The following is a 144,179-nucleotide window of genomic DNA, read 5'->3' as shown; positions in this document are numbered from 1 at the left end:
CTGGAGTCACTCAGGTAATGGAATCTTATTGTATATATAAAGTTCTCTAAGAGATTTCCAGATCCTTCCAAGAAGGTAAATTAGCACCAAGCTTCTAGCTCCTCCTGTAACCCAACCCCCAATCAATTCTTGAAAAATTATAGAGGAAGAATGAATTAGAGGACATAAAAAATGAAAACCAAAACAAAACAATAGAAACCAGCCAACAAACATGTAAACAACCAAACACTGTGAGAAAGCTCTTGGGAGATGGAAACGTGCTTTGAACTGTAGGTTTGGGGTGGGGGAATGTAGGAGGTGGGTGGGAGGGTAAGAGGGTGTGGAGATGGCTGTAGCCTGGGGCAGAGGGCCATATGCTCAGATAAATTATATAAAACTTGTTACATTACTGCCCTTGTCTTCCTCTACCACTGACTTGGGACAATCGTTGCATGCCCCCAACTATGGAAACAGCCAAGACCACTAGTGCAGGCCTAAATTAGGACAGAGCAAAAGCCTTGTTGGGGTGAAGAGTTGAGGAAAACAGGTTGTGATTGACTTGCCGTGGGTGTTCACTTCTCCAGAACTCCTCCCAATGTTGTTTATCCTAGAAGGCATGAGGCGAAGTCCTGGCCAGAAGAGTGTCTTGATGGGTGAGACCAAGAGGAGTGATTGCAAGCTCTCCATCCTAGGGCTTGTCTCATTCTTTCTCCTAGAATCACCCTGGCTGACACACTAGGGTTTGATCTTCAGCCGTTTTGTAGGTAGCATAACAATACTCTTGAGGACTAGGAACTCACAGGTCAAAATAAGGAGACACCTGGAGAGTACAACCTGAAGAATGCAATTACCTCAAAAGAAAAGATGAGAAACTGGTCTAAACATACTACATGAAGCAAAATTATTAGAAGAAACAGACTAAGATGTTAAAATAAACACAGCAAATATCGCAACTTAGATAAGGGACTAGAATAGCAATGAAAAAGAAGAAGAGAATCATGAAACAGAATCAGGTTCATGTTTATAGTTTTGAAAAATATGTTGGTTGAAGTCATTGATTGAGATGAGATGAGGTCATTGATTGGGATGAGATATAGGAGAATTGATACAACTGAAAACATGAATTGGTGAGTTAGATAATCATATTGATGAACCTGCCAGTAGGAAGCAAAGATAATAATAATAATAATGATAGTAATAATAATAAATATACACAGTTAAAAAATAGGGAGGATGGAAATATTAGTGTCAAACAGTGGATAATAGGAACCCCAGAAGAAGAAAAAAATAAAATGGAGAGGAAGAAATATTTGAAAAATAATGGAAGAAATTTAAAGACGTGTCTCAGAATTAAAAAAAGATCAGTGGTTGTAGATTGAAAGGAACTATAGAGTTCAGACAGAAAACACTGAGAAATTTAAGAGCAATAAAGACAAAGAAACAATTAGAAAACTTCCAGAGGGAGAGGGTAGGTTATCTAAAAAGGAAGAACAATCAGGCTAATATTAGACATCTCAACAGCAACACTGCAGGCAAGAAGACATTTGAGTACTATTTTTAAGATAATGAAGCAAAATGATTTTGTGCCTAGATTTTTACATCCAGCCAAGTTGTCTTCAAATGTAAGAGCACAATAAAAATCTCAATCTTATAAAGCCTCAGAAATATTGCTACACAAAGACCCACACTGAAACATTTTTGGAGGATGTGTTCAAATAAAAATAAAACCAAATCCAGGAGATACTTCAAGAAATATCCAAAGTAAGGGTTATGAAATACATCATTAACATTTGTTGTTATAAAAAAATAAAGTTAATAAAGCCAAATAAGCTCAGAACTAAAAATCTAGATAATAGATTTTTAGGGAGGTAGGGAGGTAGGGAGAGGGAGGTAGGGAGAGGGAGACCAAGTGTCATAAAAATGTGCTGTGATTCTATCCTGTTTAAGGGAAGAAAAAGGTGTTAATTAAAAAAAAAAGAGAAAGAAGAAAGAAGAAGGAACTAGAAAAAGTGATATATATGGAAATTTTAAAAAATGGTAGGAATAACTTAAAATATATGAAAAAACTAGAATAATGTAAATGGACCAAACTTTCCAGTTGTAAGACAGGTTTTTAGATTATATTAAAAAACATAACCCAATTTTATACTGTTTATAAGAGACACACCAAAAGTATAAGAACATAGAAAGTTTGAAAAGTAAAAGAATGGAAAAAGATATAGCTGGCAAATATTAGCTAAATTAAAACTCGTTTAAGCAATATTGCCATCTGACAAATAGTCTTTATGATAAAAGGCATAATTAGGAAAAGAATATCACTACATAATAATAAAATCTCAATTTTCCAAGAAGATATAATAGTATATATGAATATGTATAAACCAATAAAAGAGCCTCAAAATAAAGCAAAAATTGAATTTAAAAATATAATTACAGACAGAAATCACAAATCCAGCATAACAATGGGAGATTTTGACATACTTCTTTCATTTTTATCAATAGGTCAAATATCAAAAACTTTAACAAATATGTAGAATATGTGAAAAAGACACTTTGAAAAGCTTGGCCTAATGGATATATATAGATTTTTGCATCCAGCAATTATAACGTATACATTCTTTTCAAGCAAACATGAGGCATTTATATAAAAGATAATGTACTAAGTCATAAAGTAAGTCTCAACATATTTCAAAGAAATCGTTCATGATATAATGCAATTATTTAGAAATTGCTAAAAAGAGAAATAGAAATCTCCATATATTTGGACATTAAAAAGTGTGCTTCTAAAGGTAATGAAGTAGCTTAAAGTAGACTACTTCTCTTCCAAGAACAACTAGAAAAGCTGGATAACATGAAAAAAATCTGTTGAAGGGCATGAGAGAACTTCAGAGGTAGCCAAGACTTGAGGGACCAAAATCCTAGAAAATAGAGAATCACAGAGATGTTAGTTGACATTCTGTAGTCACCTCCCCACCAGGCATTTGCCAATTCTGGACATGGCGTGAGACCCTGAAAACTCAGGGAGGGCATCTGGGCAGAAGGGCTGCTAAAAAGAGGCAGACCTTGTGGCTATCCTGCAGGGTTGGACAGACAAAAAGTAGAGGCTGAGGGGCCAAGGTCCCAGGGAGAAGGGAGAAGCAGTGAACTGAAACCATACAAGGTCAATTTCCCCCTCGAGAGAGATATGCAGATTTCTGAACCTGCATAAGGCAATAGGCAAGCAGAAAGTCTCTGGAATGCTGGATATATATTGCAATCTTATATTGGGGAGGCAAAGATTGTAGTTAAGGACCTTCCTTGGATAGGAAAGTCATTTCCTACTGCCCCCATCTGTGCCAAGACTACTTTGGCCTTGGTAAGAAGCCAAAACTCATCAATCTCATGTTTTCCTTAACTCAACATTGTTCCTTATAGTTGTGTTAATCTAGTTAGCAGCATATGGAACTGTTACCCTTATCTCCCTTCACGTTTCCTCCAGGTGGTACAAAGGCAGTGTAATATATAAAATCAGCATCATAACACCTAGTATACCATTGACCCTAACGTTCCCCTCTTGGAAGCACCATACATGCTCTTTGACTGATGTTAGCCTAAGAAATCATTACTATCCCTAGCTGAACTGTCATTTGCAATTATGCAATAATTTAGTAGTGAAAATCTGTTTGCAAACTAGTCTCTTCTCTGTTTGGCTGTCTGTGGTAGCTAGCTTTTAAGATGGTCCTTGCTCCCTAGTACTCATGCTCTTATGTCTCTTATGTCATGTTCTTGTGTTTTATGTTGTCCTCTATCCTATTGAATAGGGCTGATCTGTGCAACAATAGGCTCTTCCAGAAATGACAATGTGTGACTTTTAAGGCTAGGTCATAAAAGATATCATGGCTTCCACCTTGCTCTCTCTTGGACCATTTGCTGTGGGGGAAGCAGTTGCAATGTGGTGAGGACACTCAAGCAGCCCATGGAGGAGGAACTGAGGCTTCCTGTAAACAACAAGCTCCATGTGAGTGAACCATCTTGGAAGCAGATTCTCCAGCCCCAGTCAAGCCTTCAGATGAATGCAGCCCTGGCCAACATCTTCAGTGCAACCTCATGAGAGACTGGGATAGAACTACTCAGCTAAGGTGCTCAAGAGTTGCAAACTCATAGAAACTGTGTGACATAATAAATTTTTGTTGTTTTAAGCTGCTAAACTTTGGGGTAATTTATTATGCTGCGATAGAGATGAATATGCTGTCCTATTTCCTTTTTTTTTTTTTTTTTGGTGAGGAAGGTTGGCCCTGAGCAAACAGCTGTGCCCATCTTCCTCTACTATGTGGGATGCTGCCACAGCATGGTTGACAAGTGGTGTGTAGGTCTGCACCGAGGATCCGAACCTGCGAACCCCGGGCCACCGAAGCAGAACATGCAAACTTAACCTATATGCCACCTATCTGGGCCTGCCCCATATTTCCTTTTTTTAATTCCTGAGTTCTTTCCCCCCTTTTCCTTCATATGGCACTCAGGTGTGCATCAACCTAATTGAGCCCTTTCCATGGCTCACATTTCTGAGCCTTTATTGAGCACTCATCTCCTTTTTGCCATTGGCTATTTCAGAGGATTCAATGACGGAGAGATCCTTCTTTAATATTGGTTCATTCTTCTCCCAAGATGCAGCACAGGGACTTTAATTTGCCTTGTTAAATGTGGCCTCGGTGCCCATCCCTCAGGAACGTGTACCTCAAAAGGACTCAAGAGTTGTTCTTTCTCAATTGTCGGTGAAAGTCACACAAATGGAAGCAGTTTATTTTGGCTTTGAGATCAGGTTGTATTTTTACTAATTGGTGAAAGGAATAGTGGGGAGGCTTTGGCTATAGAGACAAGATTCTTCTTTGCTGACCTGTGGAAAGTCACTTTCGTTTCCTGGCCAATGCCTTCTCAGGTGGCTTTTTAAATGGTGTTTTTTCAACTAAGTATGTGCAGTTGAGAGTCAAGCTGTTGGAAAAGGTTTTTGGCAGACTTGCGGGCACTCTGTTGAACTTATGTCCTGCCCCCTGAAATTTCGGCAGTACTCTGTTGAGTTCTAGTGGACACCCAGAAATGTTTGCCTAAGTCGTTCACTCTTGATGGTTGGGAATGCTATGTTCATTAGGACCAGCACTTTTGTCTCACCCTAGCCTCAACATCTGGACATTTTTTAAGTGAGGAGTATGTAGATTCTAATCTCCAATGGATCTTGAAGTCTCTGCTTTTGATGTTTTTGTTTTTTGGGCTGTGATGGGCTTGATAGTATTCTGTGCTAAAATGCTCTTGTGTCTTCCAAAGAAACTAAAAGCTGCCTTTTCCTTGGTGTTTACTCTGAGTCAGGCACTATGCTAAGTGGTGTATCTGCATTATCTCATTGAGCCCTCCACCATGTGGTGGTAAGGAACACTACCGCCATTTTGTAGATGGGGTGCTGAGGCTCTGATGGGTGAAGTGACTTGTTCAAGGGCACGTGGTTATTCAGCACATGGGGGGAGAATTGACCCCAGGCCAGTGGGATTCCAAAGGTGGTGTGTTTACCCATAGCACTAGGAGGTTACCCCTGAATGCCAGTACTCTTTTGCCAGGACAGCATCTGGAAAGCTGAGGGCCATGGAACAGAGACTACCTACTGGCCCAAGCCCCCACCTAGGGTTGCTGGGACTCCTGTTTTTGCAGGTCATCCAACACAAAGCATTGCTTTTCCACCTGGAAGAACTTAAAACTTAATCGCTACAACCACGACTATAATGACAACAAAAACACAGGTCATTCAACAAATTCCACCGTTCTCTAGGAAGGTCCGTATTGAGGAGGCTTGATACACTCATCCTCTTGAAATGTGTCAACTGTGTGTGTGTGCATGTGTGTCTTTGTGTGTGTGTCTGGGTGTAAGGGTGTATGTATGAAGACTTTATTCAAATATCCCAGCCAGCTCTCCTGCTTTCCCCACCCTGGCCCTGGCATCTTGGGTTCAATCATTCTGGAGGTCATTTCTGGTTCTGCAATAATGCCTTGCATCCTGAGTATGTTAGCCACTCCCATCGGATGTTGCCAATACCTTAGCTCTCACTCCGCTGCACAGGGCATTCTCTTGTAATGCCCTATATCTATGCCCTTGCTGAGCTCCTCTAGCAGTTACCACACTTTTTCAGAGAATGAGCTCCCCTCTTTCACAGGCAGGGTGATGCGGCGCTTCAGTGAGGGGCTATGGAATCAGGCTGTCCTTGGTTGCTCTCCTGCTTTACTCTCTGCTCACTGTGCGTCCTTGGGCACGTTGGTTAACCTCTCTGAACTTAGCCTCCCCATCTGTGAAATGGAGATTGCGATACCTCTCCCATTGCTGGCAGTGAAGGGTAACTGAGATGATGTGTTTAAACACTAGTAGATAGTATCTAAGAAACTGAGGCCTTTTAATCTTTTCCCTAATTCAAACATCTTTTCCTTATCCTCATCATGTCTTGGAGTCAGAGGGAATATGTTCCGGCAGCTCAGGCTCCTTGGGGCTCTCGGTTCTCACAGGCTGTGGACAGGCTGGGGCTTCAGTTGTACTCAGATGCTTTTCTCTTTGGTTTTCTCCTTTTCCTTCCCAGGTTTCAGGGTCTATCTCGGCATTCAAGGACTCAATATGCTCAGCACCAGCATTCCTCCTCCTGGTGAGACTCCTGCCCCACTCCACTCTGTTCAGGAAGCCGAGTGTGCCACGTTGACATGACACCTTGTGGGGCACCTATGTTATGCTGGCTACAATCTCATCTACCATTTGGTTTCACTGGTAATTAGCCCCAGAAACAAAATCTGGGAACATACACTGCCCGTAGGTAATTCCAGCTGGGAGACATTGTCAAAATATTTAGGACCATGGAATGTGAGTGCTACAAAGGCCTTTAGTGCAAATTCCATTTTACAGGTGAGGAAACGGAGGCCAGGAGGAGGGAGATGCCTGTGCGTTTTCAGAAGACAGTGCCTTGTAGTCGTGAAGGCTACTCAAGTTCAAATCCAAGTCCTTCCCATATTCGATATGTGACCCTGAGCAAGTCATGGAATGTCTCTAAATCTCAGCTTCCTCAAACGATAAAGTACCTGCCTCATTGTGAAGTCATGGAGAGGATTAAATGAGATTGTGTGTGCCAGTGTGTGTGTGTAATGCTCAGCCCGGTGCCTGTGGTGGAGGAAGTGCTCAGCCAGTATTTACTGGGCCTCCCTATTCTCCTTCACTCTCTTCTTCCATCAGCATATTGCCATGGAGCGCACTCTGATAGCATGCAAGGAAGCTGTGGCAGAAAGCTCACTCCTTCCTCTCTACAATGCCCACGTTCTGGAATCTGGGGACCCGGGAATCGCCTCCCTTTTGTTTTTAAGCTTTCCCTAGAACTCATGGTCACGTAGGCTGCTTAAGCTTTGGGAACAACTTTGGTTTTCCTTATGTACAATCATGTCATAATAATCACAATAATGTTTATATAATTACATTTATTATAAAGAGTAACAGTGGAAGTCTATGGGGCGTGTCCAATATGCCGCTGTGCTTGAATCTTCACAGCAACCCTCTGAGGCAGGTCCTATTTTTATCACCTTTATTATACAGATGAAGAAACCGAGGCACTGAGAGGCTAAGTAACTTGCTCCAGGTCACCAGCTGCTGAGTGGCAGCGTCCAGGTACGGTCCCAGAGCTGATTTTGGAGTTACAGTGCTTCCCTCTGCACACTCAAACAGCAGACCTTCCTTACTCTCAGCTGCTGCCTTATTTAAAGAGAATCATCTTCTTTTCTTTTGTCTTCTTAAATCCATGTCGGCTTTTCAAGTTTTATGGGCAATTATAGTTTGCCAGTTGTTGATTCTCAGGTGTGGGCGTGGGGCTGGCGGTTTCTCTTTGGATGAAATTGGAGATGGCTAAGGTCTAGCAGTCAGCTTCAGATATATGACAACTGGTATTCTCTGCTACATTTTCTCTTTCCACTTAACAATTTTTGTCTCAGATGGAAAAGTTTATAGTATTTTTCAATGGGGGCTTTTTTAAAATTTGAGGGTTGGAGGTGATGGGTGGAAAAACAGGAAGGGCGAAGGGGACGGTCTTTATTTTTCAGTCTGGTCTCATTTAAAAAGCTCTTTTTGCTCTGTCCTTAACATTTTGGTTCTCCGATTTTTCTCTTGTTTGTGGTTTTGCCCTGTCTCTGTTTATTCTGTGACTCGTGCCTGAAGAGATGTTTTCTCAAAAGAGCATTATCCACATTACATCTTGTTCTGGCCACGTGTGGACCGCTCTCTCGGTCAAGGCCTTCTTTGTGCAGGGGAGTGGAGGGTTTACTCTGGTTAACAGGGATGCCATATGGAAGCAACCGTTAGATGGGGTAGGGGCAGAATGAACTTCCATTAGGATAAGCCGACATTTGAGTTGCAATACCCATTACACGATGTTTTTCCTGGCACCAGAATCACTTCAGCAGAGGTTTAGTACACAGGATTCTAATGTGGGTGACTGGAGCGCCTTGAGATTCCCGTTGTTTTAGTCAGAACTTAGCACAGAAAACATCACTCAAATGAGGGGGGCTCACCTTCGGGCTACAATGGGTTATTTCACTGGAAAACAAAGGTGCTTGGGCCTCGCAGGAGCCAGGGTTGGACTTTATGGGCACAAGTCACTCTCTGATTTTCAGGCATTGCAGGGTTCCCTCCTCCTCCCATTTCTTGGGGCTGCATGATCTCCTCTGAGCCTCAGTTTCCTCCTCTGCATAATGAAGTGGTCACGGAGTGGTTAAGGGTGTAGGCTCAAAAGCAGAATGTCCGTGTTCATTCCTCCCATCACCACTTAGTAACCTTTTGGCAAATCAGTTTGTGCCTCAGTTTCCCCATTGGTGAAATGAGCATTGCTAGACTCTGGAGTTGTCATGAACTTTCAGTACTTGGCAAGTACTTAATATAGTGCCTGGTGCTGGGCAGTGCTCAATCTGTGCCAGTATTATTGTCACTTGTGACTGGCTTCCTTTGCTCTCATGTGGCCAAACAGTCATAGCCAAGAGTAGTGTTAACCCTACCGGTAATAATCATAATAGCTCAGTTATTGAAATTTACTGTATAAGCATTTTATAAATATTTTCATTTTATCCTCATGAAAGTCACGTGGAAATAGTTGCCTTTAGTATCCCCACATTATAGATAAGGAAACCGAGGTTCAAGGAGATCAGGGAACTCACCCAAGGTCACACAGGTAAACTGGCACCAAACCCACATGCATGCTGTGGGAACACATGACTGTCACAGTCCCTTCAGGCTGCGTTAACAAATGACCACAGACCGGGTGGCTTATAAACAACAGAAGTTTATTTCTCATAGTTCTGGAGGCTGGAAGTCTGAGATTAGGTTGCCAGTATGGTTAAGTTCTAGTGAGAGCCCTCTTCCTGGTTGCAGACTGCCGACTTCTCATTGTGTCCTCATATGACAGAAAGAGGCGAGGGAGCACTCTGGAGTCCCTTTTATGAGGGCACTAATCCCATTCATGTGGCTCCTTCTTCATGACCTAATCACTTCCCAAAGGCTCTACCTCCAAACACCATCACATTGGGGATTAGGTTTCAACATATGAATTTGGGAGGGACATAAACATTCAGTCCATTGCAATGACCTTATAAGTCCATTGCAATGACCTTATAAGTCCAATGCCTCTACTCTCCAATGGTGTGGTTCACAGTTGTTAATCTTGGTTTCTTAGTTTACTAGTTCAAATTCTTGAGGAGGAATGTGATGGACTAAGTTCAGTCTGTGCATATTTTTCTGCCTGGGTTAGGTGTGCATTCTTGGATTAGGTCAGCTGTGGCCAGAGGGGTGGGGTCATGTGGTTCCAACATGGCTCTCTAAACCACTTAGAGACTGGGAACTTTTCCCGAAAAGGGAAGGTAGGCAACCAAACTTTTCTATTATGCACCCCCGATTCAATGTTAAAATTGTCTCAGTGTTCTCTCCAGAGAGTTAAGGCACTATAGGTATTACTGTCTGCCTTTCTCCTGCTGTGCTTGGCAGTAGGCATGAGGGACATTCACTGGCAAGCTCAAGTCCCGCCCATTTCTGGAATCAATCTACACAGTGTTGGCAGTACATTGAGTGCCCTGTGTCTGCCAGCGGGTGGGGTCTGGAAGTCAGCCTGGCAGCCGTAAGCAGCAAGTGTCTATGTGTCTACCATGCTGGTGTCCCCCCACCTCTTGCTGGTCTGTCTTATGATATTCCTGCCTGGTTCTCGGGATTGTATCCAGTTTTGTTAGATCCCCTCAATGGGCCTGACCGTTTGCCTAGCACTTCTCCCCACTCTGGGACTCCAACCGCTAGCTGGGGTCCTGCCCTAATCCAAACAAGGGACTCTGAAGCACACACTCTTTCTGCCATGACATCAAATCAGGCCCCTTTGCATATTTTTCTCTTAACTTTTATTGTGGAAAATTTGAAATGTTCACAAAAATGTACAGACATATAATAAATCTTCATGTATCCATCACCTGGCTTCAACAATGATCAAATTATGGCCAATTTATTTTATCTGTACTTCCATCTAATCTCTCCCGACATGATTTTGAAGCAAATTCCAGATGATATCATTGCATCTGTAAATATTTCAGCATACATCTCTAAAATGTTAGAACTTTTTGTTTTTAACAGAATTGCAATCCTATCATCACAATTAAATATATTAACGATTCCTTAATTTCATCGAATAATCCAGCCAGTGTTTATAATTCCACTTGTTTCATAAATGTTTTAAAGGTTTTTTTCATTAACAGTTTGTTTGAGTCAGCATCCCAATAAGGTCCACATATTGTGGTTTGTTGATGAAATCTCTAGATTTTTGTCTCCATCTCTATTTTTTTCCTTGCAATATATTTCTTAAAGAAATTGGGTTGTTTGTTCCATAGAGTTTCCTGGTTGGGATTTGCTGATGGGACATCCCTGAGTAAATTAGTATTTGGATAGAAAGTCTTGATCATGTTTAGATTTGATGTCTCTTGGCAATTCATAGGTGGTACTGTGTTCTTCCGTCAGAGGCATAACATGTCTGATTGTCGCTTTTTGTGGATGTAGCAACTGTTGATCCTCAATGCTAAAATTTATTAGGGCTTGCAAAATTCTGTGATAGAATTCTAGGATTTGAATTCTATGATTTCTTCTTCACTTATTAGATAGAAAACTTTTTTAAAAAGAAACTTCACCTCATCTACCATTTGGTTACCCAATGGCATCATTCATATAGAAAAAGCAGAATAAATGCTTGATTCTTCTTCTTTATTTACCAGCTTTATGAATATGAGTTAGTTCATTGGCATCACCCAACAGCTAGCAATTAGGGCTTTTTGAGAAGTATCATTAAAATTCATAGATTAAATGTATTTGATAGGTTTCAATTCACTTCAGTTATTATATATATTCATGCTCAAACTGTTCCATCTTTGACCAGTGGAAGCCTCTTTAAATTGACTTCTGAGTCTTTTTAACACTCCCCCCCCTTGGCCTATTGATGGGAACCCAGATTGAGGCCAAGTTTTTCAGGCCATTTGTATGTTTAGCACGATGTCTGGCACATAGTGAGTAGTCAACAAGTGGTAGATAGGAATGTTATGACTATTTATAAAACTTGTAGGAGCCGGCCCTGTGGCTTAGCGGTTAAGTGCGGGCACTCCACTACTGGTGGCCCGGGTTCGGATCCTGGGCGCGCACTGGCGCACCGCTTGTCAGGCCGTGTTGAGGTGGCGTCCCACATCCAGCAACTAGAAGGATGTGCACCTATGACATACAACTATCTACTGGGGCTTTGGGGAGAAAAAGGGAAAAAAAAAGGAGGAGGATTGACATGGATGTTAGCTCAGGGCTGGTCTTCCTCAGCAAAAAGATGAGGATTGGCATGGATGTTAGCTCAGGGCTGATCTTCACAAACAAACAAACAAACAAACAAAAAAGAAATTGTAACCTGCCCATCCAGGACCAGTACTATGCCTGGATTTCTCTAATACCGGCCCTCCCTGGCCCTGACTTCTGGTGGAGAGGGGAGCTCTATTTCTCTATTGATACACTTCTGTCCTTATCTCCACTCCTCTTAGTAATCCCTTTCCAGGGGGAGGAGGGACGCATCTCACTGGTGAGACTGAGACCAGGGGAAGTGAGCATATACAATGTAGCCCCTTCTGAACTCCCTTACTCAGAGATGGGCTTTGTCCACTTGCTGTGTGTGTCCTATTTGCACCTGCCTCCTCCATGGGTGAGCAGCCCAGAGCAGGTCTGGCGTCTGGAAGGGGTTGCCTGCGTTTGCTGGGGTGGAGGGGGAAGTACAGGGAAATCTGCGGTTCTATATGAGCCTGGGTGTGTAAATTTCATTCAGGAGGGAAGGAGTAGAGTACTGCTTTTGGCTTCATATCTCAGCTATTCCCTAATCCAGCTGTAGCAGCCATCAAGCTGATAACATTGGTCCTCATCAGACTCTCCTTCCTACTTCTTGAATGGCTTGTCGTCCGACGGAAAGAGGGGTGTGCTAAACCAGCACTTTGGAAATGCTACCCACTGTCTTCCCTGCCCCACCAGCCATCGGCTGCTGAGGTCCCATCCCTCCTCATGGCAAACTTTGCCCACGGGAACACAGAAGGCCCTTGTCCAAGTGCACGTGTGACCTGGAAGAATACCTGTGAGGTCTTAAGCCGAAGAGCAAGTCAGCTAGCACATTCTTAAACAGGTGCGGCTGAGGCAAGGATTCTATTAAGGAGCAAAGACAGTCTTTCTGTTTATTAGACATTTGGGGAACAGAAGACTGTTTATGCAGCTTCTACTGTGCTTTCCAGCCAGCCCTGCAGGTGGGTGCGTGTGTGTTCCTCTCGGCGCTAGTGTGTGCACATGGAGGCTGTTGTTAGTGCTACGTGCTTGCCATACTGGAAGCCCCAAATCTATTCCTTTTAGGTTGATTTGAAGTAAGTGTAGGGACGATGGTTAGGGTATGTCTTAGTCCGTTTGGGCTGCTATAACAAAATACCATGACTGGGTGGCTTATCAACAACAGAAATTTATTTCTCCCAGTTCTGGAGGCTGGAAGTCCAAGATCAGGACGCCAGTATGGTTGGGTTCTGGTGAGGGCCCTCTTCCAGGTTGGAGACTGCCAACTTCTCACTGTGTCATCATGTGATGGAAGGAGCAAGGGAGCCCTCCAGTAATGCTCTTTTATAAGGGTGCTACTCCCATTCATGAAGGCTCCACAGTCGTGACCTAATCACCTCCCAAAGGATCCAAAGGGATCACTTTCTAATACCATCACACTGGGGATTAGGCTTCAACATATGAATTTTGGGGAACACAAACATTCAGTCTATAGCTGGGTATAACTCAGACTGCATATGAAGTAGACCCCAAATAATGATATATTAAATTAGATAGAAATTTATTTCTCTCTCATGTAAATATCTGAGCTGACATAGTGGCTCTGCTTCACAAAGGCATCATGAGCCCCCACTCCTCCCATTTTTTGGTTCTACCACCCATAGAGTACTGCTCTTGTCTTCCTGGGGGTATCACCCTTCACCTTGCCAGGGTAGGGGCAGTTTCAGAGACTTCCACTTGGCTTTCTATACTATGACAGCTCTTACCCCACAGGCCAAGGAACCAATGCAGGGGTTGTGCCAACTCCCAAGAATGTTCATTCCACTTGTACCTTCAGAGATTGAGGAAATGACTGCCGGGTGGATCCAGGGATGCTGTGCACCCACTGAGACTTGGAACTGGGCCATGATTCTATTTATGACCTGGTCTCCATGTGCTCCCACTGTAAAGAGGAAAAGGGGTCATCACGACAATTTGGGTCTCCAAGTACTAATGTGGACTCAGACCATGTGTGTAAATATTGGGTGTTCTGCTTTCCCCAGTGTATGGTTATCTGAACACGTGAACACAGGTTCCTTCAGGGGAAAGATGGGAGGAACTATAATCACATACACCTATTGCGGTGTTTCAGAGTTCTTCTTCCTGGTGACCAGCCTCTCCTTCCCTCAGTGAGACCTGGGTTGGAAAGCTGGCTCAGATGTGAAATTGACAAGGGGCAGTTGCCCTCACCTTCCTTACCATAATCTTGGATTTCTTTTGGTTGTATAGATTAAGCAATACCCTTGTTGGTCGTCCTTCTATCTTGTCTCTAAGAATTCTGTGATTTACTAATCACTTCCATAGTTGTCTCTCGGTCAGGCCCCACTGGTGATCAGTCTGACCTTGTCATTCATCAAAAAAAATTATGCCAATCATGCTGCTGATGTTTAAGCACTGCCACCTTGCTTCTATTGTTTTGTAGTTGTATCGATCTCCTTGTTCCAATGAGCCCAGATCTATAATGACACCCCTGGCCTACACAGGACAGCCACACTGAGCTTCTCAATGATGCTGGTGCTGCTCTGACCAGAGCATTTCTTATTGCTTTGGCAAACGGAGGATCCTCCAGGGCCTCCCTCAGATCATGGTCATCTGGTGGGTTTTAGGTTTTCATAGTATATCCACTCTAGCATGCCCTCTTTCCTGAGCCTTTTGACCTCTTTTCCGCCAATGATCATGGCAGTTCTGGCATTTCTACTTCACTTAGGGCGGGCCATTGCTTTCTCCAAGCTTCTAGCAGCAGGTTTGTACTATCTCTCAGGGGCCTTGCCAGGGTGTTAAATCCTATATTAGACGGCTGCCACCACATTGATAAACTCTCCCTTACCCACATTTATGTTCTAACTCCCTCCTCTCTTTGGTCCAGCACCCTTAGAATCCAGTCCTATTTGTAGTTTCCCGGCTTCTGCCAGTCCCTGCTGACAAGATCCTGCAGCAACTCCCAGGTATAGTCCTTTCCTTAATGGGTTCAGCACATCTCCAGCTGGGTTGTATTGTGAGTTGGGACTTATACCTGGTTTAGAGGCCAGAACGGCAGATACTGAGGGCACATGTATTCTGTTCTATGGGAGATGCCTTTGCATCACTTTCAAGGGAGCAGTGATCCAGCTTAACAGGAAGAATGGGCCACTTATCCAGGCCCAGACATTCAGAGAAATATGGGGATTTATGCTTTTTCGAGTACATTAACCCAAATGTCAACCCATATCTCAGTTTCCCATGATTCCTAACCAGAGTCCTGAAGTTACCATAGCAACGCTGCCTGAGGTTGAGAATTTAACCTTCCTCGGCTGCAGGAGATGAGAATTTCTTTATATGGAGCTAAGGAGGCCCTTGTGCTTTTGTGGTTAGTTTTTAATTGACTATTAGTCACTCTCAGTCTTCTGTTATCTTTTTGGAAAGCATACATTGCTCTCCAACAACAGCCATTCAATTCCATTGCCCTTATAATGACAATTTCCTCCATATTTTTCAAAAAGCCTGATATGTCACACCCTCTGGTACCTTTACTTCCTCCCCTATCCCATTCTGTTTCACCACTGGTGACAGTTTTACCAATTTCACTGCCATCTTGTGTCAGGGGCTAAATAAACTCCACGTGTCAACAGTAAAGGGGTTCTCATTGCCTGTCGGCGGGCGGGTGACCCAGCCCCAGATTCCATCTTAGCATCTGTTTTCTCAGACTACTCCTGGTGTCACCTGTCAGGTTGGGCTCCCAGGGAGCAGACGCTGGGACAGAGATTAGACTGCAGTAGGTCTACTGGGTAGTGTGCTGAGGATGGAGCTGTGGTGGAAGGGAAGGAAGCAGGATTGAGCAGAGAGAGGAGTTACACCGCCATTCAGTTTCAACAAAGGCCTCAACTGACTGTTGGGGAAGCTCTGAAGCTGGGATGACCCCTCGGACTTTTCCTAAGTTTGGACAACTGCTAAGCCTTTGTATCCTCGTATTGACCAGTTACCACGGCAGACCTCCCCTGGGAAGGGGGTGTGTCCTTGAGTGAGGTGGCTTTCTTCAGGAAAAAAGGAGCAATTTCTGAGATGGCTTATTCCCTCAGCCAGCAAAACTCCCTGAGGCTGAGGGAATAAGAAAAAAAAAGACCACAATATTTTGTAGATCTATCCATTAAGAAGTGGAGTCTGTTTTTCCACCCCTCGAATTTGGCTTGGCCCCATGACTGGCTTTGGCCAATGGGACATAGCACAGGTGATACAAGAGAGTCTTGAAAAGTGCTCGTCCACTGGGGCTTGCTATTCTGTTGCTATTGAGAACCCTTCCACTGGCATTTGAAGAAGCCCAGGCTAGCCCCCAGGAGAGGAGAGAGGCCTCGCTCCACCCAAGTGAGTCCCAGACATGTGAATGTGGCATCCTAGACCATCCAGGCCTGTCCCAAGAGACCCAGACGAACTACCCAGCAGATCCCTAGGATCATGGGAAATAATAAGCGTTCATTGTTTTCAGCCACTAAGTTTTAGGAGTCATTTGTTACACAGCAAAAATTTATTGATGAGTAGGCCAACATGAACCTGGCACTTGGTCTGACCAAATGGGGAAAAGGTGTTGGGCTTGGGCAAACTTATATGGCTTTATTCCCCACCCCCCACCCAGGTTTCTAGATTTCTAATAAAACTAGCCAAACTCATGTTTTTTCCAGAACCTTTACAAAGCACCCTTTCAGTGACCCTCCTCAGCTCAGAAAAGGGAATACAAGAGGCCTTTACCATTCATATTTGCTAAAGAAAACACATGCTTTCAGAGCTGCCAGTGTGCTGGACAGAAAAACACAATTGCCACTGGAAAAACCCAAGGACTGTTATTTGATCATAAATTTCTAAAGATAGCAGTATGCTGATTATTAGTTGAACTGAGTTTTTGGAGGAGCATTTGAGGACCTGAGACAGTGAATTAAGTGGAAATGTGCTAAAATGAAAAAGAAAGATCAAATCACAAGAAAACTCAAATCAAGCACCTTCTAGTTGCTTATTGGAAAAATATTTTCATAGTACATAGTTCTTGGCACTTGATAAATGTTTGTTGAATGAACAAATGAATACATGAATGGTAGGAGTATGTGCTACTGTGCTTAAAAATGTGCTACCCTGGCTTCAAGGTCTTGGAAGGATCAAATTGGGATTAAAATGGAGCTGAGTTCAGGAATCTTAAAGGATTTCTCTTCCCAGACCCCACAGAACTCCACTCAAATTCTAAGGCCTCCACTTCTGTAGGCATGTTGATCCCCTCTCAATTCCTCAATTTTCCCTTCTGAAAATAGAGGAATGGACCATCTAGAAAGCCTAGGTTTTGAGATTCTCCATGGGGTAATGGAATGTGTCTGGAGAAAGAGCGATCTGGGTTTACTTCCTTACTCAGCCTCTCACCAGCTGTGTATGTGACCTTGGGCAAATTACTCAAACTCTTTTTGCCTCAGTTTTCAAATGTATATAATTGGACAATAATACTACTTGCAATAATACTACTTGGGTTGTTGGGAGAATTAGGGATAACATATGTAAAGTACCTGGAACGTAGGATTATTTATAATGGGTAAGTTGTAGATTGGGATAGAGTAGGGAGAATAAAATTTGTATGTTCAATGGAACTTATAAAATCTAGTACAGGGGCCGGCCCCTTGGCATAGTGGTTAGGTGCATACACTCCCCTGCTGGTGGCCCGAGTTAGGATCCTGGGCACGCTCCGATGCACCGCTTGCCAGGCCATGCTGTGGAGGCGTCCTATATAAAGTGAAGGAAAATGGTCATGGATGTTAGCCCAGGGCCAGTCTTCCTCAGCAAAAAAAAAAAAAAAAAAAAGGAGGAGGATTGGCATGGATGTTAGCTCAGGGCTGATCTTCCTCACACACACACAAAAATCTAGTACAGTCACGCGTGGCTTAACGACAGGGATACGTTCAGAGAAATGAATAGTTGGGTGATTTTGTCATTGTGCAAATATCATAGAGTGTACTTGCACAAACCTAGATGGAGTAGCCTACTACACACCTAGGCTATATGGCACTCATCTTATGGGATCACCATCATATATGCGGTCCATCCTTGACCAAAACGTCATTATGCAGTGAATGACGGTATTTCTGATTTTATTCGTAATTGTCAAATATTGGGGAAAACCCCTCTGTGCCCCGCCGGCTCCACATCTTCATTTAGAATGCTGAGCTCTTTCTTTCTGACTGTTCCTTCCTCTACACCCCCCTGGGGACAAGTCACATTTCTCAAGCTGCTAAATCTAATGACAGCTGCTTCTTCTTCCATATGTTTCTCATTCCAAAATGTTGTTTTGAATATTTTCAGCTACTAAGCACAAACTCTGGTCGGCTATGTTTTCCCTTCTAATTTCTTTTCTTTTTGCACAGTTCAGATGCCTGCTTTTGGGTTTTGCATTATTCTGTGGTTTCCTACCCATTTGCTCCTCCCTTTAATTGCTCCACCAGCACTTAGTCTCCCCTGTCTGCCAAGACTGTCTCCCCCTTTTCCTAATATCCCTGGCTCTCCCCAAGGGCTGTCCTTAGTCCAAGGAGCTCTTGAATGCTTTGCAAAATTGAAACTCCTCTGTTTATCCTGCCCCCGCCCCTCAATGTTCATGGCAGTTATCTCACTGGGGCTCCCATTTCCTGCTCTTTTTCTTGGCTCCCTGCCAGGCATCACACATTCACATGAAATCCTGCCTCTCCTCACAGAAGGGAAAGGCTGTTTCCATTCATGGAATGCTCATTTGCCACAAAGATGCTACACCCTAGCCACAGGCAGGGTGTTCTTGGGGTTCCGGACCTGCCCTGGGCAAGGTTGGAGGGCTCTGGTCCCAACAGTCCTTTACAATAATGGCAAGTAAGGCTAAGAGAACAGTGTGGTCTTTGTGGCGAAGGGGAGAAGAATGAGGACTGTCGATTCTAACTGGCCTACAGTTTGGTCCATGTACCGTTACTGAGCCTTAGTTTGTTTATCTGTGAAATGGGAATCAGGATAATACCCACCTCACTGCATTATTGTGAGGATCGTGAATGAGAAGGGCTTTGCACAGGGCCTGAAAACAGTATTTGCTCCATAAGCGTTTTTTTCCTCCAGCTGTTATTGGTTGCTAAGCCCTACAGGTCATCAGGGTCCCAGCAAGGAAGAAAATGGCAGCTCAAAGGGTCTAGTTGAAGAGAGTGCAGTGAAGGGCTTATGTATAGATTTCCAGAGGTGAGGACATAGGGTGAGAAATGCCCCAGGACCAGCAAGAGCCAGAAGCCATAGCACATGCTGAAGACCAAGTTAAGAGTGTATACCTACCCATACTTGGTGAGAGCTGTAGCCATGACACAGGGTCAGGGCAGCTGGGCACTTGGAAAGTGTCCTGGGATCTTAGCAAACTTAGATCATTTCCTCCTCCTCTTTCCCAGGAATCAAGATTTCTAATAAAACCTAGACAAATCCAAGTGTTTTTTTTAAAATTAAAGTGGTTGGATGGGAGCTGTGGCTCAGGTAGAGGAATGCAGCTACCACTAAAATTATAGCCCATGAGAGAGTGAGTGGGGGTTAATACCCCCCTTTCTCTCTTCCTGCCAATGCCTTCTGTTGGTTGACCCCACCTGGAAGCCACAGGGTAAGGGGCTTGGGTGATGGAGTCCAGTAGTGTTGGCCTCCTGGGCACAGAGAAAGGCAGAGAAAAATGGAGAATGGACCTGGAGGAGCAGAGAATCATCTTGTCATTTGTCACTTATTAGCTGGTCACTTGGTACAAGTCTCTGAGCCTCAGTTTCCTATAAAGTGGGCATAAAACGAACTTGCTGATCTACCTCACAGGGCTAGAAGGAAGATCAGGTGAAAACATTGTAATCATTTACTTTGCAGTGCGAACCTCTTCTTCATCTGCATTATCTCACTTAATTGCCCAACAACCTGGTACAATACAAGGCAGAGCGATTTTGGATTCAGGAGTGGGTTGTCAATTGTGGCTCAGCCAAGCTTTCTAACTGAGGGATCATGGGCAAGTAGCTTAACCCTCTGAGCCTCAGCTGCTGTCTTCCTTTGGGTTCCCCTCAAAGCAGATCCTGAGACAAGTATTTGAGTGCAAGTAGTTTATCTGGGACTTGATTCCAGGAAGTATAGAGAGGGAGTGGGGATGAGGCAGAGAAGGAAGGAAAGCCTATAGTGTGTCTCAGTCCCACAGGGGCTCCGGGAGCCTGTGTAGGACACACATCGTTGGATTGTTCTACTGCAGGATGAGGGCGCTGGGGTGTTTATCCACCAACTCCCACCCCTCATTGGCTGAGGGTTGCTCCTGGGGTTTTAACTCCCTGGCCCTTCCAGCCTGCCTGTATGTGGGCAGAGGAGACTAAGCGGCCAGAGAGACACAGGAAGCCACATAGATGCCCTCCGATGAGCCAGGCGGAAATGGCTGGGGGACTGATAGCATCTGCTCTGGTTTCCTAATTTGTCTGATAGGGATCATGCCTATTTCACAGGGCATTTGTGAAGAGTAAGTGATTAATGATGAAATGATTAAGCGTCTGCCAAATGCCTGGCCCATAGCATGTATCCAGTAAAGAGGAGGTGTTTATAATAACGTGGGTAAACATTATTCATATATTACAGACTGAGGCATATGAGACTCAGAGACGTTAAGACATTTGCCCTAAATCACACGCACAGTTCTTAAGTGGCCAAGTCAGATCTGACTCCAAGTTTGCTCCCCTTCCACTCCGCTGTAGCTACCTCCTGTTAATGGACTATACATGTAGAGTGCTTTTGCATCATAAAGTGTAAGAAGCTCCATAAATATAAAATGTTTGTAGTCCCAGACGTGCTAGCCCAGATCTAACTTAAATTAACTCTGGGTAGCTCTTCCCTCAGCCCTGATTTTCATAAGCTCGAATATATATTTTCTTAGTCCCCTGAGGTCTTCCATTCTGTGCCCCAACAATCCCTAGCCCTTCATTAGTGATGCCTAGGTGTCTCCATATATTTCAAGGGTGCCAGAAAGTCTCCAGACAAAATAAAAAATGTCATAAAACTCTGAGGGCATAAAATTCTAGACACCTTGTTCTCCATGTAATGTTTCCTTTTAAAAACAAATATTTTGAAATGCGCTCTTTACTATCCTGCTGATACACACATAAAAACCAGTAAAATGCATAACTCTTTTTTAAAATTGTAGTAAAATATACATAACGTAGAATTTACCATTTTAACCATTTTTAAGTATACAGCCCAGTGGCATTAAGTACATTCTCATTGTTCTGCAACCATCACCACCATCCATCTCCAGAAATTTTTCCATCTCTCAAAACTGAAACAATAACTCCCCATTATCCTCACTCCCCAGCCCCTGGCAACCACCATTCTACTTTCTGTCTCTATGAATTTGACCATTCTAGGTACCTGATATAAGTGGAATCACACAATATTTTTCCTTTTGCGACTGGCTTATTTCACTTAGCATCAAGTCTTCAAGTTTCATCCATATTGTAGCATGTGTTAGAATTTTCTTTCCTATTAATGTTCCCTTGTATGTATATACCATGTTTTGTTTATCCTTTCTTCTGTTGATGGACACCTGAGTTGCTTCCATCTTTTGGCTGTTGTGAATAATGCTGATATGAACATGGGTGTACAAACAGCTGTTGGAGTCGCCACTTTGAATTCTTTTGGGTATATACCCAGAAATGGAATTGCTGGATCATTGGTAATTCTATGTTTAATTTTCTGAGGAAGCTCCATACTGTTTTCCACAGCAGACGCACCATTTTACATTCTCACCAGCATAAGTGTTTTATAAAGGAGAAAAATAGAAAAGCAATTTGTAGTTAAACAGTATGTAGTGCTTCAGAATGTCAACGCTGGGGCTGGACTGCAGAGACACAACACAGTGTTTGCACATCTGCCCCGTGTGTCACAAACGAAGACCAACGAGCAGGCGCTGTTCCTTGAGTGCATTGACATCACGACTTTCCAAAAACAATAAACAGATTAAACACAGTGCTGCCTGCATTTGACTTGTTGTATTCCTTGTATGCAATACACATTGAGTGTGTATTAAAAATGTGCAGAAAATACCTCGGTATTTATATGTGAAACACAACTATAATCAGAAAATTATGAACAAGCTTTTCATCTACATGCCTTTCCAGCAGGACATATGAAAGGTGCGGGGGATGGGGATAATTTTTTGTTGTCTTGAACAGTCCTCTGCCTCCCCTACTAATTTCCAGTAACAATGCCCCTCCCAACATTGTGACCAAAGAATGCCCCCATAAATTTCCAAAATGCCCCCAACAGAAGGAGATACAGAGGCCACTGTTTAGAAATGTTCTAGCAAGCCCACCTAGTGTCTTAAACATGGTAGATGAGTGAGTTTTGGTTGCTTGACAGTAAGAAGGAGAATTGTTGGAGGGAAGGCATTTAAAAATGTCCAAGGAGTCCAAGATCTTGCTCACAAAAATCAGCACCTGGAGTTTCTTCCACTAGTTTCTTCCATCCCACGGGAGCTCAGTTGTTCTCAAAACCTGTTTTTGGTGCCAGCCCACAGATAAGAAGGCCCAAGGACATGATACTTGCAGCCTAGGTGGGAAGGAACAGAAAGAGGGTGGAGAGGTGAGACATTTTCGAGGCTGACTCTAAAACTTAAATTAGATGTGGGAGGGAGGAAAAGATGAAGTAAAAGATGGCTTAGTACTGTTGAGATTGGGTACTGGAGAACTAACAAGCCATTAACATGGGAAGGGTGGAAAGGTATTGTATTTACAGCTGGCCCCAGAGTCCTGCAGATGGAGGACTGTCTGTGACTAGGCGCTCTGTCGTGAAGGTGAGGCCCGAAAGCTTGCCCTGGAGGGAGAGAGTGGAATGAAGAGACAGCTGGTTATTAGTGGTTCTGAGATGCAGCAGAAAGAGCAAGGCGTTTTGGACAAGAAGCACTGGGATTTAGGTTTCTGCTTTACCATCTATAAGCTGTGAGATTTAGGACAAATCTCTTACCAATTTCGTCATCTGTAAAATAGGGCTATTTCAGCCCTAACCTACCTCCCGGGGCACCTGTGTGTGAGCACAGTATTCTTGGTTTCACCACTTTATCTGAGACCTGCCACTCTGTTCACCTCACACCCGAAATGTTAATAATTACCCCGTGTATCAGACAGGGTTCTTCAGAGAAATAGAAGCAATAGAATATATGTTTATACACACTAAGATTTATTTTAAGGCATTTGTTCATGCAGTTGTGGAGGTTGGCAAGTCCAAAGTCTGTAGGGCAGGCTGGCATGCTAGAAACTCAGGAAGGATTTCTATGTTACGGTCTTGAGGCAGAATTCCTTCTTCTTTGGGAAACCTTGGTTTTTGCTCTTAAGCCTTCAACTGATTGAATAAGGCCCACCCACATCATCTAATCTTCTTTACTTAGAGACAACTGATTATAGATGTTAATCACATCTCAAAAATACCTTCACAGCAACATCTAGACTAGTGTTTGACTAAATCACTGGGCAACATAGCCTAACCAAGCTGACATAAAATTTAACCATCATGCCTTGGACACACAGAAAATCAGACATGAGAGGGATCCAATCCTCTTGTCACATAACCAGGAACACCCCTGGGTTGCTCTGGGCCTCATATCCTTCCTGAGTAAACTGGCCACCAGAGCACAGTCCTTTCAAAGCCCCAGGAAGAACTTTTCACGTTAAAGTGCCCCCATCAGAACAAGTAGCGCTCAGCATCTCCCCGGCTAAGTGTGGTCCCAGTGCCATCTCTAGTGCCCCGGGCCCCCTAGGTATGGGTTGGTAAAGGTAGAGGGACTGCAAAAGAGGTGTCCTTCTTTGTTGCCAAGCTCTCTGCATTTCTCTGGCATCATTGCCAGTCTCTTGCCTCACTAGACTGAAAGGCTCCCCGTCTGTGCAGGCCACTTCCCCAGGGAGCAGGCCCCCTCGACCCTCTGCCAGCTGCCTGAGCTGGGGCGCAGGGGTTCCTTATCCTCCCAGGCCTTGGGTGCCTGCTGTTTGGGACCATTTGGATAAGTTTTTCTAGGTCAGACGGCAGGGAAACTAAGGGGCCAGTGGAGATGGTGGCTTTCCTGAAGGGTGTGTCCCAGGGGGCCTGGGCCTCCTTGCCTCTCCCAGATTGCAGTTTAATTGGCTAACTCTCCCCCGACCCCGCCCCAGCCACCTCCACACACTGTGACAATAGGCAGCTGTTAGAAAGATTTCCAACAATTTTGAGGACATAAACTCCTGTGGTTTGTATCCAAATTTGCTGTCTCTGTTTTACGTCTTGTCGCCTGAAGGAGGCTAAACACAGCCCCCTCTCCGGCTTTCAGAAGAGATTCCCTCACACCAAACATTTTGTGAATCTCAGTAGAAGATTCTCCAGACTTGGTGGTGATAAGGTGGTTGAAGTCACCTACATTATCTTTTTTTTTTCAGCTTTATGCGGTATAATTGACAAATAGAATTGTAAGACGTTTAAAGTGTACAACCTGATGGTGTGATACACGTGTACATTGTGAAAAGATTCCTCCCATCGTGTTAGCACATCGCTCACCTCACATATTTACCTTTTTTGTTTTTGGTGAGAACGTTTACACATTATCTAATTTAATCCTCACATCAGCCTTGTGAGGCAGACATTTTTAGCTCTACTTTGCTAATTATCTTGACCACGGCCACATAGCTAATAAATGAGGGGGCTTTTATACATTTACTTTGTACTGTGTCCCTCTTAGAAACCTTAGAAACCGGCGCACAGTATCCTCCTGTAAAGTAATGTAACTTAACTGGCCAACTAGAAGTAGTGATATTTTTCATTTATTTCTTCATCGGTTTATTTATGCCACACGTGAATATCTCCCAAGTGCAAAGCTTGCTCCAAGGAGCATGCAGTCTAGGGAAAGAGCCAGCCATGTTTTCCAAAGAGAGAGTGAAGTGGTTATGTGCATTCGTACGTGGCACAGTCGGGAATGTGCATTTGGGCAGGGAGGTGAGAAGAAACGCTGACTGTGGGCTCAGCATGAAACTGCCCTTCCCTAGAGCTCCCAAATAGGAACACCAGTGTCACGGAACGTGTTACTCGTAAATTCCATCCCAGCTGCACAGCCGACATTAGCCCCACCCAGGCTGGCGGGGAAGGGGTGGGGTGGGGGGAGCCAGCTGAAGGGGTGGGCATCTTTCTAGTCCCTCCTCTGTGGTGTGGTGGTCAGGCTAAAGTACGTGCACGTCTGGAAAGTGTGATGCAAATGTAAAGAGCTGTCTGGTTGTGACTATGCTCGCCTCCCAGCCCTTGGCTCTCTCTGCCTGGGTCACCCTCCCTTCTCCCTCTTGTCTGAGGGAAACTGCTCCTCATTCCCCTGTGCCTGGACAAGTGATTTTGGAGGTCTAGCAGCCACATTACCATTCTCTCCTCCTCCCCACGGTGTCTTGGGTATTATTTAACTACAGTGTGGGTTATGTTTCCCACTGTAATTATAAACTCCTTGTTAAGCTGCCTGAGGCCTGAGATATCTGAGGCACCTCTCCTGCCTCCTCCACACATTCCTCTCATGAACACACTGTCCTGGCTTCCGTTCTCTGATTCTTTTGTCCTCACCCAACAGGGCCCCCAGGGATTGGGGCTCCAGGCAGGTTCCCAGGCAGACCCTGTGCTTTCTTGCATTGCTGGTCTCCACACCTGGACTGCCTTCACCCCGCTTCTGCCTGACTCCTTTCTCCCTGGTTCAGCTAAGTCTCCCCCTCCTTGGAATTCCAGACCCCTTAATTTCATTCCCTCTGTGGCATTTATAACAATAGCGATAACCAGACTCCTGGCTAGCACACCCTGCAAAGCACTTCCCCATACATGATCTTTTCTTATTCTTACCAAAAGATTCTGGCGAATAGCTGCCGTGTCTTTCATATTTTCTACGAGCAGATTCTTAACATACATACCACTTCTAATGGTCATGGAGACGTGTGTTAGTGTGCCTATTATACAGATGAAGAAACTGAGGTGCAAGATGCTAGAGCCCTTGCTCAAGTTTATCCAGCCAGGAGTCAAACCCAGGTCTGCCCGACTTCAAAGCCTCCTTATCTCCCACAGTATGTGGCCTGTGGTGAGGACATATGTTCTATTGGTCTCCGTTTGTAGACATGGAGACCGAGGCTGGGTGAGGATGAGTAACTCGCCCAAAATGGCGGATGCAGGACTCTGGTCTGGGCCTTTTGATTACAAATTCCACACTCTTCCCTCTATACTGGCACTTCTTATGGCTGGTTATCCTGCTGGATAGTCATTGATATTCACGACTAATCTCCACCACTTGATGCAGCAACGTAAGGGTCAGGTCAGTGTCGATTCATGTAGGTGGATTCCTAAATTGCCCAAACTGGTGCCTGACCATAGGAGCATCTGATCCATGCTACATGGGTAGGTAAATGGAAGATACAAGATCTACTGATGGGAAGGGAAGTGAGAATGTTCTGGAGGATGAATTCATGTGCCAGGAGGACAGATCCATTGGGGATTCCACATTTGGAAACTTATCAGGAGGGACCAGCGTAAGGAACTCTTGGTGGGTAGGCAGATTGTGGAGACAAACCCTGCTCTCTTCATAGTTTTGTCAGGGCCACCTCATGTTGGGTATTGGGAGTGGGGCAAGAATCCCAGAGCCCGGGACCTCTACAGACAGTGGCCACCCCCTAGTGTGAGCAATTGATCTGGTCGTGGGTGCCCCGTGGGCCACTCACTAGCTCCTGGGGTACATATTGAGAGATCCAACATTTGCAGAGTTTCGATATTTTCTTTTCTCGATACTGTGTTCTTTCAGAGTATACAGGAATTAACGATAATTCGCACCGATGGCTCCACTGAAGGAAAAAAGTGCCCTTGGATGATCAAAGTTGCAAATGGGGTCAGTTTGGGTCCTCTGAGAAATGGAGATGAGATGTGCAAGGAATTTGCTGGGGATAACGGCTGTAAAGGGTAAAGAGGGGGGAGCAGGAGTGGGTGGGAGACCTCAGACCACAATGCGGGTCTGACACCTGCGACGTGAGGGCAGGAAGGAAGGGAGACGGTGTAGGAAGAACCTCAGACTGCACTGCAGCTCTGAGACAGCCTGGGCCAGGCTGATGGGGAGTCTCCAGCAAAGTTGTCCTTAGAGGAGTCTTGCACTGGGTAGAAATAGCTGGGCTCTGGTCCTCCCCTCATGCTCAGTCATTGGCTGAGTGAACCTCGGGGAGAGTGTTGTCGCAGTGCAAATGCTGCAGCAATTCTCAGGAGGCAGCAGCTAGAGGCTGTGAGTCAATTGGGCCCTCCACCAATAGTGTCTTGAAGGGAGACATGAGCAGTGCATCTGCATGAGTGACATAGGGACGAAGCCAATGCTTTGGACCTAGAAAGATCCGACTTACTGATTGTGTGACCACAGGTAACTAAATGAATGTTTTTGAGTTAATTTACTTACCTTTGGCTGACAGATGGATTAAATGAGGTAATGTACGTAAGATGCTTGTCATGGTTCAGTTACTTAAAAATTGTTAGTTATCTTCCCTTCCTGGAGGCAGTATAAAATAGTGGGTAGGGAGGCGGATACTGGAGAGAGAGCACCTGGGTTCAAATCCTATTTCTGCTACTTGTTAGTTGTGTGATCTTGGACAAGTTACCTAACCCCTCTGGGGCTCAGATTTCTCCTCTGAAAAATTGAGATAATAATAGTTCTTAACCTCATGGGGTTGTTGTGAGAATTAAATGAGATAATCCATGTAAAGGAGTCAGAACCTAATAGCTGTTTATTATTTGCCTGAATTCTAGAGTCAGGCTTCCCTCTTAAAAAGCCATGCATGACGATGGCCTGCAGAGGGCAGCATTTCCACAGCAATCTGACTCTACTCCGGGCTAATGTAACCCGGCTTTTCAAGTTTAGGACAGAAGAAAACCAAGGTATACAAAGTGCAGCAGACTGACCAAATGAAAGAATGTGCCAGAAGAGATGCAATGGCACAGGAGAATGGGCAGAATTAAAAAAAAAAATTTATTGGTGGGTGGCTACAATGAAACAGAATGGAGAAAAATACTAAGAGTTGAAAATGAAAAGCTCACACGCAACTTAAGGTGAGCACATGAAACAAAAGCTTCTTATTGAAAACAACACACCTCCTCTCCCTGGGCATGTCTCTGGGGCCCCTGGAGTCTGGTGACCTGGGTGCTGGTTTGTTTGTACAGATTGTGCCAGAGACGAAGACATTCTTTGAAAACACTTGAATGCAACTTAAAGATCTACAGTCCAGGGTTGACCGAGCTGAGTGGAGTAGCTTTGGACTTACAGGACATCTGATGTCTGATGCCAGCTCAGTTCCTAGCTAGTTGGGTGACTTTAAGTGACCATTGGAACATCTCTCTGTGGGATGCAGACAACCTTTCGAATAGTCAAGAGCAAAGGGCCAGGGTGGGGAATTATTGTTATTCTATATTCCATGCCACATCCCCCAAAAGTCCTTGATTTGCGCCATGTTATCCTGTAGAACATTCTCTAGTTTCTCTAGCATCTTGGTTTATCCTACACTCCCAGGGTGACTGTCCCTCTTTTTGCTCCTAGTGACTAATTGTAACGTTTACTATCTGGCCTCTTAGGAGTCTCTTGGGACCATCATTAACCATCATTAAACACAGAAATCCCTATTGATATTTGCCATGGAGTCTCACTTCATGTACAAAAACACAGTTTTGTTTTACATTGTTTTCAACCTAAACGCTTAAATCCCTGCCTCATCCTGTACATAGTGTTCTGCAAATTGCCCTTTTCACTTAACCCCATATCTTAGAGAATTTCCCATGCGACACGTAAAAATTGACCTTGTCCTTGTACAGATGTCTTGATGGAAATCCATTGTACGAATGTGCCAGAGTTGATGTAAGGAATCTCGTATCGACGGACATTTAGACTCTTTCCAATTTCCCCCTTTCAAAAGCAGCACTGTAAGATCATCCTGTGTGTCTTGTTGTCCATATGCGCGAGTCTTCCACTAAGAAGGATGCCTAAAAATGGAATTGCCAGGTTACAGGGGGTGAGTTTGACAGATACTGCCGAGTTGCCTCCAAAGGCTGTGCCTGTTTACATTCCTGTCTCTTTCTAACACACACTTTATTCTAGTCGACAGTTGACAGGTAGGTTCTATGTCAAGAATTGATGGACTTGAGAGGCAGTATAGCCTAGTGGTTAAGAGCTAGATGTTGCATTCAAATCCTAATTCTTCTCTGTACAATTTATGTGAACTTCGGCAAGTCACTTAACCACTTGTGATTTGGTTTTCTCAAAGGTAAAGTGGGACTAGGAATAGTACCTAATTCACAGGCGGTTGTGATTGTTAAATGAGTTAATATATGTAAAGCACCCAGAACAGGTGCCTGGCAAGCAGTAAGCCCTAAACCACTGTTTTGCGGCATCGGTGTACCAGTGTCCTAGATCTGTAAGACTCTGGGGTGTTTGGTGCTGAAGTAAATGTGTGAGAAGTTGCAAGATGCATGTGGCGCATCAAACCAGAGAATAAATTTCATTAGTAAATTTTGCTGAAAAAAGTTAAGTAATTTAATTGATAAATACCTAAAAACACTTTTATATGCAAAAAGATACATCATGGAGAAAAATGTAAAATTGACACAAATTTGAAAACCCGGAACTTCAAAAATTGAATACCTGTTGAGGGCTGCTGTGGATGAGGTACTTCAACCCCCAAAGAATGTGGGCTCCTTTTGGATTATTCTGATGGGAAAAGGTTGAAGAATGGAAGTAATTCATAGCGGTTTGCCTTCTGAAACTGAGGGTCTTCGTGGGTCTGGGTTAACTTTCTGTGGTTTTCTGGCACTAATGACTGTTCCTAGCAATGAAATGCAAATTATTCTCATAGATAACCAATATCAACTTATTTTTGCAAATCAATGAAGAGATATTATATTTGAAAATGATTTCAAGTATATAATTAGTGCATATATAATAGTGTATATATTCAAGTATATAATTATATATTCAATATAAGGTAATGATTTCAAGTTGATAACTATTGCCCTGTAAATAGCTGGAGTTTAAATTAGTCAGCCAGGTAATCAGAGTCATCCTTGATCTCCTATCTTGTGGAGCCACCAAGATTGATGGGACAACCAGGAAAATCTCAGAGTTTCAGAATCTTCAGAAATCATTGAACCTTGTACCTCATTTACAGTGTCCTTCACTCTTTGTCCTTCCTTCACTCTTGTGTTTATTTTTTCACGTTTGTCACATTGCAATCAGTTAGAAATCTAGTTTGTCTACCCTTAGCAGCTGCTTTTAGCAAGGCGAAGTGAAGAACTGACTCCAAATCTTGACGTAATAAATACATGTGAACTTGGGCACGTTAGTGAATCTTTTGGAGCCTCGTTGACTGCGTCTAGCAAATGAGGATCCTGTCTGTATCAGGTGGGAATCCTTCTGTTGCAAATGCTAGGAAACTCATCCCAAACAGAATTTACTGGCTCACATAAATGGAAAGGCTGTGGGTCGTGTTTTAGGCATGTTTTGATTCAGGACTCAGAGGTCATCCTAGGACTCAATTTCTTCCTCTCTTTTTCGATTCTTCTGTTTTGACTCCATTCTCAGACTTCAAGTGGTAGCAAGACTGTTGTGGGCGCTCCATTCCTCTACATCCCTCAGGTTTCAATCTTAAAAGAATCTGTTTGTCTTTGTCCCAGCATTCCCAGCAGAAGTCTTGCTGGGTCTCACTGCAGCTGATTGGGTCTTGGGCCTATCGCTGAACCAATCACTATGGCTAGGGGAATGAGGGTGCTTATTGGCTTAGGCTGGGTCACATGACCCATCCTTGCACTGGGAGCAGAGCTCTCCTGAAAGCCTTAGACTGAGGGTGGGAGGAGGGTACCTGGTGCTCAGACTGTTGAATGTTGCTAGAAAGAGAGAATAGATGTTGGGAGGCAAAAAGCAAATGTTTGCTCTCATATCGCTTCTCCAACAGGTTTGTGGTGTGGATAATGAGGTGAAATAAAGAACAGTGCAACTTCCTGGCAAAGTGACATGTGCTGGGCAATCAATGGTGGTTTTCTGCCAATGTCTCCTGTCTGGCAATACTTTGACTATTGCTGCTTTTTCTTTACACTCTATTCTTTTGAGATTTGTTCACTTTGCAACAACTCCTCAAATTATTTTTATATCCCCAGCCCCAGTCTCTCTCCACAGTTTTAGTCCAATGTCTCCAAATGACCTTTGATCTTTTTTGCTTAGTTATCTCACTGTAACCTACAGTTCACATCAGAAACCCAACCCATCATCTTTTTTTTCTTTTTTTTGCTGAGGAAGATCAGCCCTGAGCTAACATCTATTGCCAAGCCTCCTCCTTTTTCTCCCCAAAGCCCCAGTAGATAGTTGTATGTCACAGTTGCACATCCTTCTAGTTGCTGTATGTGGGACGCGGCCTCAGCATGGCCGGAGAAGCAGTGCGTCGGTGTGCGCCCGGCATCCGAACTCGGGCTGCCAGTAGCGGAGTGTGAGAGCTCAACCACTAAGCTATGGGGCCGGCACCCACAACTCATCATCTTGATCCTTAAATCAGATCCCCATTCCTGAACCCCTCACTTCTGCCCTTGGTCCCATACATCCCTCAGGTACTAAAATTGTTTTGATTTTGTATTATTTCCGTTCTCACTTGATGCCTGGATTATTGAAACGACCTCTTCTGCGATGTGCAGACTCAGCCCCTCTTGTGAATCCTGGATCACTGAGGATGAGGCTCCAGAATCCCACCGCCTGGGTGTCATAGCTCGGTGCAAGTCTTATAAGCTGCATGAATGTGAGTAAACTACTTAATCTTCTTAAGCCTTGGTTTCCTCATCTGTAAAATCTATTTTGCTTTTTTCAATGTATATTTTCAATGTAAATCATGTGTTCCTTTGATAAAGGATCTAGACTTCAGAGTCAGGTTTATAGGTGTGGTCTGCTGGCCTGACCACCCTGTACGGTCTCTCCGAACCCATTTGACTCTAGTTTATGATTCACTTCACTCTCATTTTTTTTTCAGCAGCAGATATTTTTGATTTAGAGAGTGTTGGCCAACCCCATAGAAATGCTACTTTCACACCTGTGGAATATCATGTTGCCTGACATTCACTTCTGTAGCGCCTCTAATCCTCCCCAGCCCTGGGGAATGTAATTATATACACCCCTTCTCAGCTCTGGCTGCTGCGGTCCCACTGCCGGATTGCTTGTCTGTTTCCTCCTCACCTTCCACTGACCCCAAAAGTGTTGTTACCCAGGAGGTGGATTTCCCAAGGCAAAGGTGCACGCACTAGACGTGACCACAGGCTCTTCTGTGGGAGCCTGTGAGTGTGTGGTGAGTTACCTGTGGGGCTGGACTTCACCTGGGTGGCTAAGCAACCCCACGTGGGGTGAAGTAATGGCTGGGAGCAGAGAGACAGGGGACACACCTGGGTGGGCATGCGTTACACCTGTGCTGTCCAGTACAATAGTCATTACCCACAGCCACATGTGGTGACTTAAATTAAAATTAATTAAAAATAATTGAAATTTCTGTTCCTTGGTCGTACTAACCACATGTCAAATTCTCAATAGCCACTTGTGACTACTGGCTTCCCTTTTGGACAGCACAGATACAGAACAGTTCCATCACCCTAGAAAATTCTGTTGAAAGCACTGTTCTTAAGTGTGGCAACAGGAACAGGTATGCTGGAACCTCAGCCAGGCTGGCAGCGGGGAAAGTAGAGCCCTGCCCCCTTGGCCGATATGATGTGGACTGGGGAAGCCAGCTTGGTTTCAGAGGTAGGCCATAGAACTGGCAGTGCATAGCACCCAAGGAGTGTACACATCTGAGTGAAGCTCCCTCAGTGCTATGCAGGGCGGGTGTTCTAACCTTGGCCAAGCGCAATCTTGAGAGACTCAAGGCAGACGGGAACCCCTAGAAGACAAGCATTTTACTGAGCATTTTACATAGCTTATTTCATTCAACCTTAGAGGATATAGTCTTACCACCAGTTCATAGATAAATAAATTGAACCTCAGAGAAGGGAGCCTGTATGTAAGTACTTCTGTATTGTTCTGTGCTGCCTCAGAGTTGGACATGAGGACCTGAGTTCTGGGGAAGCAGCTGCCTGAGCTCTTGGCAGGAAGCTGGCTAGAATCAGGCAGGGTGGCTCAGCTTGGGTCTGGGGCCAGGTCTCCAACAGGACTGGAATGTAAGGCAGAGAAGAGGAGGCGGGGAAAGTGGGAAGGAGACAATGGGACAGACCTAACTTTGGGGGTGATGCTGATGCCTCGGAGTGCATGCAGGTGCTCTAGTGATGCATTCTGTAGATCCGAGAATGGGACTGAGAGTCCTCAAGAGCAGGATCACTATACAGGGGTGGCGTGAGCATGGACTCTGTGAGGTCACACAGCCCTTGTCTAAGTCCCACTTCTACTGTTTATTCCTTTGTAGCAGCTGAGGTCACCTCTCTGAGTTTTCATTTCCCCATCTGTAAAAGGAATATGATAAGATGGCATTTATTATTGTCATTATTATCTTTGCAGCCTCAGATATAAATACCATACTTAACATAAGAAGACCCTCAATAAAAATTGAATGGAATTGAATCTATTTGAGATGGTTGGAGAATATAGGGGCAGAAACAAGAGTCCACCTAGATGAGAAGAAAGAGGCCTACTCAGGTCTACACCAGGACAATAATTACACTAAATACAAGGTCATTTACTTCTGGCCCACCAAAAGCATTCACTTAGTTTTGCTACCAGAAATCCCAGAGATGTGTCCATTCACTGTAAAAATGACCCTTTGGTGCCATCATTTTGTGACCATTGGCTTTATCAATATTAGGATCTACATTTATGTGATGAATTATTGGGCTCAAGTTAGAAATTGCCAAATTATTGTTGTCTGTCGGGTGGGGATAACATGTTGTACCTGTACACACAGAGTAGTTTAAAACCACCTGGCTTAATCCAGGTAAACAATCAATTATTTTGAAGACATTCAGCTTCCAAATATTGAAGCAAAATTTCAAATTGGTTTATCAGTGTATCCTAAGAATTGTCACATGGAGGCTTCTTCACAGTTGGCCCTACCCGTGTTCTGGCCGCCTGGTGACACTAGGAGGCTTTTAGTTTATCCTGTGTGTCTATCTTGGAGTTAAATTCAAGGTCAGAAATATTGTGACCAGCACTAACAGCATTGTCAACAAGTATTATTGGATGCCTGTTATGGATATGGATGCTAGCGACTCGCAACCCCCAATACCACCAGGCCAACATATAGGTAAATTCCTAACTCAGTTCCCAGGCTAAATAAAGACTGCTTCCAGCAAACCCATATTAGGGGGTTTAGTTATCAAATCACACAGCCTGATGGACTGAGCATTTGAATTCACAAAAGGTGAGGTTTCTTATAAAGAGTCTTTCAGCTGAGTTCTCCAGGCAGAAAGCTAAGGACAGAATATATAAATCCTGGCTTATGCTGTCTGATTTGTGTGTGTGTGTGTGTTTGTGTGTGCATTAGTGAGGGAGAGATACACCTGTCCCAGGACTCAGGCTTGTTGTCTACCTGAATTGATGTCACACAGTGCTGTTATCCTAAGTGACGATGTAAATAATCTTTCACAACTGCCTGGGATTTTAAAATTATATTCACTGTCAGGATGACCCAAAGAAGCGGTACCCCAGTCCTGATCTCTGATCTTTTATCTGAGAACCTGATTCATGTGTCCTGAGGTGACGTATCAGCTGCAGACCACTGGTCCCCCTTGTTGTCACTGAGTCATAGCTCCTCTTGTTGGAATGCCCTGTTCTGCCTGTAGAATATCTACTCTTGGGTCTCTGAATCTCAATGTTCCTTTTTCCTTCCCCCAGTTCATTCGCCATGGGCTCCAGTTCATAGGGCAAATATTTGTCTTTGATCCTTTGACAGAGCTTTCTAGTGTTCAATCTTGTCTGGTTGCTCCCCTTCCTGGGTGCATTGAATAACTGCTTCCCAGCCACTTTGCCCTCAGGTGGGCCATGAGCTGGTTCTAACCAATGAAATGTGAATGGCAGTGAGGTGTGCGCTTCCAGGCCAAAACATTTAAGAGCCAATGTACCCTCTCCACTCTGTCTCTCTTCCTTCAACACGTAGTAAGCTCTCAGTAGATGCCGGCTGTTATGATTATGAGTACTACTCAGTGGGGAAATGCTGTGAGGGCGTTCCTTGCTTGAGAATGACTTGAGAAAATATGTGGAAGCAACAGTAGGTTATTTTTTGCCTTTTTGGAGAATGGAGAGAGATAAATAGAATAGAGGAGTGAAGAAAGTAGAGGAGAACGGAGGTTAAAGGGTCTAGCACCAGTGAACCTGGGTTGGATTACTACCTGTTGGCTGTGTATCTTTGGACAAGTTATTTAACCTCCCCAAGGATTAGTTTTCTTATCTGTGATGTGAGGGGCAAATATGGTAATCCTACAGGAGAAATGTGAATACTAATATGGAAAAATTGTTTTATAAATCAGACAATGCTAAAGCAAAACAACCAACCCTTCTCCATTATATTTGATAACATTGTAGAAGAATGAGTATGAATTTTGTTCTGAATTAGTCCATTTCTTCTATCCATGCATGCGTCTGTCCATTTGTGTGAATTGAGTACCCACTGCATATCAACTACTGCAGGCAATGGTGAGAGAGCAAGCGAGGGAGAGAGAGAGCACATATGTACATGTGTGATTTGTGTGTGTGTGTCAGGTTGATCAACTGTCCCAATTTTCCTGGGACTGAGAGGCTTTTTGGAACATGCGACTTTTGATGCTAAAACCAGGAAAATTCCAGGCAAATCAGGACAAAATGGTCACCTGTGTGTGTGTGTGTGTGTACAGTGATACTTTAAGAAATTCTGGCCTTGAGATGTAGGATGCTTTGGAATGGGGAGAGACTAAAGACAGTTCATTAAGAAAATATTGCAGTAGTTGAGGTGTGCGATGATACCACCTAAAATGGGGAGGTGGGGCAGAGGGAGGAATGGAAAAGAGGTTGATAGCTATCAGTGATGTTATAAAGCAAAAGCTAACAGATCTCCAAATGGATCAGATGCATCCCAGACCATTGCTTGTGTTTGCTTACTGCAGTAAAGTGAGCCATTTATTAGCCACCAAAGATGTTAAAAGTGATTCATGGTCTCAAAAGTTCCTAAAGACTATCCAAATAGTTGGAAAACCAAGTTCCAGCTTCCTCTCTGCCTTAAGGAATCATTTCCTTCAAGGGTTTTTGAGAAAGAAGATGGGGTGGGAATGGAGATAGGTTGTCTCTTACCTGCTGTGGAGTTATCAGCTGGCATCCGGTGTCCTTTTGCTGATCTAGTTAAGCTGGTTCCGGCCTAAGCAGCAGGTCACAGTGCCCTTGCTAGGATGCTGCCGTGTTCCTGCAATGGCAGCAGAAGTGTGAAAGTGGGCAGCCCATGCCTCCTGTCCTCGCCCTCTCCTTTATTTTGCAAAGCCTGATCATTCAGGGCTCTATCTGAGCATCAAACTTCAGCGCAGGATTGGGGATAACTAAGAAGGAGACGTTTTAATATTATGTGTTAATTGTTAATACTTAATGTGTTAATGAGCTAGGAAGTTCAGACTCGTCACATGCTGTTGGTCTCTTGTGGGCGTCCCCGCTTCCTAATATCAGCCCTTTGTCCCAGGTTGAGGCCTCTCTGTGAGTATATTCTTCCTGTGTCATGTGCTCTATGTCCAACCTTTGGAAAACCTTTTTCTACCCACAGGATTGGGTAGAAGTAGGTTAAATTCTCTCTAAGTAGGTTAAATCCTAAGTCTGAGTTATTAAGATAAATTGCCCTGGAGTTTTGCTGCAGTGCTCAGTCCACAGTTGTGTTTTTGGTACAGTCTGGGAAGGAGGGGGATATGGTAGGGCTAGCTGAGTCTTGATACTCGTGGTGAAGCCCATGGTGTCCCGGGCAGCCAAGTGAGGTGGTGTTGGAAGTCTCTATACCAGTGTCAGTTGTAACCTTGACTCTTTCATTCTTGTGATTGTCCAGCTAGTAATTGTTGGGACCTCCCCTTACCCCCAGATACCACATACGCATCTAAAACATATACCGGCCCCCCCGCCTCAAGGGCCAATGTGGATTCTCAACAATAGTATAGTCAAAACTCACATGACTGCAAGGCATCCCTCTCATGATGGCATTCCTGTCCCCCTCTCTCAACTGGCTTTCAAATCATGCCCCCTCCAGCCTACTGACAGTATGAGATATACCTATCCCTGAGCTTCTCAAAGACCCAGGAAACTTTGGAATTACCATTAACAAGGTCCCAGTTATATTCTTAGGGGCCATTTTCTGCCCCTCTCTTTCTGGAAAAGGAAGTTCACTGTGTTTATTTCTCCAGCTACATAACTGTGTCCATTCACCTTTATTATCTCTATGCAGATCTGACTTTAAAGAATCCTAGTACTAGTCTTAACAGAAACTTAGGTGTTTTGAGTTCATGTTCAACCATTATTAACTTAACACATTCCCCAAATTTATTGAAACAGTCACTTACATGGCTTTAAGTTTACCAACAAAATAGTTCATCTGAGTCTCAAACACCACCACCAATGCCAATAGTACTTTCACTTACGTTATTGTCTCATTTGCTCTTTACAACAATCCTGGGAGGTAGAAAAAGGCCTTTTTATTCCCTTTTTATAAATGAAGAAACTGATGTTCAGAGAAATGGACTCTTCAGGTCTCTCGGCGAGTAAATGATTATTTAATTGCAAATAACTGATCAAAGACTTTTTGCAACTATCCTAAGAAGCACTCTCTGTGTAACCTACAGCAAAGAGCCCCCATTTCTTCATAAGACAAATAGAAATTATTTTGCAAATAAGCTCAGGGAAGATCTGAAAATGGGAAAAGTATTGTGTTGGAATTTGGGTTTTATTTTCTGCTCCATGAGACCCCCCACTGTTCAAATTGTAAGTCAGAGGGAGAGTTCAGCTGGCTGATCTGTGAGCTATTGAAGTTTTCACTTAAAAAAGAAATCTGATCTTTGTCTAAGTGGCACTAATCTGTGGGGAGAGCTGCTACTGTAAATTCAGCAAGGAATTCATTAATGCTGTGAACCTCCTGGAGCTCTGTGGATGGGTGACCTCTGAAATAGAAGCATAACCGGGAAAGATAAGGCTTCATGCATGATCTACAGGACTCTGTTTCTGGTGATATTCAAGATATCTTAAGTCATGTGTACTTAGGGCCAGAAAGCCAGGAGTTGGGATGGGGGGAGGGAGACCACCCAAAGATTAAATGATACCACACAATAGATTCTTGGCTTTTTGAAATTCTTTGGCAAATCTCTTTCTTTCAACCCAACTATTCTCTTTGCTGGGAATAGTTTTTGCGCTATTCTCTCTGCTGGGAAAAATGGGCTGTTGTTTTGGAAATTACCATGATGCAGTCAGTGAGGCTCATGAACTGCTGATGGGAAGACAGAGCTGAAAAATACCAGTCAGAATCCTGCTGGGAACCCCAGCTGTTGGGGTGTCAGGCAGCTTTGTAAGATTCTGACTTTGACACGGAGTATGGCGTCAGGGTGTTGGGGGGCAATGACTCTGCTAGACTAGCCTTCTGGGAGCTTCCTCTGTGATACTAAACCTATCCTGACCACAAGGCATAATTGTTTTTGTCGCAAATACGTAGATACTCTAGGTTTGGATTTCAAATTGACTATTTAAAAAATTATGTTTTTTCCTGCCTAAATTACTGTATTAGTGTGCTTGGGCTGCCGTAACAAAATACCACAGGCTGGGTGGCTTAAACAACAGACATTTATTTTCTCTTGGTTCTGGAGGCTGGAAGTCCAAGATCAAGGTGCCAGTAGGGTTGGTGTCTGGTGACACCTCTTTTCCTGGCTTGCAGACGGCCAGCTTCTCTTTGTGCCCTTACATGGCCTCTTCTCTGTGCAAGTGGGGGGGGGAGAGAGAGAGAAAGAGAGAGATATCTCTGGGGTCTCTTCCTCTTTTTATAAGGACACCAGTCCTGTTGGATTAGGGGCCCACACTTATGACCACATTTAACCTTAATTATCTCCCTAAAGGTCCTGTCTCCAAATACAGTCACATTGGGGGTTAGGGCTTCAACATATGAATTTTAGGGGGGACACAATTCAGTCCATGATTACTACAAAAGAATATACTTATTGTAAAGCATTAAACAATATTGAACTATAACAAGAAAATGTAAACTATTCCCTCCCACTTAGCCTGTCCACCCAGGTGACCATCTTTCCTTTCCTCCTACAAACACATGACACATTGTGTTTTTGTTTTTACAGCAGTGAGGTCATATTGTGTACATTACTCTGCAACATGCTTTCTAATTGACTAACATTAAATTGACTTTTTAAAAATCCTGTTGAGATTTCCATTGGTGTCTCTGACTATAGAGCAGTTGTTCCTAACTGGAGTTTGTGGACACTTAAAAGTCTGTGGGTGGAATTCAGGAGGTCCATGAACTTGGTTGAGAAAAAAAATTGCATCTTGATGATCACTCACTGAAATTTAGTGTATCTTTTAATTAAGAGTATAGACAACAAACCATAGTCATATTTGCAAGAACCTCAGGTATTTTCATATCACATTACAGTTTTGCAGAAATCTCAAAATGTCCTATATGCTTTATATTACAATTGTGATCAGATCTGCTACTGGAACATGTCATTTGATGTGTTAATAAAGAGGCACCTATATTACTCTACTGCGAATTTGTTTTTATAAAGTCTTTTTGATAATATTTCAATATAATTGGTTTCCTTCATAATCCTATGTTTTTTTTTCCCTCAAGTATTTAAAAACAGGATTTTAAGAAGGGACTCATAGATCTTACCAGACTGTCAAAGGGATCCACGACACAAAAAAGGTTAAGAACCCCTGCTATAGAGGCATGACTTAGACTAGGGATGTAATATTTTGCTTGGAAGCTGAAAAGGATGTGGGAGCTGGAATGATATGAAGTTTTTAATACCGAACCAATTGGGAGATTTATAAAGGATAAGAACACATCGCATATGGGAATAACAACTGGACCCGTACCTACAGCAGGACACGGTGACTTGTGTCTGCACATTTCTATGAATCTTATATAAATAATGATGAGAATTCCAATTACCATTAGTGAGTATCTACTGTTAAAGATAATTTTCAAAAAAAGGTAAGATCATAACTCTCATGCAGATATAAAATAAATACATGACAAAGATTTTATTTAACTCATGAATTAAATGAGAATATAGGAAAAGGTGGGAGAACTGAGACTCTGTCTACATTTATACTTAGATTTTAATTATAGTTAGATTATGATTAGATTGGACACTGAAAACCAAACACTGACATGACTTTGTGCTGTTCCTCTGTCTTCTTTAGCATGACCTTGTTCTTACAGGAGTCTGCTGCCTAGTTAAATAGTTTGATTGTTCTTTACAAGAACTTCTTAAAAACCCATCCTAAGATTCTTTGAATCTCTTACCTTTAAATCCTCATCTTACCACTCTACCAATCCTGGACTGTTGTATCACGACTTTACCCAATCCTAACCAAGCCTTTGAAAGACCTGCCTTGAATCAAACTTTCAAATCTCAATAAATTCTGACCTTACCTTTCTTTTCTCCGAGACATGGCCAAAGCTTTGTGAGGTGGCTTGCTCTCAATGCAGTAAGCAATAAACTTGGCTTTGTCGTATCGGGAGGTTGTGTTGATGATATCTGGGTAGCCAGCTTTTGACAGATCTGGAGCTCCCTCCCACTGAGAATCCAGCAGGGACCGAGATCTCACTGCCATGGCCAATGCCCTGGAATGGGAAACCGAATGCTCCTCTGAGGCCCTTTGAGCCTTCTGCTTGGGGACTTTCTGTGATGACAGGGCAGGTAAATAGATCTCCCACTGGTTGGAACTTTGATCTCTTTCATTGAGCTCCCAGATGTTGCATTTGTTTCATTTCCTAGAATTAAGAAACCTTCCTTAGGTGTCCAAATTTGAAAAAATCCTTGGTGGAAATCTATTTGTCTCTCTGTCTTTGTCATTTTTTTTTTTGTCCATAAATAAGAAAAAATTCATAAGGAAGAGGATGGGTGTAGGCCCTGAAATAAGCCCTTTGCACAAGCTGGCCTTGGGTTCTGAGAAGTTCAGTTCAAAAAAGGAGCAAACTTAGGGGCCGGCCCCATGGCATAGCAGTTAAGTGCACGCGCTCCGCTGCTGGCCGCCCGGGTTCGGATCCCAGGTGCGCACCGACACACCGCTTGTCAGGCCATGCTGTGGCAGAGTCCCACATAAAGTGGAGGAAGATGGGCACGGATGTTAGCTCAGGGCCAGTCTTTCTCAGCAAAAAGAAGAGGATTGGCAGATGTTAGCTCGAGGCTGATCTTCCTCACACACACAAAAAACAAAAACAAAAACAAACAAACAAAAAAGGAGCAAACTTAAAACTCCCAATGGTCCTCATTTCCTAAGTGGCAGAAAGAAGCATTAAAAAAAAATCAGATTCCAAAATCGATTCCTTTAGAGATTCCTTGGCCAAAGCAAAGGAAAAATCTGAGAACTCTCTCTCTTTTAGATCCTCCTAAATCACAATTTTAACCTAATAATAGTCTTTATCTTAGTACTCTTCCCCAATTCCACCCTCTGCCGTTGCCTTTTGCCCCTCTGGCTCCTTCTGATTTGCTTCTCTTCCCTCCTGGCCTGCCAGAATCCTCTTAAGCGCAGTTGTCTCTTAAAGTTAAACCTCCTTCAGAACAGACAAAACCCATTTCTGTTGATTTCAAGCCCTGGTCTCACTCTGAGCTGAGAGCCCAGACAGGATAGGGAGAAATTGGCAGAGGAACTTAGAGTAATTTTATGAACGTGCAATGCAGGACTCCCTGGTCTATATCAATGAGTGGTAGTGGGAACCTCAGATGCTAAGAAGTGGATGGAGAAAGCAGGATTGGAAGCTCTCAAGGATGATATAAAGGACCCTGAATTTCATAGGAAATCAGAGGGGTTTAGAAAAGCCATAAATGTTGGATAAGGTCTTTTGGAGTCTATCCCCAAAGTCTTCCCTATGAAAGTAGATTAGACCCTAATCCAATTATAGGTAACGAAAGCATGGGTATTTTGGAAACTTCAGCGATAGGCTCTTTGCACCTTTGACAGCATTCAGGAGAAGATGTGGAAGCCGATAGAACCTCAGCTCCTCTCTCCCTTTTTTTTAAATGATGTTAAGCCAGAAATTGAGTATTTAATACATAAGCATAGACCAGATTAGGAAATACCCCATTGCCAGAACTCCAACACTTATTGAGCATTTTGAAAATAACAGGATAAAAACAAAGTAGAAACTTGAATAAATTTATGGCCTTACGGATAAAACATCTAGATGTTCGCGTCTCAGTTATTCGACTCCAAAGGAATGAGTCTCTTGCTGAAGATAGTGATAGATATTGTAAACAGAAAAGACACTGGAAAGAGAATTGCCATGTCTTGGCTAAGAAAACAGAGAAAAAATGTAAAAAATGAAATGATTGATCGATGAGGTGCTCAGAGGGATCTGTTGAGCAGAAATTTCTCTGAAGGTTAAAGGAGCTCTTCTGATTGATTTATTTAAAATAAGTGCTTATATCAATTGAATATTAAAAAATTCCAGAAATTAAGGAAATGGAACTAATACTTTCAATATGTTAAAAAAAATTGTTCTTATAGAAACTTAAGTCTATGGTTTAAGAGTCCAAGTTCAGATACTTTAGGTAAAATTTTGCACATAAGACTAGTTTATTATTTTTGGTTTAATAAAAAAAGTTGTATCTTCTTTATCATGGTAAAGTTTAATAGAAACTTGTGATTTTATTCTTCTTGGGTATGTTCTTAAATTTAAACAGGTTTACTAATCAAGTAAACTAGCATTACTTCTACTTATTAATGCTTATGGTTATGAAAAATGAAAATTTGTGTTGATTTATTCTGAGAATTTAATTTCAACAGTGATTATATTTTGTAGTCTGTCATCTGGAAGATTAATTTCCAAGGTCTTTAGTACTGATAATTGAGTTAATTAATGGATATCCATTGGATAGTTAGATAATTTTTAAGATGGAATACTGAGACATTAATTATTAAGCATAATGTCAAGTTTATATACCTATGCTTCTTCTTTTTATACGCTACTTTGGGCCTGTTAATGAATGTGCTCGTTTTTGCCACTTTAAGGGATGTGTGTGGCTGTAGAAAGTTGTGTATTTGTGAGCTCTGCTAAAATGCTGATGCATGACAGTTGACAATTATCCACATTCTTCTTCTTGCTCCCCACGGTTTTCTCTGTGAAATAGAAGTTACTTTGGTTAAAAGTTATAATTTGATGTAACCGATAAGTCTCTAGTATGAACAATCTTGGCAGAGAAGTACAAGTTTCTATGCAAGGTAACGAGATGTGGTTTTCTTAAAGTAAAAGGAGATTATAGTAGATACAAATAATAAGTTTGAAGAGCTGTGAAATGTGTTAAAATCTTAGCAAAGTTTGCTCAATTTTGATGGGCTTGTTTTCTTGCTTATTGGCTTTACCTGCAATATAGAGGTTTACTTTTTAAATTTATTGGCCCATTGACTTGTGCCCTAGGAAAAAGAGATCAGTAGATCTCTTACTAGTCCAGGGGAATTCTGGATTTTGGCTTTTCTTAGACCTCTTCATTTCATGCTTTATAAGAGGCTTGGAAAGTTGAGGTCACTCCTACATGCTATGATTGAGAGAATAGTAGGCAATTTAGACAATGCCACTAAGGCCACTGAAGGTTGTTAGAATATGCCATCCCTAAAATATGCCAATTTGGCATAAGGATTATTTTGAGCTGCAGGCAATTGAGAAACAGTGGACACAGGAAGAACTCTCTGCTCTCCCTTTCTGCCTAAAAGCAGGGCATATATTTCCCTTTGTAAAGGTGATATAAATTTCCATTTGTAAAGGTGTTCCCCTCTCCCATACCAGGAAGAGGAGAGTGACTCTTATGTGTATAACAAACCTTACTAAACGACCCTTATCTACCATACATTTCCCAATCACCTTTCCACAATTTACCACCCCTAGGAGCCCCAAACCCCCATTTCCTTTGTCTTGTCACTTTTTCGCAATTTAGCACCCTTTGTTAAAGTGGTATATAAGCCTCCAGGTCTAACATCTTCTTTGAGGGCTTCATTCCTTTTCTATGAAGGCCTCCAAGCATATAAAAATTAATATAGTAACATTAAATAAAATTTGTATGCCTTTTCTCTTGTTAATCTGTCTTCTGTCAGTTTAATTAACAGGCTCCCAGACATTAAACCTAAGAGGGTAAAGTTTTTTCCCCCCTACACCATAGAACTTTTCATCCAAGAGGATCATGAGATTGGACAGGTGGTCTTTCAGAACACCGCTGACTTAGATGTAATATTGGCCTCTTGAGATGGAATATGTTCCGTTTAGGGGAAGAATTTCATATTTAGATTCCTACAGACTTCTCTTAGGTCTTTAATATGACTAAAAAGATCTAGGAAGTAAACAAAGAAATCAGAAAATAAGGTAATTTGGTTAAAGACCCCATATCTGGTTCTGTAGACTCTTCAGATTGGAGGATGGAATCTGTTCTCTTAGTTTAGTCTGGGTGTTCTTGGCTCCTGGCTAAAAAATGGACAACCAACTCTGAAATGAAGGATTAGTGTTTGTCCGTGTGGCAGTGTTTACCTGCGTGATGTTCAGAGTTGTAAACGCTGTTGCTCAATTGCTGTCTCAGCATATGATCTAGCAAAGGGCCAGCAGAAAGAACTGGAAAATCTGACACTTACAGAGGTTGAAGTGACCACCATAGGAAACTTGGATGGAACTACTGATGGAATTTTGACATGCAATTATGACACCTCAAAGACCTGGATTAATTACACCTCCAGATATTTATGGTCTCTCCTTCAGCTCACGTTGAAGAATGACCTCAAGAGGGGCTGAGAACCGAACCACTTACCCTTACACTCAATTTGGGCACTGAGAACCAAGCCACACCTTATTCTCTATATTAACATGGCTTTGTGCTGTTCCTCGGTCTTCATTAGCATGACCTTATTCTTCCAGGATTCTGCGGCCCAGGTAAATAGTTTGATTGTTCATTATCAGAACTTCCTGAAGATTCTTTGAATCCCTTGCTTTGAAGTCTTCACTTTGCTGTGTCCGCTCATCCTGGGCTGTTGTACCATGATCCTTACCCAATCCTAGTCAGGCCCCTGCTTTGAAAACCCGCCTTACGTCAAACATCAAACTTTCAATTCTTCATACATTCTACCTTTCCCTTCCTTCCTCTGAGACACTGCCACCACTTTGCCAGGTGGTATTCCTCTTTACAGAAGAAAGCAGTAAACTCAGCTCTGTCTTATCAAGAGGTCATGTTGGTGATATTTGGGGAGGCAGCTTTTGAAGGATGTTACAGTTGCTTTAAAGGAGAAGTCAAAATGTAGAGACTTTTACAGATTAGACATAATGAAATGAATTTGCAGATAACTGCAAAACTGCCTTTTTAAAAGGAAAGGGGCAAGTTGTCCCTCCACCAGACAGAATTCATTTGCATGTCTGTAGACAAAAATCACTTCATGGGTCTCAGTTATCTATAATTTACAGAGCTATAAAAAGGCTCAAAGGCAATGAAAGCAGCAGAGCCCCCCACGGAATCAGAATCAGATGACCCGGAAGGCTGTGCTCTAGACAATGCATAGCTTTCTATTGAAGCACAAATTCTTCCCCAAACGATAGGTGCTGGGTGTCTAGTGTGGGTCTAGGGCATTTCCCAGACATTATTGTGTTTAATCTTCCCCACACCCTACAAAATGAATATTACAATTTCCTTTTTCAAGTGTGGAAACTGAGGCTCAGTGAGGTTTTTTTCCCAAAAGCACCCAAAATGCTCAAATAACATGTGTAATATATATTTGGTTAGTGAAAACATCACAGACTGAGGAAAAATTACAGATCTTTGAATGGTGAAGAGAGAAAGGGATTACAGGGTATCGTATGGAATGCTGGGCGCTATCCAGTTCTTTAATTTGGATTCTTTAATTTTATTGCGGTCTGCAGCTTTCCTTGTCTTTGAGCTATTTCATAACTCTGTAAGTTGAAAAAGAAAATCCCTAGTAATGTAAACAATTCTTGTCCACATTCAATGCAAATGAATGTTTAATGGAGAAAACCAATCTTGCGTCTATTAACAAATGTATATCAGCATTTCTGAAATGCAATCACTATTTTTGATTGCATACGTATGTGTCTGCTCTTTGACTTCTCTTTTGGCCCAGTTTAACACCTTCGAGTTCCCTCATTAATTGATGAATAAAATAGAATAAAATAAAATAGAATCATGTGTTTGACATGTGTTCGTTTCATATTTGTATGAGAGTCATGATTTTTATCTTTTCGAAAATACCTTTTAACAGTTGGAAATGAATTTAGCTTTCATTAGTTGGCTCTGGGGGCACTTAATGTTTCAGGTCACAGAGAAGATTAGCGGCTCATCTAAGGCTCTCCCTGCTCTGAAATTATTAGATTTTACGACCACATACCTGACATTCCTGGAGTTGCATGTTAAGGCTTCTATTGTTTTCTTTCCAAAGCTATCTGATTGCACGGGCTGTCTGTTAAATACAGTCTGAGCAATTAGGCCTAGCTAACCTCTTCCTGACTACAATGCCAGTACAAATATCTAACAGCAAAAAGTGATTGAAAATAATAGGAGCCAATTAATGGGGACAAATCTGGTGTTATAATGGAAACAGGGTGACTGTATGCATTCTAATTCCAGTTAAATGTGTCTTCTCTCCAAAGATGTTTGAATTTCAGATGTAATTAACTTTAACTGTTTGAGTCCTTGGAAATTTCATAGTATCACTAATGGCTCTCTACTGTAGAGCTGTCCAGATCATCACCTGCCACCCTAGGGGCCTTTGTAAGCTTGTAACTCCTGCTTCAGTGTCCTGAGACTTGCATCATCATTTACTATAATGTATTAAAGTTGGAATTCTTAAGTTCAAAGCATCAAAAAATTCAGATGTGTTCAGAAGATAGAGTTTTAGTCATAGCCCTCTTTGCTGCAAGTGACAGAAAACCCAACTCAAGCTAGTTTAAGCAAAAATAACTTCACTGGGTCACATGGCAAAAGTCCTGGGGCACATACTGAGTTCAGGTATAGCTAGATCTAGGGGCTCCAAAAATGTCATTAAGACCTGGTCTTTTTTATTCTCTTGGTTATTCTTCCTCTGGGTTCACTTTATTGTCAGAGGCCCTCCCCTCTGATGGTATCAGACTGCTCCTGGCTTGCAACCTCACTTTCCCAAGACCAGTGGAAAAGAGTCCAGCTGTCACCAACTCTTTCCTGGTTGTACAAACCAGTCTCAGGATTTAGCTCTGATTGGACTGATTGCCATGGAGTGGATCACATGCCCATCTCTGATTGTCATGCCCATCACTATGTCCAGGAGGGTGTGATGTTTTGATTGGCCAGCTTTGGGTCACGTGTCTGATGTTATAGCCATCAGTAGACACCCAACCGCCATGTTCCACCCAAGGCACAAAGAATGAGTGTCGGGGAGGAGACACTCCCTAGAGGAAAATCAGGAAATTTGCCTTTTGGGAGCCTAAAACACCACACAGGAATAGTATTACACGGTGATTGAAGCCCCCAGGTTAAAATCCTTGTCAAGTGGCAGTATTTCTTGAGGGATCTCTCTGCAGAACAGCCGTGTTGTTGAAGGGGAGGAAGACTATCCTCTACCCACTCTGGGTCCTTTCTGGCTTGGCTACAAATTAAATTGACATGAGACCAAATAGCAGGAGAAAATCAAACAAAACTTTATAACATGTATACATGGGAGAAACTAGGGAAACTGAGTTTCTCGATAAATGGCAGAGGTTTTCACCTTAAATAGCATATTCAGGTAAAGACAAAGGAGGATATTGGGAGTGGGGGAGTCAGCTGTGGGAGATTACCAGAAAGCACAGTAATCAAGTATGCAGATCTAAGTCCTCACCTTCCACACTGAGAAGAGTTTCTAGAGATAAGGTCATCCCTCCTTCTTCCTGGTACAGAAAGGGAGATACCTTTACAAATGGAGATTTCCTTTACAAATGTAAATGTCTCTTACAAAGGATAACTTTTACTTTTACTTGGAATGGGCTTAGCAAGGACCCTTCCAGCCTATGCTGTAGGCAGTTAGTGGCAGGGAGAGGTCAAAGTTTCTTTCAGAGAAAATAATCAAGGTAAAGAGACATATTTTGAGTTGGCCAATTCTGATCCCCCCACATTGTTAGTTGGTGTCTAAAAACACCCAATCATTCCATCAATAAACACTTCTCAAGCAGTTACTATGAGACTGGCTCTAAACTAGATATTGGGGATACAGACATAAAAACCACAGTCACTGCTATCAGGAAGAGCATAACATTATTGCCATTTTATTGTCAGGGTCCTTGGTTGTTAGGCAACCTGCTGAGAATAGAGACCAACACTGAGTCCTCAATATGGCATCATTCCCTGGGGTGATCAGCCAGCTACCTGGTGGTGGGTTGGTTACATTGGACTGCTTCCATCTTGGAAGGGCCTACATTTGTTCTTACTGGAACAGACACTCTATATATGGATTGTCCTTCCCTGAACATAATACTTCTGCCAAAACTACCATCTGTGGACTTACAGAATACCCTATACACCATCATGGTATTCCACACAGCATTGCTTTGGATCAAGGAACTCATTTCACAGCAAAAGAAGTGTGGCAATGGGCCCATGCTCATGGAATTCACTGGTCTTACCATGTTTCCCACCATCCTGAAGCAGCTGGCTTGATAGAATGGTGGAATGGCCTTGTGAAGACTCAGTTACAGTGTCAGCCTGGCAATACCTTGCAGGGCTGGGTCAGGGTTCTCCAGGAGGCTGTGTATGTTCTGAATCAGTGTCCAATATATGGTGCTGTTTCTCCCCTAGCCAGGATTCATGGTCCAGGAATCCAGGGGTGGAATTGGGAGTTGCACCACTCACTATTACCCCTAGCAACCCTCTAGCAAAATTGTTGCTTCCTGTTACTGCAACTTTATGCTCTGCTAGCCTAGAGGTCTTAGTTCCAGAGGGAGGAATGCTTCCATCCAGAGACACAACAATGATTCCATTGAACTGGAAGTTAAGATTGCTGCCCCTCACACCCTGGAGTCAACAGGCAAACATATTCAAAACAAAATAAGGTGGAAATACTCATGAGAGTTACAGTCCTCATTCTGTAACTGGTCATGTGGTCATAGCCGGTATTTATAACTACCTTCTTCCACTACCCATTCTGTATTCCCTTTGTCTTCAGCAAGCACCTCAGCTGGTGGTTCTGTACCTGGTGGGGTGACTCAAACCTTCATTCCTGGAGTCTGAGTCATTAGAAGTCCTGCCTGGACTGGGTTGTTGTAGTTTTCCATGGACTTTACTCACAGGACATGGTAATACTAAGAAATGACCTGAGGGATCGCCTGTATTCCACACATGCTCTTCCTTACCTCCTTTGTGGAGTAGTGGTCCAACTTCCCCTTGGTAGTCAGGATCAGTCACCCCAGCCAACACAGTAACTTCCCTCCTTGCCTGTTGATCTATATACCTGTATTAAGCAAATATCTTTTTCTTTCCTCTCTTATTCCCTTATCATGTAACATAAGATATATTGACTTTATATCATACCATTTAAGTTTTGTTAACTTTACATCATAGTATTTAAGTTATGGAATATTAAGGAGAAGAGTAAACATCGTTCACGGACTTAACTCCTTTTCTGGGGAAGGGGTTAGTACATCTTTGGTTGCACACAGGATAGTTGAATCATGTTAGGCAAAATTATGACCTTCATTTGGAGATGAAGTATGGTTTAAGGGGATGCATATAGGTGTCAAATTGACAAGGGGTGGACTTTTGATGGTTAATTTTATGTGTCAACTTGGCTGGGCTAAGGGATGCACAGATAGCTGGTAAAACATTATTTCTGAGTGTGTCAGAATGTGGGCAGGCATCATCCAATATGCTGGGGGCTAGTGAAGGAAGGACAAACTCTCTCTCTTCTTGAGCTGGGATGTATGTCTTCTCTTGCCCTCAGACATTGGAGTTCCTGGTTCTTGGGCCTTCAGTCTCTGGCACTTACATCAGCAGCCCCCCACCCTTCTCAGGCCTTTGGACTTAGACTGAATTATCCTGTAGATTTTTCTGGTTCTCCAGCTTGCAGATAGCAGATTGTGGGACTTCTCATCCTCCATAACTGTCTGAAGCAATTCCCATAATAAATCTCCTCTTATACATATCTATGTATATCCTCTTGGTTCTGTTTCTCTGGAGAAGGCTGACTAATACAGGTAGATAAGATGTTGGATTAAGTCAGGGACACATTGAGTTTAGGTTCCTCTGAGATGTCAAGTTGGCAGTTACAGATATTTGTCTGGAACTCAGAGAGAGTCCAGCACATTTGGGTGCTGTATTGGTTTTTCAGGGCTGCCGTAACAAATTACCACAAACTTGGCAGCTTGAACAACAGAAATTTATTCTCTCAGTTCTGGAGGCCAGAAGTCCTAAATCAAGGCACCAGCAGAGTTGGTTCCCTCTGGAGTCTCTGAGGGAGAATCCATTCCATCCTCTCTTCTAGCTTCTGGTGGCTGCTGGCAATCCTCGGCTTGGGGCTGCGTAACACCAATCTCTGTCTTCATGTGGCCTTCCCCTCTGTGTATCTTTATATTTTCTTCTTTTCTGTCTCTTATAAGGTCACTCATCATTGGAGTTAGGGTCCAACTTAAATTCAGGATGATCTCATCTGGAAATGCTTAACTTGATTACATCTGCAGAGTCTGTTTGCAAATAAAGTCAAAAGTACCGGTTAAGACTTGGACATATCTTTTGGGGGGAACCACTAATAACGCTCTGTAAGTGCTATCAATTTAGAGATGTTATCCAAACCCTGGAGCATGCATGCAGTTGCTTCAGGAGGGAATATAGAGGGAGAAGATAAGAGGGTCCAGAGCAGAATCCTAAAGAATTCCATCACTTAAAGGTTGGATAAAAGTGGATGAGCCTACAGAGTAGAATAAGAAGAGGCCAGAGTGGTGGAAGGAAGACAAGGAAGTGGAAGTCAAGACAAGAGTGCATTTCAAGAAGGAAGGAGGGAGCAATGCGTACAAATGATCACCGAAGGAGTGCTAGGTACTTGCTTGATGTTCATTATTTACTGTTGCTAATCTAGGGCTAATGTTATAAAGTTATTTTAGTTTTTCTTGATTGAACTTAAACCAGAACTCCAAGGGGAATGTTAACTTTACAGAAAGTTCAGTCAGACACATATATGTTGACAGAGAAATTTTCTGGACTCTATTTTCCTTTTGGGTGGAGACATTCCAAATAGCTCATCACCTGAATCTTCCCAACTAAGATTTCATTTTTGTGAAGTCAGTCAATTTATCCTTCAACTCTGGAGCAAACTAAAATATAGCCCTAAATCTTGACTTGCAGCTACATTTTAGAAACAACCTCCTTCTTTTGGTGCCTTTGTGGCAGAATTATATTGCCAGGAAGAAGATAAATTTAAAAATATATAGAAAAGACCATCAATTCCTACCAAGATCGGTGGACTCAGAAAAAGACTTAACAGTATGTTCTTTTTGAGCTAGCACACGAGGCAAAAATGCTTTGGCAAAATGCTACCCCGCTGTATTTCAAATGAAATTCCTAGCTGCCTGGTGGATTGAAAACTGGTTCTAGCTTTGTGGTGGGACTCTTCCTCTTTCCAGGTATATTGGTGCTTCCTGCTTTTTGCTGAAGTGTTTTTTCTGGAGTGGAGGGACTGGATGAAGGTGAAGTACATTCTAGCTGGAGCAATGTGGGAGCCGGCGTATCTATGGCATGAACGAGGGACAAAATCTGACAGTGTTTGTGTAGGCAGTGACAAGGGAGAAATTTGGGAGAGTTGAGTCAAATTATGGAGGACCTCGAATACCAAGTTCAGGACCTCCCAGTGGAAACAGTGGGATCTGTTCCAGTACAAAAAACTCCTTTCTCCACTTCTGTAGCTGTGATTCATCCTTGGTTTTCAATGCAAGTACAGCAATCCAGGGTGTAGTTATTTGTGTTCTCTTTGGGCTAATTTGGGAGTTTCTCTGGATTGAAGTAAGATTTCATAAATCAACCTGGAATTCCTTGGCTAGGAACTGGGAAGAGGTGCTCAGGTAAATGGCAGCTAGGTCCGGGGTCTCCTGTTGCTGCAGGCACTGTGGGTCCACTGCCAGCATCCGTGGACTTCCAGCACACATGGTAGCCCAGATCAAATGGGCCACAATGGTGGAGTCCCGTGGAACCTGATCACAAGTGACCAGCGGGGTCATGTTCATCTTCTGTGTATTTTTGTTTCCCCTCTTCTTCCAGCTCAGAGAAGCTCTGGAGAGATGTGTTCCTTCTGTTTTTATTAAGTTCCTCTGGTTTGAGGAGTGAAAGAGAAGGGGAACAGGGAGGGGGCTATAGCTGAGATGGGCTCCAAGGCTGGGATTTATAAGAACATCCTTCCAGTTGGTGATGTCTGCATGAGGTAGAGGTATGGTTTCAATTCCACTCTGGCAAGGCGGGCCAGCCCACGCTGCCAGCACATAGTTCTCTTTCAAGTCTCACACTGATTCGAGAGTTTGTAGACAACTCTGTACTTTGGGTCTCTGCCAGCTGTCCTGAAGAAACGACTCCCCTTGGCTTCATGTTTTCTCTCTCACCCTCCCCACTCCCAACCAAAGTTAAAGAATAATAATTGTTTTCTTAGCGAATACTGCTGCTAAGTAAACCCAAGAAGAACCTAAACAACTGTGCATTTTGGGACCAGTGTAGTCTTCTCACAACTTTGTGACTTTCCTCCATTTGGTCACATAAGAACAGCATCCTCAGATTTGTCCCACTCCAGAGATTGTCCGAGGGGAGAGGGTCACAGTGCACATAGACGTCAGACCTGGAGGAATGGCTTTTTGGTTTTTATTTTGTTTTTAAACTACTAACCCACTCTAGATTTTTTGTATTTTACTTACCACCACATTTTCTGATATATCAATGAAAGAAATCATCTCTCTTATTCTCTAAAATGGCCTTTGTAAACATAAATTAAAAATAAGTTATTATAAATAAATGACGTTTTGGTCAATGACAGGCTGCATAAACAATGGTGGTCCCATAAGATTAGTACCATATAGCCTAGGTGTGTAGTAGGCTATACCCATCTAGGTTTGTGTAAGTACACTCTATGATGTTCACACAACAACAAAATCACCTCACTCTATGATGTTCACACAACAACAAAATCACCTAACAACACATTTCCTAGAACGTAGCCCTGTCGTTAAGTGGCGCATGACTGTAATATGAACTAGGTGTGGTAGACTGGGAGGAACCTAGCATGGCCAGTTTGATCAAAGTCCTCTGTGTCCTACGGTGTCTAGATGGCCCAACAAACATTTGTTTACCAAACATTAACTCATTTCATCTTCTTGTAAATTGCCTCCTTTTCCCCTTCTCCTTAGTCCAAAATGACATATATACCTCATTTTGCCTAACTGTCTTTGGCATTTTTCATGCTTATATGAATTCCCTGTGTAACCATGTTAAACTTGATTTTCTCCCTTGAACCTGCCTTATGTCATTTTAGTTTTTTGACCAGCCATAAGAACCAAGAGGGGAAGGGGGAAATTTTCCCCTCCCCGACAAACCTGTTAGCTTAAAACAGGAGTCAGCAACTTTTTCTGTAAAGGGTCAGGTAGTAAATATTTTTGGTTTTGTTGGCTAGCAAACTAACTCAACTTTATGTAGTTACTTACCTCTGCCATTGTAGTGTGAAAGAAGCCATAGATAATATGTAAATGGATGGCTGTGGTTCCAATAGAAATGTGTTTACCAAAACAGGCAGAGGGGCAGATTTGGCTCAGGGCTGTAGTTTGCTAACCCTTGACTTATAACCCTTTAGTGTTGTGCCTATGCCTTTAGATTGAAACCAAAACTCCTACCCAGTGTGTAAGGCCAGCATGCTTTGGCCTCTCCCACTTCTAGTGCACTTTCTCCCTCTTGCACTGTGTTCCAGCCACACTGATTTTGCTTCTGTTCCTCCGACTTGCCTTGTTCCCTCCCACCTCTGGGAATTCACACAAGTTTTTCCTTCTGCCTTAAACCATCTTCCAATCCCCTCTCTACTCCTGCGCCATTTACATCCAACATATCCTCTGGATCTCCGTTTAATCTTCTCTTCCTCGAGCAAGTCTCCCTTAATCCCTGTATAAGTTAAGACTCTTGATAGAAAATGCTAGAAATGAAACTTGATTAAACTGAGGCATTAAAAACAAAGGATATATTTTGGCTGAAATAAACTCTGGATAGGGCTAAGAGGAATTGAGCTTAGGGATAAATAAAATCAGAGATGCGATGAATGACATAGTTGATGTAGAATGTACACGTCTCATGGTAGAAATTCAGAGGTGTCTCCTAAATCTAGCAACTTCAACTGACTAGAACATAGGTGAGAAACTAGAAGCAACAAGGGCCTTTGAGCATCAAGACGGATGGTAACAAACCCCTTGTATTAAAACCAACCTCCAACGTGCTCATTGGAGAAGCCTCAGACCCTAAAACAGAGTTTATTTACTTTTAGTTTAGTCACAATCATAACATGTTTATTTATCAACTTTCCCAGTCTATAGCAGATTAGAGACAGCTTACTTTTTCTTGTTTTATCAGGGTGAGGAGGAACTGCCCGAAGCAGACACACTGACACCAACTACAAGTGACAGTTAAATGACAAGGAAGGTAGAGAAGGAAACTTGCAGAAAGCAGAGAAGGCTGGGGTCATTTGGTGTTAGAGGAAAACTTACATTCTTCAGCAGGTACCAAGGGCATCAGTGCTTTCTAATAATAACTGGTAGCAAAATGTGTATAATGCTTGTTATATGACGGGCCCTATTCTAAGCTCTTTATGGGAATTATTTAATGACTATGCAGTGAAGGCTACTATCATCACTATTCTATAGGTTGTATTTGTTTTCTACTGCTGTGTGCCCAAAACTTACTGGCTTAAAGCAACAGACATTTATTTTCTCACAGTTTTTGTGGATCAAGCATCCAGGTGTGGCTTAGCTGGTCCTTGGGCTCAGGGTCTCTCGTAAATCTGTAATCAAGTTGTTGGTTAGGTCTGCAGTGATCTCAAGGTTAGACTTGGCGAGGACTCACTTCTGAGCTAAGTCGTGTGGCTGTTGGCAGGATTCATTTCCTGGTGTTGGACTCAGGGCCTCAGTTCCTTGCTGGCTGTTGACTGATTGGAATTCCTTGCCATATGGGTGTTTCCATAGGGTGGCTCACAACACAGCAACCTGCTTCATCAAAGTGAGCAAGGGAGAAGAGTCAGAGAGAGACTGTGAGCAAGACGGAAGTCACAGTCTTTTGTTACCTAATCTTGGAAATTACTTTCTATCCCTCTTCTTATATTTTATTCATTAGAAGCAAGCCATACCCAACGGGGAGGGAATTACACACGTGTGTAAGTACCAGAAGATAGGAACCATTGGGAACCATATCACTAGCTGCCTACTACACAGATGAAGAAACCAAGGCACCAAAAGGTCATAGACCTGGTCTAAAGTCACACAGTTAGTAAAGTAGACAACCTAGATTCAGGACTTGTGCTTTTTTTTTTTTTTTTTAAGATTTTTATTTATTTATTTTTTTCCCCCAAAGCCCCAGTAGATAGTTGTATGTCATAGTTGCACATCCTTCCAGTTGCTGTATGTGGGACGCGGCCTCAGCATGGCCGAGGAAGCAGTGCGCCGATGCGCGCCCGGGATCTGAACCCGGGCCGCTAGCAGCGGAGCGCGCGCACTTAACCGCTAAGCCACGGGGCCGGCCCAGGACTTGTGCTTTTAACCACCAAGCTACACTTGGTGGTCAGAGTTATATAAGCACCCTGGTGATTCTAATGTCCAGCTGAGGTTGTGAATCACAAATCTAGCACCTCTCAACCTTCAATATGCACACCAATCATCTGTGTTAAAATGCTAGTTCTGGTTAAAATGCTGATTCTGATTCGGTGGGTCGGAGGGGGCCTGAGATCTTGAATTTCTAACAAGTTCTGGGTGATGCTGATGCTGCTGGTCCATGGACCACACTTTGAGTAGCAAGAACTTAAAGGAACAACTCTGGGCTGAGAGTTGGGCAATTGTTTTTCCACTTGTGATTCTTCCTCAATTGGTGGTAGAGTGGACCAGTCATTTGATCTTTCTTCTTTTTTTAAATCTTACATTCATTTTTTCCTATATTCATTCATTCATTCCTCCTTTCATTCACATTCAGTATTCAATAGCTGATCATCCAATAACACCAATACTAATTTTTAAACCCTTTGTTTTATTCTGGTTACAAAAGTAATAGTGATTCTTGCCTTTCAGGTTTGATTGAAATGTTGCTTCCTAAGGAAAACCTTCCCTTATTCCCAAGACTACCTTCAGGTGTGCTTACACAATAGCTTTTGTTTTTTCCATTACTGTACTTATCATATTGCATTGTAATTGCTCATGGCCACTGATACCCCATTTGATAGTTTTATGTGAATTTTAAAAAGATATCCCTTTTCAAGACTCTATACTTTCATCTGCGGGAAAACTCAATGAAATGTACACATCTTTGATGTATATGGTGTTGATGATGACCTTGAAGTTGCACACTGCACCATCTGTCTTCCACACTGGATGTCAGCTCTGGGGCAGGGACTGTGTCTATGTCATCTTTATGGCCTAACACAATGCCTAATATGTGGTAAGCATGCAAAATATATTTGTTGAATGAACAAATGTCCATCATAGAAAATATTGAAAAGCAAAAAGTAAAAAAATAAAAAATGTAGTGGCATCCTATTACACAGAGATAACCTTTGCCAATGTTTTGTTTTTACTTTGTTTAGTCTTTTTTCCATTCATAAATATTTGTGTCATCCATATCTACATTTGCATCTAAATACGTAACTTTTCCTCTCCTTCTCTTGAATGTTAGCAAGACACTATGCTAAGTGCTTAGGAAGATCCATTGTAATAAGCCCCACTTCTTGCCACTGAGCTCCTGGGAACTCACAGGCTAGGGAAGGAGTTGGAGTCATGGCTAGCAAGGCACAGCTGTCATGAGGCTCAATCTTTTGGGATTTAGCCTGGCATCTTCAATATGAAGTGAAGAGAACAGCTGACCCTAGCCCTGCCAAGAGGGATGGGGAGCCCTAGGGGACCTGACCTGGGGGCTGCCCTTACTGACACCCTCTGACAGCCAATACAGTTCTCCACTTTATAAGAGCAATTCTTTTCTTAAAATCCTTCATAATAGGGCAAATCAACCCAAGTTGAAATACACTATTACTTTCAGCGGGAATTTTTTTTTTCATCGCAAGCCCTCAAATTGACCCCCATTCTGCCCAAAAGCAAAACAACAAACAAACAAAACCCAACCCTCAAATCCCATTAAAATGGATGGAAGTACTTCATTTGTTAATTTAGCCTAACAAAACATTGCCCTTCCTCAATTACCCCACTGAGTATGGCCGTTTACTTGCTTTCGTTAGTCCGTTACACAGAGCACAATTAAGACTTCGCCCTTGAGTTACAATTATGGTACTAAATTTTTAAACAATTCAGTCCTTAGTGCAAACAAAGAAAGAAACCCAAACAGAACTGTAGAGACAAAAGAAATCAATTAAAACAAAGAGTTATACTACGCTCTGCAAAGAGGTTGATATCACAGGCATTAAGCACAAGACTGTGTCCTTTATAAATGAACAGACCACCAGGATTCTGAGGAAAATTTGCTAAAACATATTTGCTAACTCTACAATTGCAAAAATGAGTCTGAGGTGGCTCTTGACATCCAGCTGCCTGTGAGGTGAGCAAAGGGCATATGGCTCTTCCAAAGTGCAAAGATTTTAGTAGGAGGGCTACGAAGTAAAACAGGTTTGATAGGAGGAACCTAATTTCCCGTCTGTATGATTCGATCCACGTTGGCCCAAAGGCTCCCAAGTGTAATAGGAACTGGGAGATTAGCTGCTCTTTCTCTTTTGGTTTTCTTACCTCCAAATCTATTTCTGCCCTCGCACTCCTGGTTCTCGGGCCTTCAGACTCGGAATGAAATCTACACCATTGGCTCTCTGGGTCTCAAGCCTTCGAACTGCACCACCAACTTTCCTGGGTCTCCAACTTGCAGATGGCAGATAGTGGGATTTCTTAGCATTCATTATCGCATGAGCCAATACCTTATAATAAATCTCTTTATATCTGCATATATCTATATATATCTATGTCTATGTCTATATCTAGCCTATTGGCCCTGTCTCTCTGGAGAACTCTGACTAACACAATCTCAAGACCTCCCTTTCCCTACTCTCCCATATCCAAGTTATCAATAAGTCCTGATAATTCCACCCACAATATATCGTGAATCCATCCCATTCACCTCCACCAGCAGATTGAGGGCTGGGCTGAGGGAAGAGGATACCAGAATGTGGGTCCCCTTTAATGCTCACCACTGGGCACCACAAGGGCAGCGTCCATTACCACAAGCTCTGCCGGGCAGCACTAAGGTTTTATTCTGACCCCAGTAGGAGAGATCCTTCGGGATTCTGATGGAGGTAAAAGACTTTCTAATTCTAGCTTTTGCCAGAAAGTAGCAGAGAGAAAGGTGAGACAAGATCACATCCAATTTGACTGGCGTGGAGGTAGTAGTGGGAATGACTGGGAAGTGTGTAGAGGGAGACCCAGGTATTCCATCCTTTTCCCATAATTTATCTCTAGATTATCCCAACTGGGAGCACTTAGAGCCAGGCAGAACAACGTGAGGAAATTTGCACAGAATGATATCTCTGCACTTTGCCAAATAATTGGCAAACCCCAGGGGGCTGGTCCAGCCTCTGCTCTGACCTGGAACCTTATTTGGAAGGAGAGGAGGAAAGCTCCTCAACCCCACATGCCTAGCTTGGGGCGAAGTCTTAAAACTCCTATGCCGTCTGGGCCTAAGGCGGGGGGCCGGGTTGAGGGCTGCTCAGTGGCCAACTCCAGTTTGAAAGGTGTTGTTGGGATGTTTTCGTTCAGCCAGGCATCACATGGCTTCCTTAAAGGCCTCGTGTGGGCCCCCAGAGAAAGGCTTGTCTCTGTGCATGGTGTAAAAGTATAATTTTCAAAAGGTTAAAAAAGCATGACTCTAAAAACAAAAAAAAAAAAGGCCCATGTCGATACAAAAGGAATACATGTCAAAAATTTTATTCCACTCATTAATTTATTAGAGAACCAGTAATATGTTGAAACTTGTCCAAAGAGCATGTGAGAAGCTGAGGGTACGTACATACATATACATATAAAAAATTAAATATAAATATAATGTGTATATAATTATATATGTAATTATATACATATACATGCAATTATATATAGTTATATTAATATAATTATATATTATATGTTATACATATTTACATGCCATATTATATATAATTGCATATATATGCAATTTAATAGATTGCTGGGTTAAAGTGCAACAGGGCCATACATCATAATCTCTGGGGTATCTGCTCCCCCAAACTTAAATTATTTGCATCTCTACTGGACAAAATTCTACAAGTCAACCTCTGCCCTTACAGAATTGTCAAATAGCCCAGGACATAGAAAGTCAAGACCGGCAATGCATTGAAAAAATCAGAAATCTCTTTTATCTGTTTCTAGGATTCAGATAATGTTTCTGATTATAGATTTTGATGAAAGCTCTCTTCCCAAGGTGATTTGATGGCAGCTGAAAGGTGCCCCACACCAGAAGTTTATCCTGACGGTCTGCTGTGGCATTGCACTGCTTTCTGTGAAGATTTTCAAGGCTGTGCTATGTGCAATACAGTAGTTAACATTTATTAAGGACCGACTCCGTGCCAAACACACTGCTAAGTGCTTTACGTGGCTATAACCTTCTTTAATCCTCACAACAAATCAATTATTCTTATCTTTGTTTTGCAGACGAGAAAACGGAGGCTTAGAGAAATTCAATAATGAATCGAATGCCCAAGGTCACGCAGCCTTCCAGGAAATGGTGGATCCAGGATTTGAAGGCGTGCAATCTGACTCTGGAACTGCAAAAAGTTGTGCAAGACACTCTGAGCTTTAGAGAGACTAATTGTACACTGTCCCTACTCAAAATCATCCTGGAAAGGTCAGTTTCCTACCACAACAAAGCCTCATATTTTCCCTGCAAAATGAGATACGGTTCATGCCTTCCCCAAGCTTACTGTGAGGATAAATGAGATTATGTCTGTGCAGGCTGATGTTTGTATTAAGGAGCTTGAAAGTCTCATTATCAGAATCGTCCTCTGGGCTCTTGGTAGCATGGACATTTCCACAGGGAAGATGGAATTTGGGTTTTTGATGAGCCAGAGTCAATGATGAGCTGTTCCTTACTACCTGTAGGGCTGGGACTAGGGTGGTGTAAAATTTAAAAGGATGCCAAGAAGCTCAGTAATCAAGTCAAAAAACATTTTGATGCAATATTTTAAAAAAATCAAAATCAATGCCAAAAAAATCCATGTTGAACAAAATAGCAAAAATTTAAACAAAGATAGGATTGGTAGTACTGATTCTTTGTTTTCTCTCCTTGGGCTTCAGTTTGGCTCAGCTTGGCACAGGCTATGAGCCCATTTCCTGAAAGAATTCACCAAAAGACAGTATTGTGGCGTGTACTCCCAGTCTTGTTCTGGCGTGTTTATTGCTCTTACGTATGCGTATTGGATCTGCCAGATCTTAAGTACAAGTAGAGCAATTAAAATAAAAAAATGTTCTTTTTAAATTCTTTTTGAAAAATGATACACACAAATATATCATGAGCGTATAGTTCATTGAACTTTTATAAGGTGAACCCATCTGAGCAACCAGCACCCAGATAAGTATGTTATCAGCACTGCAGGGAACCCTCTCCTCTGCTTGTGACCCCTTCCAGCCATAATTTAAGAGCAATTTTCCTTGTGGGAACTCAATCATTGAGTAGTAATTTTTGCCTTGTGGAGATATATGCATGTCTGACCTAGGAGCACACACTAGATTCATTCTTAATTCTTGGTCCATGACGTATTTTTATTGTTGGCCCATACGCAAGGCCCTCTTTTTATTAAGATATTAATTTATTTATTTTAAATAGACTATAAGCATGGAAAATAGAACACTGACAGCAGCTTACACCCACCTCTGTGGTCCTTCTGCCTCCTGTTCCCCGATCTCTCTTCATTGTGAGTAACTACTTTGTAGCTATATACCATTCCACTTCCTGAATTTCTGATATCTGACAATCGGAGCCCTGGCCATTGTATATTGTCTGACTGTCCCTTCAGAGGTCTGTCCTCTCCACTTGGGCTCCCTGAACCCCTTGTTTTGCTTGCCCTCGAGTAGAGGAGGCCAAGGAGCAGACTGGCCCAGTCGGACAGGCAGTGCTAAGAGCAGGCCAGGGTCAGATCTGCCTGGGGTGGGCCTGGCAGCTGGTTAGTGGGAGGGTGGGATTCCAGCGTGGCTCTCCTGAGATGGGGGTAGAATTTGTCAAGGGAGCCTGGAGGAGGGGGAGGAAAGGGAAAGTTGGGGTGTCAGTGGGAGGGCCTTCAGCAGCTTGGAGTGGAATCTAGATGGCCAAATCAGAGGGTTCAAGTTTTTTTTTTCCAGCTGAAAAACGAAGAGGCAAAAGCACCCAGAAGTGTGTGTTGGGCAGAAGTTAGCAAGGGAGGATGGGGACAGCCCCAGTGTAATATTTAAAATGCAAATCTGGCGACATCATTCGTTTGCTTAAAACTACCTGCATTACGGCGGGCCGAGCACATGCTTAGACAGTGGGTTCCAATCCCAGCTCCGTTAGTTGTATGCTCTCAGACAAGTTACTTCATTTCTTCACCCTCAGTTTCCTCATCTGTAAAGTGGGGCTAATCATACTACTTGCCTCATAGTGAGTCATAAGGACTAAAAAGAAAACAAATATAAAGCCCTCAGACATTGGCACACACTAACCATGACATAAATAATAGACTGTTATTATTCAGGTTAGTATCATTGTTATTAATACGGGATGAACTCTGAACTTTTTAGCAGAGAAAATCGCCTGTGATCTGGCTCTGACTATTCCTCTTGCCTTATCTACCCCCTCTCTCTGCCTCATGCTCTGTGGCCTGGTGAAGAACATGCACATCACCTCCCACCCACACACAGCCAGCATATCCTGGGGGCTCCTGCTTACATCACCCCTCAACCTGAGTAGTTGGAATTGATCTCCTCTGCCGGCCGGCGCGCCCATCTTCACCCAGCTGCCGTGAGTCTTGGCTGCTGACGGCCCACTGCTTACTCTTTTCCCGAGAATTGCCCTTGACTAGGGAGTCTCCTGAAAGGGATATGCCTGGAAGGTTAGACCTTGCAGCCAGCAGCCTTGGATTGAATGCCATGGGGTTACGAGAGCTCAACCTCCCTCCTCAAAGAGGGGCACCTTACTCTATGGATCGCTCACGCTCCAGAGCTCCCTGTGGGATCAGGCTGACACTAGACTTCGGTGGATCCACATCTTTGTTCTTCCGTTGCCCGTTCCAGCTTCCTTCAATCCCCTACAGGCCTCTTCTAAGGTCACTCCCTCAAAAAATCCCTTGGACATAAATCCCCATCTCAGGTTTTCTTTCTAGGGAATCTGACATACTTTTCTTCAAGGTTCGGGTCAGGTGGTTTCTCCCCAAAAGAGCCCAGCTAAGGTGAAACCAAGTACCTCTCTCTGCTCTCCAAGCCTCTTGGACATATCTCTTTCTTGTCACTCACACGTTATATGGAAATAACCTATTAATAGACCCTTCCCACCACCAGATCTGAGACCCTTCAAGGCCATGACTCCTTTTTTTCTCTCTATACTCTCAGACCTTAGACAGGTGATTGTAACATAGTAAGTGCTTAAAGAGAGATTAAAACAGAGGCCTTATTTGGATTTGGGATCATGAAAGTTTTTTCTGGAAGAAGTAGCATCTAAAAGGTGAACTTTGCCCATGAAGATAGGCACCATCTGAATTAGTCCTCACATTTTCTTATCCTTCCCCTCAGGGGCTGGCTGGCCACAGGTATTTACTGCAAGAATAGGTTGGCAAAGATGTTGGCAAGTGGGGAGGATGGGCATTGGATCTGTCCTCTCTCCTGTGGTTGGGTATAAATAACCACAGTGACCTCTTGTATTTGTTAGGATTAGAGACAGCTGCATATGAAAGCAAAGATAGTGGTTCAAACATAAAGATTTATTTTATTTTTTTTAAAGAAACCCAGAGGTAGGTAGACCAGGACTAGCATGGTTGGTTTCGTGGTCATCAGAGATGCAGCACCTTTTATCTTTCTAACTTTACCATCTACAGTATGACTTTCATACTCAAGGTTGCTTCATGGTCCAGAGTGGCTATTGGGATATTGGTCATTACAGGTTTACTTCTACTTGGAAGAATAGCAGAAGGGCAATAGGAAATGTTCTTCATCCTAGTCAGCTTCTTTGATGGACCTTTCTGGAAATCCCATACAACACTTTGACTAACATTTCATTGGCCAGGGCTGTCACGTAGGAGGATGGGTAAACTAACAATTGGGAATCTCTTGCTTCCTGCCTCCAAGGGGATAATGGACATTTGGAAAGCCACTGGCAGTCTCATCCATACATTTCATCCCAAGTTTTCTGGGAGAATCCCATTTTAACTTATGATCTTCACATCCAGCTTATTCTCTATTTCAGTCCAAGTTACACCTCTTAGATCGCCTTTCACAATAAAAAACATTTGCCTAAGCATGTGTCTATATTTTTGGTCTTTATAATAGAACAAAGAACCTCTAAAACTTGACTTTCATCAAACAGATTACATAGGTAAGAAGGTGTTTGATAAATTTAAAAAGGACCAAGGAGTCCAATTCAGCAATGCCTTTGCAATGAGTGGCTTAATGGCCATGGACAGATTTCACTCCTTGGGCATTTCATTCTTTGACAGCTGAGCAAATAATACACCAGGAAGATGGGAAGACACAGCTGCTGCAGTTTCTGGAAACAGGAAGGACCACATGAAGGAATGACAGAACTTTTTGAGATGGTGGAAGCAAAGAATGCTGTCCCAGAATTAGTGATAAATGCTGAGGAACTGAGAAATGACTGAGTTTGGCTCTGCTGTTAGTCATGTAAATTGGAAAGCACCATAAAAAGCTGGCATGAATTTTTAGTCTTTATCTCCCCCATGATCTGGTTCCAACTTGCGTTTCCAGCCCCAGGTCCTGTCCCTTGTTTCATGGACTCTGCATTCTACCAGTCTTCATGACTTGCTGTCCTGTGCTTTTGCTCATGCTCTTGTATGAGCAGGTAAACCTATCGGTCTCATTTCCACAAGTCCAAATACAATAATGTGGCTTAAGAGCGTGGCTGCTGTTTAAAAGCAGACAAGCCTCCCCATCATTGGCTGGACTTAATTGGAGACCTCAGCTACCTAAACCTGCCTTTCGGGCCTCTCAGAGGCCAAGTGGAGCCTGAGCCATTTCCGTATTTGGAGGCATCTGGTATATTAAAAAGGAAGACATGCCCAAACAGTGGTGGAATTAAATGATTATGTAAGTTCACATTGGATGCTAGTTGCTCTCTGTGATATTGTGTATAACCTCAGTTGGAGGCAGTGTCAAAACTCTAAACTTGAGGCCTTTTGACAGTGAGGTTTGGGCCAAAGGATCCTGTTGTTCTCCCTGTGATAGGCTCTCCTTGCCTTGACAATGGCTTTGCTCCATTTGGCTTCGATTTTGTGAGTTGGTCCTTCTGAGTTATCTCATTCAGCATGGTACCTTTGGCAGCAGATCAAAACTTCTTATCCTATACCTGTGACCCAGCATTTCCCCCACTGTCCAATCAAGACTTCCTGTCCAGCCATCCTTTACAGTCCCCACAAATCCCCATGTTTTCAAAAACCAATTATGGAGTAACATTTCTTGAGTACTTTCTATGTGCCAGGCATAATGCCAAGAGATTTACATTAATTACCTCATTTAATCTTTTCAACTATCCCTAAGAGGTAGATATTATTGGCTCCAATTCACAGATGAGAAAAACTGAGGCTCAGAAACATAAGTAAACTTGTTCAAGGGTCTCACACAGTTGATCAGTGGTGGAGCCTGTGTTGGAACTCAGGCATCCTGGCTCTGCAGCTCATGTTGTTGACCACTTCACCTTACTGCACCATTTCTGAGAGAAACCTACTCCTAGGGGCCACTTCTTCCATACCTAACTCAACCACCATCTTCTCCACGGGGTCTCTTGGTTACCTCAGCTAGACGCTTGTTCTCCCCCTAACTCATAGTCCTGAGCACTTTCTCTAAATCTTTCTTAAAATTCCTACCACGTTCTTCCATTTCCTGTAGTTATTTGTGTATAGTTCTGAAAATAGGGCCCTTGTCTAGTAGAACTTCTTTTTCACCTTAAAGAAGCACAATGCCTTGCTTATAGGAAGGACTCAGTGCAGTTCTGTTGAATGAAGGGAACGTGCTTGTCACCCTCTGGGGCCAAGACTTCAGCTCCTCTGTCTGTGCCTTGCTCAGCGTGGTGCATCGAGAAAGCCGTGCGGTCAACAAACCCTGCTGACTGACTGACCAAAGAGCTGAGGGGCCTCCTGAGGACGATTTTCTGGGTTTTTCTGTCTTTGACGTGCAAAAAACTTGGTTTTTTTTGGTATTAAGTTTCTAAATACAGAAGCTAAGAATTTTTCCTTTCATAAGGTAGGAAATACCTGGTGGAAAGAAAGCAAAATCCTGCCAAAACCTTAAGAAAATTCTCAGCCAAGGTCTCATCAGAACTTCTAGGAGTCTGATGAAGCCTGAAGGCCCCATGTTGAAACCCTAACTAGAGGTCTTGCTATGGGGGTCTCACTGGGTCAAATTCCTGAGGTGCATGTGTGTGTATATAAGTTTTTTTTTTTTAAATGATGAAAGCTATTGTATCCCTGATAAAGAGATAGCAAGTTAACATCTTTTTAACAGGCCACTCCAAGAGTGGTTAATTTCAATAGCAATGATTACATGTGGATGTGCAGAGACAAGCTGAGGAACTGGATATTGGGGGTAGTTCTAAATACGCCCGAGACATAGGTTCTATCTCACTGGCATGTCTGGACTTCCCCTTTCAGATCGCTTAGCCAGTTTTGCCCCTTCCTCACCTAGCCTACCATCCATTGTCCTCTTGCTGGCTCTTGCTTTCAGAAGACCCTGCACCGAGGTACCTGCCTCTCCTCCTCTCCAGGACCTCTCTGACCCTCTTCCATCCCTGTGGAAATGTGGACATCCTGTCTCTGCTTCCTCAGGCCTGCTCTTGGAGTCTAGCTAATCTGCTAATGTGATAATAGGAATTGCTGCCTTTCTCCCTACCCCAGATAACACACTTGCATTTTATTTTTACTCAGACACAGACAAGGGAGGTTGTAGGAACAGGGCCAATGCTATTAGATAGCATCAAAGTTACTACAGTTCAGCCTTCTTGTTATTGTTTTTGTTTTAAAAAAGCAAAGAACAAGCCAACCAACAAATAAAACAGAAGCTGCTTTGCAAATTCAGGTCCAATTTGTGGTTCATTGTGGCTCTGAAATTTTGTTGTTGTTGTTGGAGGCTTATATAACAAGGCTTTCTCCAGTTTGTAGGTTGTATACCATGTTTTTCTGGATGATTTGCATAAATAAGAAAAATGTTAAAAATACTGCTTCCCCGAACAACACAGATAAGATACCCATTTCTTTCCCTCTCCTTTGCAATAAGACTCGCCCCAGAGGGGAGATGATAAGGATTGCAATTCTCACAGTTCCTGAATCCTCATCCAGCTGCCCACCTCCATCCTGCTTAGGACTCTAGGAAAGTCTGTGCAGGGACAGGTGTGGCGATGCCAGCTGTTTCTTGCCAGAGCTTAGCCCTTTCTCTTCTCTGGCTTCTTTCTGACCGGGCAGCTGGGATGTGAGTCTGGAGCATTCCCTTTGCTCATTTTCCCAGAGCCACCCATGCCCTGTCTTCTTCCTCCTCCCCATCTTTGTCTTCTGAGATGCAGGATGCCCTGACTAAGAGGGTTATCTCATTTCCTCAGTCACTATGGAAAGAGGAAGAGCCCCTCCCATGGAAGAGAACTGTCTCTGCTTCGACCTCCCACCCAAGATACAGTCCCTACCTCAGCAGTCCTAGCGTCAATCATCCTGTGCTTGATCAGTGTGAGAATGCCTGCCTTCTTAATAGAAAGCCTTGATCTTCCCCTGGAGGTTGACAAAAACGAGGTGAACATTCCATAAATCTCTTTTCCAGGCACATGGCAGACATCACTAATCAACTGGGATTTTTCTGCTGAGCCTGGGCAGGGCCGCACCCCTGCAGGCATTATCAATCTATTGTAGTTTGCATTGGAGAGCAAACACATTTACCATCCCTTGCATACCATCCCTTCTGTCATTTATGCAGGAGGGTGGGAGTAGGGGCAGTTCTTCAGCTTCCTGTAGCTAACTAGACACGGAAGCTGGGAAGGGAGGAAAAAAGCTGTTTTCTTAGGTTTCATGTGGATTTAGCTTTAACGACAAAAGCTTTATCTGGTTCACCTGCTCTGGGCCTGAATGTCACATATCCACTCCTCTGCTGAATAGGAAACAAGAAGTACAAGAAAAAACCACCCTTAGGGCAACAGTAGACACACTCCTTGGGGAGGAAGAAGTGGTGCCTTACAGTGACTCAGACAGCCAGAGGGTCTTGGCAGAAGAGGGAGGGTGTCAGAGGCTGGGGACGGGCAGGCTGAGCTGGAAGTATCCAGTTCCCTGGCAGCCCTGGAGGCCCACGGTGATCCTGCAGAACAACACATATTCTCCTCGTCTGCTGCTGGTATTTAGACGCTGCTGGAATGTCCTGGCAGGACTGTCTGTCCAAATCCACTCAAAATTGATTTTTGTGTCTTCGATGGGGAATTTTGGCCAGGATCCCTGTCACCCCCCCATTCGCTTAGACATTCTCCTTTCCCTTTAGCTTATTAGCTGCTTCTCTGTGGGAGTCTGGGCCTTCACGTTCCCTCTAGAGCCACTTCAAATGATCTGAAGCTCTCGCAAGTATCGAGGTGGGTCTCACTGGGAGTCCGAAATGCCCAGATGCATTTATTTAAAAGCAGCAGCCTCTCAGCAGGGTTGCTACAGCCCAGCGCTGAGAAATTGGGTTCTCGGCCAGGATCTCCCTACTTTGCTAGAGAGCCAGGAAATGGGTAGGAATGTCCAGAGCCAGAGCAGAGGAAAAGAGAGAGTCAGAAAAGAAAAGCAGAGGCTGTATAGGAAACAGCCGCATAGGATTTACTGCAAGACCAGCTCCTCCGCTGAAAGCGTCTGTCTTGAGGCCTGCTGCCTGCGAGCTTGCGCACGCTGTTAGCAGCTGGTGGAGTATCAATACGTGCCAGGTGCTCCTAGGTGAGCAGTGGAGGAAGAGAAGTGGAGGAAAAAGACTGAATCCTATCCTCCAGGAATTTACAATCAGACAGAAGACACATGACAAGTACAAATCTAATTAAAATTAAAATACAGAGAAGGAGGTGGAAGCCACAATAAGCTAAGAGGAATTCAGATGAAGCAGAAATACAATCTTCTCTGAGGGCTCTCAGACTAGATTTTGAGTAGTTTGTGTGTATGTATATGTGTTTATCCAGAGTTTTCTTTCCCCCAGACAAGTGGCTCTTATTCTCAATCTCAGCTTCTTGTAATCAACTTCATTGGAATCAACTGATGAGCTTTAAGACTTACTGATTCCAGGCTCTACCCGCAGAGATTCTGATGCAATTGAGTCTGAGTCTAGGGAGGGAATCCAATAGGGAAGGGCAAGGTCAGGTTATATGGTGATTGGCCGGGCTCTGGTGCTCATCTGCTTTGATTGATGGGTTGGAAAAATGGTGGTGGTGGTACGGTAGAGAGCAGTTACTGTGAGTCACATGGGAGATACTGTCCTTTACTTTTCTCTGGGGGTAGGCGAGGAAGGAGGTGGATCTCATGGAAAGTGGATCCACAGGAGGCAGGGTTTCACAGTCCAAAGCAACACCTCCTTCTATTTCTTTAATAGCAACACACACTCCTGGGAGGACTTTCCTCATTCCCTCTTCCTTGCATTCATTATTACCTTCTTCCCTCTCTCCCTTCCTTAAACCTTTATCCACAAATATTTATTGAGCTCGTGTCATGTCCCAGGCACAGTTCTGTGGGTCCAGCAATGAACAAGGCAGATTAGTTCTTGATTTCAAGGAGGTAACATCTTAGGTGCTTACCATAAAGCAAACACGGATGGTGGTGAAGATGTGTGTGTGTTCTGTACATAGGACTTTTCCTGAACAATCAGCAGTTGGTGCCTTAGTGTTATATTTTGTGGCTGCCCAGGCATCTCTGGTAAGCCCAGCATTCCAGTAACCCTGTCAAGGCCCCAAACACATGGGTGACCCTTTTAGATACGCAAATCCAATAGAGGTCCTAGAGGACTGCGGCCCCATCTGACATGACCATGAGCAGAAGATCCTCCCAACTTGCTGTGTCACTTTTACATCCAACAAGGATGCCTCCCTGTCACTAGGAAAGGTGGTGCAATAACTATGATGAGATGTGCAAAGAATTATATCAGGGCTTGGAAGACCTGGGTTTAAATCTTGACTCTCTCACTTACTAGATAGAATACAGTGGGCAAATCACTTACCCAGCCTCTTTCAAGTTCAATTTTCACTAATTGTTGTAACAAAATATTTTCTGAGAGCTAATTGTGAGATTACCTACTATGTTGAGAACTTTACAAGTATCCTTTTGTTTTAATCCTCCCTCTATTCCTATGAGATGGATGCTATTATTAAAGTGCTCAGAGAGGTTAAAACACATGTCCAAGGCCACGTAGCTCATAAGTAGCAGGACTGGAATTAAAACCCAGGCCTGAACTCTTACCACACATTGGAATAATAGTATTTCCTCACTAGCTTGTTCTGAAGATTACATTATCTATTGTGTGAAAGCAGAAAGCAGAGAGATTAGTGCCTGACACACAGGAACTTCCCCATCATTCATGACTTTTCAACCAAGATGCTTCCTGGCTAACCCTTTCCTAAATCATGATATTATACTCGTACAGGAACTCAAGAGGGACAAAATATCTAACAGTGTTTCCCAGAGTTCACAGTCACACTTAGCAGCGATCCTGATAGATAACTGTTTACACAGGACCGTAATAAGATGTGTAGCCTCTGATCTGAGCTTGCTTCCTGGAATCACCATGAAGTTAGGCACTCTGCAACGGTTTATAGAAAGATGAGTAAAGTTATGTAAGGCTAACACTACTCATTGCTATTATTACTATAAGATCGCTCAGATCTTCTCACTGGAAAAATTAACAACGGTGTGATTAATAGTCATGACAACCAAAATATCACTTAATACTTTTGTAGCATGTTTTCCTAGGGACATCTTCCAGCCAGATCCTTGTCTTTGTCTTTTCTGCCTCACTTTTCAGTCCTTTTCTTGTTCCCCTTCTCTGTGGCATTTGAAACTGCTGGGCATGCCTCTTGCTCACTTGCCTGCCAGGGTACCACCCTCTCCTTGTCCACTCAGCCCTGAAACTACTCTTCTCAATTTGGCTGGTTCTGTAATCTCTGCACAGCCCTTAAATGTTGCAGCTGCTACCTTTGAGGCAAAGCATCATTCATTCATTCACTCCCTCATTCATCCATTCAGCCAAGATTTCTTGAACACCTACTGTGGGCCAGGTGCTGTTCTAGGTGCTGGGGATACAGCCGCGAACAGACCAGACCTCATGGAACTGCCTACTCTCATGGGACTTCCATGCTAAAGGGGGAGATGGATGATAAAATAAATCTGTAAATTATATAATGTGATAGATGATGTTAAGTGCTATGAAAACAAACAAAGCAGGAAAGGGGGAGGGGTGCTAAGTTGGGAATAATTTTGATTCTAAACAGGTAGTCAGGGAAGTTCGCACTAAGAAGATATTTATGTGAGGATTGGAATCAGTGAGGAGTGTGCTGTGCAGAAATCTTGGGGAAGAGCATGAAAAGCAGAGGGAACAGTATGTACAAAGGCTCTGAGGGGGAGCCCACCCAGGGTGTTTGAGGCTATCATGGAGCTGAGTGTGGGGTGAATGAGTGAACAGGAGTGTAGGAGAGGAGGTCATGGGAGGGCTCGTGGAAGGCTAGGCACCTCCCTCTGACACCACCACGAGGACACTGGCTTTTAGCCATTGCAAGGCGAGCAGAGTCAACATATCTGACTATGTTTTAAAAGGATCATTTTAGGTGCTGGTGGAGAACAGACTAGGGGGAGAAAGGAAGAAGTAGAAAGACTAGTTTGGAGGTTGTTGCTAAAATCTAGGTGCAGGAAGAACATGGGCACTTGCTCTAGGGGGAGCTTGCACGGGGCAGTGGCAAGTGGATTCATATGCTGAGCTGTAGTTCCAGCTCAGCCACTAATTTGTGTAGTAGACAGGTCTGCCCTAATATTTTCAGGAACAGGGGCAAGAGTACAGATGGAGGTCCCCAAACATTTCAAAGGTTTAATCAAACTAACAAACCTGCAAATAAAATCACTTCTTTCCTCCTACCACCATGATAACAAGAGAAAAAATTGTTTTTAGGGTATAATCATGTTTCCCTGTAGCCATCGAGGTGACTGACAATCCCACAGAATCAGGGCTTTCTGCCTGCACCGCGCTGTGAGCTGCTCGGGAGCAGGCGGGACTGACCCACGTGAGCCGACACTGCACAATGCGCTCTCTTTCCTCACCTTCTATTGGTTTGTGGATGCCTCTATTTTTTACAAACATGAATTTGGGTCTAGGATCTGGTTGCTGCTTTGGGTGCAAATCAGAGGGAACTAAGGTTACTATCCCAGATTTTAGGAATGGCAAATCTTTTTCTAGACTGGTTCTGACTGGTCTCCCTGCTGAGGAGAACTGGGTCCTGGTACCATTGGGTGAGTTCTCTTTTTTTATTTTAATAGTTTTATTGAGATATAATTTGTATATAATAAAATTAATCTATTTAAAATGTACATTTTGGTGATTTTTAGTATATTCACAGAGTTGTGCATCCATCACCAGTATCTAATTTTAGAACATTTTCATCACCCCAAAAAGAAATGCTGTACCCACCAGTGTTCTGTCTCCATCCTTCCTCTCTCCCCCTGTAGCCTGAGGCAACCACTAATTTATTTTCCATCTCTATAGCTTTGCCTATTGTGGACATTTCATATAAGTGCAATCATTCAATATGTGGTCTTCTCTGACTTATTTCTTTCATTTTGCGTAATGTTTGCAAGGTTCATCCATGTTGTAGCATGTATCAATACTTCATTACTTTTTATGGCTGAATAATATTCCATTGTGTGGATACACCACATTTTATTTACTCATTCACCCATTGAGGGACATTTGGATTATTTCCACTTTTTGGCTATTGTGAATAATGCTGCTCTGATAATTTGTGAACAAGTTTTTGAGTGAACATATATTTTCATTTCTCTTGGGTATATACCTAGAAGTGAAATTGCTAGGTTGTTTTGAGGAACTGCCAAACTGTTTTCCACAGCAGCTGCACCATTTTCCGCTCCCACCAGCAACATATAAGGGTTCCAATTATTCTATTTCCTCACCAACACTTGTTATCATCTCTCTTTTTTATTACAGCCATCCTAGTGGTTGTAAAGTGGTGCCTTATGGTTTTGATTTGCATTTCCATGATGACTAATGATGTTGAGCATCTTTTCATGTGCTTATTGGCCATTGGTATATCTTCTTTGGAGAAATATATATTCATATCTTTTGCCCAGTTTTTAATTGGGTTATCTTTTTATTGTTGAGTTGTACGAATGCTTTATATATTCCAGATGCTAGTTCTTTGTCGTGATTTGCAAATATTTTCTCCCATTCTAGGGATTATCTTTTCACATTCTTAATTCAACTCTCTTACTGACCATTCTAGGTTTTGGAACACCATTTAGGCTCTGGTGCTTCTGACCCTTATCAAGTCACAGAACATTAGAGACAGGAACAAACATTTATTAAGTACCTTTCATGAGTTATTCATTTTAATTCCCATAACAGGCCAAGAGCATGTATTATTGATAAAACTGAAGCTCAGAAACGTTAAGGCACCTTGGCCAAAGTCCCCCAACCAGCAAGAATGTAAAAAGAGACTTAAACCCACAGCCTTTTGATTCTAAATCCATGCTTTTTATTCTCTACCTAGTAGTTCCCCTCCTATCACAATGAGTTGACACCAGATTCATCAGAATTATAAAAATAAAATACTGATATCAAAGAAACAATTAAGGGCTTGGCCTGAAAGACCATTCACCTAACATCACCTCTGTTGAAATGAGTGGGAATTGTGTGGGAGCCCGGCCTGGGAATGAGAAATCTCCAGTTGAAGCACGTGAGTGTTGTCTGTAAGCCATTGTGTTTGCTCCTCTTTTCTGAGGGTGTCGGGATAGCCCCACATGGCAACTGTTCATTATTCCACTTGGCGTTGCAGCCTGGGAGCTGGCAGAGAGGGGCCCCATGGCATGCTGGGATACTCATTATCACAGCAGATAAAGGAGCTTGAAATTACCAGCTGGCCTGGATTTCCTAGTGAGATTGGGAGGACGGATATTGCTGGGAGGGAACGGGGCCATAGGTAATGTCTTGGGAGAATGGCTGGCTGTGGAAGGCCAGGAAGGCCAGCTTTAAACAATCTTCTTTCTCTGGAACATGACATTGGGGGAATTTGATAAAACAGGATCCCGAGGCTGAAATGATGGAGTTACATGGAAGGGAACTCTGCTGGAAATGGGGTCCTTTACTCCAGCCCACAATCTCCTTTTTTTTTTCCCCTGGAGAGATAAGCGGATGATCTTCTATATGCATAAAAAACAGATACTCCAAGTAGGTTTTCTTGAAACCCAAGGTCAGTTGGAAAGGGCCGATGTTGGAGGTAAGGATTCAGCAAATGGTTTTCCTTCTTGCCCATGATGCCTCCCACTGTTTCTAGTCACCTTTTTAACCTGGGAGGATCAGCAAAGATCAGCAGAGCAGATGGTGTGCACTGGCCAATGGTGTGCCATTGGGTAGTGAGTTGGCTTTTGAAAGAGGGTTAAAAAACCATCAAGTGGTCTCCAAATGCATGCACATCTTTCCAGCCCTGGTGTCCTTAGACAGCTGCACAGGGGTGCCAGTGATGGTAGTTTGCTAAATTCTGATATAACTGAAGGAGTAGGGTTTGCCAGGGCTCAGGAGCCCCTGTTCAAGTAAGATACTCTAAGTCACTGATTCTTTCAATAGACAATTATTAGGCGCATGGTCTAGCCCTGATACTGTGTTAGATGCTCTGAATCACAGTAGTTTCAGAGACATGGCCCCTACACTCCTGGAGCTGACTGTGTAGTGGGCAGGGGATACTGTGAAGGGGTAAGTAAATTGACTATTATGGCTCAGTCAGGAGATAAAGTGTTCTATTCTCTGAGAAGGCAGATCCAAATCAAATTGGGAGGATCAGGGGCTATATCTAGGAGAAATTGACTTTTTAATTTAAAGAGCTACCTTTAAGGCACTTTCTAAACTCCATGCTGTTTGTTTCTCTGGGCAAAGAAATAATGACACTCCTACATGTCTTGCCAGGTGTGCCGAGAATGCAAGACCCTGACGTCTCTTTCCCCAGACCAAATCTCAGAGTTGTGTTTACAGTGAGCACCCTTGTGGGATGAAGTAATATCTCCCTCTAGGACAAAGAGCAGGTGGGCTTACTGCTCACTACAAAAACGCTAGATTCCCCCGAGCTCAGTGTTTCTCAGCTATGATACAGACTCACTCTACGTGAGGCATCCATCTGGGCCTTATTATGTTGCCACATGGAACTCAGGGGCTGGGGGACCTGATGCAAACATGCTACTCCTCATGCTGCTTGTTGTGCTGTGAGTAATAATGTCCTTTGTCTTTAACCCGGGAGTCTTGTGTCTTCTGCCTGCATCCATGAAACAGTCACATGTTAGCTTATTAGCTTGTACAATCCTAAGCCCAACAGGGCCCCTTTCACCATGTAAGGAAATGCTCTTTTTGTGCTATGCTTAGTTAAAACGGAAGAAGAGGGCCCCATGGCAAGGTTGCTAGAACCCCTAAAGTGTCACACGCCCATAATAATAGAGTTCTGCCTGAGCTGGCACCATCATAGTTCTGGGGGAGATGATCTGAATTGAAACGAGAAGGATTATTCTAGAGCAGAGGTTTCCAAAGTTCCTCATTTTGACAGCTGAACTATTTTTTTCCCAGATAATTTATAAAAAACACCAATATATACGAAGAGCACAGAAAACTAGTTAAGGACAAATGTTGAGTTTGAAAGCTACTTTTTGTAAGTTAGAAGTATTTCAGTAAAGAACATTCATAATTCTGTTTTGGTGGGAGTTGACCTGTGAGGCGGCCTTGGCATCCTTGTGCTGGTTTAAACCCAAGGTGTTGGGCGGTAGAGGGCTCTTGCCAGGGAAGGCAGCTAATTCTCCACACATAGGCTTCATAGGGAGGCATTTACCTTTGTGGATTTGCCACATTCTGCTTTCTGGCCTTCAGCCATATTGATTCAGAGACCTGATTTATCAGCACAGCAGGAGTGATTGTCGAGGGCTGACTCACATTAACTGTGCTTAGAAGGCTGATGTACAAACCAGCATCACCTTTGTTCAAACTAGAGAAAGGCATCCCTTCTACTTGGCCAAAACAGTCCCACACCAGGGACTTGGTGAGAGGAGTGCATGAGCACCGTCGGGACACCCTCTCCTCCACAGAGCACTTTGTGCAGGAGACCATCTGCACAATGCTACACAGCGGTGCACGGCACTGCAGCTCTGTTTAATGCCCGTGTCCCCAGCTGGACTCTGAGCTTGTGAGGGAGGGACCATGTCCTATTGGTTCTCTCACCCACAGGGACTAGGACAGGGCCTTCCCTTCTTCCATAAACTAAAAAAAGAAAAGAAAACAGAAAACAAAAGAAAAGGAAGAAAAGAAGGAAGAAAGAGAAAAAGAAAGAAAATAAAGGGAAAAAGATAAGATGGAAGGAAAAAAAAGTCAATTAATAACCTAAAAAGATAAAGCTTTTCTGATGTATTTGCCCATTAGATCCTGTATGTGTGTGTGATCCTAACAGTCTTGTGAGGTTTATCAGACAGGTTTTCATTATTTTATGGTTGGGAAACTAAGACTCAGAGAGGCTGTTTGATGAACTCAAGGTCACACAGCTCATAGATCTTACAGCTAGGTTAGAAATACAGCTCTCTTTCTGCCTCCCTGTTTGTGATGTATGTAGTTTGGCTTTTGGAGAAGAGTGCCATTCATCATTAAAGGCTGATTGATGGAGCTGTCGCGGGAAGGGAGTGGACCTGCCATGTGGTTGCCATATTAGCTCAGCTCTGGATGGCTTCTCCTGTTTAATAAACCATGTTAACTTTACTAGTGCTTGTTCTTGGCTCCACTACACAGCAGTGGTTTAGGCAAAGTGTTGGAAAAATGTGCTAATTGCAGGCTTTAATTTTCTTCCATCTTAAAATAAATACTTAGCATTTCAGTACTTGGAGAGAGGGATGACATAGCTGAGCTGGGGGACTCACAGAGGTTGGTGGCTTGTGGGGAGGGGCTGGAGGGTGTGGGAGCAGAATGTGTAAGGGCAGAAGAACAGAAGTTTGCAGAAGGTCCTGGAGTCTGGGGTCGATTTAGTGGAAGGGGTATGAACGTGGGTGTGTGCATTGGGAGGGGGGAGATGCTGTGTAGGGAGAGGCAGAGAGGAGGGTGGTATAAAGTTCTGGGAAAATACCATCAATGCTCCCTGTTACACAAGAAGAGAGAATTTGATGGTTCATACGACTTGTTGATATTTGGCAATTGTAAGTGGGTAAAGTATGAGGTCATGAGTTGCATAGAGTGCAGAATTATTCTTTCATTCAAGGGGGGTTTTTGAGTACCTGTCTGTCCCAGGCACTGTGTTCAACGCTGGGCAGACAGTGGGGACAAGGCAGATGTGGCCCCTGGCCCCACGGAGCTGACAGTGGAGTCCTGGAATACTAGAGCTGGTTGGAATCTTAAACATAATCTCTTCAACCCTTTATTTTACTGTCATAGAAACTGAGGCCCAGAGAGGGCAGATGAACTTGAGTCATATCACTCAGCTATTTAATGGCAGAGCCCAGACTAGAACCCAAGTCTCTTGATCCTGGGCCCAGACTTCTTCTTATACTTAAATCCTCTTTACTGCCTCTAATATACAGCATCTATGCGGGATCGGGAGCCACAGGTATATGGAAGTGTGTTATACTGTGTTAGGGCAATGCTGGTGGCTATAGGAAATAAGCTTCCAAGTCTCAATCAATCAAACAATAGAAGTTGGTATCTCTCTTGTGTGAAGTCCATTCAGCAGCTGGAATCCACACAGAAGGATTCTGTCATCTTTAAACCATGGCTTCTAAGGTCATCTGTGAAGACCTAGGCTTTGCTGGAGGGAGGTTTTGTGGGCCCAAGCCTAGAAGAGGTGCTCCCAGTCCATTGGTTAAACTCAGTTACACGGCAACACCTCTCTGCAAAGGAGGCTGGGAAATCCAGTTTAGTGCACCCAGGAAGAGGAAGAGGAGGAACCGGGTGTGGTGAGCAGTTAGCCGATCACTGCCATGTACATTGTCCATGAATTTCATTGTAGGATAGGAAAGGGAAAGGTACAAAATACTTGTTACTAAAAGGGGACATTGGATCTGATAGAGTTGAAAATCATTGCATTATGTGAAAGTCCTTAGGAGGAGGTGTTCAGTGGATATTCCCATTTTTTCCTTTCTCATGGTTTTCCAATCTGTTCCTAATAAGACTTTACTTTGATCCCATGAAAGTCGCCTCAGCCTGATTGGAAGGGCATAAAAGTGGCTCCAAGGAAGAGGGAGAGAAGTCTGCAGACAGGCTTTCAGCAAAAACTCCTTGTGCCTTGGGTGTGTGAGGCCCTGTGTTGGGCAATGTTGAACCTGACGCCATTGGCAATCTTATTCCTTAGTTGATGAGTTTTGGGCCTTCATAAGCCCTCACATTTGGATAGTGCCTCCTGGCTTACAAAGAGCTTTCTAGAACATTATCTCATTTCCACATCACATTAAGACACTGAGGAGAAGGAGACGGGGGAAGGGAAGGAACTAACAGGAACTAAGGGAGTTCAGAGACAGGGGAGATTATTTCTAGCTGAGAGAGGGGCCCGAGAGGCCTCCCTGACGAGGTGGCATTTGAGGTGGGCCCTGAAGGAAGCATGGGAGAGCAGAGGATATCATTCCAAGTGGAGGCCACATCGTGGGCAAAGGCACAGAGGTGTGAAAACATTGGTGTGTCTTTGGGACTGAGAGAGAAGGTCAGCTTGGCTGGAACATAGACTGCCTGAAGGAGAACTATGGGAAGCCCGGCTGGAAAGGTCCACCAGGCCCAGAATGCAGCATCATCATCATTATCCTCACTGCCCTCTTTGAAACACCTTTCCAGATCACCTGCTGGATGCCAGGCACTTTGCTAGGTGTGAGAGACGTAAAAAATGCCACACACAGTTCCTGCCCTGTGGAGGTCACGGCCCACTGAGGAGAAATGCCACACACAGCAACCTGTAACAAAATGCATAGGGGCTACTTGTAAAGTTTGCACTTCCATTTAATGTGTGCATGCTTTCCTGCTCAAGTCAGAACAACAGAAGCCTCCAAAGTTCCCCTTTCATGTGTACTTGGAGCTCTTCCCTGAAGGGCCCTATATTTAGTCTTCGGGGAGGCAGTGTATGCCAGTGGTTAAGACACAGTCTCTGGAGTCTGAAGGCCTAGACTGAAATCCTGGTTTCACCATTGATGACGTATGGAGTCTTCAGTTCTCCCGGCTTGGTTACTTGTGTGTAAAATAGGGATGCAAATGCTACCTTGTTGATTGGGTTGTCATGAGTATCAGCTGAGACAATGCAGAGACATACTCTGTGCCGTGCATGGCACACAGTAAACATTCAATAAATGCTAACAAATAGAAAAAGTGCTGTTGGCCGTGGCTTATGTAGCCTGCTGAGCAGCCATGGAGTCTCTGAGTGGGGAGAGCATCAAGGAACACAGCCTTCCAGGAGTCCCGCTCAGGAAGCAAAGCAGGGCTGGTGGGCCAGGTCACTGTGGGCCCTCCGTAACATTTCTTGGCTTGAAGAGTAGAGATTTCTTAATAATTCAGGTGTTTCTTGTAGACACACGTCATGTACACACCCTCTTCAGCAGTGCCTGGAATGCAGAGAGGATGTTTTGAACATGTCACCACTAACTGTTACATCCCGTTCTAGTAAAGTGGATTTCCAGCAGCTACACCAAGGCCAGCGTCAGGGCGAATGCTGGGATGTGCCAGGAGCCCAGCTTTGTGGCAGCAGGTGATACATGCCTCTGAAATGCGCCGACTCCTGGAGGGCTTCCTTCAATTATACTGCCCCATGTGAGTTTGCACACCCTCACACGCAATTGACTTTCCTCTTAGGAGTTTGGGATATTCCAGACCTTGCGTGTCAGCTGTGTTTATTAGATAGTCTTTGTTTTTCCTTCTAAGATAGGAAGCTCATTAGAAACAAGCACAAACAGTCATCCTTTAACCTGGAGTTGAAAACGTCTCCTGAGAACTGGGGATGTGTCTTAAGGGAGTCATGTTCAGAGGTGCAGCCCAACTCAGAGGGGCTAAGCTGCAAGTTAGGTCCTAGGCGATGCTGGGCTGACGACAAAACAGTCTCCACGTTCTGAGGATTTTGAGGTTCCCTCTGTGATCCCATCTCACACGAGAGGAAAAGCTGGGGCAAAATATAATATTGTAATTAGTCATCCCTGCAGTCAGATGATGTGGGCTCACGTACTGGGTCAGCCATTTCCTAACCATGTGACCTTGGGCGAGTTACTTAACCTCAGACTCCTTATCATTAAAATAGAGATAGTAAAAATATCCACTTCATAGGATTATCATGAGGCTTAAGCCAAATAATGTCCATGATTATTAGCTATTATTATTTATGGTAGTATTCATTCATTAATTTTCTCAACTGATATTGATTTAGCACTTTGTATGTGTTGGGTGCTGTGTGAGGTGTAGGAGATACATAAGTGAATAAATCATTGCTCTTGAGGATGCCACCACTCAGTGAGAGACAAACATGTACATAGATGATTATAAAACAGTAGGAAAAATGTGTGTCACAGCCTTTGGGAGCACAGTGGAGGGACACCTAACTCTAAGTGATGGTGGTGGTGGTCGTGGTAGTGGTACTAATGATGGTGATGATGGTGTTGCTGGTGATAGTGATGGTAGTAATAATGATGGTGATAATGATGATGTTGGTCATGTTGGTAATGGTTTGCTTATAAGGATGGTAGTAATGATGGTATTGATGATGGTGACATTGTGATGGTGGTAATGGTAGTAATGACTGTAGTAAGGATGGTAGTGATGATATGATGGTGGTGATCTTGATGTTGGTGATCAAGGTGATGGTGGTGATGGTGGTAGTGGTAGTAATGACTGTAGTTATGATGGTAGTAATGATATGATGGTGGTGATCATGGTGAGACAGGTGATCATGGTGATCATGATGATGGTTATGGCGGTAGAGATAATGATTTGTCATGAGGATGGTAGTAATTATGGTGCTGATGACTGTATGATGATGGTGATGGTGGAGGGGCTCTTCAGAAAAGAAGTTTGAGTCTTGAAGGATGAATACCCTGTATGCCTCAGATGTTCTTGGGGCTGGGGATACGAAGTGACCCAGATGGACACAACCTCTGCCCATAAGACCTTGCTGAAGGCCAGGGCCCAGGGATACAGACAAGATGACAGGCAATCACTATGTGATGAGACAAGCAAGATTAGATAAGCATGGAATGGGAGTGCATGGAGCCTGACAGAGGGACCTGTGACATTAGTGCCTCTTGGAGCTCACTGCAAGCAAAACTCCTGTGACAGGCTCCAAAATGACAAGAGCTGCGCTTTCCCCGAGCTCTCCTAGGAGGTGGCCAGTGCCGCTGGGAGAGCACTGAGACCCCATGGGGACAGTAGACTCTGTTCCACTGCGGCGTCACAGTGGGCTCTGTTCGATTCCACCACTTCTCAGCCGGGTGAGTTTGTCAATTCACCTAAGCTGTGCAACACTTGGTTTCCTTATTTTCAAATGGGGCTAAAAATAACAGTTTCCTTATAGAGGCTGCTGTGAGAACTAAATGAAAAAACCCGTATGAAGTACAGCCCAGTGCCTGCCATCTAAGCGGTGGTTGGTAACTGAGAGCTGAGTGGTTCTGACTACAACTCACTCTGGAGAAACTAAGACGTGGGGCATCTCGGGGCCTCCTGACGTCTCTGTGCAGAGCACCGAAAGAGCTGTGAGAAGAAGCTCTCATCTCAGTGTTCTCCCTCCTGACCTCGCTCTCAAAGCCAGGGCAGCACTGAGTGGAGACAGAAAAGGTGGATTTTCCGGGTGGCACCATGTGAGAAGACACTTGTTCTCAGATGGCCTGCTCACGTCTGCGTGCCAGCGTCACGGCTTCTTTACTGTTTATTACAACTTCTCCTTGAGACTTTTTGAAGTAGTCCTGTCAGGGGAAGGTCTAGAAGAGGGAAAGGATGTTTGATGTGTGTTAGGTCTGTTACTTGCATTACAAGGCAGGAGCTTGATCACCATTATCCCCAGAGAGATTGAGCGGCTGCTTCATCATCGTGGTTATTAAGGGGCAGAGTCAGAGCTCACTGCCTGCCCTTCCTTTCCCTGTCTGCCCAGTGTTGCCTCTTTCCCTCCTTCCTCGCGTATAATACCTTAAGTTCTTATCTGAGAACGCTGTAGTTATCAGCTAACGCCTTAGTTATCGGCCAACACCAAGACAGTTAACAGGACTAGTGCTCTGAGTGCAGCCAGCGAGATAGGCAAATTTCCCAGATACGTAAGTGGGTGGGCACAGAAGATAAACGGCCCTCGTTAATGGGCTGCCTCCTGGCTGGGCCTGTGCCAGTTTAACCTCAAAGGTGTCCTGCGTGCAAAGAAATCTTTGCACTGAGCTTGCAGCTGAAACCAGAAAGCGTGCAAGTCCAGAGCCACCCACTGGGTGCAGATGCACTAGCGTGCTGTCCAAACCCACAAACAGCTCTTGCTGTACAGCCGCTCTGTCTTCCCAGCAGGGTTACTCTGAGAGTGGAGGAGCGGTTCAGATGGAAATTTCCTAGCACAGGGCCTGGTGTATAGCAGGTGGGCAAAGAGGTATCCCAGCTTCCATTAAGGATTACTTCCGCTCTGCAGCGCCCCACCCCTTTTGGACCGTCCGCCTGCAGTTTTGTTCTTCCCTGCATTCTCCTTCACTCTGTCTTTCTCTCATCATTCCTTTCGGGATCCTGCATGCTCCAGCGTCTCCCAACTTTAAAAAGATATTCTCTTTACCCTTCACCCCCGCTCAGCTACTATGCCATTTCTCTGGTCTCTGTTACATAACTATTTCTTTGAAGAGGTCTCTACTTGCTACCTTTGCTTCCTTACCTCTCATTCATTCTTAAAAATTTTTGCATGTGTACTATCACATGTACACAAAAGAACACCTAAATAAGTTAACTTATTTATAAATACAGTATTCATTACATTAGGCTAAGCTATGCTACAGTAATATACAAGCTCCAAAATTTCAGTATCTTAACAGGCTGGGTATGTTGCTGTCTCACATCCCAGACCAGTGTGATGGGCCAGGAGCAGAGCTCGTGGGGTGCTCTACTCCAGGCAGCCATCCAGGGACCCAGCCTCCTTCCATCTTAGGATGCAGCTGTCTTCAGTATGTGTCTTTAAAGGTCGCTGTGGAGGGGGAGGAAAAATGTGGGATTGTGTGTGAAAGATTCTAATGAGTCTACATCTCAGTGGCCAGAGCATAGTCAAATGGCTGGGAAATGTAGGTTAGCTTGTGTGTTATGGGGGAAAAACAAAAGAGTTTGGTGAACCCTAGCATTCTCTCTACCACTGTGTTATGAAGTGAAAAGATAAAATGAACACCTATAAACCCATTACTCAACCTCAGAAAGGATTCTGCTGCAGCTATATATGTGCTTGTACCTGATCCCAGGCCTCTGCTTTCTTTTACTGCAGGTAAACAGAATCCAGGAATTATTTTTTATCATAGCCTTGCCTATATTTATAATTTTACCACATATGTATGTAACCCAAATAATATATTGTTTAGTTTTACTTATTTTTGGACTATTTCAAATGATATCAGGCTATAGGTAGTCCTTTTCCATTTGATTTTTTACTCAACAATATTCCTAAGAGTCATACAAGAAATTGGAGGTAGCTATAGTTTGTTTATAATTCACTTGCACTGCTGTGTAATATTTCATCAAGTGACCCTCCAGCTAATCATTGATCTGTTTTCTTATCAATGGCTATTTGCACCATTGGGAGAATGAAGATGTCATTTATTTTTCCTGTCTTATTGCACCATGTCATCCAGTGTAGCATGGAAGAGAGGTGGTGATATCTTTGTGTTTTTCCTGATTTTAATGGGAATGATTCTAATATTTCACACTAAGAATGATGCTTATTATAGGTTTAATAGGGATCCTGTATGAGGCTATGAAATTTTGCTGCTTTTTGTCCTGGTTTGCTAAGAGTTAAAAATTTAAATTATGAGGGGTCAGCCCAGTGGCATAGTGGTTAAGTTTGCGTGCTCTGCTTTGGCAGCCCAGGATTCGCGAGTTCGGATCCCGGGCGTGGACCTATACACTGCTCATCAAGCCATGCTGTGGTGGCGTCCCACATACAAAGCAGAGGAAGATTGGAACAGATGTTAGCTCAGGGACAATCTTCCTCAAGCAAAAAAAAAAAAAAAAAAGAAAAGAGGAAGATTGGCAACAGATGTTAGCTCACGGCCAGTCTTCCTCACAAAAAAAAAAAAAAGTAAATTATGAGTAGTTGAATCTTATCAAAGGCTTTTTCTGCTTGTACTGAAAAGATTATATGGTGCTTTGGACACTTGTTGTGCACTGCTCAGACTCTCTCAGCCTTAACTTTCTCTTGTTCCAGCTGCTGCTGCAGTGACCAATTTTGTGTGAGCACTGACCAGCCAGCCTCCCGCAGGTACACCCTGGCAGAATCTCAGCTCTGGGCCCCACTACACGCTTTTTCCCTTCTCTGTTGGTGCCACAGAGGGAGCCAGTTTGGGAGCCACATGGCGCTTAACAAAATTTATTCATTGGGTAAAAGGATTGGTCCTTCCCCTGGATGGGCGGCGCTGAGATGCATTGTACTGACAATTCAGGCAGTCCCGGGGGATTAAGTCACCCATGCGGTGGCCAGCTTGATAATTCATCTTTATGTCGGTTAGCTCTCCCTTCCGGCTCTGCTTTCTTCTTGCCCCTCACTCCTGCTCCTTGGATCTGGCTCCTCAGAAAAGTGCTCACTCTTTAGCCTTTTGTTTCTAGGGAGCTCAGCTTAAGGATACATCTTTTCTCCTTTAGTCTCTTAATGTGTTGAATTACAGTTAGAAAGTTTCTGATGTTAAATTACCCTTGCATTTCTTTGGATAGACCAGCCTGGTCACAAAGTGATACTTTTTTTTCTTTTTAAATACATTGCCGGCGTCAGTTTGCTACCATTTGGTTTAGAAATTACACATCTGCGTTCATGAGTAAGATTGGTGTATATTTTTTCTTTTTTAAACTCTCCTTGTCTGGTTTTAGTCTCAGTGTTATACTAACTTCATCAAATGAATTGTAGCGTGTTCTCTCTTTTTCTCTTCCCTGGAAAAGATATTTGAAGATAAGAATGGTCTGTTCCTTGAAAGTTGGTAAAAATACACCTATAAAATCGTCTGGGCCTCGTGTTTCTTTTCAGAAGGATTTATATTTCTGATTAAATTTCCTTAATGTTTATAAGATTGTTCAAGGTTTCTCTTTCTCTTTGAGTCAGTTTTGGTCACTTACCTTTTCCTAGGTATTTATGGGTTTTAAATATATATTTTTTAATTTATATATTTATGAATAATTTATATATTTTAATCTACATTTTCAATTTTATTAACATTAAATTTCAATTTAATTTAAGTTAAATTTATTAACATTAAATATTCACTTATTAACATTTTCAATCTCTGTGGTAGTGTCATATCCCCTTTCATCCCTAATATTGCTTATTTTTATACTCTATCTTTTTTTCAATCCACCTTACTACTTGTTTATCTGTGTCTTTAGTCTTCTCAAAGAACAAACTTTCAGCTTTGTTGATCCTTTCTATCATGTGATTTTTTTCATGCTACGTTAGTACTATTCTTCTGTTCTCTTTGTCCACTTTTCCATTGGCTGCTCCACTCATTAATTTTAAACCTTTATTCTTTCTTAATACAAGTGTTTGAGTATAAATTTCCTTTGAATTATTGCTTTCACTGTACCCCATATGTTTTGATATGTAGTGTTATTGTTATGATTCAGTTCTATGTATTTTTTCTTTTTTGTGAGGAGATCAGCCCTGTGCTAACATCTGTCAATCCTCCTCTATTTTTTTGCTGAGGAAGACTGGCCCTGGGCTAACATCCGTGCCCATCTTCCTCCACTTTTTTTTTTTTTTTTTTGTGAGGAGATCAGCCCTGAGCTAACATCTGCCAATCCTCCTCCTTTTTTGCTGAGGAAGACGGCCCTGGGCTAACATCGGTGCCCATCTTCCTCCACTTTATATGGGACGCCGCCACAGCATGGCTTACCAAGCAGTGCGTCGGTGCGCGCCCGGGATCCGAACCAGCGAACCCCGGGCCGCCGCAGCGGAGCGCGCGCACTTAACCGCTTGCGCCACCGGGCTGGCCCTCATCTTCCTCCACTTTTATATGGGACACCGCCACAGCATGGCTTGCCAAGCAGTGCATCGGTGCGCTCCCGGGATCCGAAGTGGCAAACCCTGGACCACCGCAGTGGAGAGCGCACACTTAACCACTTGCGCCACCGGACCAGCCCCCAGTTCTATGTATTTTTAAACTTCCGTTTTGGTCTCTCTTTTCCCCATGAGTAATTTATAAATTTATTTTAAAATTTCCAGTGTGTTTTAAAAATTATCTTTCTGTTATTGATGCGTAACTTAATTGTGTTGTAATTAGAGAATATCTTCTATATGACACTCATTCTTTGAAATTTGTTGAGACTTAGTCTTTAACATACTGCATGGTAATTTAAAAACAAATGTTTCATATGTGTTTGAGACACAAAATTTCTAATTATTGGAAGCAAGCTTCTAAATATATGCTTAAATCAAGCTTGTCAATGAATTGTTCAGATCTGCATTTTTTTACTTTTTTATTTCCTTGATCACTGAATCATTGTAATGGTGGATTTGTCAATTTCTCCCTGTAGTCCCATCAGTGTTTGATCTATGTAATTTGGTTATCTTTTTAAGTGTATACAAGTTTAGTATTATTCTATCACACTGGTTAATCAGATTTTGGGCAACCGGCCCTTCCTATCGTTGTACTTACACAGTATATTATAATTGCCTAATTATGTGTCTATATCTCCCACAGACTGTAAGTCCGGGGAGTTCAAGCAACAAATCCATCTTGTTCATCCAGCACATGCTCAGTTAATAATTGTCAAATGAATGGATGCGTGAATGAATCGACCTCAACCCTTCTGATATGGCAAGTAATTAACACTGAGTTATATATACCAAGATCTCTTGTTTTATGCCAAGTCCTAAATATGTGTCAGAATGGCAGATTTGCAATGCATCAGAAACTAAATCTCAAATATCCATATCTTGGTTTAGTGGTCCTTCTCGTCTCACAGAGGGCTAATCTGCTGAGGAATCCTGCTGCTTATAGAATGTTGACGGTGACTCTGTTTCCACCTGGTTGATAATCATTCTTCCTACGCCTTTTTTTCTTTTTGAGATTTCCATTTGGAGAAAACACGGTGTCAGCAGGTTCTTTCCTTCCCTTGAGGTAATATCAAAGTGCTGATGAAAGAAAAGGGGGAGAGTGACTCTGTCAGGGGTGACAGGAAGGACCCCTTTCCATTGGCGTCTGGAGAATCTGAGATTAGATTTGGAGTTCCTAAAGCCTTGCTATGAAAGAATCCAATGGACTTTATTTAGTTTTAAAAGAATGAAGCCTTCAAGTCATTTTTGTTGCCAAGAGGATTGACCAAGTGGAAGCTTCTCTCTCAGGTCCAATCGTAGATTTAGGGAAGTGGGCAACTATTTGAAATCAGTCAAACAAAACACTTTTTTTAAATTTTGGTGAGGAAGATTGGCCCTGAGCTAACATCTGTTGCAAATCTTCCTCTTTTTGCTTGAGGAAGATTGGCCTTGAGCTAACAACTGTGCCAGTCTTCCTCTATTTTGTATGTGGGTCACCACCACAGCATGACTGACGAGTGGTGTAGGTCCACACCTGGGATCTGAGTCTGCAAACCTGGGCTGCCAAAGTGGAGCGTGCCAAACTTAACCACTATGCCATGGAGCCAGCTCCTCAAAACAATTTTATTGAGCGCCTACTCTGCATCAGGTATTACGCTAAGCATGATGATTGCAAAGAGGCATAAGACTCTTCAAGGAACTACAGAAAAAAAAACAAACCAAAATTTTTTCATGGCATAACTCATTTATAGTAATTATCTCTTTTGTTCTTGACACAGCTCTGGGAGTTAACTTTTATTGTTCCCATTTTGTAGATTAGCAACCTGAGGCTCTGAGAGGGACTTTTCACTCTTAGAGCTTGACTCCAACCAGATCAATAATTAATAAAAATATCTAATATTTACTAACTTCCTGTTATGTCACAGGTACTATTATAATTGTTTTAATGCATTATTGCCTTTAATTCTGAAAAACAACCCTGTGAATGTTGGTACCATTTTATCCCCATTTGGCAGATGATAAAACTGATGCATGGAGAACTTAAGAAAATTGTACAAGGCTAACAGGTGCCAGAGGTGGGATTTGAACCCACAGAGTCAGGCTCTGGGACTTATACCTTGATGCCTGCATGAGCAACATGGTTTAGTACAACAACCTTGGACTTGGAAAGCTAAGACTCCATTTTGAGTCCAAGTCTGCCTCTGACCTCCTAGCTACTTAAAGTGTGGTCCACGGACCAGCATCATTAGCATCACCTGGGGGCTGTTAGAAATGCAGAATCTGAGTTCCACCCCAGACCTACCTGACCAGAATCTTTATTTTACCTGCATCTTCAGATGATTTGCCCGTGCAATGCCTGACATTGAAGCACTGTCTTATCAGCTTGGCCCCGAAAAGATCCCACAGGATCTCTCTCGGCCTCAGTTTCTCCAACTATAAAATGAGGCTGGTATCTGTGTCTGCTCCCTCTCAGGGCTGCTGTGCAGATCAAAAGGCGGGAGGTATGTGGAAAGGCGTTGTAAATTGTACAGTGCTCTACGAAGGTCAAAACTAAACAGTGAACCCCAGCATTAAAGCTTTAGAGACAATTTGACAAACAGATAATGCCTTTTATCCCCACGGCCTGGCTGAGCAGGAACTTGCAGTGCTGTGTGTTATGCAAAATAACCAGACAGAAGAAATGCCTTTTACAAGCAGTTCCTGGAAATTTCGAGCTTTATCAAGGAATTTGGTTTCTCCAGTTCACTGCCTAGTGAAAATAGCTGTGCCTTAATAAGGCCCAGATGTTGACACAGTCACTCACCTTCCCCATTGCATGGATGCGTTTCATACTGAATTTCACCTAAGGAATTTTAGACTTTAAAGATAATAATCAAAAACACTGCTAGCTTCCCTTTGGGATTCTTGCTGATTTGGGAGATCAAAGGTGTCCCAACAACGCAATGAATGTAGACAGAAAGTTAGGTTTCTTTCCCTGCTCATGAAAAGATGAATGCAGCATAACAATGGCCATTTTAGCAATTTTGTCCCCAGGTCTGCTCAAAGCTGGTTCTATCCTCACATATTTTTATAATTCCCTCCACTGCTCTTCTTCCCCTCATACTATCGGTAAACTTGGTCGGTGTGCTAACAACATTAGCTTCCGTTCCAAATACAATTAAATGGATGCCCTTGCTGGTTAATTCTTGGCATACCTAAAAAATACTTTATCCGCGTCTAGGAAAAGTATGAGATGTTTAAATTCCAAACAATGAAAGATTCCCAAGGGCATCTCACATGGAGTTCCGTGGGATGGGAATCCGGCTCAAAGGAAAGGCACCCTCCATGATGGCCCCTCACTTTTTCCGGAGGCAGCCTGATCTGACTTTCTGTGAGGGGCTGAGAAATAACATAACTCTTGACTTTTGAGAGAGCCCCGTGCTTTTGTAGACCCACATCTAGAGACCAGGCTGTTTTTATTATACACTCGCTGGAATGCATGGGATCTGCTACAGGTCTCTAGGGATTGCGCAAACCCCAAAGCAGGAATGGCAGAAATGCGACTTTTAGAACCCCCGTCGCCACTCTTTAATTTTCTCTGTGCTTTTCTCCCCTTTTCTAAAGAAACTGTGGAGGGAAATTGTCTCAAAACTGTTTTAAAGGGCCAAACAAGGAGGACATTATCTCACTGAGGCTTTTCTTCCCCAGACAAGGATATCTTGTGGGCATGGCCATTTCCCCCAAGACAAGAGGCATGAGAATGGGAGGCTTACCTCCTGTTGGGATCTGGGTTTTTATCTGCTCTGCCACTTACTTGCAAGACCGGGCAGTTACTCAATTCTTTGGAGATTCTATTTTCTTACTGTAAAAATGGGCAGCCACATCTCAAAGGGTTCTTTTTTTTTTTTTTTTTGGTGAGGAAGATAGGCCCTGAGCTAACATCTGTTGCCAATCTTCCTCTTTTTGCTAAAGATGATTGTCCCTGAGCTAACACCTGTGCCAGTCTTCCTCTATTTTGTATGTGGGTTGCAGCCACAGCATGTCTTGATGAACGGTGTGTAGGTCCATGCCCGGGATCTGAACCTGCGAACCCTGGGCTGCTGAAGCAGAGCACGCGAACTTAACCACTACACCACCTGGCTGACCCTCAGAGGATTTTTATGCAGATTACACAAGCCCCTGGCTCATGCTCCTGATAATCTGTGGATTTCTCTAAGAAGATATTGTTTCCTTCTGTGCAGGAAGCCACCACTGTCAGGCTTTATTTTGAGTTATACTATTTTTAAAATATTTAAGATGGAAAATCAGGAGTGGGTCTATTTAAGAAGCGGGCTGGATCATGGTGAGAAACCAGGTCTACACCAGAAGCTCTCTCAGTGGGAGTTGCAGACCCACCGAATTCATTTCACCGAATGTGTGTTGAGCCCCTGCTTAGTGCAGGCTCTGAGGCGCTTCAGTGACAGGAGCAAATGAGACAGACCTGGTCCCTACAGTCACGGGGCTGAAGGTTAGGGGGGAGATAAATGCATAAGCAAACCTGCATTTACAAAATAGTGTGATAAGTGCCACAGCGTGGGGAGCATAGGTGCAGGGACACCTGCTGAGACCTGGAAGGTGGGGAAGGTTCCCGGAGGTAGTGAAATTTAAGACGTGATCTTGATGACAAACGGGACAGACTAGGGTACATGTACAAAGTCCTGGAGGTGAGATCAAGCAGGACCTATTCTGGGAGGTGAAAGGAGTGCCTGTAGGGAGGAGATCGTGGCAGCAGACGAGGTCGAGGAGAGGGCAGGCCCGGTCACAGAGGGTTGTGTAAACCAGTTTAGGGAGTGTAGATAAACCTGAGGGTGACTGGGAGCCACTGGAGAATATAAAGCAGCAGGGTAACATGAGCAGGTTTGTATTTTTGTAAGCAGCTTCTTCCATGAGCCCCTGGAGGCCCCGTGCTCCCCATCCCTGCTCTCACCCTACTGGATGGCACCTACCTCTTTCCTAACCTGTATGCCTCCTGGGGGCAGGGACTGGGTCTGCCCACCCCTAAGCCCTCAGGCCCCAACAGACTGCCTGCATGCAGTAGAGGCTCAATAAATGTTTTCAGAGTGATTTAAAAGAAGGAGAAAGAGAGAGAACAGCAAATAGCTCAGAGAAAACTACCAGGCATGAGTCTGAGCACTTAGCTAATATGAAGTCGTTACATCTTTACAATCCTATGAAGTAATTAGCATTTTTGCCTCTATTTATAGATGAGGAACTGAGACACAGAGAGGTTAAATCACCTGCCCAAGGTCACACGGCTGGTCTGGGAATTGACCTCAGGCTGTCTGCCTCTAGGGTCCATCCTTACCTGATGAAAGAAATCCTCCCTAGGTTGCTAGTTGCTTATCCAGACGAGAGCTGAGGAGTCTCCGTGTGGCATTCTGCCCCTTCGTCCTCTCCTCCCAATCTAGGGGGCCAACCTGGGCAGTGTGGAGGTACCACAGGAGAGAAGGGAGCCTCGCAGTCTCCTGGACAGGATTTGTGCCATCAGGGAGACCTCTCAGAGAGGCGGCAGCCCCTCCCTCTGATAAGCTAGATAGAATTAAAGGCTTTTGATGATGATAGTGCAGGAAGCATCACTAGTGCAGGAAGCATCACGCCAAGTTCTGGAGCGCTGAGCAAAGCCAGCAGAATCACCGAACGTGGAATTGTGTAGCTGGAAGGGCCTGTTGCAATTCTCTCAAGTATCTGGGTTATTGAAGTTCTGGGCCTCCCCCACAGGCACCTCGGATCTCACCATGGGGCCACCTAGTTAGTCCTCTGTGCCTCCTCTTGTATCTCCACACTTTTACTCTTTCTGTTCTTTCTACCTGGAATGCCTGCTTGCCCAATCTGGCTCATTCCTACTTGTCTTTTGAGACTCTGTTCCATGGCTGCTGATGCGTTCATGCACCACCTCTACTGCACCACCATCCTCTCCTGCGGGGCCTCCTAACTGCCCGTGACAGTCTCTTCATTTTCTCTTCTGCCACCTACAGTTGACTCTACGTGGCGGCCCAGTCAATTGAAGAAGACTCTCTTCTTGACCAAACTTTAGTCAAGCTCCTCTTGGCCCTCCTTTGACTAGGCCTTGAGCTTAGCCTGCCTCCTCGCCCTTGGCCTGCTGAGCTCAGTTTCAGCAAAGAGTCCTGCTAAGTCAATTTAGCAGAAATCCTCCAACTCTTGATATCTGATCAAATTCCTTACCCCCCACCCTTGATATCTAAGTCCTTGGCCTGCCTTTAGCAAGAATCCTGTTAGGCCAGTTTAGGAAGAATCCCCCTACCCTTGATGTCTCCTGTTAGTAATTTTCTATCCATTGATCCCCTTAGTCTGCTCTTTGGCTATAAATCCCCACTTATCTCTGTTGGTTTTGGAGTTGAGTTCAGTCTCTCTCCCCTACTGTAATAGTCTTCATTACAGTCTTCCTTACCATTTTAACACGTGTCAGAATAACTTTTCTTTAACAGCATCCTGTTGAGATGTGAAGTCACTCTTATGACAAAACCCAAAGTCCTTACCATGGTCTATAAGCCCGTCTAAGGGCTAGTCCCTGATGAGATCTCTGACATCATCTCATACATGATCCACCAATCACTAGTTTCAGCCACACTGGCCCCTACTCTTCTTTGGATCCTCACCTTCCCACTTTTGCACTTGTTCTTCCCTCTTCCAGGAATATTCTTTCTCCAGCTGTTCTCATGACTCAGTCCCTCACTTTATTCAGGCCCCTATATCAAATGCCACCACCTCAGAGTAGCCTTCCTGGCCTCCTGTCTAAACTGGATCCCCCTGCAATTCTCTATTTCCTCATCTTTCCTTTGTTTTCTTCACATTACTTATTCATATCTGTGTTATCTTATGTCATTGTGTTATTGTCTGTCCTCCCAATAGAATTTAAGCTCCCAAGTGTAGAAGTTCACCTGCATGGCTCACAGTCCTATCAATAGTGCCTAGAAAAGTGCCTGGAATGTAGTACATGTGCATTAAATGCTAATCATTAAATGATGAGTCATTCCACAATATATTTAAGTGCTTTTCCAGTTAGAGTGGTGGCAGGGCACAGAATTACATTACACTCAGATGGCTCAAATGAAGCAACTTTTGGGAGACCTGCAGTTCCGAAATAGGGTGGGAATGGAGAAGAAACACCCCGAGGTCTCTATCCCCCCACTTTCTGATCACCATGGCTCCAACCCAGCCAGCTAGGGGCCCCAGGAGACAGTCCCCAGGAGTTGGTCTTCTGGACAAAGGAAAAGACAGAGAATGGATGTGGGGCATGGAAGTGAACGTAGAATAACCAACTCAAGCACCCAGCCTGTACAGGCCCTAGGGATAGAGAATGAAGTAAGACACAGTTTCTTCCCTCTCTTGCCTATGGGAAAATCTCCTCTGATACGCTCCGAGAATTATGGACCTTTCTACTATATTCCAGAGCACTTGGAAAATCTCTATCAGCACTTGCCTCACATGTATCGTACTGGATTGCATCTACGTGTTTACTAGCCTCTCTCACTTTCTCAAGTGTGACCTCATCGAACTCAAGGGACTAGACCTTATTCACTGTATAGGTTCATTATTGCCACAATCACACTGCATAACAAACAACAATATAGCCTCAGTGGCAGGCAACAATAAGCTCTTATTTAGCTCACATGGCTGGGTGCTGGCTAGGGGCTGCTGATGGAACCTGGGCTTGGTGGGGTGACTCTGCTCTGCTCTATGCATCTCTCATCCTCCTTGGACCAGTAGACTAGCCTTGAGATGCACTTTTCACAGCAATGGCAGAGGTGCTAGAGGGTACACGGAAAAATGCAAGGCCCTGTAAGGCCCAGGCTTAGAAGTAGCGCTCCATCTCTTCTGCCATGCTCTACTCAACAAAGCAAGTCGCGTGGTCAAACCCAATTGTAAGGAGCAGAAAAATCTACTCTGCTGCTTGAGTGGAAAGAAGTGCAAAGTCACATGGCAAAGGGCATGACTACGTGGGACCAAAAGTGCAATCTGCCACATCAGTCTTTGCATCTCCACTGCTTGATGTATGATAAGGAACTTGGTACGGGCTACTGACTTGAAATGAGAAAACTAAGCCAAGAGTGATAAGGTGACTTGACCAAGTAAGTGGACAGCAGGCCAGGGAGACAGAAAGTGTGTGGTAGGAAGCACTCAGTAAGAAGAAGAAAGCTGAAAAGGATTTTCCCAATGATTTAGATTGATTCCCTCATTTTACAGATGATCAGGAATCTGAGAGATTAAGTTGCTCACTCAAGATCATGCAGCTCATCTGTGACAGAGCTTGCTCTACAAGGAAAATGATCTGTGCTCTTCCGAGCGCCTCTGGTGTGGTGTGTTGTGCATCTGGTGGCCAGTTGAAGGCCTGTCATCAGAGTAATGGGATGGGGGGTTTCTCCCTCTTCACCGCCCTTCCAGAAACTAGGACATGGAAAGGGACTCTTTGGTAATGGGACTCAAAGTTGAAGCACCTAGATATTAAATTCCAGGAAATGAAGTTAGAGCATGCCTATCTTGGCAGTGTGAAGTCTACTTTTCTGGAAAATGCTCCACTTACAAGATCAAAAAAACTCTTTCCCCTAGGAAGACCCCCATATAACCTTAGTTCTACAACCCTGCTGATGGAGGCTAGATCTAGCAGAGTCCATTATTAAATTCTCTTACTGTTAGTCAGCCAAGCACACTCAAAGAGTCCAGGATAATGCACAAGAGAGTCCTTTATTTTAAGTTCAAGTCCCATCTTCCAGCATTCACAGAGTACACGTGGCATTGGAGGATTCGGAAGTGGCTCTGCCCCTCTTTTTAACTCAGCCTCCAACTTCTCCTGGGCATAGATCCCTTTATCTCACCTGGCTGGGTGGCTTCCCTTCTCTTGGTGACGGGAAGATGAAAATATCTTTTTCTTTGGCACGCTCTTCTCTTTAACCTGTTTCTCCTGCCTAGACTTGCAGATAGTGCATTGGCCAGGCATATGTCATTTATGCTTGTGTTATACTAAAAGAGTGCCTGGCTCTTCCACTGCTTTATTTGTTTCATTTATTTCCTCTTTTTATTTTGGCTGTACTTAAAGGCATAGCTAGGCTTTAACATCATGAGTGTAAGTGTGGGTGTGGGGCAGGCCAGAGTGGTGGTGGAGGTGGTGGTGATAATGATGGTGATGGTGGTGACAGTGGTGGTGATGATGCTAGTGGTGGTGGTGGTGGTGACGGTGGTGATGATGGTGATGACAGTGAAGGTGATGGTGGAGATGGTGATAGTAGGGGTAGTGGTGGTGACGGTGGTGATGACAGTGAAGGTGATGGTGGAGATGGTGATAGTAGGGGTAGTGGTGGTGACGGTGGTGATGATGGTGAAGATGATGGTGGAGGTGATTATGGTATTGGTAGTGGTAGTGATGGTGGAGGTGATGATGCTGTGGTGGTGGTGGTGGTGATGGTGGTGACGATGGTGATGATGGTGAAAGTGATGGTGGGGATGGTGATAGTAGTGGTAGTGGTGGTGATGGTGGTGACGATGGTGGAGGTGATGGTGGTGGTATTGGTGGAGGTGATGGTGGTAGTGATGGTGATGTTGGTAATGATTGAGGTTGGGGGGTGGTGGTACAGCTGCATCACTGATTAGTGTGACAACAAACTTCAACCTTGATCTACTTTTGCTATGTATTTCATGGTCTTGCTTTCACACTGTATCACTCAAAAAAAAAAAATCGTACTCTCAACAACAATCATTTGTTGTTACTAGCTATGCCTTTAACTACAGTCAATCACATCCATAAATTACTTGAAAAATTATTGGAAAGCAGCCAGTTTGGGAGAATGTGCTTGAGGATCAGCTTCCTTCTTGAACGTCTTTGAGTCTCTGTTTCTTCATGTTCAGGTTGGCTTTAGTTACATCAGCATGAGTGCAAGGAACAAACCCAATAATGTGTATGAGAAGTCACAGGAATAGTAATAACGACTAGTTATTTAGCATCTACTCAGTGATAATATTGGAAGGTTCACATACATTCACTGATAATTCTAAAACAATCCTGCAGGCATTGTTTTGTCCTACAGTAGTCCCCCCTTATCTGTGATTTTGCTTTCTGTGGTTTCGGTTACCTGCAGTCATTAGTGATCCGAAAATATTAAATGGAAAATTCCAGAAATAAACAATTCATAAGTTTTAAATTGCTGCCATTCTGAGTGGTGCAATGACATCTTGTGCTGTCCTCCTCTGACCCACCCAGGACGTGAATCATCCCTCTGTCCAGCGTATCCACATTGTGTACACTACCCACCCATTAGTCACTTAGTAGCCATCTTGTTATCAGATTGACTGTCGTGGTATGGCAGTGCTTGTGTTCAAGTAACTCTTATTTTACTCAAATGGCCCCGAAGTGCAAGAGTAGTGATGCTGGCAATTCAGATATGCCAAAGAGAAGCTGTAAAGTGCTTCCTTTAAGTGAAAAGGTGAGAATTCTCGACTTAAGGAAAGAAAAAAAAAAATCATATGCTGAAGATGCTAAGATCTACGGTAACTTTTATTACAATATATTGTTATAATTGCTCTATTTTATTATTAGGTACTGTTGTTAATCTCTTACTGTGCCTAATTTATAAATTAAACTTTATCATAGGTAGGTATGTATAGTAAAAAATATAGTATATATAGGGGTCAGTACTATCCCCAGTTTCAGGCATCCACTGGGATCTTAGAATGTATCCCCCACAGACAAGGGGGGACTGCTATATTTATTTATTTATTTGCAGTTTGATTAAGAAAGAATTTACAGGTTTATGAGTCTATTTAAATTACATAAAATGGCAGTGATTTAAAAATTAGGCACAAAACGAAAACAAAACAAACAAGAACATAGACTGAAGTGGAGCCAGCAGAAAGGCTGAAAAGGCTAGCATAATGACCCCCTCGTATTTCTGGGGCAAATCGGGCACTTAATTTTCTGGCAGGCATTTTGAAAAGGGACACTTGGTTAAACAACTCAACTTGCTTCAGAGAAAAGCCTACTGGTTGTTTGGTAGACCAGAAGTCCTGTAGGTGACCTCCAGGCCAGCTTCCCAGGGACTGGGGAGCCAGGTGGGAACCCAGAACCTCTCAGCCTGTGACACCTGTGCTGCCTCACTGCCTTGTGTTCCCGTTCCTCCACTCTGTGAAGGCGGCAGTGGATGTTACAGACAGAGACCAATGGGGCTGAGTCTAACTCGCTTTTTAAAACAGAAGCCCCTAGCCAGCTTACATACGAATTGCAAGCTATCTGAAATCTGTAACAAGTTGGGTGTTTAGGATTTGTTCTCGAGCTTGTGTAAGACACACACAGCCCCCCATTCCTACTGCTGTGGGATTCGTGGTTGCCTTCTACAGTCTCTTTCCTCATACACTGCCCCCTTCCCGGCAACTAGCTGCTGGAGAAGGCTCAGGGCAGGGGGAGTATGCAGAGGGTGAGGCCATGTGAGAAGGGAAAGGGGGTCTGGATGGGGGAATGAGTGGGACTTTCCCATCTCTCCATTCTGAGGGATTTAGATGCTTAACTGCCTTTCACACTAATCCCTGGAAATCCTAACACTTGTGGAATGAGGAATTTCTCACTTAGGAGAGAAGGCTGGAACCTGATTATTACCCTTGTGGGTGATGTGTGGAGGCACATGCCAAATGATGCGTTAGCAGATAAGCAGGCGAGCCCGGAGTTGGGAGACTCCAGTGCTCTGTGCTCCCGGTCTCCTTGTTTAGAATTCTTTCTCGGAGCTACGATATGATCTCCAGGTTCTATTTATCACTGTCAGCTCGAGATGGGAGAAAATGCTTGTGTTCTCCATGCTGAGTCAATTTTATCCCTCTTCCCTGATGCCTCGGGCTCTCTTGTTTAGGACATATCCGTTGAGAGGTAGGCTTCTGCTTGGATGATAAGAAGACAGTGGTGTTTACTAGGGAGTCACTGTGTGCCAGACACCATGCTGACTGCTTTACCTGCATCTCTTCCTTGGCTCATCACAACAAGTACCATAACCATCTCCAAGTGCACATAAGAAAAGTGAGACACAGGGAGGTTAAAGAAACTGTGTAATGTCACATGGCTTAGATGTAGCATGGCCGAGATTTGAACCTAAGACTGTCTGATTCCAGAGCTCACAAGATGAGCTACTAGTTTCTGTAGCCTTCTCCCAAAACAGAAACAGCAGATTGGTGCAGCACAAGAGTCAGGGCCTTGACTTTGATGGCAGCTCTGCCACAGACAGCTGTGAGATCCTTGGTAAGGCTGCCACTTCTTTAGGACTCAAATTCCTTGACTTTAAGGGGACACTGTTGGTCTAAATACTCCCTAAGGTACCTTCCAGCCATGAGCATAGGTGATTCTAGAGTGATGTCTACGATTAAGAGCTGGAAGAAATTGTTACCTTTTCCTTGGGGACCTGGCTCCTTTGAAGGGGACATTGGCTTTGAGGTTAGGAGCCTAATCTCATTTAAGAGACTAATGTTCAGCATGGAGTTCTATGGGCTTTGGGGACTTTGGACAGGGATTCCAATCCTGGCTCTGCTGTGAGTTTTCTGCAAGTCACTTTATCTCTCTGAGCATCAGCTTCGTGGTCTGTAGGATGAGAATAATAACCCCTTTCCTCCAGAGGATCCATGAATACCTCAACCATGATGATGAGCACGTAGTATGTGTCCTCCTTGAAGATGAGACCATGCCTTATTTATTTCTGCCGGGCGTGGGGTTGAGGTTGAATTGATTTCAAGAGGGAGAAAAAGGCAAGTCTGGCTTCCTCTGGACAACCGGGGTGTGTTTCTCCTTTGTGGGAGGTGGGTAGAGTGCATTTCCCAGCCCAAATGTCTCCCATGGGCCAGGGTTTTGCCCAGTGCTGAGAAGATCACCCTCTTGGTTCAGAGGGCTGTGTCATCTCATGCTACACCAACTGCATCACGCTCTAGTGAAGGAACACAGCACACAGTGTCCCTAGCTTTGATCATGGAAGAAGGATTTGGGATGGGCAGGTTTTTCTTCTTTGACCTCACATCAAGTGGCCACTTTGCCCCCACCTATTCCCTCTCCCTCCCATGATGCTCACTGGCTTACTTTAAGGGGTTTTCTTCGCTGGATTCCCCATATGGGAGACAACCAGCTCTGGAGTCGGACACACCCTGGTTGAATCGTGCACGTTACTGACTTTCTTTGTGAGCCTCAGTTTCCTCAACCATAAGAGGGGATAACGATAGTACCTGCCTCGCAGGGCTGTTGTCAAGATTAAAGGAAGCCCAGTACAAGGGAATGGCTCAGTAAACGGTAACTGTTTTTACTTTTGTTCAGCTCCACTCTGCTTGTCACTGGGCACTCATGGTCACTAAGTAGATAGAGTGATGGGGAGAAAAGGAATCAAAGCTGTGGATTTCTTTTAAGCTGTGCCAGCCCTTCTGACCTATAGCTGAATTTGATGTTAAACTCAGAAATTTGAGCTCTGTAAATACATCCGTGACTTTTAACTAGAGGCGTTGCTGTTTCAGACCTGAAATGAACTTAGTCTATCGTATATCTGATCTCCTCCTTTTAGAGTTGGGGGAAATGAGTGACAGAACATCCCTCCTCCCCAACCAAAAAAAAAAAACAAAACAAAAAAACAGTGGTTTAGATAAGATAGAAGTTTATTTGTTTATTTATTTTCCCATATACATCAGCAGCCCTGGGCTGAAATAGTAGATCCATGATCATCAGTGAAATTACGCTCCTTCCAGCTTGCTGCTCTCTCATCCTCAATACAACACTTCTGCTTTGTGGCCCAAGATGGCTGCTCCAGCTCCAGCTATCACAACTTTAATCTGGTCCCCAGGAAGGACGAAAAGGAAACAGAGTGATACAAACATTCCACTTAAGTATACATCATAGAAATTATACAAGCCGTATTATACATACATAAGAATTTACACACATAGGGATTTACATACATAAGGATCACACACATCATATTCACTTTCATCCCATTGACTAAACTTTGCCATATGTCCATATCTACTGCAAGGGAACTTGGGGACTGTTGTATTTATTCTGGTGGTTCTGTACCCAGCCAATATGTAGGGGGTTCTATTGTGGAGGAATAAAGGGAGAACACATCTTGGAGTCCAACCAGCAGGCTCTGTCACACTAAGGTAACGTACCTGCTTTACTATAAAGTTCAAATACAGATGCACTGGCCCCTCAACCTGTGCTCTCTCCATAGCATCACAGATTTAGATTACATTTCTCTTAGGTTCTCAACAAAATTTATTGAAAAATTCTGGTCACAAGGGGTAGCAGTTGGCAAATTCTAGACTCAGACAAATTGGCAAGAGTGCAGACAGAGGGGGTGAGGATGAAGTGGGGAGAGAGTCAGAGCCGGCCGTGATACAATGCCTCTGTCTGACTGGGTCCCTCATGTTGAGGAAACCCTTGTCTGCCCTCGAAGCAGAGCAGAGGAACCATATGCCCATCACTGGGGCAACAAGGAGAAATGAGACTGCACAGTGCTGAGAGAAAAGGATAAGAACTTCTGGGAAAAATCAGACACTTGTGAAAATTCCATTTAATCTGTAAATATGAAATGATTTGCCGCTAAGACCGTGGCCCAAACTTCAGCAGGCAGCCAGAGCAGTCCCTGTAACCTAAAACAGCAGTGCAGAACTCTGGGAAAAGCTATAGGAAGGGGACCTGGACCCACAATTAATAAAGGGTAGAAATGTGGAGCCTTCAGTATGCTTCAGTCTCTGAACTGAAACAAACTCTGAAAGAACATGTGTGAGAGAGAGGGGTGCGTGTGTGTGTGTGTGTGTGTGTGTGTGTGAGTGTGTGTGTGTGAGAGAGAGAGAGAGAGAGAGAGAGAGATGTATGTGGGAGGAGAATAAAGAGAGACATTGGGAAGGAAAGCAGAGATAAAGATGGGAAAGAGAGTATGAGAGAGGAAAGTATGAGGGAGGAATGGAAAAAGAGAGTTTGAGAGAGGATAGAAAAGAAATACAGAAAAACAGATGGATAGAAAGAAAGAAGGAAGGAAAATGGGAGAGAAGAAGGGAGGGAGGGAAAGAGGAGGGAAGGAGAGAGAGCAGAGAGGATAGAAGGAAGGAAAGAGGGAAAGAAAGGAGAGAGGTGTATTTACCTGTGTGTGCACATCAGGAAACAGAGCGTTGAGTAACACAAGGTGTTGCAAGTCTCTGCTATGACTTAATATCAAAACCCAGCCCCCCAAACATATCAGATCTAATGGTGACACCCCACGTCCTAGGACGAAGTGAGGACTCACTGCTGTTTCTCCTCCCTTTCTGCTTTCCTGAGCGTGGTCCTAGCCCTCCATCATCCTCATCTCACCCTGTCTCCACCCCAGTGGGATTCCGGAGCTTCTCTGGAAATTGTGGAAATGTTTCACCAATGTCATTGGCCATGTTTTGGAGACTAGGAGCTTCAGCCTGCCATGTGTTTTCAGCATGCTGGCTGCCTGAGAACACATCTGTCAACCTTAGCATCAGAGAACAAAAGCTTGGGTTTGACATGAAAAGGACAGCAAACGAGCAGCCCTGACCTGACTGCCATGTGGCATTCCTGAGCGTGCGGAGATTCGGCTTGGAAGATATGCACAGTACTTGAAAGAAGCCTTTTATCCAGGCAAGCGGGGATAAACACATCTGTATGGCATTGATTTCCCCCTCTTTCTTTCTAGGATGTGGAGCTGGGCTGGGAGAAGGAACAATGAAAACATTTGAAACATCTGACACTGAGTTGGGGCTGTGGGTAGGCAGCATTTGGGGGGGAAATGAAAGGTGAAATGCCAAATTTAGTTTGGCTCTTCTTTCTTTCTGGCGCCATTTTTCTCTCTTATATTCGACCCATATTTTGCTTTTAGCACTGGTGGGGGGGTGGATCATGTAACATTCCTACTTAGCACATACATAGCTTGCCTTGTCTTGAAAGGGAAACATACACTGACAACAGAAACCTCACAACCTCCCGAGTGGGAGACAACCTTAGGATTCTGGCTTCCAGGATATTTATTTTGGTTACTGTTTAGTGTACTGAACACCAACCAGGCTCTCTTGACTCACAACTGAAATGGGATCAGAATCCAAAAGCATGACGTCTCTGCTGGAAACACAAAGGTTGTAGGTATATGAGAGCAAACAATTATATGTAAGAAGAAATAAGTCATTTGTACAGAGGTGGGGCAAGTATACCCATGTGTCAGGAAGAAAGAGTTTGGTATGTTATGTTCTGGAATGTGTTGGGCTATTTTTATAGCCCCCTGGTGCAGTTGGGGCTCTACTGTGGTCTACCAGATGTCCTGGAAAAAAGATAGGTATAGCAGGTCAGATAAGAGAAATCATGAAGTTCATCATCCAAGACGTATAAGATCTGACACTATTCATGTGGTTATGTGTTGCAGGAGACTTTGGTTCAAACCCAGGTATTTTATCCAGTAGCTGAGTCTTTGGAAATTCAATCAACCTTTCTGAGTTTCATATTCTTAGTTTTCAAAAATAGGATGTTGTGAGATATAAATGAAAATATAATAAATAGGTAAAAAAAAAAAAGGCTGATATAGTAGGAACTTACCAAATGCTAAGTAATCTATATTTTCTTATTTCCTTCTAGTGTCCTCAACTAGATTATAAGCTTCTAGAGTGTGTATATACTAATTTTTGGGATTTCTATTGTATTTAGCTTTAGTGCTTTGTAAACTTACATTGACAATTCCTTACTAAATGTGCCTTGGTTTATTATAATAAACTTTTTTTTCCCTTTTAAGGTCAATTTTAGGGTATCTTTTGTGGAAAGTCCTCCTTGAGCCCTTAAAGTCTTTTCTTTTTTTTTTTTTGTGAGGAAGACCAGCCCTGAGCTAACATCCATGCCAATCCTCCTCTTTTTGCTGAGGAAGACTGGCCCTGAGCTAACATCCGTGCCCATCTTCCTCCACTTTATGTGGGACACTGCCACAGCATGGCCTGACAAGCGGTGCGTCGGTGCGCACGTGGGATCTGAACCTGGGCTGCCAGCAGCGGAGCACGCACACGTAACTGCTACACCATGGGGCCAGCCCCCTTAAAGTCTTTTTTAAAATAACAGTTTGATTGAGATATAATTCACATACCATAAAGTCCACACTTTTAAAGTATACATTTCAGTGGTTTTTAGTATATTCACAAAGTTTTGCATCCATCACCGGTATCTAATTCTAGAACATTTCATCAACACAAATAGAAACCTTGTACCCATTAGCACTCACTCTCTATCCCCTCTCTCTCCCCTTGCAGGTCCAGGCAACCACTACTTTATTTTCTGTCTCTATAGATTTGCCTATTGTGGACATTTCATATAAATGGAATCATACAATATGTGGTCTTTTGTGACTGGCTTCTTTCACTTACCATAATCTTTTCAAGGTTTATCCATGTGCTAGCATGTACCAGTACTTCATTCCTTTTTATAGCTGAATAATATTCCATTGTATGGATATACTACATTTTGATTATTGGTTCATCAGTTGATGAACATTTGTGTTGTTTCCACTTTTTGGCTATTATGGATAATTCTTCAGTGAACATTCACATACAAGTTTTTGTGTGGACATGTTTTCAATTCTTTTGGACGTACATCTAGGAGTGGAATTGCTAGGTCATATGGTAACTCCATATTTAACTTTTTGAAGAACTGCCAAACTGTTTTCCAAAGTGGCTGCACTATTTTATATTCCCACCAGCAATGTATGAGAGTTCCAATTTCTCCACATCTTTGCCAATATTTGTTATTGTCTGTCTTTTCTATTATATCCATCCTAGTGGATGTGAAGTGGTATCTCATTGTGGTTTTGATTTGCATTTCCCTGATGACTAATGATTTTGAGCATCTTTTCATCTGCTTATTGGCCATTTGTATATCTTCTTTAGAGAAATGCCTCTTGAAATTCTTTGACAATTTTTAAATTGAGTAGTCTTTTTATTGTTGAATTATGATTTTTAAAATATATTCCAGATACAAGTTCCTTTTCATATGTATCATTTGCAAATTTTTTCTCCCATTGCGTGGTTTGTCTTTTTGCTTGCTTGATAGCATCCTTTAAAGCACAAAAGATTTTGGTTTTTTCTTTTGTCACTTGTGCTTTTAGTATCGTATTTAAGAAACCATTGCCTAATCCAAGTCCATGATGATTTACTCCTATGCTTTCTTCTAAGAGTTTTACAGTTTAAAAAATAGTTTTAGCTCTTACATTTAGATCTATTATCCATTTTGAGTTAACTTACGTAGGTGGTGTGAAGTAGGGATCTAATTTCATTATTTTACACATGGATATCCAGTTGTTCCAGCACTATTTGTTGAACAGAGTATTATTTCTCCATTGAATTCTCTTGGCATCCTTCTTGGAAATCAATTGACCATATATCTAAGGATTTATTTCTCAACTCTCAATTATACTCCATGATCCACATATCTATTTTTATGCCAGTAGCAGACTGTCTTAATTACTGTAGAACTGAAGTAATTTTTGAAATCAGGAAGTGTGAATACTTCAACTTTGTTCCTCTTTACTTCAACTTTGTTCCTCTTTTTCAAGGTTGTTTTGGTTATTCTTGGTCCATTGAATTTCCGTCTGAATTTTAGCATTAGCTGGTCATTTTCTGCAAAAAAGGCATTTGAGACTTTGCTAGGGATTGCATTGACTCAGTAGATCAATTTGGAGAACATTACCATCTTAACAATAGTAAGTTTTCCAATCTGTGAACATGGTTTGTCTTCCCACTTATTTAGTCTCTTTCAATAATGTTTTATAGTTTTTCAGTGTACAAGGTAGGTGCTTCTTTTGTTAAATTTATTCCTAAGTATTTTATTCTGTTTTTTTATAGTATTGTAAATGGAATTGTTTTCTCAATTTCATTTTTGGACTGTTCATTGCAAATTTACAGAAATACAATTGATTTTTGTGTACTGATCTTTATTATGTAAACTTGTTGAACTCATTGATTAATTATAATAATTTTTTAGTATATCCCTTGGAATTTTTTTATATGCAAGATCATGTCATCTGTGAATAAAAATACTTGAAATACTTCTTCCTTTCCAATATGGGTGCTGGTTTTGTTTTTTATTATTTTTACCTAATTGCACTGGCTAGAATAGCACAGTGTTGAATAGAAATGGTGAGAGTTGACATCTTTGGTCTTGTTCCTGATCCTAGGGGGAAAGCAGTCAGTTTTTCAGCATTAAGTATGATGTTAGCTGTGGGCTATTTATAGATGCCCTTTATCAGGTTGAGAAAGTTACTTTCTATTTCTAGTTTGTTGAGTGTTTTTATCATGAAAGGGTATAGGATTTTGTCAAACACTTTTTTCTGTGTCTATTAAGATGATCATGTATTTTTTCTTTTATTCTATTAGTATTGTGTATTACATTAATTGATTTTCATGTGCTGATTTTGTGTGTTGAACTAATCTTGAATTCTTGGGTTAAATTCCTCTTCGTCGTGATACATAATTCCTTTTATATGTTGCTGGATTCAATTTATCAGCATTTTTTGAAAATGTCTGTGTCTACATCCGTAAGAGATATTCATCTGTAGTTATCTTTTCTTGCGACACCTTTGTTTGGTTTTGTTATCAGGGTACTGCCCTCCTACAGTTGTTTCTTCCTCTTTTATTTTTCGAAAGAGTTTGTGAAGGATTGGTATTAGTTCTTTATACATTTATTAGAATTCACTTGTGATGCTATCTGGGCCTGGACTTTTCACTGTAGGACTGTTTGATTATTAATTTTAATCTCTTGTTATAGGTATATTCAGATTCTCTATTTCTTCATGAGTCAGTTTCTGTAATTATGTCTTTCTAGGAATTTTTTGTGTGTGTGAGGAAGGTTAGCCCTGAGCTAACATCTGTTGCCAATCCTCCTCTTTTGGTTGAGGAAGACTGGCCCCGGGCTAACAGCTGTGCCCACCTTCCTCTACTTTATATGGGACACCACCACAGCATGGCTTAACAAGCTGTGCATCGGTGTGCGCCCAGGATCCGAACCCCAGGCTGCCGCAGTGGAGCGTGCGCACTTAACCACTACGCCGCCGGGCCGGTCCCAGGAATTTTTAAATTTACTTTTTGTTATCTAATTTGTTGGCAAACAATTGTTCATATTATTATCTTAGAATCCCTTTTATTTCTGTAAAATAGGTAATGATGTCCCCTCTTTCATTCCTGATTTTAGTAATTTGAATATTCTCTCTTTATCTTGGTCAGTCTGGTTAAAAGTCTGTCATTTTTGTTGATCTTTTCAGGGAAACAACTTTTGGTTTCACTGTTTTTCTGTATCATTTTCTATTCTCTATTTCATTTATTTCCACTCTAATCTTTATTGTTTCCTTCCTTCTACTTGTTTTGGCTTTAGTTTGCTCTTCTTTTTCTAGTTTCTTAAGGTAGAAGTTTTGGTTATTGATTTAAAATCTTTCCTCTTCATCTAATTCTTCATGTAATTTCAATCCTTTTAAATTTATTGAGGCTTGTTTTATGGCCTAACATATAGCTTATCCTGGAGAATGTTCCATGTGTACTTGAGAAGAATATGTATCTCACGATTGGCTAGAGTGTTCAATAGAAGTCTGTTAGGTCTAGGGAACCAAATAACTTGATTTTTAGTATTGTTCAACCGTCTATTTCTTTGTTGATATTCTGCTCATTATTGAAATTGATCCATGAAAAATGGATATCTTATTCATTATAGAAAGAAGAGGAAATTGAAGTCTCCAATTATTATTGTCTCTCTCTCCTTTCAATTCTCTCTTTGTTTCATGTGTTTTGCGGCTCTCTTGTGAGAGGCATGTATGTTTATAATTGCTATATCTTCCTGAAGGATTGTCCCTTTAATCTTTATAAAATGTTCCTCTTTGTCTCTAGTAACAATTTTTGTCTTTGAGTCTATTTTGTCCGATATTAGGGTAAATACCCCAGCTCTCTTTAGGATACTGTTTACATGGTATTTCCTTTTCCATCAAGGAAAGGAAACTTTAGTTCAACTTATTTGTGTCTTTGAATCTAAAGTGTCTCTTTTTAGACAGAATGTAATTGGATAATTTTTCCCCCATTCAGTCTGCCAGCCTGTCTTTTTATTGGACTCTGTTGTCCATTTAAATTTAGTGTAACTACTACCCTTGACTTTTTAAAGTGTCATTTCTCAATGTTTCCTCCTTGTTCTCTCTCTCTTATTACATTATTTCATTTTTGAAACATTTTCATAAACTATACATTGTCTTCTTGAGTTCAGTGACATATTCATTTTGTGCTTCCAATGGCTATTACCATGCCCTCCATATATTAGGTACTCTTTTAATGTTTGATGAATAAGTGGTGAAGGTTAAGGATTGAAAAATTTGATTAAATTTGTTGAGAATTTTCCATAAGGCCATGACTCAGAGAAGGATAGAGAATTTTTCTGATGGGACATTCATTTCATCTCCTTTTTATAAAAATGCATTGTTTACCACTAATGCCTGATCATTTTGGGGAAATTGAGGCAATACACCACAATTATGAATGTGTTACTGGTATTAATCAGGCACCAATGTGGAAGCAAGAATCAGACGCGGTCAGTTCCCCAGGGCTGACCTGACTCAACCACTCAGTTGCAGGAAGAGAAGCTGGGACAGAGAGAGCAGATTCCTGGCTGGTTTGTCATCTAAGAGAACAAGAGACAAGTGAGATTGAGAGAGAAGCCCCATTGCTATTTCAGTGTAGTGATGCTGTCTCCTGATACGTGTAGCCCAATGGATGCCAGGATTCGCTGGTATCACCAGTTAATTCTCTTCTCAGGTACAGGATACCAGAGTGGAGAGAGAAACTACATGAAATCACTCTATACTATCTCCTCCTGGGGAGTGGAGCAGAAGTTCCCTATTATATCAGGACTCTTTTTAGAAAATCTCCAAACTCAAACTGGCTTGAGCAGAGTCTATCAATCCACGTAACTGAAAAGCTCAGGAATTCTCTAGGAGCTTGGTTGATGCCATGAGAGCTGAATTTGTCTTCATCTCTCCCTACTTTTAACATGGTGGCTTCATTCTCAGGCTCTTCCTGGTGACCCTTAGCACTCCAGGCTCACATCCTCCCAGATTCAAGTGCTGCAGAAAAGAGGATATGTTTCTTTTTCAGAAATTCCAACAAAAGAATCATTGCATTTCAATGACTCTGATTGGGTCATATGTCCACCCCTGAACCAATCGTTATGTCCAGAGCCATATAATGACCTGAGTAGCCACTTCTGGATCTGGCATGGCATCAGCTCCATCCAAAATGCATATGAGCTAAGTGGGGGGCAGGTGGCTCTGGAGGGGGATATCAGAGTACCATTCAAGGAAAAGAGGACAGATGCTCTCTTTATTTCCCCTCCATGGAAGTGTAGGAACTGTAATGATTTTCCCATCGACATCTTTGAGGTTTATATTCTCCAATATGATAGCCATTAACCACATGTGGCTATGGAACACTTGAGATGGGTCTGGTCCAAATTGAGATATAAAATACACGTTGGTTTTTGAAGACTTGGTAAGAAAAAAAAAGAATGTAAAATATCTCATTAATAATTTCTTCATATTGATGACATATTGAAATAATTTTGAATATATTAAATAAAATATATTATTAAAGTGAAATCCACCTGTTTCTTTTTATTTTTGTAATGTGGCTACCAGAAGTTACATTTGTGGCTCACTTTATCTTTCTTTCTTTCTTTCTTTCTTTCTTTCTTTCTTTCTTTCTTTCTTTCTTTCTTTCTTTCTTTCTTTCTTTCTTTCTTTCTTTCTTTCTTTCTTTCTTTCTTTCTTCCTTCCTTCCTTCCTTCCTTCCTTCCTTCCTTCCTTTCTTCCTTCCTTTCTTTCTTTCCTTCTTTCCTTCCTTCCTTCCTTCCTTCCTCCTTCCTTCCTTCCTTCCTCCTTCCTTCCTTCCTTCCTTCCTTCCTTCCTTCCTTCCTTCCTTCCTTCCTTCCTTCCTTCTTTCTTCCCTCCCTCCCTCCTTCCTTCCTTCCTTCTTGCTTTCATTTATTTATTTTTTTTAAACTTTTTTCCCCCAAAGTCCCAGTAGATAGTTGTATGTCATAGTTGCACATCCTTCTAGTTGCTGTATGTGGGATGTGGCCTCAGCATGGCCGGAGAAGTGGTGCATTGGTGTGCACCCAGGATCCGAACCCGGGCCACCAGCAGCGGAGCGCGCACACTTAACCGCTAAGCCACGGGGCCAACGCCTCACTTTATATTTCTATTGGACAGTGCTGTTCTAGATGTTTCTAGATTCGTCTTTCAACTGCCATATTGGAAGGCAATTCTCTTGAGATCAGGGACTATGCCTTATATTATTATTTCTTTAGTATAGGGCCCTGCATATACTATGTGCTTAATAAATATTGTACAATAAATGAGTATTTAAGTCTGTCTTAAATAATTACCCATTTTCAATAGAATGAATGCAAACTTCCTTAACAGTCTGACTCCAACATCATATTCTAAACTGATTTCCCATAGTAGGTAGGACCATATCTCCTGGGCCACATTATGTTCAAGCAGGCCTCTGTACTCTTCCTTCCTAGTCCAGCCTGCAGAGACCATGGATCCCAAGACACAGAAGAAAGAGTGGATGAGAGGGAAGGTGGAATTGAGACATGTTGTCATAAGACGAGCCATTCATCTCTTGATGTTTAAAGCCATAGCTAGAGAACCCTCGGTCCCTGAAGCTCTCCAGATTTTTAGAGAATGACTGGGGCATTCCACCCACTAATTCAGTCTTGGTCTTAATCCAACTTGGATTTTCCTGAAGCTTTTCCTAAGATTCCCAGAGTCCATAAATATTCTTGTTCCCCCTTTGGCTTGAATTAGTTCATCTGAATTTTGGTCACTTGTCTTCAACAAGAAGAATCATAGGAACACAGCGCACAAGGACTGTGCACAATAAATGTTGCTTGAACAGTGGAAAGGTTGTGTGGCCTCAGTCCAGAAAGCAAGACAGAGCAGGAACTAGGACCCAGATCCTTTGGTCATGTGATCAGTGCTCTTTCTTCCTATACCATGCTGGACCACGAGAGAGAAATAATGAAGAAATACCGTACACCCTTTCAAAAAGGCGATGTCTGCTTTCCTGCTTCAAGCAGTTTTCCTGTGGAGGGAAGTGGGACGGACTGTGGGCGCAGGGCCACGGCGTCTGTTGTGTCTGTACAGGTTCCGTGAGGTTTGAGCTGTTCCCTCAGTCCCCCAGGAAACAATGTGTGTGCTAATGTTTCCCCTCTTTCCAGGATAAGTGTCTGGGAAGAGTACAGTGCAGACCCCATCCTTCCTAGAGGGAGAATACATCACTGGGCTCAGGCATGCAGTGCTCTGTACCACTGATCCTGGCTATTTTGCCGAGGTCAGCAAACACACTTGTAGCCTGATAGCTGAGTCCCAACGATGCACACCCAATACTAAAAAGCCCAGAATTACTGAATTTAGGCATAGCTAGATCCAGGTACTCACATGATTTTATCAAGAAGCTGCTTCTCTACATCTCTGTCTCTATCTTCCTTAGTATTGACTTCATTCGTAGGGTGGGGGGCTTTACTCTTGAGGTGGCCTCTGGAAGCTCTAAGTTTACATCCTCACAATTTAATGACTCTTCCTTGCTCATTACAGTAACATTTCTAGGATTAGCTCTTATTGGACCCACTTATGTTGTATTTCCTCTGCTGAACCATTTTATTGGTTTATGGTTTGTTAAACCATTCAACCAAAATGCATTGATTGCTTTCCACGTTCCAGCAGCATTTTAGGTTCCTGGAGATATAGTGTTAAAAAGACATACAAGATCCCTGCTTTCATTCCAGAATGGGAGATAAATACACACACACACGCGCGCACACACAGACTCACACCACACAGAAAAATGAGTAAGCAATAAGAAAAGACATCAGACAACGAGAAGAGCTGTGCATAAAATTAAAATAGGGAGAGAAAATTAAAAGTGATTGGGTGGTGAGGACAGGCCACCAGTCACCACGGCCAGCGAATGGCTTGCCTGGTTGGTAATACTGCAGTTGTCTCCTGTATCACAGAGACAGGGTAACATTCTCAGCCAAACCAAGTGCCTGAGAGAGGGGGGGAGAGAGAGAGAGAGAGAGAGAGAGAGTTCTAGCTTCCAAAGGAAAACTGGAGTGCTATTTCCAGAATCAGAGGGAATGGATGCTGGGTAGGGAAAAATCACAGTTGTAGACTATAGGAATCCTTTTATTAAATGTAATTTTTATGAGGAGACTTCAAGTATTGAAATAAATGAATACAGCCGTATTTTCTTAGGGTGAATTTCTTCTGTAAGTTCAATGTTATTACAGGAAGCACTGTGAAGTGAGGCTGTGAGAACAATGGAGCTGTTTTGAAGAACCTCATGCCAGATCTATGTTGACCTGCACCAAACGCAATCCAGCTCCTTTTCCCTGTCGCTTGTCCTTTGTGAGGGGGACAGAAGGGCACATTTGCCAGTTCCTTCCAAGCATTTGTCCATTTGAACTCTGATCCTTCTGCAAACAATCCTTCAAAGGAAAACACACCCAATTCTGAAAGAATAAAAAACGTTCAGCTATGTGGCAGACAAATCCACATAGAAAAGAAACTTTTCTATCCCAAAAAGCAATAGTGTTCACAGAGACATAGCTCTGGGAGACGTAGCTCTGAGCATAACCCAATGGCCTATTCAGCTCATTTGTCTAAATGAGATGTATTTAATCTATTGGATTTCTATCATATTCCAAGTTGTTCTTGCTTTACTTTTGCATATCTGAAAGGATTGTTGATATGGTTTCATCAAAAAAAAAAAATCCTAAAAATGAATTAGTTTATCCCAAAGAAGAGATCAGATCGTAGTCAGATTCTTAACCTGACGTATTCAGAATCCTACACTCAGATTCTGCCTCAACTCTCATATTTCTATTCTTCACTACTAGCCAATGTGTTGTTGGCTTCAGCTCGAACAAGTTCTTCACCCTCCCTTGCATATCCTGTGCCAATTCAGCCTCCACATGTTTCTTAATGTGGTGATACCACTGGATTCCCTCTCCAGTCCTCTTCAAATCCCACCTATCCTTCAAGGGTCTACTTAAAGTCAGCATTGTCTGGGAAATCCTCCCAGGCCAGCCCACTGGATTTCCATAACGCTTTGTTTCTCTCACCACTTTGGATTTGTTATTTAAGTTGTAGATAGGAAAAAAGAGGTAAAACATCTATGATCTAACTTCATTCTTTTAGGGATGGGACAGTTTTGACTAAAAACACCTTGATTTGTCCCTTAAGGGGATAGGCAAGCCCGAAAGGCATGGGCTATGGGGGACTCACAGGCACATAGGGAGATGGCTCAGGAGAAAAAGAGAGGCGTTTGCTTTCTGCTGCTGAGAGGGAGGGGCAGAGAAGAGAAGGGAGGTGATGGGAAGGAAGGCGGAAGGGAGGAAGGAATGAGTGAGATCAGTGAAGGTGGGGCCTCTAAGCAGTGAAGAGCAGCTTCCTGTGGTGAGCGGCCGGGGCCTTACAGGAAGTGTCTGATGCTCTTCATGATCTTGTTCGTGCTACGTTGATGTAATCCCGTTTCTTTGCTTCCTCCATAGCTTGAGGGAAGTCTGTCACTCTCTCAAGAGCTTTGAGTGAACAGGTTTTGGAACGGACCGAAGAAAGAGCTGGGTTTTATATCTGGGTTGACGTGGTATGAAGCTGAAAGCATGGGTGAAGGGAAGCGAGAACTTGGACCCAGTGACTACACCATGACTTTGAAATCTTTAGGAAGAATCTTTTGGGAGTTCTAGCCAATTGTAACCATGTCCCAGGGTCTCTTAATGCGGCTCCCCTGATTATAGTCGCTGTGTAGTGAAGCACCCCGGCAACTTGGTAACCCCAAACCACCTGTACGGGAAACCTTGTCCCGAGGTCACACTCCCCCAAGAAGCTGCTTCTCATTGTCTCCCCCTCACTCTTTCTCACTTTCTGGGGTGTCTCCTTCTTTCTCCCTCCCTCCTTCTGCCTCATCCTGTCTTATTGAGAGCAATTTGGCTTCTACCATCCTTCTGTCTACTCTCTCTGTCGGCACCACAAAGACCTGGTAAAGGACCAAATGATCAACAGGTCATTCCTTTTGGGATAGTGCAAGGTAGGGTGTAGAAGAGATAGACTGCAAATCTTTATAGTTTAATACATTTTTATACCTGTCTCACTCTCATATGTACAAACACATATATACATATAGATCTTATCAGAACCTCTAATTTCTAAATTCTATGAGACTGCGGGCCATGTCTTTTTTATGAGCTCTTATTCAATGACTCATAGATGACCTTCAGTGAGTCACATGATATCTGTGGGAGGAGGGAGGGACGGAATGGGATTGACATTTGTAGAGCTGCTATTACATGCCAGGCATAGTACAAGGCACTTCACATGTAATATCTACAGTATATTCAATGTCTACTATGCATGTGGTACCCCATGTAAGTTCTCTCATTTAATTCTCACTGCTGGGCCATGTTACTCAATTTCAGGAATTGTGCAATATGGCAGCCATGCTCATAATCATTTTATAACGTAGATATTGTGAGTACTATTACACAGATGAGGAGTCTGGGGTTCTGAGAATCATTAACTCTGCTTACTCTGCTCAGAAACAGAACATTTGTCCTAGTCTTTTTGACTCCATGGCCCATGGTCTTTTTCTCTCCACTGTAAAAGAAATTTATTTCAAAAGTTTGAAGACAAGATATGTAAAGGCCAGGAATGAAAAAGCCTGTGCCCATAACCAATAAGCTATGGAGTAGGAGGGGAAAGGATGGGTATAGGATGACATACTCCACTCCAGCAGTGTTTCCCAAGAGGGGCACTATGGACATCTTTTGGCTGGACGAATAGTCATCATGTGGGAATGTTCTGTACATTTCAAGATATTTTGTACCCTTAGTTCTCGCCCATTAAGTGTCAGTAGTGCACCTTCTCTTTATGACACCCAAAAAATAACATCCTGACATTTCCATATTTCCCTAGGAGAGTGTACTTCCCCTTCTACTCTAGCTCCCTTGTAGCTTTAGTATTCAGTAATTTGGTGTAGAAATGAATGAATGAATGAACGAAGGAGAGAAGGTCAGGAATGAGCCCAGGCATAACCTGCTGTTATGAGAGCAGCTTGGATGGGATGTTCCCGTGGCCTTAGAGTACTGAGATCACGGGGGACTGAGAATGATACCCAAATGGAAGTGTGATGTAGAAACCCAGACGTGAGATGAAAGACCCAGAAGACAGACTTCATCCACTCTGCAGTTTACCTCTAACCAGACCCCTTCCTAGTGCTTTCCAGACTGGGAAATGAAGACTCTGCTTGCTCAATGGCAGCCCAGAGTGGGAGCAGAGGAAGAGAAGGAGGTGCGTCTGCCTCGCTGTAGTCAAGTGGAATACCATCACTCTCGATGCTAATGCAAACCAGCTGCCTGCCGGCCCCAGCTTGCGATAGAACAGGCGGCATTCTTGGACACTGAGTTATTCTTAGAAGCATGTGCACAGCCCCCTGGCAGGGCTCACTGTGAACTGGCTGTTGCCAGCCCCCTGTCAGGATGCTGTGCCAGCAGACCCAAGAGTGATTGTTCTTGCTTATGAAAAATAACTTTGGGATTTTAATTTCGAATTACCCTTAGAGCGGTGGCCTAAATGAGGAGGATGGAGGTAAGAGCAAAGAGGAGAGCAGGACAAAGGAAGGGGACGGGGGACAGAAGATCATCATTCATTCATTCAAGAAATATTTATCAAGTGTCTACCTTGTGCAGATACTGGAGTTCCCACCACATCCAGACTTGCATTTGATCTGGGTGGACATTGGTGGGCATTTGTCTAGACCTTGAGAGTGGACACTGCCATGTGGTTTTAGGTTCTGTTTATTGAATACTTTTTGTGGCTCTTTACATAGGAGATCTCGCTCAATCTTCACAGGAACATTGAAAGGTAGGTATCGTTGTGCTATTTGACAGGAAACTGTGTTGAAGAAGGAATCTGCTCAAGGCTCCACAGCTATCAAGTGGCAGAGCCAGGATTTGAACTCAGGCCAGCTGACTCCTGCCTTCACATTTGTGTTGACCATCAACTCTATGCCAAGGCTGAGCTAGATGTTTGGACTGTGAAGCCAAATAAAGGGGCTGAATCCCAGTACTCAGATCTCCCTGTTGCACTGTCTATGGGTGAGACAGGCATACGACAAGGAATGATAATAACAGGATTTGGAAAGCAGGAGATCAGAGCTACTGATGAACTCCACTGGCATGTGTCAGGGACAGCTTTGAGGAGGAGGGAATGGTTGAGTTGTACCTAGGTGCCTCCATGAAAGGCAATGGAAAAAGAGGACCAGTGTGCGTGATGGCATGAGGCTGGAGATCATGAGATGCTTGGTGGGGCTGTAATGCAGGGTGCACTAAGGAGATGTAAGACAAGATGGCTGGGCAGGTGAGGAGGATCTGACCAGCAAGGGCCTTGTAGGACAGACCAAAGAGCTGGAACTTTGCCCTGCAGGAACTGAAAACTTGTGTATCCATTTGTTTAGTCATTTGCTCATTCAACATATATTTATTGAGCACCCACTATACACCAGACACTCTGCATTTAAAGAGTTTGCAGCAGGAAATAGATGCATGCTTTTGATTTTAGGAAAAAAAAAAAAAAAGATACCCGTGTGGAAAATTATTAAGGGGCCTCCACAGGGGCTCAGGTGAAAGATGATCCAAAAATGACCAGTGGCAGCAGCTGGGAGTTTAGGGGCAGACGTAACAATGGGAGACCTCTCCACTTGACAAACACAGAGGATTAACTGAAGCTCTTCATTTCCTCTGCAAAACACAGTGATGAATGCATGCCCACGTTACGGGCAGCGCCTGCAAATCTGGGCTGCTCTCCAGGACACCCACGTATGTCTGCTCCCATCAGTAGAATTGTATGTCCATCAAGGATCATTTGTGTTTAGTTCCAAATCTCTTTATGCCAGTCTTACTTGTTAATTACTTAATGAAATATTAACCAATAAAATAAAATGTCTGCAAATAAAGAGAAATGTTTCTAAGAATGCTGAGTTGAAAGCTTTGAAAAGACTTACTCAAGAGAGTTGTTAAAAAAAATTGCTATGGAATTGGGTGTGGTGGAGACAATGAAAGGATTGGGAAAATCATAAACTTCTAGCAAGATTCTGCACTCAGATTGCTTTACAAGGGTCTTTAAGGTCTCTCTCTACTTCAAAGAGACTGACGCTGGAAACTGTAGATGATGCATTATGGGTGTGGTTTATGTAGGAAAGATGACAAGAAGCTCTAGTCAGCAGACCCGTTCTCAAAGAAAAACCTTGGCTCCACATCAAAAGAGTGGTGAATGAATGTGCATTTATATGCTTTAAGTTAAAATTAAACAGGTTTGAAGTATTAGGTATCATTTTTTTTAGCTTTAAGAAAAGTTTTTATTGAAGTGTAACATACATAGAGAAAAGAGCACAGATCTAAGAGTATGGGGGCATGTATTTTTACAGAGTGAACACTTAGTGTAACCAGCAACCAGACCAGAAACCCAGCACCCCAAAATCTTTCCTCATGCCTATCCTGATCATTACACACTCTCAGCTCAAATGTGACCGCTGTGTTGACTTCTATCAGCATTAATAAAAGTAATTAATTAATTTAATTAAATAAATTAAATAAATAAATTAAAGTAAAAGTAACTTGTTTTATAAATCAAGTAGGATTTTTTTTGTTGTTGATTGTTTTTTTTTTTTTTTTTTTTTTTTTTTTTGTGAGGAGATCAGCCCTGAGCTAACATCCGCCAATCCTCCTCTTTTTTTGCTGAGGAAGACGGCCCTGGGCTAACATCCGTACCCATCTTCCTCCACTTTATATGGGACGCCGCCACAGCATGGCTTACCAAGCAGTGCGTCGGTGCGCGCCCGGGATCCGAACCAGCGAACCCCGGGCCGCCGCAGCGGAGCGCGCGCACTTAACCGCTTGCGCCACCGGGCCGGCCCCATGTTGTTGATTGTTTTTGGCTTGACTCCTTTTGTTTGGCGTTGTTTGTGAAATCCACCCATGTTCTATAGTGTAGCAATAACTTGGTCAATCTCATTGTTGTATGGTATTCTATGAGCTATGTAGTGGTACACAGTGAGCAGTCAATAAATGGCAGACAAAAAGAGATGTAAGTGACCTCCAGCAAAATAAGACCACACCTGGACAGCTGTCCACCATCTGAGTTCAAATGGTGCTTTGGAAGTGACTACCCCAATGTATGTATTCTTGTTACCGTTGGAGGGTATTTATGTTGTTTTCAATGTCTGGCTATTATGAATGGTGCTGCTATAAATATTTTTTAATACAGGGCTTGTGATGAACATATGCATGCATTTCTTTTGGGTATCTATCTAGGAGGAAAATTGCTGGGCCCTAACTTGCTCATGTATTCAGGTTTTGTAGATACTGCCAAAGAATGTTTTTCGGGAAGTGGGTGGCCAGGTCCTTCTTCCTAGTCTTTCCTAGTCTGGAAGCTCTGCTGAAACCTGTCCACCGTGGATCACCCTGCTGGTATCTGAAATACTGGTGGCATAGCTTTCACAGTAACAGGTAGCCACCACAGTCTGACAACCAACAGACGGGTGGTGTGGTTCCCTGACCAGGAAATGAACCTGGTCCGTGGTGGTGAGTGCACTGAATCTTAACCATTGGACCACCAGGGCTGGCTAGTTGGTACGTTACTAATTGGTACATTACTATTAAGTAAACTTCAGACTTTATTTGGATTTCATCAGTTTTTCCATTACTGTCCTCTTTCTGGTCCAGGAGCCATTCCAGGGAACCACATTGCATTTAGTTGTCATGTCTCCCCAGCCTCCTCTGGTCTGTGACAGTTTCCTAGTCTTTCCTTGTTTTTATGACCTTGATGGTCTTGAGAAATACTGGCCAAGTATCCTGTAGCATATCCCCCAATCTGGGTCTGTCTGACGTCATTACTAGAACGGGGTTAAAGGTTTTTGGAAATAGTACCATAGAGGTGAAGGGCTCTTCTCGTTACACCACAGTTAGGGACTACATAGCATCCACATGACAGCACTGATGCTGTTAACCTTCGTCACTTGGTTAAGGTAGTGTATGCCAGTTTCTTTATTGTAAAGTCACTATTTCCTCTTTCCCTATTCTAGGGTTTGGAAGAGAACCACTAAGTGTAGCCCATCCTCAAGCAGGGGAAGGGAGAATTAAATTTCGCCTTCTGGAAGGTGGAGTATCTACATATATTATTTGGAATTCTTCTGCAGGGAAGATTTGTCTCATCTCCATTCATTCATTCATTCATTCACTCGTTCATATCAGTATGGACTCATGTATATTAATTTTATACTTTGGGTTATAATCCAATACTATGTTGTTTATTTGTTGCTCACATTTTTCCAACTTTGGCCATTGGGAGCTCTTTCAGGGTGGTTCTTATGTTCCTTTAATGTGCCTCTCCTCCCATCTTTTGTTTTTAAAGCACTTTCTTACTTTCTGGTACTGTAAGATAATCCTGGTTTATATTTGTATTTTCTCTGCCCCAGTCTTAGAATCATCCTTTTCTCTATGGAGCCCTGATTCCTTTTTATTTTTTATTTTTTGAGGAAGATTGGCCTTGAGCTAACATCCGTTGCCAATCTTCCTCTTTTTGCTGAGGAAGATTCACCTTGAGCTAACATCTGTGCCCATCTTCCTCTATTTTGTATATAGGTCACCACCACAGCGTGGCTGACAAGTGGTGAAGGTCTGCACCAGGAGCTGAACCTGCAAACCCGGGCCGCCGAAGCAGAACGCGCCAAACTTAACCACTATGCCATGGGGCTGGCCCTCCCAATTCCTTTTATTAGAGAATAGTATGTAGAAACCAAGATCTCAGTGCTTAGTGTCTCGTAGCATTAATTTGCATTTCCCATGAAGATGATCACCTTTTCAAATGTTTATTGGTCATTTGAATATTCTTTTTAATGCAGTGCCTATTCAAGTTATTTTTCTATCGGAATGTCTACATTTTTTCTTAGAGATTTGTGGACATTTTTTCTTTTTTTGTATATTCTGGATTTGAGTCCTTTATAAGATATACATATCGCAAATATCTTCTTCCACTCTGAAGCTTCTCCTTTCATTCTTTTAGTGGTGCCTTTGAAAAACAGACATTCTTGATAATATCACGGTACAATTAGCCATTTTTTCCCCTATGGTTCTGTTTATGATCATAAGAATATTCTCATGTTAACTCCTAAAAGCTTTATTGTTTTACCTTTCCTATTTAGATCTAGAATACACCTGGAATTGATTGCTGTGTGTAGTGTGAGGTAGAGTCAAAATGCTTTAATTTTTTCCATATGGATATCCAATTGATCAAGCCTCATTTATTGAAAAGACCATCCTTTCCTCATTCCACGCATTTTCATCTTTGTTTTTGGAATCTCTGTTCAATTCTGTAGGTCTGTTTTTCTATCCTTTCACTAATACCACAGTATCTTAATTACCGTAGATTTAGGTCTTGATATCTAGTAGTGTAAATCCTGTTTTCTTCTTATTTTTCAAGATTATCTTGACTATTCTTAGTCCTTTGCATTTTCATATAAATATTAGAACAGCAGATCAATTTTCACACACACACGCGTGTGTGCACACACACACACACACCTGCTGGGAATTTCATTAAATCTACAGATCAGTTTGGGAAGAATTGATGCCTTTAAATGATCATCTTCTTCTCCATCAAAATATAGCAGATGCTTCCATTTATTTAGTTCTTTTAAAATTTCTCCCAGTAATACTTTTCAGTTTTTAGTGTAAAAGCCTTACACATATTTTGTTTTAATTTTAAGTAGTTGATTTTTTTGGTATTGTACAGGTAGCTTTAAAATTTTCATTGTAATTGCTTATTGACAGTGTGTCAAAATATTGTTTTTAGAATATATTGTTACATCTGCTAACCCTTTCTAGCTTCCCTTATTAATTTAATTATTTGTCTGGAGAAACTTCTGGCTTTTCTGTGTACACAATTATGTTATCTGTCAATAAGGGTAATCTTTTTTCTTCGTTTTTAATTCCTATACTTTTTATTCATTTTTTTCTTTCCTTATTACATGGGCTATAACTTCCAGTACAATGTTGACTAAAATGCTGATAGCAGACATTCTTATATCATTCCTGATTTCAGGTGGAAACTTTCAATATTCCACTGTTAAGTATGTCTTCTGTAGCTTTTAAAATATATGTTATTAACATTTAAAAAGTTCCATTCCAGGCCTAGTTTGCTAAGACTTTTTAAAATCACAAATGGATGTTGGCTTTATAAGTGCCTTTTATTTATTTATTGAGCTGGTCCTATGATTTTTGTTCTATATTATACAACATGGTGAATTACATTGATTATTTTGAATGTAAAACCGACCTGTGTTACCAGAATAAACCCAACTTGGTTGTCATATATTATTCTTTTTATATATGGTTAGGTAATATTTGGTTACAATTTTTCTATTGACATTTACGGGAGAGATTGACCTGTAATTTTCAATTCTTATAATGTCCTTGTCAGGTTTCGTTTTCAAGATTATGCTGGCATTATAAGGTAAGTTGGGAAGTGTTTTCTTTTATGCTTTTATTTGGAGAGATTGTCTAAAATTAGTATCATTTATTCTTTAAATATTTATAAGAATTCATCAGTAAAGCCATCTGGGCCTGGAGGTTTCTTTGTGAAGGTTTTTAATTACAGATTCAATTTTTAAATTAGATATAGTACTATTTCAGGCAAACTCCAGGATTCTTTGATATTTCTGAAAATACATGGTTACGCCAAAATGTGCTAAAGAGATTAAGATTAAAGTGTAGATCACCAAGTCCACATAGCCTAGTGGTAAAGAACATGAACCTTGGCACTTTTCTTCTCTAGTCCTCTTTACGAATGAATTTTAAATGCAAACAAAATGAAGATCCTTGTTTATTCAGCTTCAGTATTAGAGTCCTAAACAGCCAACAGACAAGGCATTCCAGGGTTAAAATTTTCAGCACGTTTCTGATTGGCTTCTTAACTTTCTGCTCTGGGCAAACGTTTTGAGGGCAAAGCATGTTGGGCTCAGTTCTCTATGTGTCTCTTTTCTCGGGGATCTTGGTCCCTCAATTCTTGGCTGCCTTGGAAGCCCTGAACTATAATTTTTACCTGCCCAGCTCTGTGAGATTTTTGAAAGCTTTCCCGGCATCTCTGTCCTTAACCGTTGTCTTCTGCCTGGATACCTTGGAAATGCCGCTAGGGGAAAAAGAGAGCAGAATGTTGGCTCACCTGCTTGCCGTTCGCTTTTCTCCAGAATCTTGACTTCCTATGTACTGGCTGCCTCAGCAACTCTCTGATGCCTTCAAACAGATTTATTTTTGCATTTTAATTGGCATTTCTGGTTTTTCTTGGCGTAACCATTGATCTGCTGCAAGCTACTCAATATAGGTAGAATTAGACGTTTGAATGTATATTTTCTATTATTATTAATTTCTCATTTGAGCTGACCTTTCTATTTAACCAACTGACTAAGGGGCTTTGTTAATAAGAGATAAAAGAGATCTGCTACTATGATGATGATATTAATAGTAATAAAAGCAGCTTAACATTCATTGATAAGTCACTGGGTGCCAGACTCTATGATAAATTATTTCTATGTTCTCTCTCATTTTATCCTCCTAAGAACCCTGGAGGTAGGGACTATTATCCTCATGTTTTTGGAGGAGAAATTGAACTGAGAGTAACCTGCTCATACTTACAAGGCTAATGAATGGTTGTAATAAAATATGAGACAATGCTACCTGATTCCAGAGGCCACACCCTTACACAGGCTTCAAAATATATTTAGAATGCATTTACCTTACAGTTGATGTATTTAGGTGAGAGACATATGAGGGTAATTGGGGCAGGGGAAACTGTTTGGAAGTCTAGAATAAGATGCAGGAAAGCCAGACTAGAGAGGTGAAAGGGGCGGGGTCCTACCACGTGGGGGACTGACTTCTTGCCTAGGAAAAAAGGAGATTCTAGTTCCAAAATACCCTATTGCTGTCAATCTGAAATTTGGTATTTCATATGTTTTATGTTCTTATGAAAAGTGGATGCATCTTACAATAGATGTCAAAAGAAACTTGTCAGCTGCTCAGTGGTGGAGTCAGCTGTGACAGAGCTGTCATCTCCAGCGCACATGCAACTTTCCTCGATTCAACTGATTGTCACTTCAGTTGAGTAGTTTGATTTGGTAGCACCTTATAGAGTTGACCATTATTTAATGTTGTCTCCTTCGTGAAGCTTCTTCAAAAAAAGTTATATTAGGATTAAGCAAGGAAACAAGAACTTACTGAATTCACAGGTCTTCCACCACACGTCAGGAAATGCCATAAATGCAGTTGAAGTTGCCAAATATTTTGGAATACCGCATAGACTCTTCAAAGCCAACAGTAGTTGGTGTGATGGATTCGTGTGTCATGAAGGACATCAAGCACTCAATGTCTAGCCATCAAAAGCTTCCAGCTGACTTTCAAAAGAAGCTATTTAACTTCCAGGAGGGTATGCTTCAGTTAAGGAGAAAACAGAACAGTTAATTTAACCAAATCGGAAATGCTAACAAACTCCGGTATTCTTTGATATGCCTGGAAATTACTCTGTTAGTCAAAGGTTCCACAAAGGTCAAGATCAAAGATTTGCTCATGAGAAGAACTACAGTCTATTTGTTAAAATGCAGATCTAGCATCATGCTGCCTGAGTTTAAATCTTTGCTCTGCCTTTCAATGGCTAGGGAATTCTGGGCACTTCTCTCTGCCTCGATGTCCTCAAGTGTCCATAAGGATAATAACAGCACACCTAATAGAGTTGTATGAGGATGAAATGAGTCACTCGATGTAAACACTAAGAAGGATGTTTTTGGCAAATGGCAAGTGCTCCATAAATGTGACCTATTAGGGTTACTACTGATATTATGCCTGATGTTGTGCCTGAGTGCCTGTGGCCAAACGTGATTCAGAAAAATATTCAAATTCTGAGTTTAAAGAGGCCTTAGAGCTAATTTTGAATGTGATATTGATGAAACGAGGGGTATGGAATTATACAAATAGATGTGTGCTATTGTCAGCCACTAAAGGTTTTATTTGCTGTTATTGTCTTTTGCTTATATTTAATGTAGTGTCTCTTTTATTTTTTCACTAGAGCTGGTGTTAATTACATTTCCAATGACTGAAATCTATAAACCAATCTCCATCACGGGCCCTGCAGTTCATGCCTGGGCTCTTGCAATTGCCTTTTAGCTGGTCTCTCCATGTATTCTTTTGTGTTTTTTGCAATTTTTGTTACGATGACAGATACCTTTAACAAAGGCAAATTGGATTATGTTCCTATCTGTGGAAGATCATCCAGTGGCCCCCCACTGCTCTCAGAATAAAATCCAGAATCCTTCACATGGTCCACTGCATCTTCCCCGATATGCTGCATTTCTGGTCTCACTGCGTACCAGCGCTTCTCGCTTGCTGTCTTCTCTCTGTCTGTCAGTTCCTCCAAGGGCCAAGCCCATCTTGCTCAGAACCTTTTCTGTCCTCCTCCCTCTGCCTGAAGCCTCATCAGCTAACTTCTAACCACTCTGCAGATGTTGGCTGAAGTGTCACTTTTTCAGAGGAGCCTTCTCTGATGCTGGGTTTAAACCAGACCTCATCTCACAATCTCCTCCACTTTCCTTTTATAGCACCCACCACAGTTCGTTATTCTTTATTCCTTTGTGTGATTATTTGCTTAATATCTCTCCCTCCATTCACTCATGGGGTCCATATGTGTGTGTGTATATATATACACACACACACATAAATATGTATATATATGTAGGTGGATAGTTATAGATGCATGTTTCATATATATTTCTTATTAAAATACAATATACATAAAGTTCACAAACTTAAAATGTACAGCTTGATAAATTTTTACGTAGTTACCAAATTTAAAAAAATGCAAGAATTAATGTAGTACGGGGGAGCCCTTGCCTCTATTTCTGAGGAGGATTCTGTCAGAGTCCTGGACTTCTCCTTAGTCTCTTTTTCACTAAGTATTTACGGACTGTGAAGATTCACAAGGATAGATGGATACGCTCTGGCTGTCACAAAGTGAGGAAAGAATTTACAGGGAGAGAGGTATGCAGGGCGCGGGTCTCTTTTCCATCGCCCCGCTGAGAGTGCTGACTGCAGCCCTGTGGTCTTCCGGGCTGGGGCCTGTCCAGCCTGCTCCACCCACCCACTCCCTTTCCTCTCTCCTTCTTGGCCTTGTACCTTTCCATCCGTTCTCACTTTCTGGAGGGAATGGGTTCCAGGGAGGATATTGTGAACATCTCAATCACTTGCCTCCTGGGACTGAAAGTTCTCCTCAGACCCCGCTGTGCTTAAACCAGCAGAGTTGGAAGGTGATAGACCCACTCGCAAGGGGCTGTTTGTTGTGTGTGGTTGAGGGCTGGCAGACAGGACTGGGCTGACTTAGAATTAGGATTTGGGTAGTGGCAGAAGGATCCCTCTGCTCAAGCCTATCTCCCGCTTTGGTGTGACTTCTCTCCTCTTTGGTTACACAGCACCCCTGTTATACACCCAACCCTGGTTGCAAAGGGCTCACCAGCTCCAGAGCACATGGATCACAACTGCTCGGGGACACACTCCGGGTCCAGAGGAAGCTGCGAACATTTCTTCCTTTTCTCGGATGGCTTTTTATGTGATGCTGAATCTCCCTTTCCTGGGTGTCTGGAGTCCCTTCTCTTCTGGTTTTTCTCTCTCCTTTCTGTTCTATTCCTCTTCTCCTGGATCCTCCTGAGCATCTCAGGCTCAGAGCATCTCAGGAAGAAACATTTTCAGTGCCCTTCTGCCTCCCCCCTCACTTTGGTGTATTAGTCCAGCTTCCCCAGAGAAACAGAACCAATGGGATAATAGATAGATATAGATTGATATAGATATAGATAAGAAGAGATTTATTATAGGATTGGCTCATGCAGTTATGGAGGCCAGGATGTCCCACAGTCTGCTGTCTGCAAGCTGGAGAACCGGGAAAGCTGGTGATATAATTCAGTCTGAGTCTGAAGGCCTGAGAAACAGGGGAGCTGAGGGGGTAACCACTAGTCCAAGGCAAAAGGCCCAAGAACCAGAAGGTCCAATGTCTGAGGGCAAGAAAAGATGGATGGTCCAGCTCAAGAAGAGAGAGAGGGAATTTGCTCTCCCTTCACCTTTTTGTTCCCTTCGGGTCCCCAAAGGATTGGATGATGCCTGCTCACGTTGCTGAGGGCAGATCTCTTTACTCAGTCTACTGAATCAACTGGTGGTCTCTTTCAGAAATATCCTCACAGATACACCAGAAATAATGTTTTACCAGCTATCTGGGCATCCCTGAGCCCAGTCAAGTTGACACACAACGTTAACCATTGCAGTTTGTAAGCCCCTTTTCTCCAGGCTCTCACTACTTCCAAGAAGATAAGCCACAAGACAAAGACTCGAGGAGCTCTTGTTAAAGCAGGTTGCTGCCCCTCAAGCAACACTTTGACTCCTTATGATCCTAAAATTCTCCTCCCCACCAAGCTGCAGGATTGGGTAGAGTGGGTAGAAGAGTCAGAGAACCAACACTGGAGACTTCTTTCTAAAAATGTTTTAACACCAGATTTATTGAGGTATACTTTATGCATGGTAAGATTTACCCTTTTTGGACCTACAGGGCAATGAGTTATGACAAATATTTACAGCTGAGTAGCCACCAGCATAATTATAACACAGGACATTTCCATCTCTCTGAAAAGTGCCTTGGAGTCCCAGCACAGAGAGTCCTCTCCCCCGGCCCTCAGAGGAGTCTGTCTTTTACAGGGCGAATGCCCCCTAAGAAGTCCACACTGGTGGGTCCTGAATGTCTGGCTGTGGGGATGGGTCTCTCTTGCTTTTAGATGGGAGGCACTGGGGGAGTGCGAGCTGAGGATGGTGTGGCTGGTGCTGAACACGTAACTTAGCCCTGGGGATGAGGTTCTGGTTAGGGTGTCTGGAGACTGAGACCTGGGTCTGGAGGGGAAACTGGGAGAAGCATCAATCTCAGGGGTGAACCAGAGCTGGGTGTGGATGTGGGGGGACAAAACTGGAAATCAAGATGCAGGAACTCAGCATCCAACATGGAGTCCAGTGGGTTCTTTGGGTGGGGGCTTCACTAGTCTTAAAGTGTCAGCGTGTCACCTGACTGAAGGAATACGGGCTGGGATCAAGAAAGAGGGCATGAGAGGGGGAGGTCTGGGGACACTGCAGACTGCTGATTTCAGGTCGTGTGCGTGCACGTGTGTATGTGTATGTGCGTGTATTTGGAGACTGTGGAAGACACTTGTCCATCTCGAGACATCTTAGCTGACCCACATTCTCAGCCGGGTAGGGAAACTTGGAGCCTCTTCTCTCTGCACACGGGAGCCCCCTTGCCGCCTGGCCGGTGCTGCAGCCCAGCGGAGAAGCAGCGTGTGCCAGGGCTGACAACCCAGCTGCACGCTCAACTCACGCGCCGTCAGTCACCCCCGGCTAGTGCAACCGCACATTCTTAGACGCTCTATGTCATGGAAAGAAAGGTGAAGCGCTCTGTCTGCTCTGCTCTGCTCTCCCCAAACGTTACCACCCCGGCAACCAAAGTGGGGGGGCCTGGTGGCGAGAGACTTTCTTCTGTTGTAGGGCAGGGAGAGTCTTTTCAGATCCTGGAGTCCTTGGTGATATTAAGTTTGAGGAATTTTTCAAATCACTTTAGAAGCATCTGCTCACCACCCTTCTGTGCGTGGTACTCGTGGAGACTTAGTTCCAGGAGAGGGACGGGACAGGTCGTGTTTTCATGGGATTGTGCACGGGAGGAGACGAGAACACACTTTCTTTGCCTTAGCTGTTTGCTTTAATTGATGAACATGTTCAAACATCGAGCCCCTGCTGTGTGCCAGGTGTTAGGAGAGAGCAGTGAGCAAGACGGACAAGGTCTCTGCCCTTGTGAGCCGACAGCCTCGCAGGCATGGGCTCCTGCCCGGTGCAGGGCCCTGTGGGAGGCACTGGGAAGGGCTCGGTGGGCTGGACTGATCAATTGCTTCCATGGTCCTAGTCAATGACATCTCTGTGCCTGTGTCCTTTACAAAATAACTGTCTTAGTCCGTTCAGGCTGCTGTAACAAAAATACGATAAACTGAGTGGCTTATAAACAGCAAACATTTATTTCTCTCAGTTCTGGAGGCTGGGAAGTCCAAGATCACAGTGCTGGCAGATTCAGTGTCTGGTGAGTCGCTCTTCCTGGTTCATAGGTGGAAGGCGTGAGGGAGCTCTCTCGGATCTCTTCTATAAGAGCCCTAATCCCATTCATGAAGGCTCTACCCTCATGATCTGAGCAGCTCCTTAAGGTCCCACCTCCTAATACCATCATCTTGGGGGGTTAGGTTTTAACATATGGATTTCGAGGGGACACAAACATTAGACCATAGTAATGAGTTGGCAGCTCCTTCCATCAAGAAGTGGAGTCTATTTGCCCATCCTTGAATCTGGGCTGACCTTGTGACTTGTTTTGGGTGATAGAAGATGAGGAAATGAGGGAAACTAAACCTGTTGTGAACTTAGACCTCAAAAGACTGTGTGCATACCTCCTCTTTCTGCCATGTGAACAAGCTTGGCCTAGTCTTCTGGTGGATGAGAGTCTGTGTGGAGAAGAGCTCATTTGTCCAAGCTGAAGTCATTTTAGACCAGTAGACAGCCAGCTGATTCTCACAACACATGAGAGTCCAGCTTAGATCAGCAGAGATCGCATGCCTCCTCTAACCGCAGCTGACCACAGGCAATGACGATGCCTACCCTAGAGCAGCAGGACCCCTTAGCTCACCTATCGGCATGTAAGCAATAATAAATCTTTATTTTTTAAGGTTCTGAGTTTTGGAGTTATTTGTTTTGCAGCAAATGCTGACTGATATAATGCATAGGGCATAGGTCCTGCCTTTGAGGAACTCACCATCTAGTGACTGCCCAGAAACCTCTTTATTCCTTACGTAGGCATTATCTAGATGATTGACATGAAGTGACTTGGCTAGAGGCAGGGCAGCAGAGGGGTTAAAGCCATGGTCTTTGGGGTCTTTGGAACCTAGTAGGACTGAGTTTGAATCCTGGTTTTGCCACTTACAGTTGTGTGAACTCTGTCTCAGTTTCCTTATCTGTAAAATGGGTGTAATGATGGTACCTACCTCGGCAGTATCTGTTGGCTCTCAGCTCCCAACTAATCCTATACTCCCTTCTGTATATTAGGCACTGGAATCTAGCGAATTCCTTTTCCTAGAGTCCCTTGCCACAGCTGGCTTCCTGTTAGGTTCCCCAGTGGGATCTCTTGGTGGGAAACTGGGAGGTGAGCAAAGCACTTTTGTCTGCTCCTGGCAGTGCCTCCAGCAGCAGCAGCAGGCTCCTGAGGCCACAAGTGCAGGCAGCTATGACTCCAGTGGTGATGCTGGCGATTTCTCAGCACTGGTGAATTGTGACTCCAGCCAAGGTGAGCAGGAGGTTCCTGATCCCTGAGAAATAATTTCTCCTCTCCTCTTTGCTCTTCCAGACCTTCCGACACCTTTATAACAGGTCCCCTGCTTTAATTTGCTCTCCGCTTGAGATACTTAAAGCGTTTTCTGAAAGAGATGTGAAAAAGGCACTGGAAGGGCGAGTGTACTCAACTACTGGGGCTGAGAGAGGTGGGGCAGAGTCGAACCCTGGGAGAACTGGTCATGCATCCTAGGGCTCTGGGGGCCTCATAGTTTTACTGCAAGGTGGGAAGTCTGTCTTATGGTGGGAAATGTTGGGCCCGGGGTGAATTGGCAGGGCACTAGCCCCTCCTCTAGCACTTGGAGCCTATTCCTGACCTGGAGAGAGGTTGAGTCGTGCTCATCCTACCTGATCTGACTGTTCGAGAATTGGAGGGGCATGCTTGGAAGCAAAAGTCCCTCTTAATGGTTGGCTATGTCCTTGTTGAGTTGTTCAGGCTTTGCCACCCATGCTGAGGTGGTGGCTAGAAATCGGGAGATGGGCGGCACCGGGGCATGTGTGTGCTGTTGGCTTAGAGACCACCTTCAGTTTGGAGCAGGGAGGGGACGGTGTGGAGGAGGAGGAGGAGAAGGTGCTGAACCGTGTGTTTTGAAGACTTAAATCCATTCTAGTATTTGTGATGGCCCTGAGTCTCGTTAGCAAATGAGGCAAAGGACAAGCTGGTGGTTATGGTTTCTGCCCCGAATGTGGTGTTTTCATAAGCCTGTCTTCCCAAACACACACACCACAACACACTCACACATGCACTTCCACAGCCAGTCAGGGCATCTTTTTTTTTTTTTTTTTGTGAGGAAGATCAGCCCTGAGCTAACATCCGATGCCAATCCTCCTCTTTTTCCTGAGGAAGATTGGCCCTGGGCTAACATCCGTGCCCATCTTCCTCTACTTTACATGGGATGCTGCCACAGCATGGCTTGACAAGCAGTGCTTCGGTGCGCGCCCGGGATCTGAACCTGTGAACCCCTTGCTGCCGCAGCGGAGCGCGTGCACTTAACTGCTGCGCCACCCGGCCAGGCCACCAGTCAGGGCACGTTTATCTTTGTCTCTTGTCCTGCACTTTGGCACATGGTTCTGGATGGAGGATATAGCAGGTGGTGAGTGTGTCTTTCAGCCCTATGCCCATGGACACTACGCTGTTGGATTTTGGCTACAGGTCTTAATTTTGTTTGTTTGGCTAAGGGCCTTAACTTTATGGCTGGATTTTGGCTAAGGACTTTGATTTTGGCCTTACTGTGGATCGTCTTTGTGTGGACAGAGATGAGATGAGGCCCAGGCCCCAGACCCCAAGCACTTTGAAACAATTGTCATTGTCAATCTTTACTGCAGTTTGTAATCATTTGGGAAAATTAAAGCAAAATCCATACATGGGGCCAGCCGCAGAGATTTCGATTCACTAAGTCAGGCATGGGGTCTGGCTGTTGATATTTAAAAAAATCCATCCCCAGGGGATTTGAAAGTGCTGTCGGGATCGGGAACCAACCCGTTAAGCCTTGACTCTTATTCTCATTTTAGAAATGAGTGGCTGCTTCCAGTTTCCCTTCTCTCTGCCCAGCAAGACCAGTCTCACCTTCCTTCCCCTCCCTCTAATGCTTCAAGCTTCCTAAAATACTTCACCTCCAGAAACTACCAAAAGCCCCATGACGATGACTTGTCCCCAAAATGAAGGGTATCCTTTTAATTTCCAGTTAGTAATACTGATAATAGCTAACATTATAGAGTGCTTATGGTTTCAAATACTTTCGGTGTATTAATCCATTTGACCCACACGACAGGCCTATGAGTACCCATATCATAGGGTGGTGGTAAATGCAGGCTCTGGAGTCACATGTCCTGTCTGTGAATCCCGACTCTGCCTAAGTACTGACTGTGTGACCTTGGACAAATTACTTACCCTCTCTGTGCCTCTGTGCCCTGGATAATAAGAACATCTACCTAGGAGGGTTGTTGCAAGGATGAAATGAATTAACACACGAAAGTCTTTAGAACAATGCCTGAATGCCTGACACATAGAAAATGCAATATAAGTGTTGTGAGTATTATCATTCCTATTTTTAAGATGAATTAACCGAGGTGCTGTGAGGTTAAGGAACTTTCCCAGGGTTCCACAGCTAGTAAATGATTGTGACACTATTTGCACAGCATATCACAGTTAAAATCTTGTCTTGATTGGTGCTCACAGCAGCCTGATGATGTAAGTAGGTATCATCATTATGCAGGTGAGGAACCTGAGGCTCAGAGAGGGGAAGTAACTTGCTCAAAGTCACACAGCTGACTTGCGATAGAGCTGCCATATGGTCTTGTCTGGCATGGTTTCTTTGTGCTGTGGGGCTGACCCCACACCTTCCCCCAAAGCTGCTGTTATCCAGCCTAGCATAATAGCAGAATCCCAGAGCCCTCTCCGTGATCACAGCCTTAGGTCTGAGCCCTCACCCATAGACCAGCAAGTTGACAATCATCTGATCTTGTTACTTTTCCCTTCTCTCTGTGTCTCCCCATGCTTAGCTACTGATGTTGAACCCTGCTTGTCTGGCAGCAGCATTTCCTCCCCCAACCCCCTGAGGGCTCCACAGGGAGCCCCTGGTGTAGCTCTCATGGGCCACAGCTCCCCCAGGGTCACCTACAGTCTTGTCCTTTGACTGTAGGTCCAGCCCTCTCTCCCCTGCACCAAGTGAGGTCTCACTGGTTGGCTCTCCCATGCCATTTCTGAGTGATTGGCAGTGGCTACCTGGAGTTCTGTGTTAAAAAGGATTCTGAGGCCACACCTTGGCTCAGTGGTGAAGAGCACTGTGATTGATTTGCTATGTCCACCATGGGTGCAGGAGAGGAGAGTGGTAACATGCATGGCATGTGTATTTGCCATTGATATCCCAGCCTGCATGAGTTAATTGTGAGATATGGAATGTTTGTGTTTCTCATACTCTTCCTCTAAGTCCAAGCTTTAGTGTCACATCTTCCAGGGAGCCTTCCTAGGTTACCTGAGTCCAACGAAATCCCTTGCTTCTGTGCTCCTGTAGCAGAGTGAGTGTCCTCTTCTCTAGCACTTACCACGTTGGACTGTAACTGTCTGGCTGATCGTCTGTATTTACCATTAACCTGTAGCTTTGTGAGCAGGGACCATAACTAGCTGCTTCACTGTTGAGTTCCCAGCACCTTAGACTTGTGCATGGCAAATACAAAGTGTTAAACAAATATGTGATGAATGAACGCATGAATGAATGAATGAACATGAAGCTGAGTTTGGCACGGCTTTCCATGCCTGTGTCTGAGCTTGGTTTCTCACTGAGCAAGGCTCTCGGTGTTCACTGTTGGCCAACACAAGTCTCCGACTTTCTGGAACTCAAGAAGCATCTACTGAAAGGGCCCCCTTGTAACAGCCTCTGCCCTCTTTCTCCATCCTTCCATCTCCTGGATGCAAACCATTTTCTATTTGAGGCAGCAAGAACTATTGCAATGATGTTTATAGCATTTCACAAACGGTTTTACAGGGAGGAGAATAACACAGCAACATCTGCACCACGGATGTTTATTTTCCTAACACCACTTACCACAAGCTGGTTGTGGAAAGAGCTAGTCTGCTGGACTCCTCTGCAGCTGGGGGAAAGGGCAGGCCTGCTGAGCGGGGCTAAAGAAGAGAGAGAAGCAAGGAACTTCTCACTTCTTGCAGAGGGGAAGGAGGGGAGTAGGGGAAGAATATAGGTCTGTCCAGATGGAGATTTGGTGGAGTGGTTCAGACATTAGTGTATCTGAGCATTCATTCATTTGTTTCTTTGTTTATCCACTTGACACATCTTTCTTGAGTACCTGCTATGTGCTGGGCACCTGGTAAGCACTGCTGTCACCATGGTGAACAAGGTGAGCATTGTCTCTACCCCATGCAGCTTACACTTGACAGGTGGACATCACTATGTGAGGTTGAATGTGGTGAGAACTCTCCCAGGAGATGTATGGGTGGGCGGGGTGAGTGCTGGCGAATGGGGGGAATGTGGGTATGGAGCTAGGCAGCAGTTGTGGCCAGCCATGGCTGCACGGCACCCTTCCCTCCATTTTCCAGCTCCAGCATCCTGATTTCTTTAGGGGTATAATCTCTCCTCTCCCTTGAGCAGTCATGGTGGGTTAAATCAAATTGCCTGCCCCTCCTCAGTCACTCAGATCCTTTCTCTCTTGGGATTATGAATTCTGAACTCAGATGAAAAATATATAACCCAACAGTTGAGGTGCATTCATGCCAGTGGCAGAGTCCTGCTGAGGCTGTGAGTCATGTCTGTTATTTAAACTCCTAGAACTGTCCTGGTCTATGCCCTTTTCTGAGGATAAATCACCAGTCTTTTCTTTGATTCTGCAAATTATCTGATAAACTTCAAATATTTTCTTTTCTCTTATAAACTAGCCACAGTCAACTTCTGTTGCTTGCCAGCAAAGACCTCTAATTGGTTCACTTGCCTCCATGGACCCTGCTCAACTACATCATATGCTCCCTTATGTCAATGTCAATGGCTCTGACAATGCTGACAATGCTCTAAACATTCTTATTACCTCTCTCCATGTGGTTTTGAAAACCTCATACAGTCCTCATAGAATCATTTTTTCTGAATTGTGCTTTAGTGCAAGGATTAGCAAAATTTTTCTATAAAGGTCCAGATAGTACATATCTCAGGCTGTATGAGCTATATCATGTATTAGTTTTCTATGCTGAGTAACAATGTATCACAAACTTAGCAGCTTTAAACAGCACACTTTTATTATCTCAGTTTCAGTTGACCAAGGTCTGAGCATAGCTTAGCTGGGTCCTCTGGTCAGGGTCTCACAAGGCTGCAGTCAAGCAGGTGGCTGGGCTGCATTCTCATCTGGAGGCTTAACTTGGGAAGAAGCCACACCCAACTTCACATGGTTGTGGCAGACTTCAGTTCCTTGTGGTTGTAGGACTGAGGTCCTCATCTCCTGAGACCATCTGTAGTTCTCTGCCAGGCGGCCCTTCCCATAGGCAAATCATATCATAGCAGCTTCCTTCTTCAAGGCAGGTAGGAGTCTCTCTCTCTCCAGTCTGCTAAGACAGAGTCTTACATAAAGTAACATAACCAAGAGAGTGATATTCTATCACTTTTGCCATATATGTAATCCAATCAATGGAGTGGCATCTCATCACCTTTGCTGTAATCTGTTGGTCAGAAGCAAATCATAGGTTCCACCCACACTCAACAAGGGGTGATTATACAAGGATCTGACTCATCAGGGGGTCACCTTAGAGTGTATTGGCTTCAGAAGATCTGTCGCAACTATTAAACTCTTCCTTTGTATGGATACATAAACAAATGAGCAAAGCTATGTTTCAATAAAACCTTATTTACAAAAACAGGCTGAGGGCTAGGTTTGGCTCATGGACTGTAGTTTGCCAACTCCTGTGTTTTAGAGTAATACTGTTAGTCCGCACTAAGAGATTTTTATGAGGATATTATTCACTACCTCATTTAACATTCTCTTTATGATAAATCTTGGAACAAATTTCTTTCTGGTGGCTGTGTTTTTCTTGAGCAACTGCCTGGTTTTAATCCCATGAACACTATGATTTGTAAAAACATTTTAGTGAAGTAAAATATTATAGAAAGAAATGTGCTGAACACTGTGATTTTTGTATTTAATTAGGTTTCCTTCTTCACTTTGGTTGCTAGGAATCTCAGAGCCAAAGTACAACCAACCACACCAAGTGTAACGGACTCCACAGTATATATTGTTTGTATTTGCCTTGTTCCTGGCTCCACTTAATGTTCCAGTCTTGATTTCTCTTCTTTCATGCTGACATAATTCATGTCATCTTGCTGCATTGTGTGTGTCTAAATCCTAAGTCCTCTCAGTATAAGGTGGGGAAAATGTTTTATAAAAGAATAAAGAATGGTGCATTGGAATATGAATAACCTCCATATTCAAATTAGAGTGAACAATAGTTTAATGGAAGGATATTCAAGTTCTCCCCTTTATGATATTAAACCTGAAGAGAGGGTTGAAAAATTCTTCTACAGGGAATATCGCTGGTTTCTTCTTGTCTGTTCCAAGCTTTGGTTTGGAGGAGAAGAATAATACCAGCTCATGGACGTTACAGGCTGCACTGGGCTGCACCTGGGTGGGGCTGCACTGGGGCAGGGATTATGGCTCAGTGTTTCTGGACCCATGAGATCACAAGCTATTTCCTACAAGGGTGCCATTGTGCCTGGAGCCTTACTGGTGATTTCACTGCTGGGCCGTCTCCCTCCAAGATTTCCTGCAGCCTGGGGAAGGCAGCTGTGGAATGGCTCTCCAGTGAAGTCACCAGGCCCAAACTGCAGCTGTCAGCCTCACCCTGCACCCCCAGGTCCCAGCCTCGTCTCCTGGGGTCAGGGTACTGAAGAGCAAGTAGACTGCCTTAGTCAGCAGTGGTGATACTGGGCTTGCTGACCCAAGAGGCCTGAGGTAGCTTAGCTCAGGTAGCCTCCCCAGAGAAACCTGGCTCTTCTCATGCAACTGGATCATGAGACCAGCTTTCTCAGGCCAAAGGGCTTTAGCTGCCCTTCTCCTTCCAAGCCATGGATGCTCCAGAATCTTGGGATTTTCCTTGGGGGCAGTGTGTGCATGACTGAAATGTTTCCTGAAGTGTCTAGCACAGTGCTTGGTATATAGTGTGAATGAACCAAAAGTCAGCTAATTTGGGGAAGCATATATTACACGTGACCCCTAGAAAATAGTAGGTTCTTTTATGCAGCAAATATGTACTGGTTTGCCTAGAGAGGCAGTATAGCATAATGGTTCAGAGCAAGAGGTCTGGAGCCAGGCTGCCTGGTTCAAATCTTGCTGCTGATACCAACTAGCAGTGTGACCCCGGACACATTATCTGACTTCTCTGTGTTTCCTTATATATAAAATGGCGATTAAAACAGGTGTCGAGTCTCTGTTCTTTCAGTTTGCTCTCCCTAGGAGAAGCTAGCTGCCATGTCAAGCAACCTTACGAAGACATGCATGTGGTGGAAAACCGAGGCCTCCTGCCCTCGGTTTGTGAGTGAACCATCTTGCAGTGGATCCTCCAGCCCCAGTCAAGCCTTTGGATGACTGCAGCCCATGCCAGTATCTGGACTATAACCTCATGAGAGACCCTGAGTTAGAATCACACATTAAGATGCTCATGGTTTCCTGAGTCTCAGAAACTGCAGGAGATCATAAACGTTTGTTGTTTTGAGCCACCAAGTTTTGGGGTAATTTGATATACAGCAATAGATAACTAATAAAGAATTTTTCTATGTACAAGATAGACATGGTTTCTGCCATCGTGGAGGTTAAATTCTGGTGAAGTGTAGAAATGAAGAAGCTGACAACTACAACACAATGTGAAAAGTGCTGTGGGGAAAGCACAGGGTGTGATGGGAGTATATAGGAGTGGTACCAGATACGGCTTGAGGGTGTGAGGGCGATGGTCGCCAGGGGGGCTTCCTACAGTCAGTAACATCTAAGTGGCATCTTGAAGGAGGAGCAGAGCTAGTCAAGCAGGCGAAGGGCATGGGGAAGAGCATTTCAGGAAAGGGAGCAGCATGTGCAAGGGCCTGGAGGTGAGAGATGACAAGCAGGTGCCAGATAACATTGGCCTTTGGGTTCCATGATAAAGGAGCTTGAACTTTGAAAGGCTTTAGGCAGGATAAGATTTGCATTTTAGAAATACCCGTCTGACTACGGCATGGAGAATAGATTGGAGTAGGACTAGAAACAATTGGAATCTAACCATTTATTTCTATTTATTTGCTCTATGATGATATTATATTACATTACCCTTTCTATGTAGACTTATTTTTTTTAAAAAATAGAAATCACTCTGAATATACTGAATGTACTTGCTTTATTTAAAATAATTTTAGGGCCGGCCCCGTGGCTTAGCGATTAAGTGCGCGCGCTCCGCTACTGGCGGCCCCGGTTCAGATCCCGGGCGTGCACCGACACACCACTTCTCTGGCCATGCTGAGGCCGAGTCCCACATATAGCAACTAGAAGGATGTGCAGCTATGACATACAACTATCTACTGGGGCTTTGGGGGAAAAATAAATAAATAAAATTAAGAAAAAAATTTTAAATGATTTTATGTTATGGGGATTTTCTCATGTTATTATTGTTAAATAAAGTCTAATATGATGGCATAGTGTATTTGAATGTACCGCAATTGATTTAACCAATCTCCTACTGACAGATGGTTAGATTATTTTTTATTTTTCACTGCTGTAAATACTACTAGGGTTTATGTGAGAAGGGTCCCCAAGAATCTTGCAGAGTAAGTTTTATTTTCTGGTGGTTTTGGGTAAGGAGTTGAGGGGTAGATAGGGGCAGGGGTATGTAGAAGAGGTGGTAGCTTGAGCCCTAACTACCCGGTATATTGGTGACATCACTTCTGGTATTTTCTGGGACATTCCTGATTTGGAACATTACGCCTCATTGGGGCCATATATCCTGAGTTTCGTTTGGAAAATATTATCACCTCTCCATGCCATGAACTTCATGCTTCAGCAACATTGACTTGCTTTTCACATCCCACACCTGCTAGGCTGTTCTCACCTCCCTGCCTTTGCTTATGTGGACTCCTCGGCCTGGAATGCCTCCCTCCTCCTTTTTATCTGTCTATCTCCTTTTCATCACTCTTTAAGACTCATCTGAGACATCTCCTCCAGCAGGTTTTCGTAATCCTGCTCCACCCCAGACTGTGTTAGGATCCTCTCCTCCATGCGTCCATAGTGCCCTGTGCTTGCTTCTTTCACTGAATTGAGCATTTTATGGCCCTCCCCCACTCAGCCATGAGCTCCTCAGGGGCAAATGATCATGGATTTGAAAAAAAAAACAAAACAAACTCTATTACTTTATGTCATGACTAGAATACTTTGGGCATTGAGCAAAATTTTAGTGAAAGGATAAATGAATCCGTGAGCCCCAATGGAAAAGGTGAGTACTTGGATTGTCCTAGGGCTGGGGTTGTGCTGGACAAAGCTAGACTATTTGGGCAAGGAAATTAAAATTGCCAAGAGGGCTGAAGTGGTGGACCAGGGAGTCTATGCTGGGCAGGAAGGAAGTGAAGACAGGAAGGGCTGGTAGAGTGAACGCAGAGGAATCAAGGACCAGAGGGCTCTGTGGATTTGAAGGACAGAGTAACGCCAGGGTTGGACTGATAGATAGTGGTTCTTAAACTCAACTGTGCATAAGCATCGCCTAGGGAGCTTGTTAAAAATGCAGATTTCTCGGCCGGCCCCGTGGCTTAGCGGTTAAGTGTGCGCGCTCCGCTACTGGCGACCAGGGTTCGGATCCCGGGTGCGCACGGACGCACCACTTCTCCGGCCATGCTGAGGCCGCATCCCACATACAGCAACTAGAAGGATGTGCAACTATGACATACAGCTATCTACTGGGGCTTTGGGGAGAAAAAAAAAAGGAGGAGTATTGGCAATAGATGTTAGCTCAGAGCCAGTCTTCCTCAGCAAAAAGAGGAGGATTAGCATGGATGTTAGCTCAGGGCTGATCTTCCTCACAAAAAAAAAAAAAGAAAAAGAAAAATGCAGATTTCTGAGTACCCTTCTTAGTGATTCTAAACCAATAGGTCTGAGGTGAGATTTGGGATCTGCATGTTTAACAAACACCCCAGGAAGTTCTCATTCAAGGGATCTGTGCACCACCCTTGGATAAATGCTGAAATGGAGGCTTCAGGCAGAAAGTGAGTTGTCTGATTTTAAGATTTCAGAGGTGGAGCCATCCCTCCTGAAGCCATGGTCCAGGTGCGGCCATGAGAATGCATGATTGGAGCAGACGTACTGTGGAGGTAGGGGGAGATGAAGGTCAAGGGATGGAATAGATCATCCATGTGCCAGTCACTCAGGATGGTGGAAGGGCTTAAGGGAGGAAGGCTTAGCACCACGTGCCAAACACTTCCATGAATGAAGGGGAAATACTGCAGGGGTAGTAGATGATCTCCATGCCAAGGTGGAAACTTTGCAGACTAATGACCACAGTTTTTGGGTGTGAATGCCTGACTGTGTTGTGGTGAGGAGGCTGTTTGTGGCAGAGGAGAAGAGAGGGGGATATGTTGGAACTTTTTTCTTACCGGCATTCCCAAGGCTCCAGGCCTGCTAGAGGACTGGTGAGGCAAGTGACTGCGAAGTGATACAAAAGGCTACAAGAGCACCGTCATGAGCACAGATCATAAAGACCTTCAGAAGCCACTTGGGGTTGAGATTAGAGAAGATGATCTAGAAGTATCTTTGGATCCCACCACACAAACAGTGGTGTCAACAGAAATCATCCTTGGTCAATAATCCAAGTATCTCCAGCCTGGCTTTGTTGGAGATTTGCGGTGCTAATTAATCACACCTCTTCCTTCAAAAAGATTCTAACCAATCTGAGAAATAAGCATGAGTGATAAATAAAGATTCAGATAATACATTCATTTTATTATCTAAAGCTGGATTGGAGAATGTGGCTTAGAACTGAGGCTGAAATTTGACTTTATACTTCTGCTCTCCCAAATCTAACGCCTACCTATGGGGTGAATTGGTTCTGCAGAGCCAGTCTTGTCCCATCTGCTGCATATGCCCTGCCCCACACGTCATCCACTACAGGGAGAGTGGTTGGCCTCCCAACCTGCCTTTTCAGGCAGAGACCCACCTCTAGTTAATGCAGCCCAATGGATGAAAAGCTCTGCCTAGATCACTGAGGAGATGAGCCAGCTGTCCTGTGGCTAGGTGTCCTGTCCCTAGGAGGCTCAAGAGAGGGGGTGAGGAGGATGGCTCCCTGAGTGACCAAGGGTGTTTGAGGAAATCCCTATTTTATGGACCAAATTGTGTGGGGAGAGGACGGAAGTTCCCCTTAGGACCCTCAAAGTGTAGGGGAGGTGCTACAGGACACTGTAGAGAGGAAATCAGGCCCTTGAGGGCACGATCCTGGCTAATGGGAACTTGGTAAGATTTCCAGGATTTTGTAACTGCCTAACTTTGTTACCTGCTTCTTGATTTCTTATAATTTTTACCAGTAAAGCCTTTCAAAAGGAAAGGTGTCAAGTCCTTGGTTTTGGATCCAGCACACACAGCATCCATGAGAATGGCTCTTGCAGATCCCTGACCATGGGGAGTATTTTGAATGAGGGCTCTGCTGCTGGGCTCTGCAATCCATTACAATGTTTGTTCCAAAGCTGTGCCTCCCAAAGACTGATCCCAGAGAGCAACTGAGAGTGGCAGGGATAATAAGACAGGCTCATTCCTGGAGACAGAGGACTCTTTTGATCGTCAACTTTGGCTTGAAGACTCCCTGGCAACTTTGCCAAATCTTTCTTAGATGGCTCGGCACTCTAGGACACTTCTAGCCACCCGTCCTTCCCTTTCTCCTTCACTCAGAGTCAGACCTGCGCTGTGGTCCAACAGCTCTCCCAGCCTTACCAGCTCCCTTCCCATTTTCGCTCAAAGGTATTTCCCCTAATAAAATTCTTGCACCTATAATCCAATCTTGATGACTGCTTCTTGGGGAACCCAGGCTAAACACAGCAAATAAAGTGGGATGGGTGTGGTGGCCTAGGACCCTTTTATTTCACTCTGACACCTGCCTCAGGGATTGTCAGCTCTGAAAAATTTCAGGAAAGCTAACCATATCACTGGTTATTAAGAGCGATGATGTTAGACAGTGAGAGTTTACTCGGCAGTGACTACGTGCCGGACAGAATGCATGCATTTTCTCTGCAAGCCCCTGCTTTACAGATCAGAACCTGACGCCCAAGGAGATTAAGCAAGTGGATCACCATCCTGCAGCTGGCAGGTGAGGAGCTCTCAGGTAGAAATACAGGCCCTTCCGGGTGCCCTTCCCATGCTCTTTCTCCTGCTTCATGCTGCCTGTAGGGAGGAGGGGCTTCCCAGGATGAAAACATAACCAGGAGATTTGACCAGCACCTGTCTTTGGTGGCACCCAGGCATTTTGGGTGTACTGGTGTCTACAAATATCTTCAGAGGTATTTCTCACTTTAGGCCCCTCCTGCTTGAAGTGACTACTAAGAATTTAAAGCCAGCTTTTCCAATGCTCTTAACTCAGGTCAAGATCAGAATTAACAGACCTTATAATGGACCAGATCCAAGTCATGATCAAAAGGTAGATTGGTGCAAACATCACCAATCTTTCACTGCTGCCAATGAAAGACTATCTTTCTCTCTTTAATCGCGTCTAACTAGGCGAGTCGGCTTGACTTGTAAAATATGTCCCAAACCTGTCTGCTTCTTTCTGTTGCCCCTGCTCCCACTCTTGTCCACACCACCATCTCGTCTCCCCTGCAGCTGCAGTAGCCTCCAGCTGGGCTTCCTGCTTACTTTTGGACCCTTCTAGCTCATTCTCCACATACAACTAAAGTAATTGCTCTAAAAGTAAAATCAGATCACCTCTCTCTCCTACTTTCTACCCTCAAATGGCTTCTCATTACACTTGGAAAAAGATCCACACTCCTTCCCATAGCTCCAGTGGCCCTCTGAGATCAGGCCCCTGCCTATCACTCCCAGTCCTCTCTGATCAAAACACTTCCTGCTCCTCCTGTGTTTCTGGAACAGACCAAGTTCTTCCCCACTCCTTGGTCTTTGCACTGGTCATTCTGCTGGCCTGGAATGCACTTCCCATCTTTGCATGTCTTGCTTCTCTTCATCATTTAGAGTCTCCAGGACTGAACAATCTAAAGCCAACTCCCCTCCCACCCCCAGTTGCTTTCACACAATCCTGCTTTATTTTCCTTGAGCGCTAACCTGAACGAGAAGTTGCGTGATTTGCTTGTTCACGCATTTATTGTCTGTCTTTCCCCACAAGAATGTCAGCTCCGTGGGAGGAACCTGCTGTCTCTTTTGATTCTGTATCCTCAGCACTGAGAACAGTGCTAGGCACATTATAGGTGCTCCACAAAGATTTGCTGATTGAATAAAGACCAATCAGCAACAAAAGTAGAGCATGTCTGAATTAAAATGTAAGTCAACAGAGAAGGGGTGAATCAAGCATTTGTGTTATGTGCAACAACATGTTTCTAATCCATTGGCTCTTATAGAAAACCTACTTTTTCTTGCCATAAAATTGAACTTGAAAGAAAAATTCATTAAAAAGATTTGAAGGCTTGATTCAGGATGGGAAGGACTTGTTGTGTATCTCTCCAGTCAGGTTTTCATCAGGGAGATTAGAGGGAATTGAAGTAACATTTGCTAGAGACCTACCAGGGGCCAGGGCTGTGTTGGGGCCATGAAAATAATAATAAATGGCCCTTATTGTGGGATTACATGGATGTACCATGGTTGTACACATGTGATATCCCTTTTGTCAATTAATCCTCACAGTGACCCTACAAGGTTGGCACTGTCGTGGACCTCATGGTATAGAAGAACCGAGGTCCCAGGATAAGGACTTGCCTGAGGAACCACATCTAGTAATGACTGGAGCTGAGGTTTCAATCCTATTCTCTTTGATTTTGAAGCTCATCGTCATACAAGCTTATCTATAACCTGTACAGCTACCATTAATTACATGTTCACAGGGCACGGCCCACTACTAAGGCTTTAGGTAAAGGTTGGTTCATCAACCAGGATCAGAACTCAAAGACCCTGCTTCTCACCTTGGGCCACACGGGCTATTGAATAGCGTTGGCCATCTGCTACCTTTAGTGTCTGCTTTGTTCTCCTGGGAGCAGATGTCAATACAACCGTGTGATCGACTTATCTGTTACCAGCAAACCAAAGTTTTTGCTAAATCATGGGGTGTGATGTGTGTTGCTTGGCATTGGAATCATATGTGCCATTTGCAAGGACACCTCAAATGTTCATTGCAAGCCCACTAATTGTCTGATGTCCGCAGTCGGGTGTAGTGGTTGTTTTGTGGGTCCTGGAGTCAGACAGAACCAGGTTTGAATCTTGGCTCTATCGCTGATGAGCTGTGAGACAATGCCTTTTGAAGCCTTCTTTTGTGTATCTGTGTGTGCGGAAAACAGAAGTTGCCTACCTCATAGCTTGTGCTTGATTGTGCTCATGCACTCCACATGGTGCCTATAATGCATAACTAGCCTTTGGTGAGCGTTAGCTATTGGTGATATTTTTATTATCATTATTGTATTGAATTTGCAGACTGTCCTGGGCCAGATTGTAGGAGAGGACTTGGGACAGGATGATGGGGAAGTATGTGTGGTCCGACTACATAGGAAGGCTTTAGATGAATAAGACCAAGGATCCTGACTGCTCATGGTTTCTACATCTATAAAATAGCAATGGTAATACTCTTTTGTGGGTGTGAAATTTAAATAAAAACACCTATAAGGATAATGATAATAATGGCGAAGATTTATTTTACTCTTAATATGTTCTAGGCATTGTTCTAAGAATTTAACATACATTAACTCACTGATTCTACACAGCAAACACTCTGAAGTAGGTGTTGTTACGATCTCTATTTTAAAGGTAAGGGACTGGAGGCAAGTGTGTGTCTGGGATATCACAGGGATTAATTAAATATTTATTAGATGCTGAGATCTTTCAGAGGAAGAAACTTTTCATTATCTCCAGGGCCTGGTCCGCTACCTGGTACACAACAGGTGCTCAGTAAATTTTTATTATTGAGTAAATGAGATAGATCAGAGGTGGGCAAACTTTTTCCTTGAAGGGCCCATAGTAAATATGTTGGGCTCTGTGTTCCATGTGGTCTCGGTTGCATCTTCCCAACTCTTCCGTTGTAGGTCAAAAGCAGCCATAGACAGTACGGAAACACATGAGCCTGGCTCTGTTCTGCTAACAGAGTTTCTAAAAACAGGTGGCAGGACAGATTTGGCTGTGGGCCGTAGTTTGCCCAGCTCTGAAATAGATGCTGATGCTGATAGACAGTGCCATTTATCAAATGCGTATTCTGTGCTAGCTACCGTTCTAAGTACTTTCCTGCATTTTCTCCTAAGACATTGATGAGGAAAGTGGGCTCATTAGGTTTAAATGACTTGTCCAGGTCTGCGAGACTACAGAACCTGGACTGAGGGGACGGTGTTAGGAATTTTAACATCACCCAGATGAAAGTATAAGTTAGCTTTAGAGCCTCCCTACTCAAAGCCTGGTATGTAGACCGGCAGCATTGGCGTCACCTGGGAGCTGGTTAGAAATGCAGGCTTTTGCCCACCCCCCCCCCACCTTCTGAATCAGAATCTCCATTTTCATAAGACTCCCAAGTGATTCTCATGCACGTTAAAATTTGACAAACAAAACAAAACAAAAAAACCAAACACTGTTCAGTGTCCTGAAATTTTTAGCTTTTGTGAATAATTTGGTCAATAGGAGTAACATGTCTGAGCTTTTCGTTCACCTTGCGGGTGTAAACTTTCTGTTAGTATATTGCTGGAAGAACAGGAGAGGCAGGAACACCTGTGAAAAAAGTTTAGCCGCCACGTAGAAGCTTTATTATCTAACAGCCTTTGGAGTCTACTAGGAAAATGTAGCCAATGATTTAATGATCTATAACGTAAAGGCATTAGAAATATGCAACGTGAGCTTGTCAGTTTCACCGAAGGGGGTTAGAACTTGGTTGTTTACACAGAGATTAAAACCCAGGTTGAAATTTCACGGAAGCTCCCAATCCGACCAAGCATATTGAGGTTCTATTTGGCTACTTTCTTGTGACAGGAACAGACACGGTAGCCCCGGCAACAGTCTCTCCTCGCTGTGGCTTAATCTGATTTACAATCAGATCAGCACAAAGGGCAGCGAGGAATCACTCCGCTAACAAGCTCCTTGCCCTCCCGTCTCTGG

This window comes from Diceros bicornis, chromosome 25 (genome assembly GCF_020826845.1).
Source record: "Diceros bicornis minor isolate mBicDic1 chromosome 25, mDicBic1.mat.cur, whole genome shotgun sequence".
In the NCBI taxonomy this organism is placed as follows: Eukaryota; Metazoa; Chordata; class Mammalia; order Perissodactyla; family Rhinocerotidae; genus Diceros; species Diceros bicornis.
Note: the sequence above shows the minus strand (reverse complement) of the source record.